Source organism: Populus trichocarpa, chromosome 13 (genome assembly GCF_000002775.5).
Source record: "Populus trichocarpa isolate Nisqually-1 chromosome 13, P.trichocarpa_v4.1, whole genome shotgun sequence".
In the NCBI taxonomy this organism is placed as follows: domain Eukaryota; kingdom Viridiplantae; phylum Streptophyta; class Magnoliopsida; order Malpighiales; family Salicaceae; genus Populus; species Populus trichocarpa.
Window position 1 is genome coordinate 969329 of NC_037297.2, and position 140240 is coordinate 1109568.

The following is a 140240-nucleotide window of genomic DNA, read 5'->3' on the forward strand; positions in this document are numbered from 1 at the left end:
CATCATTTAACGTTTGATTTTTTGGAGATTAGATTTCATAATTGTTTTTTATGATGCTTCTGATCTAATAATACAAGCTACAAGTTTGAAAAGTTAATGCGGTTCGGTATCCTTTTTGTAACTCATTGTTTTTATGATTTTATTATTCTACATTATTTTTTTTAATAAAATTTAGTTTTGTGTCTATCTTCAATTTATTTTTTATCAATTTATCTCGATTTTATAATTTAGATTACGAGTTTTGAAAGCCTTTTTTTAATAGAGTTTTCTATAAAAATTATTTTGCTTATATTTAAATTTTGAAGAAATGTTTTTATTTTATATAAATAAGCTTTATTTTATAAAAAATAATATTCTACTATGTTCATCTTTACATAGCATATATTTTTATTTATTTAATTAATTTAACTGTGTTTTCATTTCAAAGATTTTAAAATAACATTTTTAATATATTCAGCCTTATATAATATTTTTTTTTTATTCAATCAATTTAACCATGATTTAATTTCAAATAATTTCATGGGTCATTGATCAACAAATTGATTGATTATTTGAAGCACTTGATGATCTCCGGGTAAATATTCTTTTTGAGGTTTATCTGTTAACGTTTTTCCAAGATTTTGGCATGCATGACATTAACAGTCCATGTGTCTAGCTAGCTAGGATTAAACCTTGAGCCACGCTGATACAGTGATTTTAATAATATGTTGGGGTCCTCAGGTTCTGTGTTTTTTCAATAGCTGCACTCATACTCCTCCTCCGCATGCCCCCAAACTCTCTCTTTAAAGCAAACACTTCACTTACAAGAATACTCAACAGTATAGACATAAAGTAATATATATATATATATATATATATATATATATATATATATATATATATATATATATATATAGGCAAGGTCATATATAATTAAGTAATGGGAAAAAAAGTAGAAAGATGAAGTCAGCATTTTGGCATACCATTACCATATCACCAAACTACATTTCTCTGTGCAAGCTTGGATGATGCAAGGAAAAGAGACGAGGAAAGGTGAGAAACCCATGTTGGAGAAGGGGAGCACGTGCAAGGAAAGCTTGAGGAGAGAGCTTGCACGTGCCCTGCTTCTCCAGCAAGAGCTACACACCCAATTGTAAACCGCGCATATGGCCTTCGTCTTTCTTCATTCACCACAACTCAGGAAAACTGAGAACATTGTTGAGAAGCTAGCAATGGAGCTATAGAGCTGCCCTGGCCATGCATTTATATACTACAAGTCCTTAAGAGAGAGAGAGGGGGGGGAGAGAGGGGGAAAGAAAGAGAGAGAGTTAAAGAGATTGAGTCTTCAAGTGGGCAATCTTTAAAGAGTACCCTACCCCATATGAGAAAGCAATCAAAGCAATTCAAGTTTTGATGTGTAGAAAAAACCATGCCATTCTTAATGCAAACTTCAAGTGAAAAAAAGAGAGAACAAATTGTCAAATTCATTCAAAGCAAAATCAATGTGATTTGTGTTTGCTCATCACCACTCTCTCTTCACAGGAGTGAAAAACACTCCCCAATCATCTTTGGATTACATTGTAGGTCCCATAACCAGTCCACAGCACAAGTAGCAGACGATGTGGGGGGGGGGAAGAAAACAAGCAAGTGTGTGTATAAATTAATAGATTTGACCTTGAGTTTGACAGTGAGGCAGGCCAGTGAATCTTATTCTTACCGGTTTGATTAGTGGCGATATTTTGTTACGTATGCATGGAGTCAGTTTGTAGGATAATTTCTGCCGCCAAAGAGAGCAGACCCCACCTCTTTTCTTTATCCAAAATTTTGGTCTTCATGACCTCATAAACTGTCTTGAAAGTTGAGAATTCTGCTTTCTTCATAATTTTTTAACAGTAATTTTTTTTAAAAAAAATGATTAAGTGTTAAGAAAATATTCGGAAAACAACATAATTTGAGTAAATACATGATTATTAATCGTTAGCTTTTCTTTCAAACACGTAATTACCATTAATCGCGTCCCTTTTGTTTTTCTACCATCAGCTTGGTTGTAGAAAATCAAGATCACCAAAAAAAAACCAAAAACCCGACTGTTTTACCCCTAGATCACCGAAAACAACCACCAATCCTTCACCGAAACACCAGGTTTTTTATCCATTGAAGATTTCTCTTACTTTGAAGGCAACGTGGTGCTCCGCAGGTTGTTGCATCACAACAAAATCATAGTTTTTTATGTTTTTGCTAGTGAAATACAGGTGCAACTTCAGCACACTTCATTGCTCAATGAGCACACGAAGCATGCCAAATATAATTTTTTTTCTTTTGAATTCAAGTTTGAATTTTTTTTCCTGATCTTCGAAAAAATTACGAGGGTGGAGATTTACTTGTGCGGACCATGGAGCACATAAGTAATTAAGTTGGATCACACCCAAGTGATCTTTGGTTGTAAAATTTGGTGTTGGTCGACACTTTTTGTAAGAAAGGAGTGGAAAATACTCAAAATTTGATTGGCAGCCCAGTGAGCAATTAATTTTCCCTGCTAACACATCAAATAGTAATGACTTTTGACCAAGAATTGATGGCAGGTGAAAGACTGAAAGGTAAGTGGCTAGGGAAAGAGAGACTCTTGTATGGGTTTTTCGGCACAGGAAGATTGGATGATAGTGGGGGGAGTACTGGCAGTAAAAGCAGGATATAAAGTGCAAGAAAATGCAGGTCGGGGTTGCGTGTGGCGAGCAAGTTTTTGATTAAACATGGAGAAAATGATCAGAGAGATTTTTGGGGGAGGGATAGTGAAGAGGTTTTGGGGAAAGCAGGGGGAGTCCCTAGGTGTTTACGATTCCTTTATCTCTTGTACGAAAAAATCCACTCTCCACTTCCACCCCCCTTGGTTTATGGTGGTTTTTTCATTTTTCTGACCAATGCCACAGCTCGCTGTCTTGCCAATGACTTGAGGAAGAATACACTAGGAAAAGGGTAAAAGAAGTAAATACTTGAATAGGAAGTCTTTAACTTGTTAAAGGGTAATAAAAATAATAAATGTGATGTGTAATCAAGGGGATGACGTCCATAAATAAATATAAAAGTGTTGTGAAGGTTAAAAAATAAGGGTTTTGAATTTTTTTTTAAAATTTATAATGATGATAAAATTAATAGTAACGAGTTTCGATGGATAAAAAAATTCAAGGAAATTAAAATAAATGTTTTGTAAGAATGAGAAATAGTTTTAAGGAATTATATTGGACATGAAGTATGAAAGTTAAAAAGAATTGCACTTAAAAGTGATAAAAATCGATAATGCAAACTAGTAAGAAGTATGTAAATGGAAAAATCAATAATAAAGAAACATAAATACACTTGGGATAAGAAAATGGTCCTGAGATTTATTAATAAAATTGGTATAATTTATGTAATGATTGAATAAGAAAATTCATATTTCCGATAAAAAATAATAAATTATCCAGTTTTATGCTATCAAGCATAACTCTTAATTTGACCACGTCTTTGAAATTATAAATGTAAATTATCACGTAAATAATAAAATTTTTAGGTAAATCAGAATTAAAGAAAAACTCATAATTTAGGGCATAAACCAAGTAGTTTACCATGAAAAATATATAAAGGACATTGAATAAATTGAATAAATGACAAAATTATAAATGTTAATGAATAGCAAATCCCAAACAAAATTTTTATTGAAAGCATGTTTCTTTCAATAAATCTATTGACAATTTAAATTGCTGATGAAATTGTATTTACTCGCTGATAGAGTATTTCATTGGAGCTTTATAATTTTCTGGTGGTGATTGCCCAGCTCTAATCTTTTAGTAAATTCATCAAAGAAGGGTATTTAGAAACTTCATACAAGCTAGCTACCTGACTCTAAATTGGTTAGAGCTTGACCAAAAAAATTACACCTAACTGGATCGAGCATGATCATGATATTACAACATTCAGAGGTTAAGTGAACAAGGCGGATCAAGGCCCAAATAAATATATTTATAATCTTCATTTCATATTTGTGCAAAGGCAAAACATGGACAAATTAATAAAATCCTATGATATTTATTTCATAGTTTTCAAAAGCACTATTGATCATGATTAAGAATCACGAAGATAACATAACAAATAAAAGTTTACAACAATTGTTATTTGCTTAACAAAATTGAAGCTTGTCAAACTTTTTTGCAGTGAAACTTTGGGAAGATGTCTCTAATCAGCCACTTTGCCAGATGCTTATTTGCATTTTGAGTCCAATGACCGGAGTCCCAGTAGACATACTGCTTAGGTTTTTGGCAAACTGGTATGTTTGGAGCTCCACACATTTTATGAAAGTTATCGATGAAATTGTACTCACTTTTAGGCCCACAACATGCTTTTGTTACTGACTTGAACCCTGGAAACAACGAAGTAATCATATTAAAATCACATCATATTCATATACTTAACCTCTGATGTCTCATAATCGAAGTGTTTTTGAAGAAATTAGATTAGTTTATGTGGTTCATGTCTGAAGAAATGTTGTTGCTCTTCCTTGAGTTGAGAAGGGAAAAAAAAGCACTCACCAAGTTGTCGAGAATTGTCCATAATCCATTGCATTGCTTTGTAAAGATCACCGTACACTATATCTACATGAGGGTATTCCTTCTTCAATTCTTCAATGGCTTCTTTGAGACGATCGTTGTGATAATTGTACAGGTCATTGTAGCTCTTTAGACAACCAAATCCATCATAAGCAGCTGAGTTGTTTGAAGAGAATTTTGTAAGAAATAGTGGTGCACAACCAGACGGGGGAAGTCCATGGACAAGGACTCTACGAGCACCATGATGGATGAATTTCTATAACCAATTAACAAGATATCAGAATTAATCAAAAGATCAAGTGAAAATTGTCACATTAGCCAAGAAATTCTGCAAGGAAAAAGTTGATTCAGACTTTAAATCAAGACATGTTAACTTACCTTGACGACATGTTTCAAGGTTTCCACACATGCGGGCACCAGGCTATTCTTCACCTCTTCAAGAGTTTTATTTTGGGAGAATGCAGTGCCATAGTCATTGCCTCCAGCAAAAGTTGTGAACAGAGATGATGCAAGCTTCTCCTGACAATCTATCAAATATAACAAAGTGATCAGGAACCACTTGAACTTTGAACTTGAACAAATATCCTATAATAATATTGTCCTTCACTTTACATTGATCGATGTATTAGACTAAGGCACTGTTTGACAACATGGTGTGCACCGCGGCAAAAGCATCATTTTTAGTGCATGTTTTTGCTAGCAAAACGCGGGTTGCAAAGTGCATTGCGATGGCAAACGGTCACTAAATACCCTTTGGCAAGAACATATAGAAATTACATTGCCAGGACCTGATTTTGTAACTTAAATGAGAGGTATGGATATGATAGTAACCTTTGGCATCGTGACAATATCCTTGTAAATATTTGTCCAGCCATTCAAGTTGTACATGAAGAGGGCTTTTAACATGATCGTTAGAGATATTCTTTTCTGCAAGAAATTTCGTTGACAAGACGGTAGAGCCACCAACAGCGAAGTTCACTCCATGAGATAAGAAACTTGTTGCATTTTGATATTTCAAATAGGGTTCCAGGAAGGGAAGACCTGCTGATTTTGCTGCAAAAGTTGCAAAGACAGCTAAATACATTCGGTATATATACCAACTAGCTACATATTTGCTTACCAAATCAAAGAAGAAAAATTAAGAAGAAAATGTTTGCTTACCAATGTAATCAATTATCAGCAACCCATCAGAGGATCTGCCAGTTACTTTATGAATAGCTTGGCCATAGGGAAGTTTGGTAGACCAAACCTGAGGAATCTCTATAATTTGATTGCCTGTGTCTGATAACGAAGCCCCAAAATTATATATTGCATTGAACCTGCATTGCTTGAGTTTGGCTACATCATCATATGCCTCACATGAACACCGAGGGAAAACAAGAAGAAAAATTGAGCTTATAAGAACTTGAAAGAAAGCCATGTTCTTGCTAGCCATGGCTCAAGAGGGAATTGATCAATAGTTATTATCACTTTCTTTTTATTTTAATGGTATTGAAGCATCAATTATATATATATAGGGAGGGAGAGAGAGAGATTGAAAGGATGAGAATAGAAGAAAAACAACCTGTCGATAGTAATTAAATGAAAATTAAATAGGCTGCCATACAACCTAGCAAGACAGTAAAAGATTTGTCTTGGGCGAATTCCATCTATAAAAACTGATTAAAAAAAGTAATAATTAAAATGATAACTGATTCTTTTATATTAATATACATAAAGCTGAGGTTTGTTTCTACAGAATGCGTGTCTATAAAAACTGATCAAGATCATAAATGATTCTTTGATTATTAAAAATAAATTAATTTTATATGAAACAAATGGGGTTATAACTTTAATTTAGATCGATTCAAGTTTCCAATTAAGGGCAGAAAAAAAAAGGAGCATAAATATTAAAAAAGAAAAGCTTGCATGAGTTCCTCAAGGTGCTGTCTTTGAAAATATCGCAAAGTGAGAAAAGCTAGCCATATATATTTTTGCAGAATAGGATGATGAAACATTGTTTAGTGAATCACATTATCCAGTAAACATCTCTAATCCCACACCAAATTAGCGATTCAAACTGCTAATTATGTTCCTAATTAACCTAAGAGGATCCAGTTTACAAGCACGTTAATTGATGGTGAACCTACTCGCATTATGCTGTGTGGTACAATTTGATGGGGAAATTGTTAGACTTTATCAGACAGACATTAGAAAGCTCAGGTTGCCCATTGTAGTCTTCTCTTTTCTCCATCACACAAGCTGAAGGTCGAGGATGCTTTATGTATTGTTAAAATTAGGTATAAATTTTTTGCCTAAATGAATGTGATTCTTTAAAGCTATAACAACTTTTGGTTGTAGCCAACAAAGCTCCATGCATGTGTTACTGTAGCTTTACAGGGTAGAACGAACCCTATCAGTCGACAGGTTTACTCTGTAATCCCATTTCAAATTGAATTTAATTATTTTTATGAAAACAGTAATTTATATGATTTGAATGTATTTGTAAGAAATTAATTTTTTTTCTTCCAAATATATTTTTAGCCTGGCATGGCATGCAAAAGAAGAATAAACGATGCATGAAAAGTAAACTAATACAAAGCCAGAAACCACCAAGTCCTGAATAAATTTCAATGATTGGTATTCAGATCAAATCACTAGAGCACTCGGATTTCGAAGGCCATAACTAATCAAAGTTGAAGAACATAGTAAAAGACAACTTGAGCAAATTCCAGATATGCTAAATGGCAGGTAGGTTCTCAATTTAGCGGCTGCAATATTGCAAAAGAACCAACTTGGTAATAAAATTATAAAACATTAACTCGGTAAATGTTTTACAGATCACTTGATCAAACAAAAAAAATGGAGGGGGTTCGATTGAGGAAACAACATGATCGAGGCTATGAGACCTAAATTTCAATCTTCCTCCTCTCCCTCGTTCTCAGCAATGTTGAAGTATCTCAACTCGTACACATTGCGATCTTTGTTGGATGCAATCACTCGTAGCCAATCCCTGACATTGTGTTTCTTCAAATACTTCTTTGTCAAGTACTTGAGATACCTGTACCCAAATCAAAATGGGAAATCATTGAGATAGGGCACAAAACAAAATAGCATTGCTGACAGAGGCTACAATGACTTGGGTAAAAAGTTAGGATAGGAATTGAATGGTGTTATGGCAATTTCTACAATCAAAGCAAATGAACAAGAAATAGAAACCGAACAGTCCATGTTCTAGGGAAAAAGACAGGATTCATGCAAAATCAAATGGCAAATGACAAGAACAAAACAGGAAGAAATAGGTGAGGCAACTAGGGAAATAAGACCATATATATAACCACCGTAGATTTCTACACCATGCGAATTGTGAAATAAGTACCCAAGAGGTCGTGTTCTAGCCCTAAGCATTCATCGATATTCCAAAAACAATCCTCTCAGTAATGTAATATTTACATGTTAAAAGTGGAAAAGTAAGCTGAAAAAAACAGGATAAGCTAGGTTTCAGAGTGTTTGGTTGTCTGGTTTTCCACTCCACTAAACCAGGCCAGGTCGCATAATATTCATGATCCGCCACTCAACCAAGAGAAATACAAGCAGGCTTCCCAGTGCAAAACAAGAATTATAAACTTCCATGCAAAAATTGAGTGTAGCAAGACGAAAACCTAATCATCATGATCTCTGAATGCTACAAAACCATATAAACAAACTAAAACCAACACCAGTCTCCTCCGAAAAGTTTCGCTTCTTGATCACCTAAGACTTCTTCTATAAAACAGATTCCCACCATTTCCAATTGTCTATATGATTAACCTCCAACAGATTACTATCATCTAGACAACAAAGAAACCATTCACCATTCACCGAAAACAACTATACCAAACGATTCCATTCGTAACGTTTTAAGAAAGTCAAGAGACCAAGAAACACTAGCAAAAAGCAGCACTAGCAAACTTATATCATCTCAAGCAACCCAAGAAACCCAAAAATGACAACACATACAGCAAAGCAAGAAAAGGGTTTTACCTTTTGGAGAAGTTACTATCAGAAGTAACAGTAATCTTGTTCTTCTCACGAGTAACAGTAACAGCATCACCAAGAGCACCAGCTTTGCCTCCAACTTTGATCCTCTCTTGAAGAAACTTTTCCAATGAAGCAATGTCCATAATCTTATCCTCCACTGGCTTTGCACAATCTATTGTGAAGGTCGCACCCTTCTTCTTCCCTTTGGGTCCTGGTGCTGTTGCCTTACTCATCTTCGATTACTCCCTGAAATTGCAATCACAAAATAAATAAGAAAACATCAATAATTAAAAGAAACACAAGCTTTCTTCAATTTAAAAGAGATAAAATGTAGAGAGAGCCATAGAGTTACCGGTGGAGACTGCAGGCGAGAGAGATGGAGCGGCCGTCTACTAGAAAAAGAGAGGGTGAGACTAGGGTTTGGTTTATAAGGGTGGCTTTCTATTTTTTACTAAGCTGCGGCTTAGCCCTTATAAATTGTTAAACATTCCATTTCGGTTCTTAGTGTTTTAGATTTCTCAGGATGATAATTCAGCCTCTTGTTAGATACGTGTCCAAGGAAAAAGGTTTAAATCATTAAATTATTAATTAAGTTAATTTGTAAGGTTTTTTATATTAAAATGATGTTATTTTATTTAAGAAAAATATACGATAAAAACTTATTTTTATAATCAATTTTCATAAAATATTATATTGTTAATTTCACATCTTAACCTCTCTACTAATAAAAAATTCAAATGCCTAAGCATTATATTCATCTTATTATTACATATGTTGTGTAATGTTTTTCAATTAAAAATATATTAAAAATTCTTAAACAATTTAATTTAATGTTTTAAAAAGAAAGATAATTAAAAAAACAGTGAAAGTAATGTTTTTAGAAGAAAAACAATTTAAAAAATGGCAAAAATAAATGCATAGTGCTATAATTAAAGCCATTGATTTTTAATCATGAAAGTACGTTTCTTCAGTGTAAATCCATCATTTGGCTATGTTTCAAATGATATTTTATTTGGACCAAGAGAGAATTTTAGATGGAAATAGAAAGTTGAGATGAGAAATTGATACAAAATATTTTTTAGGAAATTTTTTATTTTTATGTTTTAAAAATATTTTTGAAAAAATTTAAATTTATTTTTTTTATTTTAAATTAATATTTTTTTAATGTTTTTGATATAAAAATAATTTTTAAAAAATAAAAAAATATTATTTTAATATATTTCCAATTAAAAAATACTTTAATTTTTAAACTGTAACCAAACTTATAAGATGCAACCAAACTTTCAAACATGTTTTTAAAATAATAATTTTATGAGATTAAGACCTAAGTTTGGTCTATAAAAAGATTTATTAATTTATTATTAAATCATTTTTCTTTTCTAAATTTATAAATTAGTTAGAGATGAGAGCCGACTCTACATCTGCATCGATGAAAGCTTCGATGAAAGAACTAACATGGCAATCGTTTCCCTCATCTTGGAAAGTAAAAATTGAGTAGAATTAATTTGAATAATTAGATCTCAAATGGCAAATTTCCTTCCCCAGCATCTGCACTTGCTTTTCATAAGAGTACAAAACCTGTTCTATCACAATCATGATTGGACCAGGAGGCTATAACACGCATCCTTGCTATAATGAATCAATATTCGAAATGCATATCAACTGCAGCGGGCCACTAACAATTCTTAACATAATTTTCAACATCATAACTTCATTACAGATCATTAAACAATGAAACTAGTGATGGATTTAACTGCTAATTGGTGTGATCATCAGAATAATCCACTCATCCACCACTTATCCCTCTCTACAATATCTGTCATTCTATTTTCTTAGGAGTAAAAACTTGAAAACAAATCATTTTTCACTTCATTCTCTCATTGGATATTTGACTGCTAAATCATTGGGGTATTAAGTTAACTCAATTACAACCAGAAGATAAGAAAGAACAAAACCAATGCTCATTCAAGGAAATATGGTTGTTGTTATCTTTTCATTGGAGGCCCCATATCTTGAATGTTTCAGTCCTTGGGTGGGACGAACTTTGCATATTGTTCAGCCTTCGCTCCAGATTTGTGGTCGGAGTATTCAACCAAAGCAGCACCGGCTAATGCAGCCAGGGTGAGAGCCTGTGCATGCAACCTGAATTCCGATAGGAAGAGGTCAGGGTTAACAAGGCAAAATATATTTTTGAACATCACACTAGATATGAACAGGGCAATCAGGAAGAAGGCACACAGGGTATCAAACAGTGATGAAGAAAAACTTCTGCCCGCAGCAACCGCCAAACAATGCATTATATACTTGAACATTTAACAATGGCAGCAACATCAACAGCACGATGAGGAAAAAAACATGCTTCTAGATGACTTTCACTCCCTCTTTATTGAACATGGAAATGAGGGTGCCAGCTGCCATGGGAGAATGCAGACCTCCATACACTGTTCATAAATATGAATTACCATAAAAAGTCTAGCACGTTCTGAGCTGACAACACAGATTTCAATCCCATGGTTAACTGTGTATTGATTCTAATGCCACAAAATATGGTGAATCAACGACAGACAAATTAGGAAGGGCCACTTTCAGATTCAACGGTAGAGGTCAGAACTTGCACCCAGAACAGACAAATTAGGAAGGGCCACTTTCAGATTCAACGGTAGAGATCAGAACTTGCACCCAGACAGTTATATTTCAAGACCAAGAATAACCACTCCATGTTCAAGAGTATCCCTATCTAGATGTCACTTGTTTATAGAGACAGGATTGAGCTGGGGTGGCACTGAAACCTGTTGTCATTTATCCCCTATCATTCTGTAATTTGGTTTTTAATTCAGGAACTAGGTAAAGACACAAAAGTCAAGCAGCCAACAACAATGACGGCATAAATTGAGGCGTGATCGGCCAACAGCTAAATGCTCAAACATAACATAACACTTGCTGCTCTTAACTGATCATCACACGACACCAATATACAATTAACTGTTCGCTCAAGTACCTACAAGTTCAAAGTAGGTTGCTTTCTGATCATCTCTTAAATTACCAAAGTCACCTAAAAACCTTCCAAGGGTCATCTTTTTCCATAATTAGGTACGCCCAAAATGAACATGCATTGGTCTATTCTTTTACCCGGGAAACAGATAATAATGAAACTCAAAACTTCAAATTTATTTCCTTCAAATCTACAGCAATATACAGGAACATACATGTTCACTATATCATAATTTCTTCTTGTTTCATAAGATACACAAATGCAATAAGGATCACGTCACGGAAGCTAAAAAACAAGAAATCTAATAAACAAAGTAACCAAGAAAGAAACTTTACCTGGCATGAATGATCTTGACACTGGGTTTCATATTTGGTTTCGACCAATTGTAGGCGAATGAACCCGCAATACCACTAATCCATAGACACCCTTCGTCGCAAAACAATCGAGTCAAAAAACCCACATCACAAAACCAAGAAAAGAACGGAACTCTGATCCAACATAAAGTAAAGAACTAAAAGAAATTTAGAGAGAAACCCTTTTCGAAAAACACCATCAAATCAAAAAACCATATCACAAAATTTTGAAGCACAGAGGAAACAACTTCGATTCAATATAAAGTAAGGCACCAAAACAAATTTAAAAAGAAACCCCTTTTTCTCTAAAACAATTAATCAAATAAAAAACCCATATCACAAAAAATCAAAAAAGAAACAATGAGAAGGAAAGGCAAATGGCAATGAATTACCGACAGTTCTAAGCTTGTGGTCAACAACCCATTCCCGGAAAGATTCTACTTTGGTCTTAGCATCAGCCATTTTGACGAGAGAATCTTGTTGTGTCTGGGAGATAGAGACAATTGAGGTTCCCTTTATGTTTTGTTTTTGTTGCGGTGGTTTATAGGACGAGCGAGAGAGAAGTCCGGTTTCAGGAGAAACCGCGGGCAGGCAAAACAGGCAACGAGGTAGCGTGTGGAGTATTAAAGCCAGATGTTCTGTTTTCGCTGGTTTTTTTTAAATTATTTTTTATTAAAAATTTATTAAAATAATATATATATATATATTTTAATATTGTGTCAAAATAATTAAAATTTAAAACTTTATATAAAAAACTTTTTAAATACATGAACAAATATACTAAAAATATGTTTAAATTAAAGCTTAGAATTAGTTTTGTTAAAAAAAAAGTGGCTTGACTGGTTTCAACACGTGATCTCGTTGAATTGATAAGAGGGGCCCCGATGTCAATGTATTCTAACAGTGATTTTCAAGAATTTTAAATATTTTTTTAAAAAAATAAATTAATATTTTTAGTATTTTTTATTATTTTAAAGTGTTGATATTAAAAATTAAAAAATATTATTTTAATATATTTTTAAATAAAAAATATATTTTAATCCAAACAAACTCTTAAATCAATCTAATTTGAAGCATGGTTAATATGCAACTCGGTACTTGGTTTAAAATTTTGAGTTGCAAATGGGTCAATTCATGGTTCAATGAATTGTCCTGATTTTAAATTAAAAAAAAATACATAAAACAATATTGTTTTGAGGTTTTTAAAAAACCACAAAAATAAACATCATTTTCTTTTTTAAAAAAAACTTATTTAATATAAAACTTAATACCGTATAAACTTTGAGTTTATAATTTACTAAATTGATTCGTAAATTGATTCGTTAGGCTGAATGAGTTTTATAGATCGAAATGACTTTAGAATTTCTTTTTGAATTTGCTTTAAACAACAGTACCTTGTATGCGAATTTTTTATTTTTTTCATGTTTTAGGGGGTGTTAAGCCCCGTGGTTCAACAAAAGTTTGCAAGATCTTGATTTTTTATTTTTAGAGTTATTTTTCGTATTTTTAAATTGTTTTGATTTATTAATATTAAAAATATTTAAAAAAAAAACTATTTTAATATATTTTAATATAAAAATTAATTTAAAAAACGACACTTAGTACCCCCATCTCATACACTCTTTCTTTTCATGGTCAGAGTCACGCTTTGGGTGCCAAATATTTGGTTTTGTTGTTTATATATATTAAAAAATGAAAAACCAGCACGAACAGGGACAAGAATGTCACGGACATTTTCTCTGTTGCTTTGCTTTGAGTTTTCTAGGAGATCGATGATATGACTGAACCCGTCAGTTAAATGAAAAATAAAAAGAAAAAACTTGTTTATTTTATCAAAATCTCGGGTTGATATGGTTTTAATTTAATTAAGAGTTAATTATTAATTAATTTATTTAAAAAAAATGATTTGAATAATATTATTTTAATTTTTTTCAATTAAGAATCAACTCTTTGGACTCATCACTCAGATCTTACCCTAGTTTTAATTTTACAAATTAATTATTTTTCAAATTAAAAAAAATATTTATCTTGTAAATTTAAAAAGAATAAATTGTAATTATATTATCTTTCTCAACTAAAAAGAAATGATATGTTTTGCGGAGCTTCATTTCATTGTTGATATGAATTACGAAACCTTTTTTATCTTTTTTTTTCTATACTATTTTTATATATTTTTTTAACAGTCATTCTAGTTATTTTTAAATTAATAAATTAACTAAATTATTTTAAAATAACTTTTACAAGGTTTGATTTTAAATCCAAATTAAAAAAGAAGTTAAAACAATAGTTTTTTTAGTTTGTTTCGTCATTTTCTTTTATTTATTTTCCTTGTAGTTTTTTATTGTTCAGTAAGGTTACTTTTAAACGATCAAATTGACTGAATTATATTAGAATAACTCTAATACAATTTAAGTTATGTTTGTTTTTGTAGTCCAACCGTATTTTTGAAAGATTATATATTTTTTTACTTAAAATTATATATTTTTTATTTTTTAAAATCGTTTTAATATATTATTGTTAAAAATAATTTTTTTCAAAATAAAAAAATATTTTGAAGCATTTCAAAAAAAAATTTATATCATAATTCTAAACCTACTTTTAATTTTAAACCACCTGAAGTAACTAAGTAAGAAATCAATTTAAAAAAAATTAAAGATTAATCCTCTAAATTAAATTTAATAAAAATATCAAAACAATCTCAACATTTTTCACGTTAAAGTTCTTTTTATTCCCCCACGTCATAACACGTACGCGTAAAGTAGTTTAATCACACGGGGAATCAAAATCAACCTTACAAAACAAAAGCATAGAAATTCCAACCACACAATATAATATAATTTTTGTGGTCTGGGCGGCTCCCATAGTTTACGTTTCAAACATTACTTCCCGTGAATTTTACGACGGTCCATCCATATACTTTTTAAATTGTTTTAATAAGCTCCTCAGCGATTCTCTTTGCTTGATTAAGTCTCTGTATGTTTTACAAAATTGGTTTTGATAAATGATTGACGTGTCCTTCCATGCTTGAAAATAAAATAATTGACATAATAATTATAAAAATTAAATAGAAAGAGAAAGTTGTTGGGTTAAAAGAAAAACATAGAATTGATATTGCATTACTTTAATATTTAATGCCTAGGATAAATAATTTTTTTAATTTAAAATTTAAAGTTAATTTTTATTACTATATTTATAAACATAGAGTGACGTGTCATTCATCAATATTTTATAAGCAAATAGGGACTCAATAAAAAACAAACATGTAGAGAGACTCAGTCAAAACAATACGAAGGGTACAGGGACCAATCATCGGCTAAAATCATTTTCCCGTCAAACTCAAATAATCAAGTGACACGTGACAGTAAAATAAACTAACTATTAGGGTATTTTGTTTCCCGGAATTCACTTTCTGGAAAAACTACTTTCCATCCTTTTCTATGTTTGTTTGACATTAAAAAAGTTAGTTAATGAAAAATACTTTCCAGTCAAAGAAAAATTTGACTTGGTTTCCAGGAATGTATTTTTCTGAAAAATTTGGACGAAAAACACTTTCCGGAAGTTGTGAAAAATTTAGAAATATCATATTATTTGCTGATTATATCAAATTTGATTCTCAAAATTTTGATTGCTATATATATTTTGTTTTGAATATTTATTTTTTAATTTTATATCTTAAAATTTAATTTTTATATTAACTTTAGTCCTCGTTTTTATAATTGCTATTTGTTTTTCCCTTATCATTTTTTTATAGAACCTTTTTATCTATCAAATTTGGTCTTATTTTTTTATTGTTATTTTTTTTTGAAATAATTTATGAAATGTTAATTATTATTATCTTAATTTCTTTATATTTTATTTTTTTTATTTTTTAAATTTGATCTATATTATTTTTATTATTATTTATTTTATTTGAGATAATTTATAAAATTATATTTTTTTCAATTTTATTCTCATTCAACTTTTTAATTTATAAGATTTGTTCCTTATTATTTTAATAAACTTGAAAAAAATAATATATTAATAAATAATTTTCAAACTTATTTTCTATAATATAACCAAATACTAAAAAATATTTTTCAACTTATTTTTTATTACATTATTAAACATAAAAAAATATACTTTTTAAAAAGTATTGCTTTTCCAAGCAAACAAATGAATTACTATAACACTTAAGGGTAACACAGGAAAACACCTCCTCAAATTTAAATCTCCTCTCTCCTTCGAGAAGAATCTTACGAACTCGAGAAAGCTCTCAGAAACTCCCTCTCCAGTCTTAAGTCTTGACTAAAAGGTCAGTTTTTCAGTTCTTTTTTTTTTCAATCCAATTTTTCATTTCAATATATTGATAATCAGCTGATTTTCTTCCAATTTTGTTTTACTAAAATTCGGTTTTTTAATGAATTTTTATGTTCTTAATTCGCGTGTTTTTTTTTAAATTTATTTTTTGGTAATATTAATCAGCTGATTTATTTATTATTTATTATTTTTTTATCTAAGATTCTCAGTTCATGTCTATTTTTATGTTGTTAATTAAAATTTTTAGATATATTTTTTAATAAACTTAGTGTTTTTTTACTCATCAAAATCACTGTTTCAGTGCAAGAACTCTGTGTGTTTTTTAAATGGATTTCTTATATTTTATTTTTTTTAATTGAAATTGAATTATTATAGCTGTCTTCAGGTTTAATCATAATTAGTGTTTTTTCAGAGAAAAAAAATGAGCCGAGCAAGTCGAACACTTTACGTCGGAAATCTTCCTGGTGATATTCGCCTGAGGGAAGTTGAAGATTTGTTTTATAAGGTATTGCACTCTATAATTTAATTTTTTATTCGAAAGAGTGCTGTTGCGATCATCGAGCATTGGTGAGTTAATATTAGGAAGTTGATGCGAAGTGTTAAGAATTTGGGTGAAAACACAGTGATGTTTAGCATTCTAGATTTATAATTCGGGAAAAGATTTTTGAAAATACTGGCTAAACTGCGGCACCGTGCTTGATACAATGGATTGATGCATTTTATTAGTCTGGTAATTTCTGATCGTGTGTTATTATTGGCATTGCGTCGATTCTGACTTGTGTTGATTTTTAATTGCAGTATGGGCCCATTGTCGACATTGATTTGAAAATCCCGCCAAGGCCTCCAGGCTATGCTTTTGTTGAGGTGAGATTTTTTTTTATTACATTAGGGAGAATTGTATGGGAAATAACTCTTACCTATGTATGTGCACTTTGGATCCATTATTTGCATTGAAGTACCTTTTTTTCTCCCATCCCTTGGATTTATGTCTTGCTAATGTAAATTTTTGACTCCTTTTATGTTACAGTTTGAAGAAGCTCGTGATGCTGAAGATGCAATTCGTGGCCGGGATGGATATAATTTTGATGGGTGTAGATTACGGGTAAGTATTATTCTTTTCCTGTCTATTTTTTTTTGTATATATGACTTTTTTCTACTAATGATATTGAATCTGGTTTGGTTTGTTGCTTCTGTTTTGTACTTTCAATTAATTCCATTCGTTTGGGTGCAATTTGGTTTCTAGGTTGAGCTTGCCCATGGTGGGCGAAGACATTCATCACCAGTGGATCATTATAGCAGTTACAGTGGTAGCAGTGGTAGCCGTGGGCCTTCCAAGCGCTCTGACTATCGTGGTATGTTTCACTTTGATGTCAATCTTGCAGTGTAATGATGTATTTTCTATCAAATAGTTTATTTACTGCTTCTTAATGTCATGCAGTGTTAGTGACTGGATTGCCTTCTTCTGCTTCATGGCAAGACCTAAAGGTATGCTCAGGCCTTAATTTTTTTGCTGTGTTCATGCTTCTCCTTGAGTATTAGTGTTCTAAGCCAAGACATGAGATCAGTTGGCTTTCATTGTTAAATTCTTTTTTTATCATGTATATTCAATTATCAGGATCATATGCGTCGAGCTGGTGATGTCTGCTTTTCTCAAGTCTTTCGTGATCGTGGTGGTAAGTGAATTAATTTTACGTTTAGTTTTTGCTGCACGGTTTCTGAATGGCTGAGTTAAACTGGTTAGCAGAAGTAATATTTTTTAAGTAATTGATTTTCACTGGTCCATGTTTCTCACTTTGAAGTTAATTTTGGAGTAGAAGGGCAATTATATGGCTTTGGACCGTATATTTAAATATTCTTAATATTAGGTACTTTGGGTTAAACAATGAAAACAATTTCATCTACTTCTGCTCAAACCTGCATCATGTAAAGTTTTTTAATATCTGCTGTGGTACTGCCTGAATTGGCTTTTTGAGAGATGCTGCATTTGAAGCTATTTGTGGTTGCATTGCATACTGGACGTAAGAAAGAGAGGCTTATGAACCAATTTTTTTTTTATTTTTTTGAGGGCTGAATTTGAAATATTTTATTTGGATGTAGAAGCAGCAGTTGACTCTGGATTTGAAATTAAATGTATTAGTAATTTATTTTAGCAATTTTTTTGCAGGCATGACAGGAATTGTGGACTACACAAACTATGATGACATGAAATATGCTGTAAGTTGTTACCACTAACTATAGGTGGCCTTTTAGGAAATTTTGTTGGTTTATTTATTAATAGGAAGCTTGTTTTGTGATGGTTATGCTGTTTTTCCCTTGTAGATCAAGAAGCTTGATGACTCTGAGTTCCGGAATGCATTTTCAAGGGCATATATTCGGGTATGTCAAGATCTGTATGCTGTGCTAGATCTTGGTCATGTTGGTTTTTACTTAGTTGTCTTATTTCTCTAGGTGAGGGAGTATGATTCTAGACGGAGTTACTCTAGGAGCCCCAGTCTCAGTTCATATGTGTCAAGAAGCCGGAGTCGAAGTCGCAGTGGAGGCTATAGTGACAGGAGCTGGAGGTCCGCATTGCCATAATGGATTAGAATGTGTATGTTTAAACCATAATGATAATTGACTTAACATTGTATTGTTTTGCAGCAAGTCTCCCAGGGCAAAACATTCACGGCGTTCTCGATCTGTATCTGTTTCTTCTCGCTCTCGTGCAGGATCATCTCCACGATCTTTTTCAAGGTATACCATTTCTGCTTTTCTTTCTGTCTTGGTCGTTATTTTAAGATGTTCAATAAGATATTTACCAAAGTTTTTACTTTGTTGTAACTCAAGGTCATTTTTATCACAAATGGTTGATAGGTGTTACAATTTGCATTAGACCTTTTTTATTTATTTATACATCTTGATTTGCATTTTTATCTAATGGGATGGGTTTCTAAGAGAAGGGAAATTAGAAGGGCTGATTATCCAAGAAATGGGAAGATAATAGGGAATTAGGGAAAAGATAAATCTGTAAACATTCTATTCTCTTCTGCATTTGGTTGCCGTTTTATTCTTCCTACTGCCCTCCTTTTTACATCATAAGTCATGAGTTTTCCATGATTTTATTAGCAACTCTTTTCTTCATTCCTTTATAAGATTTAGTTGAAATCACTTCAATTTTGACATGCACGTCTTTTTGTTATTGCATTTTCCCAAAGAGCTTATAATGTTGGATTCCTTTATAACTATTACATGAAAGAGCCAGAGTGTGGATAAATAATCTAATTTTTTAATTTTTTGTTATTCATTAAGGTCGATTTTACTGAATCAATGCGCAAAAGCTTATGAAATAGTAGCAATAAGCCAATAACTTGGTTTCTCATGACCATTGACTCATCCCATCTAGAGCAGCATAATAGCCAAGGTTACAGCTTCAGTTTTGCACGCATCTGACTTGAGTTCTAAAGCTTCTTGGTGTCTTTGAATGGACATTCACACGGGTAGAACATATTTCTATCGCCTCTATTACAAAAAGTTTTGAAAGTCCCAAGTCCTTAACTTTTCATGATTGACTGGTCAATGTTAAATCTTTGTTGGCATGAGAAACACGCCTTATGATTAAGTTACTGGAGCATCGACAGAAGCCCACTTACACCTGCAGAAACTTTTGAGGCTGATCACAATTTTAGGTAGAGTAATGATTGTAGTTCTTTCTTTGCATTTTCAAATTTACTACTACAGAGCATATTCTTCGATCTCAATGTCTGGCTCTTTGTGCCTGCCTGTTATCTTCCATTCCTTAGTGAGCTTGCCATTTTAGTGAGCCTGTTATCTTCTGGCTCTTTTAAGTGATTCATCTTCGTTCTCATTTGTTTTGTTGGTCAATCTTTTTGTTTTTGTTTGTATCTGCTAGTATGTCAGTGGATGAATCCCCAAATTTCATAGTATTTTTCAGTAATTTCCTTCTTCTGATGGTGTCTTTCCTTGATAATTGGAAATTTCAAATGCTGTGGCAATATCAAGTGTCTTGTACCATGGCATTCCAACATAAACCTTCTAGCTGTGCAACTTCATGCTATTCTTAATCTTTCTTCTTCACCAATTTGACAATCTTGGTTAGATGCTAATAAAATCTTAACCGCCTTTTGGAAATGGAAAACTAATCTTTGCTTGAAAGAGTGAAAAGTGCCACCAGGAAAGGGTTTCTGAGTTGGCTAGTAGCGTACCTTGTTTGTCTTCCTTGTTTGTTTTGCTTGATCTGGCTTTATGCAGCGACCTGACCACCTGGGGGATTGGATGTTAAGGACTTGATGGGATGTGGTGGTCATATGCTTGCACCTCTTTGCTTGTTTTGAGGTAATGCTGTTTTTGTTGATGGGCACCTCTGGAAAATCCTCATAATCTCGTAATGCTATTAAGTTGGTTCCTAATAATCTCACAATGCTATTAAGTTGGTGTGTCAATTAGCATTAGAATTGATGAAGCTTGGATGGGATTATGATTTTAAAGCTGGATTACTGTGAAGTAAGCACTATTGGTGCCACCCGTCCATCAGTGGTACAAAGAAGCTTGAAACTGCTTCGACATTACCCTTAACCTGTGTTTGGTATTCTCCTTGGATTTGGTGATACCGGCAGGGAGGATGTAGCTCTTCTTTCTTCTGGTATGGATGGGGAAGATGCCTTTTCATTTGGAATATTGTAATGGTGCTATACTGTTTTTTTTTGGTATTTTTTTCTCTACGCATTGTTTTAAGTCATTACCTGCTGGGAAAAGAATTAACAAATATTGAGGTAGCATTCATCAGATAGTGAATTTGGTTCCTTATTTTTTTTTGAGCTGCTTCTAAAGATTAGTGGTACTTTTCTGTTTTATGGAAATTTTTGCAGGTCCCTTTCAAGATCAAGATCTCCTCTTGCTTCTGTAAGTGAAAGCCTTCATTCCATTATCAGCAGTGTGCTGGAATACAGCTACATATTTGCTTACTGTATTATGATGTCCTTGGTGATGTGCAGCCTCCTCGCAGAAAACATGGCCACAGAACCCCAAGCATAAGCCCTGGTCGTGTATCCCGTTCGCCTTCTGTATGACCATTCTCTTAGCTTAGAAGATTTCTCCATTATTTCATTCTGTACATTTGCCTTTCAATTTTTTACCTGACCATTCCTGATCATGGTTGCAATTGACAGGTGAGGTCTGATCGAAGCCTTTCGGTGGACTCAGATCGTTGATGAGATCTTGTTCGCTTGGTCATGGAACGTTTCCATGTTCTTGGTGAACTTGACGACACCTATAAAGCTAGACATGACTCATGTATACAGTTATATTTGGACTATTGACCATGAGATTATTCTCAACTTATCAATCTTTAGATCGAGATTTAACGGCATTCGCAAGTGCTTTGTATCTTTTAGACTACAGGATGTGCCTGTGGTAGTAAGTTTTCAATTTGTTTGTCGAAGCTACTTTGTTAGTTGCAAGTAAGCCCACGTAGAAAAGCAACTGCCTAGCGAATCCAACAACTGTTTTTTAGCATATTTGTGAATCAAGGCATGTCTATCAGGTGTTTGGGAAACCATTGGTTTTAAAAATATATTTTTTTATCTTTTAAAATTATTTTTAATATTACCATATCAAAATAATATATATATATATATATATATATATATATATATATATATATATATATATATTTGGAAAACACAAGAGAGTTCTATCTTCTTGTTGGAAGCTTATTCCCCCGGTTTTAGATCACGATCACGGACCTGATGCTGTTGCTGTTGCTGTAGGGCAGGATGCTAAACGGTAACATCTCTATATCATGTACAAAATAATTAAATTTAGATACAGAGAATACTCGAGAAAATATGATTAGCTTTTTGGTAAAATGATAATCGATCTTAAAATATAAATTCAGAAAAGAACGCAAGAAATTTTACCAAAAAAATTTAAAATTTTTCAAAATGCTAATTTATTTTTGTAGTGCTCTCACTGTTTTTTTCCTTCAAGCAAAAAAAAAAAAAAAAAAAAGGTTAAAGAAGAAAAACATGCTCGTTTCTTGAAAAACCTGGAAAAACTCTATTGAATAGCTAGTTTTTATTATCTTTATATTTTATTTTTTATTATATTTATATTTTATTCATTGGGTAAAAAAAATTCAAATATTTATATTTTATCCTCTAGATTTTGGATGTTTATTTAAGAATTTATTATTCAAATAATATTTATTATTCAATATAAAAAAAGTGTGAGAAAGATTAATTTATTTATCTAAATCAAGTTTATGAATACCCATATCCACTAAATAAAGTAACTTACAAAAAAAATTTCATTGATTATAATTTGAAATTATTATTCCATTAAATTTGGATTAAATTATCATCATCAAATTAGAACAAGAGTGTAGTCTAAGCGAGTCATCAAGTTCCTTTGTAATTCTAATTCCATTAAATTTGGATTAAATTATCATCATCAAATTAGAACAAGAGTAGTCTAAGCGAGTCATCAAATTATAAAGGGCGAGGAGCACCCTCTGAAACCGTGAATAAAGGTTCAGGCGGCACTTAAAAAGAACATCACAGCGCCAGGACCTCCAGTGTATGGATACAGCATGCTGGACCCAACTTGCTATCCATTAACTAATGCATGCTTAGGTCAAGTTCTTCACTTCCCGTCGTGTGTGTGTGTGGTGGTGGTGGTGGTGGGTGAGGGTGGGGGGGAAGCCTGATGGCCGTTCAACTTTACTATCCAACATTTGATCTTATTTATATCCTCAAAGGCAAAGAAACAAGAGGAGGCAAAAGTCCATCACACAGCCAGGTGGCTGCCAAACAGATCGTTTTTCAGGGCCACTCAACAGTATTTTGCGTCTGTCAGGATCGACAGACTCCAAGCATTAGATGTCATTTCTCAAGCATACATAATTTGGTTTCAGCCACAGTAGTGGTAGTTTGCTTCACCCAATAAGGATAATGATGAAAGTTGTCACCGATTTTGTGATGACATTCTCTCGGATCCATGCCTTTGGCGGAATCTGATGCCGGGATCTGGACCACCACCAGCCTGATGGAATGTGCTCCAACCTGAATCTCTGTCAACCTGATTTAATGAGAATGATGGCAAATGATCTCTTTCCCATGAACGGAATCGAGTTGGCGGAGGAGGATTTTCTGCTTCTTGGAAGTTCCGACCTGATGCTCCTGATGGAATGAAATAGAAGCCAGTCTGATCGGATGATGAGGCCACTGCTCCTACCTGGGACATGCCTCTATGACTGCTGGACCTTCGGCTTCCAGAAACAACTGGTGTGCGAATAGGTGGAGAATTGCCAGGCTGTAGTTGTTGATAGTATGCTTGAAGGGCCTGAACTCTATCACGTGCTCGTGCGTTACTGCCCTGGTAAGGTGGAATCATTGAGGAAGTAACTGAACTCCCTGGTCTAGCACTAGAACTGTGGACGAAAGAGGTGCATGTGAAGCAATTATACAGTACAAAAGAAAAGGAAATAAATGTAAAAAACAAAGGGGACATCTGTTTCAAATGCTAAGCAGTAACTGTTTCTTCATCCTAAATGGTGTCAGCAAGAAGCCTAAATAATGGATTTTCTAACTACATTTTTCATGGCAAAGAATTTAAATTTTTTGAAGATATACATACCCATGACCAACAAGGAATGGATGAATGAAAGATCCTGATCTTGGTGGAAGATCTGAAGAAGTTCTAGCCGACCTTTGAGTAACAGGTGGAACAGAAGGCTGATCTGCATTACCTATTCGATTGCCCGTCGTAGAGAAGGGAGGAGAATGGTGCTCCCAACTGTGATAATGGACATCCATGGCAGGAAAAGCATAGGAACTAGGGATCTCACTAGGTACTGATGGACCATTCCAGTGACTGTTAAAACTAGAAACATCTGAAACACTGCCACTGGAGTTCGAAGATGATGGGTGAATTGGTCCAAAATAAGCAATATATGGGCAAGGATGAGTAGCAGATGATACTGCTGCGGTATGTTCGCCAAATATGGGATGTTGTCCCAGTAAATCATGATCTGCATCATAATATCAGTCCTGTCAATATAGTTAGCCATCATGCCTCCATTCTAGAACTTGAAAGAAAATCATTACTCAAACAGTATAGAGAATCTCTTACATGCATTTGATGAAAATTCCCCTTCCCTGCAACATAGAAAAATTAAAACCTTAGACAAAGAGCAGTGCCTTACTTGAAAACAGATAGAAAAACCACGCGGACTGCATATATAGAAAAAGTAAAACTACTGCTCCCTTTGAACCAAAAAGCAGTTTTAAGAGACAAGAACTGGTGCAATCCTCCTATCCATTTTTTTTTTAATTATTATATCTATTTATTGAACCACGTAGTTTTACCCCAACAAAATCTGGTACCATTGCCATGGCATTCTGTATTAGGTAGATTGTGGTGGGAATTAGCCAATAAAATTTAAAAGTTCACGGATTCTGTGGTAGATAGCAGTTTGCAACTTTCAAAATACCATAACGGAAAACGTGGACTGGGTTGCATTTCCAAAGAACTACCACGTTGGGACATAAATTTTTCATTAGAAATCTGCAGCTCACATGCAACCCTCCCCTCAAAATTATGGACTAGGCTACATTTCCCAGAAATAGTAACAGCAAATCTGCAACCCATGTGCCCAATGATTCAGAATTCGGTTTTCAGCAATCACTCTTTCTTTGTTTTAGCTTCAGTTTTCTCAGCCAAAAAATACTCTCACCTAGAGTCTCTTTAGAGTACCATCTGATTTCCATATTAAGATTTTCTAATGTCATACAAACACAAAAATAAAAGGGGAGAAGATGTGTAAATACCAAGTGAAGCATAGAAACTGGAACAGGAATAACTTTGAGCTCTAAAATGTAATTGATTTTAATGCTTACTCAAAGGATGAAGGAAGTCGTGCTAGGCTGCCAAATGGACACCAATGAACCCCAAAGGACTGTAAAACCATTTAGAACCAAATAAGTAAGAAGTTGCATGTCAGATACAATTGAAGTGCATCCATGTGCCTGCACACACATGCATATGTAAATACTCCCACATGCACAGAATTCATCATAAGCGACAGTTCAGGAACACGAACCATTCCTGAAATGCGTATCATACCCACACAAGAACCAAAAATGCTACTGAGAAACTTGCAGAAAACACAAATCTAGGTATCAACAGCACAAAGAAATTTAAAAGTAAATGTCCAGAAGGATGTGTCGTTTCTATGAGTTATCTATGCATGCATAAAGCCATTAATATAATACAAAAAATAATTTCCTGGTGCCCATGGCAGGAGAAATTCCTGGTGCCCAAGGCAGGAGAAATTCCTCCTGCCCAGCACATGGCAATCTCTCAGGGCATCCACGTGCCGGAGAATATTTATTATTTCACCAATATATATATGAAATCCAAATCACTCATCTATAGTAAAAAGGTAATTTCTTTATAGACAAGATTATATGATAAAAAAAAAAATGAATAAAAAATAAAGAGCAATTAATGCTACCCACACATGATAGCTTGAGACAATCATGTGTTGGGCAGGAAGAATTCCTGCTGCCATGTTCATATAATAAAGAGAAATGTAGATAGAGGAATAAATCTATTACTTTTGAAAAAGATGCATCAACAGCATAGAGCATTCAAAGTACAATGTTAGATTACAATTAGACAGCATAGAAAACCTTTCCATCCACCTCACTTTAGTAAGCTCTTAGTTGCACCTTGGTGGCATCTTCAACTCATCTCCTGAGGAAAATCCAGGGAATCTAGAGTTGGAAATACAAAATGGCAAGTTGTCCTTGTGCCTCAGTTCCAAGGACAAAAACAAATTTTAACCTCGAGATCTAATACAATTACCAACCTATCCAAGTGGCTGTGTCAACGGTCCAAATTTAAGATACCAGTATCTGTTGCACAAAAGATTGAGAATTCAACCTCACTTCCTATGGTCCAAACTAGAGAAAAAGAAAGAGGCCATGATATTGATTGCATCAAATGGTTAGCATATCAATACTGAAGTTTGTGTGGGAACCTGCATTTCTTTCTCAGTCCAATAAACATGAAAGGAAGTGCACAAGCATCCTATCCACCTTGGTCCATTTATCTAAAAAACCTAGATGATATTGGCTAAACTACACTGATTTTCTTTCTTTAATGATGTAGGAAGATAGGAAAAGGATAATAAACATAGCCATAGGCTGGTTAACTGGATCATATGGCCAAACGAGAAAGGGATTTTTCTTATAAAATTCTCAAAATATCAAAATTAATTTTAACCATCAGAAACATTATCATAAATAATGCAAAAAAGTAAACTAGAAGGAAAAAGACCAAACTAAAAGAAACCTGGCACAGTACCATGCTACAGTCACCCTTAAAACTTAACATAGTGCTTTGAATTTGCTCCTGTATCATTTGGTGTCTCCTAGCTTTACATTTTTGGCTTTTGGCTTTCTAAGCATTTCAAAGGAGTAAACTGCTTAGAGAGCACTTTCAGTTATACAGCTTCTTGTTTTACAAGCAATTAACAACAAAAGAAATTGACATTTTTACATTCTATCCTTGATACAAAGAAACAAAAGACATAATATATTCTGAGGTCCTAGGGGGACAACTTAGTAAGAAAACAGGTTTTAGGTACTTGAAGGTTTCACATAACATCAAAACTCAATATAAATATGAGGTTTCCTCAACTACCATACACTTGAACCGTATAAAAGTAAAGTATTCATTTAGATAAAAATCCATTTACCATTTCAGAGTAGCTTAAGTCATAAAGGTCCTCATCATGAGCCCAGTCATCCATGCTAAATTCTGGCAGTGAACGACAACCATTTGCATAGAGCCATTGGCCCTTCTCAATTTTCCGGCAATTAGGACATTGCATTGCACCCTTTACATTAAATGCTGAGCCGATGCAGTCTGAAGATCATATGAAAAGATAAATTTCAACCAAAGGAGGAAAAAACAAAGAAATACTTGTCAAGTACAAAGTCAGTGATGAAATACAAGTGAGCACATTGATGCACCACTGTGTGGAAAGAATCTTGCTGGTGGTCTCCAAAGAGAACAAAACAAACACAAGAGCAGAGTGATACCAAAACCCAAAACATAAAAGAAAAAAAGCATCTCCAAGCACTCAGTCACACAAATAATCACTGTTGATGCTCCTAATGGAAGATCACTGAGCCTGCACTTAAAAGCTGTGAAGAGATTATTGTATATGCAAATTTCATGACACAATTCCATGTTCTCCAACAAATGCTATCATGAATGTTCTCTTTTGTTTCCCTTCTTAGGCATTTAGTGTGATGTTCGTTTCAATAACACAATTGATATTTAAATTTGATTTTGAATAGCAAAAGAATAATGGGTCCAAAAGAAATTACTGCTGTGTGATAATAAATTGTAAAGTTAGTATTCCTGGATTGTACTTATGAGCATTGTTGTCAAAATCACTAGTTGACTTGTAAAATCAATCGTGCGAGTCAGCATATATCTAACATGCAAACTCGGACTAGAAACTTAAAAACCAGTAAAATCGGACTTCAATTATGCAAAATCGGTAAACTTGGTCAAAATCGTGCAAAATCGCAATTTTCACCCGAGTTTATAGGAAGTATAAATACTTCCAAATTAACTCCCCTTTCTCAACCCTAGCCCACCAGCCGACACTACCACTCTCTCTCTCAAAACAATTTTTTTTTTTACTTCGTCTAATCATCTCCTTCTCCTTCCTTCCTGTTTTGAAATCAATTTTGGGGTCGGTGTAATTTTCAGGTTAGTGTTCTTAACTTCTTGTTATACTGTTGTTTTGGTTTCCCTTTGCACCCTGCATTCTTTTACTAAAAGGGTCTTGTTTGGTTTTGTTTCCACTTGCTTCTCATGAAAGTACCCTAAATTCTTTTTTCTAAACAAGATTCTGGTTGATTTTGTTTCATCTCACAAGCATGGCTTTCTTTACTTTATTTAATTCTTGTATTTATGATGGTAGGTTAAATCTTTATAAAATTGGATCTCCCATTGTTTATTTATTATAAAGAAATATTTTTCTATGTTCAACATAGACATAGACATAGACTTTTGGATTTGAGTATTTAAAAAGACTTTGGTAATGGCTAATGATGAAGCTTGTTATCTTTTTGTAGGAAGCTACAGAGTATGTATACTAGTTGTTGCTAAGAGGATTCTAACTTCCAGCCAACTAAGACGATCAAACGAAATAAAAAAAAAAGTGCTTTGAGAGAGAGTGGTAGTGTCGGCTGGTGGACTAGGATTGAGAAAGGGGAGTTAATATGAAAGTATTTATACTTCCTATAAACTCGGGTGTAAAATCATGATTTTGCATGATTTTAACCTAGTTTACTGCTTTTACATGAGTGAAATCCGATTTTACTGGTTTTTGAGTTTTTAGTCCGAGTTTGCCTGTTAGATGCATGTTGACTTGTAAAATCATGTGATTTTACAATTCAACTCGTGATTTTGACAACAATGGTGTCATGTTAAAAAAGCATTTTTGACAACCTGAGCCATGCCAGAATATTACAAACCCAAAAAGGGTAGATTAATGAGAATTTGAGGGTGGTAAGCAGCCTTAGTACACTAAGCAAGATTGCTTAGCAAAAGGCATTTCTCAATGGAGTAAGATTATGGATTTAGTATTTTTCACTCTGTAAAATTCTCTAATTTTTGTTTTTAAAAATCACATTAAGGGACTGGAGAAATCCTCACAAACTAAGCTATCCTCTGCACGCTCTGTCAAAGCATGACTTCTAATTAGTTAGGTAACTTGAAGCGGTAAAAGTTTTCGTTCATTCTTACCTTTTTCCTAATTCATAACCACCCCACATTCTTTTCCATCACACAAACTCACAGCCGATGTCTCATGATCTCTGATTGCAAATTGCAAAATCTAAAATTCAACAGGGATACAAATCTAACTTCCAATTTCAAATCAGCATCACATCGGATACCACAAAAATTCAACAACTTGATTTCAAAAGAAAGATCTAACAGGTGCAAATCATAAAATTATGGCCTCAAAACGATCACACATAATTCTATCTGCTACTATCTAACAAGGAGCTGCAACCATTAATCACCATTCAGCCAGTAACTCAACATCCAATCACACAAGAACCCAAAATTCAAAAAATACCCACGTAAGCATCATTAAAAAAACATTGCACCCAGATCTCAAAATTCCAAATCAAAACCAGAAAACACCAAAAATAAAACCTTTTAACATACCCAGATGAAACTGATGTCCACATTGAAGCTTGGCCCATGATCGATCTCCATTGTCAGCAACCACTTCAAGACAAATCGAACATGAAACTGACCCTCCAAACGACTTGCCATTCAATCCTCCACCACCACCTCCTCCATCTCCATCGTCCACGATCACGTCATTTTCACTGTTCCCCAGCCCCATCTCACCAAACCCAAAACCTCAAGTCCTTCAATCTTCCTTCTTCCTCTACATAAATTAACACTCTTCTCTTTTCTTTCTTTTTCTAAATTACCCCACCAGAAAACCAAAACACAAAAACAAAACCAGAAGAAAAAACCCAATAAATCAAGGATTCGATTACAAGTGAATTACAAGAGATTATGAGAACAGGATTGTTTTTTTGGTTGATGGGTTTGAGTTTCTTGTTTCCTGTTTCCAGTTCTCTCTCTCTTGTTGTTGTTTTTGTTTCTGTGTTCTGTCTGTTGATTTATTTTATCTGATCTTTTGTAGGAAATTATATTGTGACCGTTAGATTTTAGGCGAGGTTGAGGTTGCTGTTAGAGGGTAATAGTAACTGCTGTCTTAATGGAATGATGGACGGTTCAGATTTATTTGGGTTAAGTCTGTGGATTCTGGTTGTTGGATTTGGGTTGGTTCACATTGTTTTATTCTTTTCTTTTCTTTTTTTAACTCGAGTCATCAACTATCTTGATCTCGAAGGTGAAATTGAACAAGAAACGTGTTCTGGTCGGTGTCGCCACCGCCCAAGCCCAAGATTAGATCGAAAAACAGTTTGGGTATAGATTATTTCGGTATTGTGAATTAATCCAGTTTTTTTACTAAAATAAAATCGATTTAAATTTTTATTTTAAATAAAAAAATATTATTTTAATAAAAAAATCTTAATTCAACATATTTGATTTTTATTACTACGATAAAAAAATATATATGAAAATATTAGGAAGGAGAAAACCAAGAAAAAAGTGGTCAACCAATTAGCAATCTTGTCGAGGTAACAAGAGTGTTTTTTATATTTGGATTTGGTCGAGAGTGGGTGGGTCAAGCGTGAAAAATGAGAACAATGGGAAGGGATTTGTATTCGGATTTGCTTGTTTGTACTTTTGGGCTCTTGTTTATAGAATTTTATTTATCTATTTAGTGATTTTTTTTTCATGAGGTATATATATATATATATATTATCGTGAGATATTTCTAAAATTGATGAGGGAGATCTACAAGGCCTTAATTTTCCTTGTTGTTTGTTGGCTGAAAATCTTCAATGAATTTGACAAGATTGTGAGAACTTGTATGTGTTGTCCAATGTTTGAGGTTATTATAGAAGTTGTTTTTTAAATTATTTTTTGTTTAAATATATTAAAATAATATTTTTTTATTTTTAAAAAATTATTTTTAATATTGGCAACAAGTTTTATAATGTGTGTTTTTATTGCAATTAAAAATTTAGATCAATCGTGAACTTGATTTGATCTTAATATACAAAAAAGATAGTATTGGGATATTATTTAGGTGTTCAAAAAATGATTTAGCATATTCGGGAGTGTGGTTGCGGTTGTTTTTTAAACTATTTTTTACTTAGAAATATATTAAAATAATATTTTTTTTATTTTAAAAAAATTATTTTTGAAATCAGCGCATCAAAATGATCTAAAAATATCAAAAAAATATTAGTTTGAAGCAAAGAAAAAAATATTTTTTAAAAAAATATTTTTAAAAGAAAAAACAAACATGATTACCTAACCTCCAAAATAGCATTTTCAACGAACAAACTAAAAACTAATTAACTAGATTGGGTATTTAGTGCATACATAGAAAGTAAATCTAGGATTTAAGGTAATTAGCAACTCATGTGTTAATCATAAACTCCTAATCATTATCATTTTCTTAGTGTTTAATTATAATTTCAAGATAAAATAAAATAAAATTAGTGAAGATAAAGAAAATATATCTTCATGTATTTTCTATTTTGATAAATTTTAATTTTAAAAGTGTTACACAAAACAAATTTATTTTATATATTTATTTTCATATTTCCAATCGAATATATTTCTATCTTTTTTTTTAATTTCAAATATTAAAGTAAATTTAATTAATGAACCACAGATCATATTAAAACAAGTTATATATTTGATATTATGGTGTAAAGTGTTTTTTAAAAAATATTTTTTAACTTAACATATATTAAAATAATATTTTTTTATTTTTAACATCAATACATTAAAATTATTATAAACCATCTAAAATAATATTAAAATAATATTTTTTTAATTTAAAAAGAGATTTGAAACATAAAACGTCGCACCTAATTCAACATGCTAATAAAAAAAATATCTAATCCAATGCACCGTCACATTGTAACTTGTTAAGATGCTGATTAGTGAAAGCAATTAGTTATTGGAGAGAGGGGTCGGCATAAATCAACCCATCAATCCCTACTTCTTTTCATAATTGTTTTTCCCTGACGTTTGATTTGTCCATGGGCTCCACACCTCCGTCATCAATCCTCATTTTTTATACCATACAAGATCATGAATATGTCTAATGTGTACAATTTTTATACTCATGGATTTTGAGTAAAATTTGAAAGAATATCAAGAGGTGGCTTAATTAATCAATTTTTGAATTTATTTTTTAATAATTACAAGTTTGAGTCTTCTCAGTACCATTAAAAGTTTACATGATCGTTAACTTCATGGTCCATATGATTAATTAAGGTACACGCAAACTGAGCCGAACATCCATATTAATAAAAAAAATATTAAATGATAAAAAGTTAAGTTTTTGGGTTTGAAAATGAACATTAGTCTATCCCATCTAAACCTAACCTGAAATATATAAATAATTTTAAAGTTTGAAAAAACTAATTTCATATTATATCATTTAAATTCTGGTTATGAATATCCAATTAATATTAACACTCGATTGAATTAGGTTCGGGTCTTAAAAATCCATACTCGATCCATTGCTTACAGATAAGTTGTTTTCAATATCATAAAATTTATTTTCTTCTGGTACAGATTATACCCATATTAAAATGGCCTCCACATGGGCCTAGGAGTGCACTTGCAAATTGCAGAACAGAGCATGCCTGGAAGATCACACCCAGTTGTCCAAATGGAATGCATAGCTGGTAGTTGGCCCGCAGACATGCCTGCCAAGTGCCAACCACACCCAAGTTTCCATTCCTCTTCTACTTCTAAACTCTGTGTCGGCCATGGAGTTTGGTTGAACATGACAGGTTTACTTGACCTCTGTCCTCCCCAAGGAAACTTCCCCGAGGAAACTTCTTGCGTGACTCTGTTTTTCTTCTCGTTTCCACCTTGCCGTGCCTGATCTGGGAATTGACCCGGAAAACAAATTGGGTGGCTAGCTTACCAAACCAAGTTAGATCCAACAGTCCGACCGGATTTTAAACAAATAATTACATGTAGAATAATACATCAATAAGAAATTTGTATTCTGCATCATTATCTAGAATTCAAATTTGATACATTACGAAAAAAACAAATACATTTACCACAGAATAAGATTCAAGAAAATATGGATCGAATATGAGTCAGATTAATGGATGGTGAGAAGGAGAGTATAAGATTCGGAACATCCATTGATTTCTCTGGTTATTAGTTTCTAGTACAAGACATGCAGTGTCTCCCACATTTCAATATTCCTTTCTTGTACGTGACAGGGATGATAGGGGCTTAGTGAGAAGAACAACACAAGACCATATGTTTTTCTGTTCTAGATTAATTTAAGGTAAGAATGTCGAAGCCCCACCAAGCACTCACAGAATAAGTGTATTCAATGGATATTCTAGGCGTTTGGTATCTCTCTGGTCTACTTGCCCAGATGGCCTCAGCCCTCGTTCATAATTTGCTTGCAGATTCATGTGTGAACCTTGCGCTGCCAGCTTAGAACATGGCAGCTCTTGGATGCTTTGTCACATAGCTGGCCCAATGAAGAGTTGGACTTTGTATGGATCGAAAAAAAAAGAAGAAAAGCCTTTGACTCGGTGATTCTCTGTGGTGGGACTAGGAAGATGAAAGCAGCTGCAGTACTTTACATTTGCAGCAAAAGGAGTTACTGGGCAAAACCATAAATAATATTTTTTAAAATATTTTTTTAACCAGAAAAACAAACACAATAAGAATCTTCATAGACATACACTGTTAAATTTGAGTCGGTAAAGTATCCTAAGACATTGCTATGAAATGTCGTTATACAGAACATTCACCAGGATCAAAAGGTTGCATTGCTTCTAAGCAAACTATTTTGTACAAAGCCTGTTCAACAGATGTAGTCCAGAAACATCCCAAAAGGCAAAATATGTTGTCTGCGCAGTCTGTCTAGATCTTCACCGCTGTCGTAACAATAAAATAAATAAATAAAGAAGTGCCTAGATTTCAAATGAACATGCTCAAAATTAAAAAAAAAAATCTTTCTGATTCTCGAAGAACAGGGATAGTCGTGAGACCATGCTGTCTGTATTTGTGAACTTTATTCATAAAAAATATCATTCTTAAAAATCTGATTTTTAACTCGACTTTATGTTTTATAAAATTAATAATAATAATAAAAAAATAAATGCTCGCAAGTTCGCATGATCAACTCAATATCAATGTTTTTTTTTAATAAATTGCAAACACTATTTCTTAAATAAAAATTCATTATAATCTTAAAAGTAAATTTAAAATAAAAAATTTAAATAAAATCTTAGTATTTTTCACATGATAGAAGAAAAAATATTTATAAATGTTATACAATTATATATATAAAAAATTAAAAATCTTGAAAAACATAAATCTTATGCTAAATAAATATTCATGATTTTTTTTTCATAGTAGACATATATTAACTGAAAAAATGTTAAAATTCCCATAAAACCTACAGTGTTATTTGAAAAAGATACCAAAATCGAATAATAATTTTTTATATTACATTTAAATCTAAATCCAAAAAATAAAAGCAAAGAAATATATAAAAAAAGGCCAGCCTGGTCCGCGTGGCCCAACACACTTTCTGATTCTTTGTTTTCTGCTTTTGACTATCGAGCAATTAAAGTATTCCATCAGTCCATGGCCATCGTACCATCTGACAGGAAGTATGCTGAAGAGTCCTGATATGATAATGCACGCAGATAATGAGTCACTATAGCACTCCCTTGAAGCACCAGCCGTATCTTTCAAAAAGCACAAGCAAACACTATGAAGGACCACAGCATGCAGCCTGCAAATTGAGTGAACCATCCTGAAGCTCCTCAATGCTAAATTCTAACAGGATGATTGTTCAATGTAGTGATTCAGAAGTGCTGGCTATCTTATATGAACTAGAATAATGGAATGGGAAAAAAGATAAGTAAAACTAGATGAACAGATCTGGCAAATGCATACAATTTATACAGAGAGCTGTTGAATGGTGATGTTAAGGTCGCGTTCCCAATGTCCTTTGTCCTTTTCTTCTGATAGCCATACTTTCTGCAGCTTTGGTGTGCTTATTCCCGGGGAAAAAGTCTTCATCTTTGGACAATTTGTCACAATTACTTCTGTCAAAGAGGGGAATTTGAAGGTGAAATTTATAGAGCAAAAGCTAGTGAGGCTTGCTAAACAATCAAGTTTCAGACTTTCCAATTTCCAGAAAATGATCTCATTTCCTGCTTCATCTCCCTTGCTTGCTACAATTTCTGTCACCATTTTGCATTCCTTTATACTCATTGCAGAGAGTTGCACAAGACTTCTGGCAGTTGAGGATGTGACCAAGTATTTCAATGCTTCGCAATCCCATACATGCAAAGCTGTTAGATTTCCGAAAGATGATGCAGATGGTGCTAAATTGATCAAACTGTCACAACTCCTTACTTCCAGAGTTCCAAGATTTTGAAGAAGCTGGTCCACTTGGAGATCTTGGTTCCAAATTTTCTCCAAATCTGGAAGATTAAAAAGTTTCAAGTACAGTATCCTAGCAAGAGTATGTTCCTCCTCATCAACAAGTCGACATGGGAACAGCTCTTTGAAATAACCATGAGTTACAAGAAGCTTTTCCATATTCTGGAATCTATGCATGATACCAAATGGAAATTCAGCCGATGCATCATGAAAGCATTGCAGCTCAAGAACTCTTATTTTGTGAAAGAGGTCTGCTGGAAACTGGCCTTGACATACCTTTGCTGCATCTTTACTGTTTAGCGATAGTTCTTCCAAGTTGGGGATGATCTGGAAATCGAATGCACAAATGCAAGCTAAATATGAAAAGCCAGAGGTAGATATAGCAGTTTTTACAGCACATTCAATAAACAGGCCAGTCCTTTCCCACTGCCGACAAGTCTTATTGGTGCTTACAAGTTAAATTTTCTTAGGCACTATTATGGTGAATGATGTTCTAACATTTCCTGTTGCTTCACTCTTTTAGAGCGTTGTTGTAGATTCAGGTTCCAGTTGTAGGGGATTGGTAGGTTCATTATCTCAAGAATTTTGATTTGGTCCAGGTAGATGCAATCACGTTAGTACAAGTTTGTGCCTTCGGGTTTTTACTACAATATCCTATCCTCTTGCTTCTTGTTGTGGGTTCTAAAGTGAACTAGTAGAATTCAATTTTTGGGAGGGAGAAGTGTTGTATTTATTGAATCTTCTTCATAGATTGCATATCTGGTTCAAAACCAAAAACGATGATGATTGGGTAGAATGAAAGGCCAAAATGCAAGCATTACAAGCAGATTTGCCTTTGCATCTTAGCTAATTCTTGTGTAAAGTTCTTGTAGAGCATGGCATTATCAAAGGAATACGTTGGAGTTCAATAATACAAGGAAAAAATGTTCCTATTTTGCACAGCTAGCTAGGTCTAGCTTGAACTATCTTGCCAGGCAGCAAGAGTAACTTTTCGGTTTCTTAATGGTGTCATGTAAGCCTAGGGGACTGGCACAGAGAATGTTCCGTATTTTTTAACATAACTCATTGAAGGCATTAATGTTAGAACTGTTAGTGAACATCCATAGGATAATGCTCAAGCTCATACCTTTTCAAATGAGAAAAGCGGTTGCTGAACTTGGATCTCAAGTTGGTCCTGTGTACAAGCTCCTTGGGTGCTCTGGAGCTCCGAATCAAATACCGGCACTTCGTGGCAATGATACACGTCTATTTTCTTTAATACCGGCCACTCTGAAGTGTGTCTTCCTGGGTAGAAACTCTTGAGTTTGGGCAATTCCCAAAGAATGAAAGAGGTTGTTTTAGGAAAAACAAACTTTAGTTCTTCTCCCAGTCTTTCTTCCTCAGCAACAATTTCCTCCACTCCACAACTAGTTAGTTGAAGCTCTTCGAGTTGTGAAAGGCCTAAGGCTACAGAGGTTGGGAAGAGGCTTTTTAGACTTGGACAATTCCAAGCATTCACTAAATGAAGGTTTTGAAAAGAGAGAATTCCATGAGGATTTGTATTCCACACTTTCTGCAATTTTGGCAGGTTCCATACATACATATCTCTCAACTTAAACGCTGTCACAGCATGGGATTCTTTTTCATTCATCAGAGATCTGAGATCAAACACCTCTTCCAGTGAAGAACAATCAGCTACCTCCAGGTGGTCTAAATTATGAAATCTTCTCAGCATATTGGGTGGGAAAATATTCAACAATTTGTTTGCTTGTTTTACCTTCAGCACCTTGAGCTTGCAGAAGGAATCTGGATGGAATTCAGTGTGCCATATCATATTCAAATTATCCATGCCAAGAATTTGCAGTTTCTCTATGTTAGAGAATGCAACCTAAGAAATCAATTCCATCATGTCAGTAGCAAATGACAAGAAAATTAAATTTCAAGTGTTCAAAAGCAAATGTTGAACTGAGGGAGGGGACTGTAGGACTAACAGGAAAAGAAGAAGAAAAGGACTCACTTTTTCATCAAAGAGAGTTGAGTTTGTTTCTTCAAACTGATTGTTGGCTACTGCATCTGTGCTTAATGAATTAGAGATGAAGGTCTTCAGTGCAGGGCAATTCTCTATCCGCAGTTCTTTCAAGGAGTAGCATTCGATTAAGTGACTGGTGCAGAATCTTGTGAGATTTGGAAGGCCCTTAAGCTTGAGGAATTGTAGCTTTGGAAACATCATTCCTCTCACATTTCCTTCTTCTCCTAAACCGTTCTTAGTTATTATTTCTTCCATAGGCGTGCAATCACATAGCTCAAGCGTTTTGAGTTGAGCAAGACTTTCAACCATAGAAGAAGTAAATAAATACTTTAGATTTCCACAGCCCTCGACTATCAAACTTGTTAATCTCGGAAACCAATAGGACAGTTCTCCTGGTTGGTCTTGCCATATCTTCTCAACTTTGATAGAGGACAGTTTTAGGTCTTCCAAACTAGGGAATTCAATCTGCATGCACAACTTTTGCTTCATCATCAAGTTCTTTTCATTCGTCAAAATGAGAATGACACTTGTTACAGATTATAATTAGCACATAATTAGAAAATAATGTAGAGGCTAATTATAGGAATTCTAATATAGAGTCCTAGCTATAGGGATTCTAATTAATCTACTTTCTTATATAGGGCTCCTCGCCGAGGTGTTAAAAATGCGAGTTTACAAATGCCGCTCAGTCCTTCCTGCAGCAGTTAAGTGTGCTTTTATCAGTCAGCCCGCTTGGTCGAGTCGAGTCCAGTAAAGTCCCTCCACTTATTATCCGTAGGGATATAGTCCTATCTTGTATATAAGGGATAGATTGATCAATGTAAAAGAAAAAGAGAATATTTGTTTTCTTCTTCTATATTTTCATGGTATCAGAGCTTTGGTTACTAATATTTGACCTAATACTAAAAAAATTGGTATAACACATATTTGTACTTTGTTGTGTAAATCTCTCCCCTAGTGTGGCTGCTGGGATCCATAATATGTTTTCTTGTTTTCAACGACAATTATTTTATTTGTTGAGATTTACAAATAAAATTTTATAAGTTATGGCTGATAAAAAAGCAACAGTAATATCTAATGCAATCCTAGTGATGTCAAAATTCACTAAACACAAGCTTAATGGCTCTAATTATTTGGATTGGAGTAAGACAGTTTGTTTTTATTTGCGGAGTATCGATAAGGATAATCATATGACTAATGATCCACCTAAAGATGATTCAAGATAGACATGGCTGAGGGAGGATGCCTGATTATTCTTGCAGATACAAAACTCCATTAATAATGAGGTAATTGGCTTGATCAATCATTGTGAATTTGTTAAGGAATTGATGGAATATCTAGATTTCTTGTATTGTGAAAAAGGAAATGTTTCCCGTATTTATGAAGTGTGTAAAGCCTTTTACCGTGTAGAAAAACATGATAGGTCTCTTACAAGTTACTTTATAGATTTTAAAAGAACTTATAATGAGCTTAATATGTTGTTACCTTTTAGTTTTAATGTAAAAATACAACAAAGTCAAATGGAGAAGATGGTTGTCATGAGTTTTCTTGTTGGTCTCCCTTCTGAATTTGAGAACGAGTTTTCTTGCTGGTCTTCTTTTTGAATTTGAGACTGCCAAATCTCAGATTCTCTCTAGTTCTGAGATCTCTTTGTTACAAGATGTATTTAGTAGGGTACTTCACACAGAAAGTTCTCCACATGTCTAGTATAGTGGTGCTCTTGTCAGTTGAACTAATGAGTATGAAACTGGGCAATCACATTACAGAGGTGGTAACAAAAAAGGGGCAAGCAATTTTGATCGTACACAAGATTCAGGAGGGATTGTGTGTCATTATTGTCATAAGCCAGGACATATGAAGCGTGATTGTAGAAGACTACAAAACAAAACTCAGAAAAGTTACTCGGCCCATATTGCATCTACTAATGATACATCCGAAAAATCAGTTCTTATCTCTACAGATGAGTTTGTCAAGTTCTCTCAGTACCAAGAATCTTTAAAGTCTTCATCTACTCACGTTCCTACCATTGCCGAGTCAGGTAAACTGAATACTTGTCTTATTTTCTCATCCTCCAAATGGGTCATTGATTCTGGTACCATAGATCATATGACAGGTAATTCCAGTCTCTTTTCTACTTTCTAGTCACATATATCCACCTCTAATGTTACTTTAGCAAATGGGTGTACATCTTGTGTTCTTGGGTCTCGCATAATTATCCCAACTCCTTTGATTCCTCTGTCATCTGTTCTACATTTACCTCGGTTGTCCTTTAATTTAATTTCTGTAAGCACACTTACTCATGCGCTTATCTGATGCATCTTATTCTTTCCTGATTATTGCTTATTTCAAGATCTTATGACGAAGAAGATTATTGGTAAAGGACATGAGTCTAGAGGTCTTTACATCCTTGACACACAAATACCCAAATCCATTGCTTGTTATGGTGTAACAACCCCTCTTGAGGTGCATCATCAGTTAGGCCATCCTTCTCTACCTTTGCTAAAGAAACTTTGTCCACAGTTTAGTAGGGTGTCTTTATTAGATTGTGAGTTGTGTCAGTTTACCAAAACCATTGTCTTCATTCTCATCCTCTAGTCAATAAAACATCAAATTTTCCTTTTGAATTAGTTTATTATAATGTTTGGGGTCCTTGTTTAGTTCTGTCTAAAACTGGATTTAAGTACTTCGTTACTTTTGTTGATGATTACTCTAGTGTGACTTGGTTATACTTAATGAAAAGCTGTTCTGAGTTGTTTTCTTATTTTTATGCCTTTTGTGCTTAGATTAAAACTTAATTTAATGTTTTTGGTGATAATACCAAAGAATATTTGTTAGCATCTTTTCAAACTTATTTGATTCACAATGGCATCCTTTATCAAACTTCATACTCCTTCTCAGAATGGAGTAGCAGAATGGAAAAACAGACATCTTCTTGAAACAACCAGAGCCCTATTATTTTACATGAATGTTCCCAAACCTTTCTGGGTTGATGCAGTTTCAACATGTTTTTTGATTAATTGTATACCTTTCTCTGTTCTTTATAATGAGACCCCTTACAGTATCCTTTTTCCAACCAAGTCATTGTTTCCTATTGCACTTAGGATATTTGGTAGCACTTGCTTTGTCCGAGATGTTTGTCCGCATGTCACCAAATTAGATCCTAAGTCTTTTAAGTGTATTTTCCTTGGTTATTCTTGTCTTTAAAAAGGATATCGATGCTCTTATCCTAGTCTTAATAAATATCTTGTCTCAACTGATGTTACTTTCCTAGAAGCTACACCATATTTTCAATCTTCCACTCCTGCTCGTCAGGTGAGGGGGGGATGATGACTTGTTAGCCTATACTATCACATCCTCTGAACCTGTCTCTGAACTGGATCCTGCTAAGCCTCCCATTCTTCAAGTCTATTCCAGACAACAAATCCCTCATGTTACATGTCCTATATCAGCTCCTTCGTTATAATATCCAACCTTAAGTGATGTTTTTCCTATTGCTTTATGCAAAGGTAAACGTCAATATACTTATCCAGTCTCTTCCTTTGTTTCTTATCACCACTTGTCATCTTCTTCTTGTTCTTTTATTGCTTCTCTCGATTCCATCTCTATTCCCAAAACTATTCATGAAGCCATATCTCATCCTCACTGGCATAATGCAATGATAGAGGAAATGAATGCTTTAGATGACAATGGTACTTGGAACTTGGTCAAATTATCTTAAGGGAAACAAGTTATTGGATGTAAGTGGGTGTTCACAGTTAAGGTAAATCCTGATGGGTCAGTAGCTCGATTGAAAGCCCGACTTGTTGCTAAGAGATATGCTTAAACTATGGAATTGATAATTCTGACACCTTTTCTCCTGTTGCTAAATTGACATCTGTCAGGTTATTTATTTCTATGGCTACTACTCATAGTTGGTCTTTGCATCAGCTGGATATTAAGAATGCTTTTCTTCATGGTGATCTTCAGGAAGAAGTTTATATGGAGCAATCTCCTGGATTTGTTGCTCGGGGGGGGGTGTGTGTGAGAAAGTTTGTCATCTTCGCAAATCTTTGTATGGTTTGGAAAATTTAGTCAAGCAGTTGAAAAGTTTGGCATGACAAAAAATAAGTCTGACCATTTTGTTTTCTACAAACAATCTGAAGCTGACATCATTCTTTTAGTTGTGTATGTAGATGACATTGTTATTATTGGAAGTGATATTACAGGAATCTCATCTCTTAAGTTCTTTCTTCACACTTAGTTTCACACGAAAGATTTAGGGATGCTAAAGTATTTCTTGAGTGTTAAAGTACATAGGAGCAAAAGAGGTATCTGCCTATCTCAGAGAAAATATGTGCTTGACTTATTATTTGAGACAGGGAAATTAGGGGCGAAACCATATAGTGTCCTGATGATTCCTAATTCGTAACTTACAAAAGATGGTGAATTATTTAAAGATCCAGAGAAATATAGAAGACTGGTTGGGAAGTTGAATTATCTTACAGTGACTCGTCCAGATATTGCTTATTCTGTCAGTGTTGTCAGTCAGTTTATGTAATCCCCAACAGTTCACCATTGAGCAGCTTTAGAACAGATTTTGTGTTACTTAAAAGGAGCACCTGGACGTGGTATCTTGTATGAAAATCATGAACACACTCATATTGAATGTTTTTAAGATGTAGATCGGGCAAGTTACAAGGTAGATATAAGATCCACATCAAGTTATTGTGTCTTTGTTGGAGGCAATTTGGTTTCGTGGAAAAGTAAGAAGCAAAATGTTGCATCATGATCGAGTGCAGAATCAGAATATAGAGTCATGGCACAGTCAGTGTGTGAAATAATTTGAATATATCAGCTCTTAACTGAAGTAGGTCTCAAGGCTTTAGTACCGGCAAAATTGTGGTGTGATAACCAAGCTGCTCTTCATATTGCATCTAATCTTGGTTTCCATGAATGAACTAAGCACATTGAAATTGATTATCATTTCATTCGTGAGAAAATACAGCAAGGTTTGATTTCCACAGGGTATGTGAAGACTGGAGAACAATTAGAGGATATTTTCACGAAAGCTCTAAACGGGGCCCGAGTTGATTATCTTTGTAGCAAGCTTGGCATGATAAATATCTATGCTTCAGCTTGATGAGAAGTGTTATGGTTTTAAATAGCATATAATTAGAAAATAATATAGAGCCTAATTATAAGGATTCTAATTAGTCTACTTTTCTGATATAGTGTCCTAATTATAAAGGTTTTAATTAGTCTACTTTTATATATAGGGTTCCAATGTTGTTATAAGAGATAGATTGATCAATATAAAAAAGACTATTTATTTGTTTTCTTCTTCTATGTTTTCAATACTAAATTTTATGCCATAGTCATTAAAATAAAGCAAACCTTTTTGTTAAAAAGTGTCATGGGAGTCCCGAGCTCATTGTCAGATGCAATTTCATTGGACCCGACATCAGTGATTAACGGCTCCGGCCTGGTCTGTGATATGGAAGCTGCATTCGATTTTGAGGAAACGCTTGTGAATTCGGGTAGATATTCCAGTGTCAGTGTTCGTAGTTGAGTCAACTTGATTGCTTCATCTTCGTCAGCTTGGCCTCCACTTTCCTCAGCAACAATCACTTCCATGATTTTGCAATCAATTATGCTGATCTCTTCCAGTTGCAAAAGGCCTCTTTCCATGTGCAACGAAAAAAGATTCTTCAACATTGGACAACTTTCCACCTTCAAAATTCTCAAGTTGCTAAATGACTCCGCCACAGGTTGACTATTACCAATCTTCTCCAACTTATTCAAATTGTCAAGAGACAAAGACTCCAGGAGTGGAAAAGCAATAGAAGGACTTAACATAGTCGAGTCGACAATATATCGAATCTCAAGACTATTTTGGATATGGAGATGCTTCAAACGAGGAAAACCTTGCCCATCTAATTCATAGGAAACACTTTTAACACCCTTTAGTCCATCTAAATGTAGATCTTCAGTTCTCTTCAGCAACAGTTGGATCCCCTCCTCCGATTGAATGCTTGCACTGATCTTCAATTTCATTGTTGTTGAAGTTTCACGCTTCCTGGACCAGTCCCACCCTTCTCCGATCAAAATTTTAAATCTTTCCAATTTTTTGGAGAAGAAGTCTCTGGGAAGAATCATAGGATCTGTAATGTGCAAGTATAAAGTGCTTAGATTTGGCAGATATTTCAGCTCAGCCAGGCTAGCATTGTTTCTTTGACTATCTAGTCCTTCAATCCTCCATTGCAAAAAGCTGTTCTCCATGTACAAGTCCTCTAGTTGGGTCAAGCATGACAGCACATTTGGCGGAATCATTTCAAGCCTTGGATTGTTACTCAAATCCAGAAGTTGCAGACGAGTCAACTGCCCAATTTCTCTCGGCAGCCGAACAATGTTAGAGTCTATTAAGCTGAGAACTTTTAACATCTTTAGCTCTCCGATCATAGCTATATCTTTCAAACCACAACTATCCAGACACAATGTTTGAAGCTTTTCGAGAAATTGAAGTGAGGAAGGTAGTGTTGGAAGTTGCACAGCTGTCATATCCACAAGTTGGAGAGTTTTTGTTCCCTTAAACAGACTGTCTGGGATTTTGAGCGAGGGGTCTTCATTATACAGTATAAACGACTCAGCTTTTGGAAAGTTCAGTACTTCAGGAAGTCCAGGAATTTTGCAACGCGGCAAAGAGATAGCACTGCACTGTTCAAGCATAGCCGGCCATTCTTTTAATACAGTGCCAGATGCTAATGTGAAGACATGATGATCCCTGGAAGCTACAAAGGCAGCAAAACCATGAACAACATCATGCATTTTGACTATTCCATCTGCGCCACCTTCTAGCAACAAACAAGAGGCTTTGAGGTCATTGACCAATCTATGTAGTCTATTTCTTGCTTCTTCCAATGTACTGATACGTTTAAACAATCCCAGGCCAACGGTATATTTCAGTAAGTCAAGGATTGCAATTCTGTGAGGTTCAAGTTGTCCACAAAGTAAGAATACTGACTTGATTTCTTCTCCTTTCAAAGAATCGTAGCTCAACTCTAGAGCTGAGCAAACTCGGCTATCCATTTCATCCTTGTCAAATCTTTTCAGCCTTACCAAAGCATCCTTCCACTCTGACAGATCCCCATCTTTTAATGCCCTCGCAACAGTAACTATTAAAATGGGCAAACCAGCACATCTTTTGGCTATTTCTACAGCAACAAGCTGCAGATCGGGATATTTGACAACATCACCCGCCATCTTCTTAAACAGATTCCATGCTTCATTCTCGGGTAAAACTTGAAGCCAGAAAACTTTTTTTGTACCCATTCCACGGGATAATACATTTCGATCTCTCGATGTCATCAATATTTTGCATCCCCTACCAGAAGGAATCCCCACATCTTCTAGTTCAAGCCTCTCCCAAATGTCATCCAAAATCACAAGTACCTTTCTCTCACTTTCAAGCCTTTTCTCACTTTTAAGCATTGTCTCACTTTCAAGCCTCTTGTACAACAAATCTGCTCTTCCACTGTCAGTCTCTGCATCCAATTTGAGACCTAGCCCATCTGCTATTTCCCCCTGAATTTTTCTCAGGTTAGGAGTCTGAGATACAACAGCCGGAACCACCAAATCAAAAATCCTGCCCACCTTGACTTGTTCAGCAACCTTTTTCACAAGTGTGGTCTTGCCTACACCAGCCATCCCATACACTCCAACTAGGTCGACATCATCATCTTTTAAGGCCTCCAAAATTTCATCCAAAACAGGTCTTCTTGATTCGAAAGCCTCGTAATCTTTTAGAGATCTGTCCCCTATCCCGCGTCGAGCAGGAAGGTAGGACACCCTATCAAATCTGCCTCGATGATTGATCTTAACAACCTCCTCTGCAATACTCTCTATCTTTGTACTAAACTTGTAGCGCCTCGTCACATTAGGGAACAACCCCATGAAGCACCTCTTCTTCGCCTTGTCTTCATCTTCAAAAACTCTGCTAGCCTTGTCAGTGATAACATTCACACTAGCAAGCCACTTTCCAACATCATCTTCAATGTCTTCAATTCTATTTCTAGCCTCTTCTACAGAATGCAGCACCCTTATTTTTGTATCTGACAGCTCCTCTAAGTGAGTTTTGAGGCTCTGAACATTTCTGCTGTAGTTGAATACACGAGTAACGGAGCGCCTAATGGGAACAATTAACAGTTCCACAACCGTGGATGTGATGGAACTAAGGATCTCCATAGCCAATGTTCTGCCTTTGTTTAGCAGCTAAACCACAAGTAAAGGATGATCACTACTGCGATATTTGAAAAACTATGGAGATGGATGTAGCAGATAAAATGAGTGAAAGAATTTGCTTAGAGCAACTGCAGAGAGGCAGAGAGGCAGAGAGACTAGGTTAGTCTGTGAAGTCAAGCCAAGCAATAATATTCAAGTAATTATGACCCCAATGACTTTCCTAGCAACTCTCTCATTTCTGCCGAGTCTGCAGCTTGGTATCTTCTTGATAGGTTTTGTAATTTACCCAATAGCGTATTAGATTAATAATAATTTTTTAAATATAAAAAATATATTAAGTGTACTTGGATTTAACCGCCATTCAACTCTATTGAGTTGATTTGTTGTTGAGGGTCTGCAAGCAATATAAAAATTCCCATTAGCAATATAAAAAGTTCAAAATAAATTCAACTAATCCAACTTTAAATAAAAAAATTATCATCATTCAATTTTTATATAATATAAAAAAAATCTTATCAATTCATTTCTTCTTTATTTCTTTATTATATTCTTTATTATATGAAATAAAATTAATAAAAAAAATCTAAAAAAATAAAAAAATAAAATTAGACATATCTAAATCTGACTGAAAGCATGACTCAATAGTATTGAGTTTGACTGTCGAGCTAGACCCAACACCTATTAAAAATAATTTGAATTTGACTGTCCAGCCATGTCCAATAATTTTTAACAAAGATAAAAAAAAATAACACCCTCGGTAGTGCTTTTTGATTAACAAACAACAAAGATATATATTAAAATAATATTTTTTTATTTTTAAAAAATTATTTTTAATATTGACAACAAGTTTAGAATTTTAGATCAATCATGAACTTGATTTGATCTTAATATACAAAAATAGTATTGGGATATCATTTAGGTGTCCAAAAAATAATTTAGCATGTTCGGGAGTGTGATTGTGGTTGTTTTTTAAAGTGCTTTTTACTTAAAAATATATTAAAATAATGTTTTTTTTTATTTTAAAAAAATCATTTTTGAAATCAGCGCATTAAAATGATCTAAAAATACCAAAAAAATATTAATTTGAAGCAAAAAAAAATTTATTTATTTTTAAAAATGCTTTTGAAACACAAAAACAAACATAATTAACTAGCCTCTAAAATAACATTTTCAATTAACAAACTAAAAACTAATTAACTAGATTGGGTATTTAGTGCATACATAGAAAGTAAATCTAGGATTTAAGGTAATTAGCAGCTGCATGACAATTTATGTGTTAATCGTAAACTCCTAATCATTATCATTTTCTTAATGTTTAATTATAATTTCAAGATAAAAAAAATGAAATTAGTGAAGATAAAGAAAACATATCTTCATGTATTTTCTATTTTGATAAATTTTAATTTAAAAAGTGTTACACAAAACAAATTTATTTTATATATTTATTTTTATATTTCCAATCAAATGTGCGTCTATCTTTTTTTAATTTCAAATATTAAAGTGAATTTAATTAATGAACCACAAATCATATTAAAACAAGTTATATATTTAATATTATGGTGTAAAATGTTTTTAAAAAATATTTTTTAATTAAAAATATATTAAAATAATATTAATTTAATATTTTTTTATTTTTAACATCAATACATTGAAATTATCATAAACCATCTAAAATAATATTAATTTAATATTTTTTTTATTTTTAACATCAATGTATTGAAATTATCATAAACCATCTAAAATAATATTAAAATAATATTTTTTTAATTTAAAAAGAGATTTGAAACATAAAACGTCGCACCTAATTCAACATGCTAATAAAAAAATATCTAATCCAATGCACCGTCACATTGTAACTTGTTAAGATGCTGATTAGTGAAAGCAATTAGTTATTGGAGAGAGGGGTCGGCATAAATCAACCCATCAATCCCTACTTCTTTTCATAATTGTTTTTCCCTGACGTTTGATTTGTCCATGGGCTCCACACCTCCGTCATCAATCCTCATTTTTTATACCATACAAGATCATGAATATGTCTAATGTGTACAATTTTTATACTCATGGATTTTGAGTAAAATTTGAAGGAATATCAAGAGGTGGCTTAATTAATCAGTTTTTGAATTTATTTTTTAATAATTACAAGTTTGAGTCTTCTCAGTACCATTAAAAGTTTACATGATCGTTAACTTCAGGGTCCGTATGATTAATTAAGGTACACGCAAACTGAGCCGAACATCTATATTAATAAAAAAAATATTAAATGATAAAAAGTTAAGTTTTTGGGTTTGAAAATGAACATTAGTCTATCCCATCTAAACCTAACCTGAAATATATAAATAATTTTAAAGTTTGAAAAAACTAATTTCATATTATATCATTTAAATTCTGGTTATGAATATCCAATTAATATTAACACTTGATTGAATTAGGTTCGGGTCTTAAAAATCCATACTCGATCCATTGCTTACAGATAAGTTGTTTTCAATATCATAAAATTTATTTTCTTCTGGTACAGATTATACCCATATTAAAATGGCCTCCACATGGGCCTAGGAGTGCACTTGCAAATTGCAGAACAGAGCATGCCTGGAAGATCACACCCAGTTGTCCAAATGGAATGCATAGCTGGTAGTTGGCCCGCAGACATGCCTGCCAAGTGCCAACCACACCCAAGTTTCCATTCCTCTTCTACTTCTAAACTCTGTGTCGGCCATGGAGTTTGGTTGAACATGACAGGTTTACTTGACCTCTGTCCTCCCCAAGGAAACTTCCCCGAGGAAACTTCTTGCGTGACTCTGTTTTTCTTCTCGTTTCCACCTTGCCGTGCCTGATCTGGGAATTGACCCGGAAAACAAATTGGGTGGCTAGCTTACCAAACCAAGTTAGATCCAACAGTCCGACCGGATTTTAAACAAATAATTACATGTAGAATAATACATCAATAAGAAATTTGTATTCTGCATCATTATCTAGAATTCAAATTTGATACATTACGGAAAAAAACAAATACATTTACCACAGAATAAGATTCAAGAAAATATGGATCGAATATGAGTCAGATTAATGGATGGTGAGAAGGAGAGTATAAGATTCGGAACATCCATTGATTTCTCTGGTTATTAGTTTCTAGCACAAGACATGCAGTGTCTCCCACATTTCAATATTCCTTTCTTGTACGTGACAGGGATGATAGGGGCTTAGTGAGAAGAACAACACAAGACCATATGTTTTTCTGTTCTAGATTAATTTAAGGTAAGAATGTCGAAGCCCCACCAAGCACTCACAGAATAAGTGTATTCAATGGATATTCTAGGCGTTTGGTATCTCTCTGGTCTACTTGCCCAGATAGCCTCAGCCCTCGTTCATAATTTGCTTGCAGATTCATGTGTGAACCTTGCGCTGCCAGCTTAGAACATGGCAGCTCTTGGATGCTTTGTCACATAGCTGGCCCAATGAAGAGTTGGACTTTGTATGGATCGAAAAAAAAAGAAGAAAAGCCTTTGACTCGGTGATTCTCTGTGGTGGGACTAGGAAGATGAAAGCAGCAGTAGTACTTTACATTTGCAGCAAAAGGAGTTACTGGGCAAAACCATAAATAATATTTTTTAAAATATTTTTTTAACCAGAAAAACAAACACAATAAGAATCTTCATAGACATACACTGTTAAATTTGAGTCAGTAAAGTATCCTAAGACATTGCTATGAAATGTCGTTATACAGAACATTCACCAGGATCAAAAGGTTGCATTGCTTCTAAGCAAACTATTTTGTACAAAGCCTGTTCAACAGATGAAGTCCACAAACATCCCAAAAGGCAAAATATGTTGTCTGCGCAGTCTGTCTAGATCTTCACCGCTGTCGTAACAATAAAATAAATAAATAAAGAAGTGCCTAGATTTCAAATGAACATGCTCAAAATTAAAAAAAAAATCTTTCTGATTCTCGAAGAACAGGGATAGTCGTGAGACCATGCTGTCTGTATTTGTGAACTTTATTCATAAAAAATATCATTCTTAAAAATCTGATTTTTAACTCGACTTTATGTTTTATAAAATTAATAATAATAATAAAAAAATAAATGCTCGCAAGTTCGCATGATCGACTCAATATCAATGTTTTTTTTTAATAAATTGCAAACACTATTTCTTAAATAAAAATTCATTATAATCTTAAAAGTAAATTTAAAATAAAAAATTTAAATAAAATCTTAGTATTTTTCACATGATAGAAGAAAAAATATTTATAAATGTTATACAATTATATATATAAAAAATTAAAAATCTTGAAAAACATAAATCTTATGCTAAATAAATATTCATGATTTTTTTTTCATAGTAGACATATATTAACTGAAAAAATGTTAAAATTCCCATAAAACCTACAGTGTTATTTGAAAAAGATACCAAAATCGAATAATAATTTTTTATATTACATTTAAATCTAAATCCAAAAAATAAAAGCAAAGAAATATATATAAAAAGGCCAGCCTGGTCCGCGTGGCCCAACACACTTTCTGATTCTTTGTTTTCTGCTTTTGACTATCGAGCAATTAAAGTATTCCATCAGTCCATGGCCATCGTACCATCTGACAGGAAGTATGCTGAAGAGTCCTGATATGATAATGCACGCAGATAATGAGTCACAATAGCACTCCCTTGAAGCACCAGCCGTATCTTTCAAAAAGCACAAGCAAACACTATGAAGGACCACAGCATGCAGCCTGCAAATTGAGTGAACCATCCTGAAGCTCCTCAATGCTAAATTCTAACAGGATGATTGTTCAATGTAGTGATTCAGAAGTGCTGGCTATCTTATATGAACTAGAATAATGGAATGGGAAAAAAGATAAGTAAAACTAGATGAACAGATCTGGCAAATGCATACAATTTATACAGAGAGCTGTTGAATGGTGATGTTAAGGTCGCGTTCCCAATGTCCTTTGTCCTTTTCTTCTGATAGCCATACTTTCTGCAGCTTTGGTGTGCTTATTCCCGGGGAAAAAGTCTTCATCTTTGGACAATTTGTCACAATTACTTCTGTCAAAGAGGGGAATTTGAAGGTGAAATTTATAGAGCAAAAGCTAGTGAGGCTTGCTAAACAATCAAGTTTCAGACTTTCCAATTTCCAGAAAATGATCTCATTTCCTGCTTCATCTCCCTTGCTTGCTACAATTTCTGTCACCATTTTGCATTCCTTTATACTCATTGCAGAGAGTTGCACAAGACTTCTGGCAGTTGAGGATGTGACCAAGTATTTCAATGCTTCGCAATCCCATACATGCAAAGCTGTTAGATTTCCGAAAGATGATGCAGATGGTGCTAAATTGATCAAACTGTCACAACTCCTTACTTCCAGAGTTCCAAGATTTTGAAGAAGCTGGTCCACTTGGAGATCTTGGTTCCAAATTTTCTCCAAATCTGGAAGATTAAAAAGTTTCAAGTACAGTATCCTAGCAAGAGTATGTTCCTCCTCATCAACAAGTCGACATGGGAACAGCTCTTTGAAATAACCATGAGTTACAAGAAGCTTTTCCATATTCTGGAATCTATGCATGATACCAAATGGAAATTCAGCCGATGCATCATGAAAGCATTGCAGCTCAAGAACTCTTATTTTGTGAAAGAGGTCTGCTGGAAACTGGCCTTGACATACCTTTGCTGCATCTTTACTGTTTAGCGATAGTTCTTCCAAGTTGGGGATGATCTGGAAATCGAATGCACAAATGCAAGCTAAATATGAAAAGCCAGAGGTAGATATAGCAGTTTTTACAGCACATTCAATAAACAGGCCAGTCCTTTCCCACTGCCGACAAGTCTTATTGGTGCTTACAAGTTAAATTTTCTTAGGCACTATTATGGTGAATGATGTTCTAACATTTCCTGTTGCTTCACTCTTTTAGAGCGTTGTTGTAGATTCAGGTTCCAGTTGTAGGGGATTGGTAGGTTCATTATCTCAAGAATTTTGATTTGGTCCAGGTAGATGCAATCACGTTAGTACAAGTTTGTGCCTTCGGGTTTTTACTACAATATCCTATCCTCTTGCTTCTTGTTGTGGGTTCTAAAGTGAACTAGTAGAATTCAATTTTTGGGAGGGAGAAGTGTTGTATTTATTGAATCTTCTTCATAGATTGCATATCTGGTTCAAAACCAAAAACGATGATGATTGGGTAGAATGAAAGGCCAAAATGCAAGCATTACAAGCAGATTTGCCTTTGCATCTTAGCTAATTCTTGTGTAAAGTTCTTGTAGAGCATGGCATTATCAAAGGAATACGTTGGAGTTCAATAATACAAGGAAAAAATGTTCCTATTTTGCACAGCTAGCTAGGTCTAGCTTGAACTATCTTGCCAGGCAGCAAGAGTAACTTTTCGGTTTCTTAATGGTGTCATGTAAGCCTAGGGGACTGGCACAGAGAATGTTCCGTATTTTTTAACATAACTCATTGAAGGCATTAATGTTAGAACTGTTAGTGAACATCCATAGGATAATGCTCAAGCTCATACCTTTTCAAATGAGAAAAGCGGTTGCTGAACTTGGATCTCAAGTTGGTCCTGTGTACAAGCTCCTTGGGTGCTCTGGAGCTCCGAATCAAATACCGGCACTTCGTGGCAATGATACACGTCTATTTTCTTTAAAACCGGCCACTCTGAAGTGTGTCTTCCTGGGTAGAAACTCTTGAGTTTGGGCAATTGCCAGAGAATGAAAGAGGTTGTTTTAGGAAAAACAAACTCTAGTTCTTCTCCTAGTCTTTCTTCCTCAGCAACAATTTCCTCCACTCCACAACTAGTTAGTTGAAGCTTTTCGAGTTGTGAAAGGCCTAAGGCTACAGAGGTTGGGAAGAGGCTTTTTAGACTTGGACAATTCCAAGCATTCACTAAATGAAGGTTTTGAAAAGAGAGAATTCCATGAGGATTTGTATTCCACACTTTCTTCAAATTTGGCAGGTTCCCTACATACATATCTCTCAACTTAAACGCTGTTACAGCATGGGAATCTTTTTCATTCATCAGAGATCTGAGATCAAACACCTCTTCCAGTGAAGAACAATCATCTACCTCCAGGTTGTCTAAATTATGGAATCTTCTCAGCATATTGGGTGGGAAAATATTCAACAATTTGTTTGCTTGTTTTACCTTCAGCGCCTTGAGCTTGCAAAAGGAATCTGAATGGAATTCAGTGTGCCATATCATATTCAAATTATCCATGCCAAGAATGTGCAGTTTCTCTATGTTAGAGAATGAAACCTAAGAAATCAATTCCATCATGTCAGTAGCAAATGACAAGAAAATTAAATTTCAGGTGTTCAAAAGCAAATGTTGAACTGAGGTTGGGGACTGTAGGACTAACAGGAAAAGAAGAAGAAAAGGACTCACTTTTTCATCAAAGAGAGTTGAGTTTGTTTCTTCAAATTGATTGTTGGCTACTGCATCTGTGCTTAATGAATTAGAGATGAAGGTCTTCAGTGCAGGGCAATTCTCTATCCGCAGTTCTTTCAAGGAGTAGCATTCGATTAGGTGACTGGTGCAGAATCTTGTGAGATTTAAAAGGCCCTTAAGCTTGAGGAATTGTAGCTTTGGAAACATTATTCCTCTCACATTTTCTTCTTCTCTTAATCCGTTCTTAATTATTATTTCTTCCATAGGCGTGCAATCACGTAGCTCAAGCCTTTTGAGTTGAGCAAGACTTTCAACCATAGAAGAAGTAAATAAATACTTTAGATTTCCACAGCCCTCGACTATCAAACTTGTTAATCTCGGAAACCAATAGGACAGTTCTCCTGGTTGGTCTTGCCATATCTTCTCAACTTTGATAGAGGACAGTTTTAGGTCTTCCAAACTAGGGAATTCAATCTGCATGCACAACTTTTGCTTCATCATCAAGTTCTTTTCATTCGTCAAAATGAGAATGACACTTGTTACAGATTATAATTAGCACATAATTAGAAAATAATGTAGAGGCTAATTATAGGAATATCTAATATAGAGTCCTAGCTATAGGGATTCTAATTAATCTACTTTTTTATATAGGGTTCCTATCTTGTATATAAGGGATAGATTGATCAATGTAAAAGAAAAAGAGAATATTTGTTTTCTTTTTCTATGTTTTCATGGTATCATAGCTTTGTTTACTAATAATTGACCTAATACTAAAAAAATTGGTATAACACATATTTGTGCTTTGTTGTGTAAATCTCTCCCCTAGTGTGGCTGCTGGGATCCAGAATATGTTTTCTTGTTTTCAACGACAATTATTTTATTTGTTGAGATTTACAAATAAAATTTTATAAGTTATGGCTGATAAAAAAGCAACAGTAATATCTAATGCAATCCCAGTGATGTCAAAATTCACTAAACACAAGCTTAATGGCTCCAATTATTTGGATTGGAGTAAGACAGTTTGTTTTTATTTGCGGAGTATCGATAAGGATAATCATATGACTAATGATCCACCTAAAGATGATTCAAGATAGACATGGCTGAGGGAGGATGCCTGATTATTCTTGCAGATACAAAACTCCATTAATAATGAGGTAATTGGCTTGATCAATCATTGTGAATTTGTTAAGGAATTGATGGAATATCTAGATTTCTTGTATTGTGAAAAAGGAAATGTTTCCCGTATTTATGAGGTGTGTAAAGCCTTTTACCGTGTAAAAAAACATGATAGGTCTCTTACAAGTTACTTTATAGATTTTAAAAGAACTTATGATGAGCTTAATATGTTGTTACCTTTTAGTCTTAATGTAAAAATACAACAAAGTCAAATGGAGAAGATGGCTGTCATGAGTTTTCTTGTTGGTCTCCCTTCTGAATTTGAGAATGAGTTTTCTTGCTGGTCTTCTTTTTGAATTTGAGACTGCCAAATCTCAGATTCTCTCTAGTTCTGAGATCTCTTTGTTACAAGATGTATTTAGTAGGGTACTTCACACAGAAAATTCTCCATATGTCTAGTATAGTGGTGCTCTTGTCAGTTGAACTAATGAGTATGAAACTGGGCAATCACATTACAGAGGTGGTAACAAAAAAGGGGCAAGCAATTTTGATCGTACACAAGATTCAGGAGGGATTGTGTGTCATTATTGTCATAAGCCAGGACATATGAAACGTGATTGTAGAAGACTACAAAACAAAACTCAGAAAACTTACTCGGCCCATATTGCATCTACTAATGATACATCCGAAAAATCAGTTCTTATCTCTACAGATGAGTTTGTCAAGTTCTCTCAGTACCAAGAATCTTTAAAGTCTTCATCTACTCACGTTCCTACCATTGCCGAGTCAGGTAAACTGAATACTTGTCTTATTTTCTCATCCTCCAAATGGGTCATTGATTCTGGTACCATAGATCATATGACAGGTAATTCTAGTCTCTTTTCTACTTTCTAGTCACATATATCCACCTCTAATGTTACTTTAGCAAATGGGTGTACATCTTGTGTTCTTGGGTCTGGCATAATTATCCCAACTCCTTTGATTCCTCTGTCATCTGTTCTACATTTACCTCAGTTGTCCTTTAATTTAATTTCTGTAAGCACACTTACTCATGCGCTTATCTGATGCATCTTATTCTTTCCTGATTATTGCTTATTTCAAGATCTTATGACGAAGAAGATTATTGGTAAAGGACATGAGTCTAGAGGTCTTTACATCCTTGACACACAAATACCCAAATCCATTGCTTGTTATGGTGTAACAACCCCTCTTGAGGTGCATCATCAGTTAGGCCATCCTTCTCTACCTTTGCTAAAGAAACTTTGTCCACAGTTTAGTAGGGTGTCTTTATTAGATTCTGAGTTGTGTCAGTTTACCAAAACCATTGTCTTCATTCTCATCCTCTAGTCAATAAAACAACAAATTTTCCTTTTGAATTAGTTTATTATAATGTTTGGGGTCCTTGTTTAGTTCTGTCTAAAACTGGATTTAAGTACTTCGTTACTTTTGTTGATGATTACTCTAGTGTGACTTGGTTATACTTAATGAAAAGCTGTTCTGAGTTGTTTTCTTATTTTTATGCCTTTTGTGCTTAGATTAAAACTTAATTTAATGTTTTTGGTGATAATACCAAAGAATATTTGTTAGCATTTTTTCAAACTTATTTGATTCACAATGACATCCTTTATCAAACTTCATACTCCTTCTCAGAATGGAGTAGCAGAATGGAAAAACAGACATCTTCTTGAAACAACCAAAGCCCTATTATTTTACATGAATGTTCCCAAACCTTTCTGGGTTGATGCAGTTTCAACATGTTTTTTGATTAATTGTATACCTTTCTCTGGATGTTTGGTAGCACTTGCTTTGTCCGGGATGTTTGTCCGCATGTCACCAAATTAGATCCTAAGTCTTTGAAGTGTATTTTCCTTAGTTATTCTCGTCTTTAAAAAGGATATCGATGCTCTTATCCTAGTCTTAATAAATATCTTGTCTCAACTGATGTTACTTTCCTAGAAGCTACACCATATTTTCAATCTTCCACTCCTGCTCGTCAGGGGAGGGGGGGATGATGACTTGTTAGCCTATACTATCACATCCTCTGAACCTGTCTCTGAACTGGATCCTGCTAAGCCTCCCATTCTTCAAGTCTATTCCAGACAACAAATCCCTCATGTTACATGTCCTATATCAGCTCCTTCGTTATCATATCCAACCTTAAGTGATGCTTTTCCTATTGCTTTATGCAAAGGTAAACGTCAATATACTTATCCAGTCTTTTCCTTTGTTTCTTATCACCACTTGTCATCTTCTTCTTGTTCTTTTATTGCTTTTCTCGATTTCATCTCTATTCCCAAAACTATTCATGAAGCCATATCTCATCCTCATTGGCATAATGCAATGATAGAGGAAATGAATGCTTTAGATGACAATGGTACTTGGAACTTGGTCAAATTATCTCAAGGGAAACAAGTTATTGGATGTAAGTGGGTGTTCACAGTTAAGGTAAATCCTGATGGGTCAGTAGCTCGATTGAAAGCCCGACTTGTTGCTAAGAGATATGCTTAAACTATGGAATTGATTATTCTGACACCTTTTCTCCTGTTGCTAAATTGACATCTGTCAGGTTATTTATTTCTATGGCTACTACTCATAGTTGGTCTTTGCATCAGCTGGATATCAAGAATGCTTTTCTTCATGGTGATCTTCAGGAAGAAGTTTATATGGAGCAATCTCCTGGATTTGTTGCTCGGGGGGGGTATGAGAAAGTTTGTCATCTTCGCAAATCTTTGTATGGTTTGGAAAATTTAGTCAAGCAGTTGAAAAGTTTGGCATGACAAAAAATAAGTCTGACCACTCTGTATTCTACAAACAATCTGAAGCTGACATCATTCTTTTAGTTGTGTATGTAGATGACATTGTTATTATTGGAAGTGATATTACAGGAATCTCATCTCTTAAGTTCTTTCTTCACACTTAGTTTCACACGAAAGATTTAGGGATGCTAAAGTATTTCTTGAGTGTTAAAGTACATAGGAGCAAAAGAGGTATCTTCCTATCTTAGAGAAAATATGTGCTTGACTTATTATTTGAGACATTAGGGGCGAAACCATATAGTGTCCTGATGATTCCTAATTCGTAACTTACAAAAGACGGTGAATTATTTGAAGATCCAGAGAAATATAGAAGACTGGTTGGGAAGTTGAATTATCTTACAGTGACTCGACCAGATATTGCTTATTCTGTCAGTGTTGTAAGTCAGTTTATGTAATCCCCAACAGTTCACTATTGAGCAGCTTTAGAACAGATTTTGTGTTACTTAAAAGGAGCACCTGGACGTGGTATCTTGTATGAAAATCATGAACACACTCATATTGAATGTTTTTAAGATGTAGATCGGGCAAGTTACAATGTAGATATAAGATCCACATCAAGTTATTGTGTCTTTGTTGGAGGCAATTTGGTTTCGTGGAAAAGTAAGAAGCAAAATGTTGCATCATGATCGAGTGTAGAATCAGAATATAGAGTCATGGCACAGTCAGTGTGTGAAATAATATGAATATATCAGCTCTTAACTGAAGTAGGTCTCAAGGCTTTAGTACAGGCAAAATTGTGGTGTGATAACCAAGTTGCTCTTCATATTGCATCTAATCTTGGTTTCCATGAACGAACTAAGCACATTGAAATTGATTATCATTTCATTCGTGAGAAAATACATCAAGGTTTGATTTCCACATGGTATGTGAAGACTGGAGAACAATTAGAGGATATTTTCACGAAAGCTCTAAACGGGGCCCGGGTTGATTATCTTTGTAGCAAGCTTGGCATGATAAATATCTATGCTTCAGCTTGATGAGAAGTGTTATGGTTTTAAATAGCATATAATTAGAAAATAATATAGAGCCTAATTATAAGGATTCTAATTAGTCTACTTTTCTGATATAGTGTCCTACTTATAAAGGTTTTAATTAGTCTACTTTTCTATATAGGGTTTCTGTGTTGTTATAAGAGATAGATTGATCAATATAAAAGAGATTATTTATTTCTTTTCTTCTTCTATGTTTTCAATACTAAATTTTATGCCATAGTCATTAAAATAAAGCAAACCTTTTTGTTAAAAAGTGTCATGGGAGTCCCGAGCTCATTGTCAGATGCAATTTCATTGGACCCGACATCAGTGATTAACGGCTCCGGCCTGGTCTGTGATATGGAAGCTGCATTCGATTTTGAGGAAACGCTTGTGAATTGGGGTAGATATTCCAGTGTCAGTGTTCGTAGTTGAGTCAACTTGATTGCTTCATCTTCGTCAGCTTGGCCTCCACTTTCCTCAGCAACAATCACTTCCATGATTTTGCAATCAATTATGCTGATATGTTCCAGTTGCAAAAGGCCTCTTTCCATGTGCAACGAAAAAAGATTCTTCAATATTGGACAACTTTCCACCTTCAAAATTCTCAAGTTGCTAAATGACTCCGCCACAGGTTGACTATTACAAATCTTCTCCAACTTATTCAAATTGTCAAGAGACAAAGACTCCAGGAGTGGAAAAGCAATAGAAGGACTTAACATAGTCGAGTCGACAATATATCGAATCTCAAGACTATTTTGGATATGGAGATGCTTCAAACGAGGAAAACCTTGCCCATCTAATTCATAGGAAACACTTTTAACACCCTTTAGTCCATCTAAATGTAGATCTTCAGTTCTCTTCAGCAACAGTTGGATCCCCTCCTCCGATTGAATGCTTGCACTGATCTTCAATTTCATTGTTGTTGAAGTTTCACGCTTCCTGGACCAGTCCCACCCTTCTCCGATCAAAATTTTAAATCTTTCCAATTTTTTGGAGAAGAAGTCTCTGGGAAGAATCATAGGATCTGTAATGTGCAAGTATAAAGTGCTTAGATTTGGCAGATATTTCAGCTCAGCCAGGCTAGCATTGTTTCTTTGACTATCTAGTCCTTCAATCCTCCATTGCAAAAAGCTGTTCTCCATGTACAAGTCCTCTAGTTGGGTCAAGCATGACAGCACATTTGGCGGAATCATTTCAAGCCTTGGATTGTTACTCAAATCCAGAAGTTGCAGACGAGTCAACTGCCCAATTTCTCTCGGCAGCCGAACAATGTTAGAGCCTATTAAGCTGAGAACTTTTAACATCTTTAGCTCTCCGATCATAGCTATATCTTTCAAACCACAACTATCCAGACACAATGTTTGAAGCTTTTCGAGAAATTGAAGTGAGGAAGGTAGTGTTGGAAGTTGCACAGCTGTCATATCCACAAGTTGGAGAGTTTGTGTTCCCTTAAACAGACTGTCTGGGATTTTGAGCGAGGGGTCTTCATTATACAGTATAAACGACTCAGCTTTTGGAAAGTTCAGTACTTCAGGAAGTCCAGGAATTTTGCAACGCGGCAAAGAGATAGCACTGCACTGTTCAAGCATAGCCGGCCATTCTTTTAATACAGTGCCAGATGCTAATGTGAAGACATGATGATCCCTGGAAGCTACAAAGGCAGCAAAACCATGAACAACATCATGCATTTTGACTATTCCATCTGCGCCACCTTCTAGCAACAAACAAGAGGCTTTGAGGTCATTGACCAATCTATGTAGTCTATTTCTTGCTTCTTCCAATGTACTGATACGTTTAAACAATCCCAGGCCAACGGTATATTTCAGTAAGTCAAGGATTGCAATGCTGTGAGGTTCAAGTTGTCCACAAAGTAAGAATACTGACTTGATTTCTTCTCCTTTCAAAGAATCGTAGCTCAACTCTAGAGCTGAGCAAACTCGGCTATCCATTTCATCCTTGTCAAATCTTTTCAGCCTTACCAAAGCATCCTTCCACTCTGACAGTTTCCCATCTTTTAATGCCCTCGCAACAGTAACTATTAAAATGGGCAAACCAGCACATCTTTTGGCTACTTCTACAGCAACAAGCTGCAGATCGGGATATTTGACAACATCACCCGCCGTCTTCTTAAACAGATTCCATGCTTCATTCTCGGGTAAAACTTGAAGCCAGAAAACTTTTTTTGTAACCATTCCACGGGATAATACATTTCGATCTCTCGATGTCATCAATATTTTGCATCCCCGATGATCACTACCAGAAGGAATCCCCACATCATCTAGTTCAAGCCTCTCCCAAATGTCATCCAAAATCACAAGTACCTTTGTCTCTCTTTTAAGCCTCTCGTACAAGAAATCTGCTCTTCCACTGTCAGTCTCTGCATCCAATTTGAGACCTAGCTTATCTGCTATTTCCCCCTGAATTTTTCTCAGGTTAGGAGTCTGAGATACAACAGCCTGAACCACCACATCAAAAATCCTGCCCGCCTTGACTTGTTCAGCAACCTTTTTCACAAGTGTGGTCTTGCCTACACCAGCCATCCCATACACTCCAACTAGGTCGACATCATCATCTTTTAAGGCCTCCAAAATTTCATCCAAAACAGGTCTTCTTGATTCGAAAGCCTCGTAATCTTTTAGAGATCTGTCCCCTATCCCGCGTCGAGCAGGAAGGTAGGACACCCTATCAAATCTGCCTCGATGATTGATCTTAACAACCTCCTCTGCAATACTCTCTATCTTTGTACTAAACTTGTAGCGCCTCGTCACATTAGGGAACAACCCCATGAAGCACCTCTTCTTCGCCTTGTCTTCATCTTCAAAAACTCTGCTAGCCTTGTCAGTGATAACATTCACACTAGCAAGCCACTTTCCAACATCATCTTCAATGTCTTCAATTCTATTTCTAGCCTCTTCTACAGAATGCAGCACCCTTTTTTCTGTACCTGACAGCTCATCTAAGTGAGTTCGGAGGCTCTGAACATTTCTGCTGCAGTTGAATACACGAGAAACGGAGCGCCTAATGGGAACAATTAACAGTTCCACAACCGTGGATGTCAGGGAACCAAGGATCTCCATAGCCAATGTTCTGCCTTTGTTTAGCAGCTAAACCACAAGGATGATCACTACTGCGATATTTGAAAAACTATGGAGATGGATGTAGCAGATAAAATGAGTGAAAGAATTTGCTTAGAGCAACTGCAGAGAGGCAGAGAGACTAGGTTAGTCTGTGAAGTCAAGCCAAGCAATAATATTCAAGTAATTATGACCCCAATGACTTTCCTAGCAACTCTCTCATTTCTGCCGAGTCTGCAGCTTGGTATCTTCTTGATAGGTTTTGTAATTTATCCAATAGCATATTGGCAGCGCTCCGTATTAGACTAATAATATATATTTTTAATATAAATAATATATTAAGTGTACTTGGATTTAACCGCGCTTCAACTTTATTGAATCTTGTCGATAGTAGGGCTCAATGTCGTTGAGTTCTGCTAGCAATATAAAAATTCCCATTAGCAATATAAAAAGTCGCATTAATACAAGAGGAAATAAATTCAACTAACCCAACTTTAAATTAAAAAAATTATCATCATTCAATTTTTATATAATATAAAAAAATCTTATCAATTTATTTTTTTAATCATATAAAAAAATTAAATAAAAAAAAGATAAAAAAATCTAAAAAGATAAAAAAATTAAAATTAGACTTATCTGAATTTAACTGAAAGCAATAGCATTGAGTTTGAATGTCAAGCTAGACCCAACATCTATTAAAAGCGATTTGAATCTAGCTGTCCAGCCAGATCCAACAACTTTTAACATAAAAAAAAAAATTGACACCCTCAACAATATTTTTTTGATTAACTACCAGCAAAAACAACGCTTCTATAATGCTATAGTATCGTCTACAATAAAAAGATTCTACGTCGTCTGTAGAGTGGTTCACGGTACAATAAATTTGTGTCCATAATAAATACACAATATTATATTTTTCCCGCATAAAATATAATATAATATTTTAGGATATCCTTTTCATGAACAATTAGATTTTTTATTTTTAACTAATATAGAACAGGTAACAGGTGAGAAGAATTCAAGTCAGACTTTATATTTATTTTTTTAAAGCATTCAAATGTTATTTTTCCTAATTTTTTTTTTAAATTTAGATGTCAAGAATCAAGTTTTTATTTAATTAACAAATCAATATATAATTTTAATTCGGTTAACCAAATTTTTTTTTTCTATACGAATCTGAAAACACCTATTAAAAGCAATTTAAATTTGGCTGTTTAGCCAGGTCCAATAATTTTTAGCACAGAAAACAGAAAAAATAACACCATCAGCAACACTTTTTGATTAACAAATAGCTAAGATAACGTTTCTACAACATTATAATATCATCTACAATAAAAGACTCTATGTCTACAGAGTGGTTTATAGTGCAATGAATTTATGTCTATAATAAATACACAATATTATATTTTTCCTGCATAAAAAATAATATAATATTTTAGGATATCCTTTTAATGAACAATTAGATTTTTTATTTGTTTTTCATTTTTAACTAATATAGAGCGTAATTGCAAGTATCCAACGGGTAACAGGTGAGAAGAATTCAAGTCAGACCTTAATTTTTTTTTTAAAGCATTCAAATGTTGTTTCTCCTATTTTTTTTTTTAAAATTTAGATGTCAAGAATCAAGTTTTTATTTAATTAACAAATCAGTATATAATTTTAATCTGGTTAGCCAAATTTTTTTTTTCTATCCGAATCCGAAATTTACAACTAGGTTTGGAGTAGCAATTTTTATAACTATATTTTATAATTAACATTGAATACAATAATTTCGGTGATTGTTATTATTTTGAATTTTATTCTTGAAAAAAAAAATTAAAATGGAATAATTTGAATTACTGTTTGCATAGGAAGAACATTCCAAATTAAGTCGCTGTTTCTTTCTGAACCCTATGACATAACCTGATTAAATTATTTATCACATTATTTATTTTAATATTAATTAGCGGTACATTGAAATAAGATGGTTTCAATCATATAAAATCCCGATACTGATATGAATAGTAGATTAATTAGCGAAACTTATAATCCAAACCGGCACACCAAGAAACTGAAATAAAACATTAACCTAACCAAGGGTGACAGATCACATTATCTATTATCATAATGACTTTAAAACAAATTCAGTTCCTCGACGGAAGACTATATCAAATGCTAATAGTGATATATATCCGGTAACAGGGGGAGGAACAATGGAATTATCAACCACACTCACTCTCCCTAATACTCTTTTTGTTCCTTCACTCTCTATTAAATTACTATCATTAGGGCAAGTAACAAAAGATTTAAACTATTGCGTATTGATGTACTCCTCATTTTGTTTGTTTCAGGATGTTCTCACGAAGAATATTTTTGGTCGTGGTACTAAGAGGAGAGGGTTATATTATGTGGATGATTTGGACCTTGGAAAAGTTCATTCTGCCCAATCATCACAGCGGAAAAGACAAGACATTTGGTTATGGCATTACCAGCTAGGACACCCATCATTCAACTATCTACAACATTTATTCCCTATTTCATTTGAAAAAGTATTGCTCTCTAGTTTCAAATGCAAGGATTGTATCCTAGACAAAAGTCATCAAACAGATTACCCCATCAGTTATAAAAAATGCAATACACCATTTGAGATTATTCACTCTAACTTATGGGCCCTGCACCTGTTATGACTATTGCTGGCTTTAGATGGTTTGTCACCTTTATTGATGACTATACAAAGGTCTCTTGGGTTTATATGTTGAAACATAAAATAGATATCTTACTAGTTTTTCAAAAATTTATCGCCCTTATACAAACTTAGTTCTCTATGGGCATTAAAACTCTTCGATCTGATAATGGAGGCGAATATATTAGCCAAGAGTTTAGATAATTTTGTGATAGTAAGGGCATCATATACGAGACTACTTGTCCACATACTCCTCAGCAAAATGGAATTGCCAAATGAAAAAATAGACACATACTAGAGACAGTACGGGCCATTATGAGAGATACCCATATGCCTCAACAATATTGGCCTGATGTTACGGGTACATCTATTTATCTTCTCAACCGTACGCCATCCCGAGTACTTAATTTTCACACACCACTCCAGACTTTGGAACGGTATGTTAAACTACCTTCAACACTCCATATACCTCCAAAGATATTTGGTTGTGTTTTATTTGTACATGTTCTGAAGCACCAACGATCCAAGTTGGATCCATGTGCTATTCGTTGTGTCCTTCTTGGCTATGGTTCTCATACAAAAGGATACCAGTATTATGATCCCCTTACACGAAAACTCTATGTTACTATGGATGTAACCTTTTTTTAGACCGAATATTTCTTCAACGAACCATCCCCGTCTGTTCTTCAGGGGGAGAAATGAACCATCACCGTCTGTTTTTCAGGGGGAGAATAGACATGAACAACAAATATGGGATTGAGTTCATCCAGACCATACTCAAACAAAATCGTAAATTTTTTAGTAGATCAACCACGCCGACTTACATACTCAAGCCACATCAAATAACCCCCTCTCCAATATACAACACAACTAAAATCAGAATCGTGAGGACAATCCCGACACTATAATTGAGGTAAGATCTCCTGACTCTCCTACATTACCTGATTCTATGACATATAGTTTACCTCATAGGCATAATCAAGGAGTACCCCAAAACCGGTACTCACCGGAAACAGAAGGAAGAAAGTCCAAATACTCAATTGCAAATTTTATCTCAGCCCATAACATGTCAGATGCAGCAAAGGTCTTCATGGAAAAAATATCTTCAGAACAGGTCCCACGAAACATTGAAGAAGCTATGCTAGATGAATACTGGAAGATAACTGTCTATGATGAAATGAAAGCTCTTTAAAATAATAATACTTGGGAACTAACTGTTTTCTTTTAAGGCTTAGGGTTGGATGTATCCTCTGCATCTTATTCTTCTCCTGTGGAGGGATGCCTTATATAGGCAAATATATATGTCGGTTACATCTTTCCTATTCTGAAAGGAATACAACAATGTATATCCTTTTAGGACTCCTATAGAGTATGTCTTTTATATATGGAAAACTACCCTCTTATTCGGCTAATTACATGTTAACACTTCCTCTCAAGTTGGTGCGAAGAAATCTTCTAAGCCTAACTTGTCTAGAGACTTATGAAGAGCTTCTGCAGGGACTACATGGGTTAGAATATCTGCTAGTTGCTCACTTGATCTGACGAAAGGGATGTCCACTAACTTTAGAAGTAACTTTTCCTTGATGAAGTGTCGATCTACCTCAATGTGTTTAGTTCGATCATGCTTTACTGGATTATTAACTATCTCTCGTGCTGCCTGATTGTCACAGTATAGTAACATAGGGTCCTTGGGTTCAAAACCTATTTCTGTGAGTAAGGTCTTAAGCCATAACAGTTCGCATATTCCATGTACCATCCCTTTATATTCTGCTTCTGCTGAGGACCTTGCTGTCACATTTTGTTTTTTACTTCGCCATGTGACAAGATTTCCTGCAACAAATGTAAAATAGCCAGAGGTGGACTCCGGTCAATGAGATTCCCTGCCCAATCTGCATCAGTAAATCCTTTCACTTCCATATTTCCATGTTTTTTAAATGTCAGTCCTTTTCCTGGAGCCCCTTTTAGATAACTTAGAATTCTCATTACAGCTGTCATATGATCTTCACTTGGAGCATGCATAAACTGACTTACCACACTAACTGCATAGGCAATGTCTGGGCGAGTGTGAGATAAATAAATTAACCGCCCTACCAATCACTGGTATCTTTCTTTGTTTGTTGGTACCTGATCTGGGTGAATGGTCAATCAATGATTTTGAACAATAGGAGACTCTACTGGTTTGCATTCTAGCATACCCGTTTCAGATAATAGGTCCAGTATATACTTTCGTTGTGACAAGTATATACCATCTTTAGTTCTTGCAACTTCAATTCCTAAAAAATATTTAAGTCCTCCTAAATCTTTCATTTCGAATTCGGTAGACAAACATTTTTGTAGCTTTTTTATTTCATCTGTGTCATCACCAGTTACGATCATATCGTCTACATAAATAATGAGCAGTGTAACTTTACCATTCTTCCGTTTGATGAATAGAGTGTGATTAGAGTTACCTTGGTGATAACCAATTCGTTTCATAGCTTCTGTGAATCACCCAAACCATGCTCTTGGCAATTGCTTCAAGCCATACAATGCTTTCCGTAATCTACACACTTTTCCACTTGATTGTGAACTGTTAAACCCAGGTGGAAGCTGCGTATAGACTTCTTCTTCTAGATCCTCATGGAGAAATGCGTTCTTCACATCAAATTGCTTCAAAGGCCAACTGAAATTTGCTGCTAAAGACAACAAGACTCTGATGGTGTTTATTTTTGCAACTGGAGCAAAAGTCTCTTGATAGTCAATACCGAATGACTATGTGTACCCTTTTGCTACTAGCCTTGCCTTGAACCGATCAATTGTGTCGTCTGCTCTATGTTTGAGGTTGAATATCCACTTGCAGCCCACTGGTTTTTTTCCTGGAGGGAGTGATACAATACTCCATGTGTCATTTCTTTATAATGCACTCATTTCAGCCTCCATTGCTTCTGCCCATTTCGGGTGTTGCAAGGCATCCTCAACCTTTGTAGGTATTCTTATATTCACCATCTCACTTATGAAGGCTTGATGCAGTGGTGGTAGTTTGTGTGTAGAGACATACTGTGTGATTGCATATTTTGCTTTGCCATTCGGTGAGTACCTGTCAGGGGCCTTCCCACGGTTCTGTCTAGGAGGGAGAGAGTAGTATGGAGCAGATAATAAAGGAAAAGAGGAAGGGCTTTCGGTGTCACTTACCTCATGGATATCCGGTTGATCTTGAATATGGATTTGTGGAAAGGAAGGGGTTATTTCATCATACATGTATTCTTCTTCTGCATCACTGTTGTTGTGTGCATCGTACTCTATATCTTCTTTCCCTGCACTGCCTGTTACACATGTTTTGGAGTTAGGCTCTATATTTCCTTCCCCAGCATTACTAATTGTGCGTGTACTGGTTTCCATTTCTTCCCCTGAAGCTGACTGCTGCTGCTCTGTATTTCCTTCCCCTGAATCTGTGTTTCCTTCCCCTGAATCAGACTGATGATCAATCCAGGTGTAGGCATCATATTGCAGCTCCCCCTGAAGACTAGAGCTGGATGGATTCATGTAGAAAAAATATTCTGTTTCAGAGAAGGTAACATCCATACTGACATGCATGTGGCGAGAAGAAGGATGGTAGCACCGGTATCCTTTTTGGTGAGGATTGAAACCAAGAAAACACACCGTACTGCGCATGGTTCCAGTTTTGTGCGCTGAGTTTTCTGCAGGTGGACATAAGCCACACATCCAAACACACGGGGTTCTAAGTATATGAGGGATGAAATCTGAATGTGTTGAGTGAGAGTCTGCAAGGGAATGCTGAAGGAGAGGACTTGGGATGGCATCCGGTTGATGAGATACACATCATAGGTTACTGCATCAATCCAATAATGTTGAGGGACATGGGCACCAATGAGAAGAGCTCTGGTAGTTTCAAGAATATGCCTGTTTTTACGTTCTGCCACACCATTTTGCTGTGGAGTGCGCGGGCAAGTAGTCTCATGGATAATACCATTGTTTTGAAAGAAACTCGAGAGTTCAGAGTTAAGATATTCTCCACCATTGTCTGATCGAATAATCTTCACCGACAGGGAGAACTGAGTGCACACCATGCGATAAAAAATTGGGAATATATTATGCACATCACTCTTGTGTCGCATAGTATATAACCAAGTCATTCTGGTGCAATCATCGATAAATGTAATAAACCATTGAATTCTAGATTGGGAAGTAATTGGAGCAGGTCCCCAAACATCAGAGTGGATCAATTCAAAAGGCTTTGTTCTTTTATTTAAGTTTACAGGATATGAAGTTCGATGACTCTTGGCCAAGATGCAAACATTACACTTAAGAGAAGAACTTGGATCCGGAATGTCATCAAAGAGGGAAGGAAATAATTTTTTTAAGTAGCCAAAAGATGCATGACCCAGCCGACGATGCCATAACCAAATTTTCTTGTGATTATTACCATTGTGACTCTGAACTTGATAGACATGACCTGAAGCAACGTCATCTACATAGTATAACCCCTTCCTCTTAGTACCACGTCCAATGATCGATTGAGTCTGGATATCCTGAAGTAAGCAAAACGTGGGAAACATTAATACCACACAATCCAATTCTTCTGTAATTTGACTAACAGACAATAAATGATTTGAAAGTGCAGGGACAAGTAAACAATTATATAGTGAAAGATTAGGAGTGAGAACAATTGATCCTGCTCCAATGACTGGGGTAGACTCCCCATTGGCTGTCATGACTTTTTCCTTAGACGGGGGAGTCATGTATTGAAATAATGATTTGTTATAAGTCATATGATCTGTGGCACCCGAGTCAATGATCCAACCTGTTTCATGAACCGTGGATGTTGACAAAACCACACCAGTTTTACCTGTCACTGAAGCCTGGTAAGTTTTTGCTAGGGAGAGTAATTCACCCGGTTTAGTATGGTCTTTTTGGCTTATTTCCATGGCAGCAAAACTTGAAGGAATTTCTGTTGCAGTGGTTAATTTTGCTTGGACTGGACGTTTATTGCTTTTTGCTTTACTTTGCTTCCGTTTTTCTAGAAACCAGTCAGGGTAGCCATGAATCTCAAAACAAGTGTCTCTGGTATGGCGACTTCCATTACAATAGCTGCAGTGCAACTTATCTTTTTCTGCTTCCTCAATAGCTCGAAAAGTGCGTAAGTTAGAAGGGGTGGTGGATTTCGAAATCATTGCAATTGATGATCCTTCACTAGTTTTCTTTGCTCCTAGTATGGTGACTTGTCGCTGAGCCTCCCGTCGAATTGTATTGAAGCACTCTTCAATACTTGGAACAGATTTTTTACGAAGGAGATCACTGCGTATTGAATCAAAAACTTCATCCAAACTTGCGAGAAAGTTATAGATCCGGTCCTTTTGAATTTCTTCTTGTCTGGTTCTAAGATCTGCAGCACATATCATCTTAATTGGTCGTCGCTTATCAATTTCCTGCCATACACTATTCAGCTCTGCGTAATACAAGTTAACTGGACGCCCATTCTGTTTCGTCCTTGTGGCTTTGCAGCATAGCTCATAGAATTGCGACTCGTCAGCCCCATCATAGAAGGTTTGAGTGACATTATCCCAGATTTCCTTGGCTGATGACAGGTCTATAAATAAACCAATAAGATGAGGCTCCATGGTTTTCAACAACCATCATCGTACCACTGCATCTTCAGTACACCACTTTGAGTAACCAGAATTTCCTTCTTCCACTCTAGCATTCTGCCCAGTTAAGTAGCCAAGTTTGTTCAATCCAGCAGCGTGCAGTTCAAGCATACGTGACCAGTTTTTGAAGTTTGTCTCATTCAATTTAAATCCAAAGGGTAAGGTGTTTAGGTTAGGTGTTTCAGCAGAGATTGATGTCTGGTTTATGGGGATAATAGAAGTATTTGTGTCATCCATGGTTGGTCCCTTGTTTCAAGACCAATTCCCAGGTGAAGATTAATGTGGCGGCTGAAAAGTTAAAGGAAGATTTTAGCTTTCAACCTTGCTATGATACCATGTTTTCTTTTAAGGCTTAGGGTTGGATGTATCCTCTGCATCTTATTCTTCTCCTGTGGAGGGATGCCTTATATAGGCAAATATATATGTCGGTTACATCTTTCCTATTCTGAAAGGAATACAACAATGTATATCCTTTTAGGACTCCTATAGAGTATGTCTTTTATATATGGAAAACTACCCTCTTATTCGGCTAATTACATGTTAACACTAACTACATTGCCAAATGGAAAGAAAACATTTGGATGCAAATGGGTGTTTACTGTGAAATATAAAGCAGATGAGACAATAAAAAGATATAAAGCGAGACTGGTAGCTAAAGGATATACATAGACATATGGCATAGACTATCAGGAAACGTTCTCACCAGCAGCCAAACTTAATATAATTCGGATACTCCTATCACTTGCAGCTAACTTAGACTGGCCTTTACATCAATTTGATGTAAAGAATGCATTTCTTCATGGAGAGCTAGAGGAGGAAGTGTATATGGATGCTCCTCCTGGTTTTACTAGAAGAAAAGAAAATATGGTGTGTAGGCTTACAAAATCACTTTATGGACTGAAACAGTCTCCTAGAGCATGATTTGGAAGATTCAGTTTAGCAATGCGAAAACATGGATTTAGCCAAAACAACTCGGACCATACACTATTTCTTAAAAGAAATGGGGGAAAAACAGCAGCCTTGATTATTTATGTTGATGATATGATAGTCATAAAAAATGATGAAGAAGGAATTTCAGAATTACAAAGGTATCTAGCAAGTGAATTTGAAATGAAGGATCTTGATGGGTTGTGAAGTATTTCTTGGGCATCGAAGTATACAGATCAAAACTGGGCATATTCCTTTCACGATGAAAATATGTATTGGACTTATTAGCCGAGACAAGTATGTTGGATTGCAAACCTGTGGATACACCAATCATACAAAATCATTATTTAGCGGAATATCCAGATCAGGTTCCCACAAATAGAGAACGATATCAAAAATTGATAGGAAGACTCATCTACCTTTCACATACACCTCCTGATATCGCATATGCAGTTAGTTTAGCCAACCAATTCATGCACAACCCCAAGTAAAGTACATATGGAGGCAGCAATGCGAGTACTTAGATACTTAAAATCCTCTCCAGGAAGAGGAATTCTTTTCTCAAAGAATGATCACCTTAACATCATTGGTTATACTAATGCAAATTAGGCAGGAAATCTGACAGACATAAAGTCTACTTCAGGATACTTTACCTTTGTTGGAGGAAACTTGGTGACTTGAAAAAGTAAGAAGCAAAATGTTGTTGCTCTATCTAGTACTGAAACAGAATTCTAAGGGATGACCAATGGATTATGTGAAATACTATGGATAAAGGGGCTACTTAAAGAGCTAGGATATCCTATGGAGATTGAGATTAAGATGTACTGTGACAACAAAGTCGCAATTGTTATAACCAATAATCTAGTTCAACATGATCGAACTAAACATGTAAAAGTAGATAGACATTTTATCAAGCAGAAACTCGATGAGAAGACTGTGATTTTTTCTTTTGTCAAATCGGAGGATCAATTAGTAGACATACTTACTAAAACAGTATCAAGTAAAGTGTTTCATTGCTTTCTATAAGTAAAGCATACAAAATATTTTTACACCAACTAGAGAGGGAGTGTTGACAAAGACTAATTCTTGGTTTAGGAAATATTACAAATCAGGAAAACTAAAAATCAGGAACAAGTTTAGGGAAAATTTTGATATACTTCTATTCTTAGTTTTCCATTCTTAAAAATGATTTATTGTACATGAACAATTATCTCTGAACAACCGGACACCGTTGACAAAGTAAGAATACTGACCTGATTTCTTCTCCTTTCAAAGAATCGTAGCTCAGCTCTAGAGCTAGATCTGAGTAAACTTGGCTATCCATTTCATCCTTGTCAAACCTTTTCAGCCTTCCCAAAGCATCCTTCCACTCTGACAGATCCCCATCTTTTAATGCCCTCGCAACAGTAACTATTAAAATGGGCAAACCAGCACATCTTTTGGCTACTTCTACAGCAACAAGCTGCAGATCGGGATATTTGACAACATCACCCGCCGTCTTCTTAAACAGATTCCATGCTTCATTCTCGGGTAAAACTTGAAGCCAGAAAACTTTTTCTGTAACCATTCCACGGGATAATACATTTCGATCTCTCGATGTCATCAATATTTTGCATCCCCGATAATCACTACCAGAAGGAATCCCCACATCATCTAGTTCAAGCCTCTCCCAAATGTCATCCAAAATCACAAGTACCTTTGTCTCTCTTTTAAGCCGCTCGTACAAGAAATCTGCTCTTCCACTGTCAGTCTCTGCATCCAATTTGAGACCTAGCCCATCTGCTATTTCCCCCTGAATTTTTCTCAGGTTAGGAGTTTGAGATACAACAGCCTGAACCACCACATCAAAAATCCTGCCCGCCTTGACTTGTTCAGCAACCTTTTTCACAAGTGTGGTCTTGCCTACACCAGCCATCCCATACACTCCAACTAGGTCAACATCATCATCTTTTAAGGCCTCCAAAATTTCATCCAAAACAGGTCTTCTTGATTCGAAAGCCTCGTAATCTTTTAGAGATCTGTCCCCTATCCCGCGTCGAGCAGGAAGGTAGGACACCCTATCAAATCTGCCTCGATGATTGATCTTAACAACCTCCTCTGCAATACTCTCTATCTTTGTACTAAACTTGTAGCGCCTCGTCACATTAGGGAACAACCCCATGAAGCACCTCTTCTTCGCCTTGTCTTCATCTTCAAAAACTCTGCTAGCCTTGTCAGTGATAACATTCACACTAGCAAGCCACTTTCCAACATCATCTTCAATGTCTTCAATTCTATTTCTAGCCTCTTCTACAGAATGCAGCACCCTTTTTTCTGTACCTGACAGCTCATCTAAGTGAGTTCGGAGGCTCTGAACATTTCTGCTGCAGTTGAATACACGAGAAACGGAGCGCCTAATGGGAACAATTAACAGTTCCACAACCGTGGATGTCAGGGAACCAAGGATCTCCATAGCCAATGTTCTGCCTTTGTTTAGCAGCTAAACCACAAGGATGATCACTACTGCGATATTTGAAAAACTATGGAGATGGATGTAGCAGATAAAATGAGTGAAAGAATTTGCTTAGAGCAACTGCAGAGAGGCAGAGAGACTAGGTTAGTCTGTGAAGTCAAGCCAAGCAATAATATTCAAGTAATTATGACCCCAATGACTTTCCTAGCAACTCTCTCATTTCTGCCGAGTCTGCAGCTTGGTATCTTCTTGATAGGTTTTGTAATTTATCCAATAGCATATTGGCAGCGCTCCGTATTAGACTAATAATATATATTTTTAATATAAATAATATATTAAGTGTACTTGGATTTAACCGCGCTTCAACTTTATTGAATCTTGTCGATAGTAGGGCTCAATGTCGTTGAGTTCTGCTAGCAATATAAAAATTCCCATTAGCAATATAAAAAGTCGCATTAATACAAGAGGAAATAAATTCAACTAACCCAACTTTAAATTAAAAAAATTATCATCATTCAATTTTTATATAATATAAAAAAATCTTATCAATTTATTTTTTTAATCATATAAAAAAATTAAATAAAAAAAAAGATAAAAAAATCTAAAAAGATAAAAAAATTAAAATTAGACTTATCTGAATTTAACTGAAAGCAATAGCATTGAGTTTGAATGTTAAGCTAGACCCAACATCTATTAAAAGCGATTTGAATCTAGCTGTCCAGCCAGATCCAACAACTTTTAGCATAAAAAAAAAAATTAACACCCTCAACAATATTTTTTTGATTAACTACCAGCAAAAACAACGCTTCTATAATGCTATAGTATCGTCTACAATAAAAAGATTCTACGTCGTCTGTAGAGTGGTTCACGGTACAATAAATTTGTGTCCATAATAAATACACAATATTATATTTTTCCCGCATAAAATATAATATAATATTTTAGGATATCCTTTTCATGAACAGTTAGATTTTTTATTTTTAACTAATATAGAACAAGTAACAGGTGAGAAGAATTCAAGTCAGACTTTATATTTATTTTTTTAAAGCATTCAAATGTTATTTTTCCTAATTTTTTTTTTAAATTTAGATGTCAAGAATCAAGTTTTTATTTAATTAACAAATCAATATATAATTTTAATTCGGTTAACCAAAAATTTTTTTTCTATACGAATCTGAAATTTACAACTAGGTTTGGAGTAGCAGTTTTTATAACTATATTTTATAATTAACATTGAATACAATAATTTCGGTGATTGTTATTATTTTGAATTTTATTCTTGAAAAATAAATTAAAATGGAATAATCTGAATTACTGTTTGCATAGGAAGAACATTCCAAATTAAGTCATTGTTTCTTTCTGAACCAACCCTATGACGTTACCTGATTAAATTATTTATCATATTATTTATTTTAATATTAATTAGCGGTACATTGAAATAAGATGGTTTCAGTCATATAAAATCCCGATACTGATATGAATAGTTGGTTTCAGTCATATAAAATCCCGATACTGATATGAATAGTTGATTAATTAGCAAAACTTATGATCCAAACCCGACACACCAAGAAACTGAAATAAAACATTAACGTAACCAAACTACTAAACCATCACTGGAAGATTTTTTATATAAAAAAGCAAAACAATATTATTTTTTGATAAAACAAAATAATAATTAACTTATATTAATCCAACTCTAATTAAGTTTAAAATTATATCAAGGTATATAGGGTGCAAACTGTATTATTTTAATTATTATTTTTATGTTTTCAAATTATTTTGATATACTAATTTTAAAAATAATTTTTAAAAAATAAAAAAAATATTTTAATATATTTTTAAATAAAAAATACTTTAAACCACAACCACTACCCCAACAACTACAACCACAATCGTGCCCAAAAACCTAAACATAAATAAATTCATCATTTGAATTTTTTTTTTAAAAAAGTTGCAATTGTCATTGAAAATATAGTAAACATAAACACTTTAAAGCCACAGACAAGACGTGGCTTTGTTGCTAGTTTATGCATAATAATTAAGACTGGCTTTTTTCTTCGCTTGCACCTGGATGATACCTTCATTAAAATCCTCATGATTCACCTGTTTTCAAATCCATCCCAATACAAGAATTTAGTTAGAGCTTGCTCCGTGAACTACTTTCGAAATAATTGTTGACAGGTCAGGTTCTCGCTTGTAAGGAAAAAAAATGTTATTGGAAAAGACAACGAAACAGGACTTGTGTGGGAGAGTACCTCCGTTGCATCACGGCGAAGAGCTAGCATCCCAGCTTCGACACAAACTGCTTTCAGCTGTGCCCCATTAAAATCATCTGTGGAGCGAGCAAGCTCTTCAAAGTTCACGTCAGGATGGACGTTCATCTTCCTTGAATGGATCTACAACATCAGCGGGAAAAACCAATGCAATTAAAACTATTGTTTTCACACAAGAGTGAAAAGGGCCATCAAGCAATTGTGATGTGACAAACCTGCAAAATTCGAGCTCTAGCTTCTTCACTTGGATGTGGAAATTCAATTTTGCGATCCAGTCGACCTGATCGCATGAGGGCTGGGTCCAGGATATCAGCACGATTTGTTGCAGCAATCACCTGAAATTATAACAAAAATTGTGACTGCCATTAATCACAAACACAACAGATATTTTTAGGGGTGGGAAATGACACTGCACTTAATAGTTTACAGAAGCCATCCACCCCAAGAACAAACAGAAAACAATTCATTTATTGAAGAAACATCTTGCGTCACAGAAGCATCAACGAACCTTAATCCTGTCATCACTGCTAAAGCCATCAAGCTGATTGAGCAATTCTAACATGGTCCTCTGCACTTCCCTATCTCCACTAACCTCACTGCACACAGGGACAGGATATTTTTAAAATCAGCTACAATAAAATTAAGCAGCAAGAACAGAACTCCAACTTTGAAAAGCTAACTATCAAAAGTGAAAGCAAGTTGATTGCTGAAGAAGTAGAAATGTAGTATACCTGTCAAACCGCTTTGTGCCAATAGCATCGATTTCATCTATAAAAATGATGCAGGGAGATTTCTCTTTTGCAAGCTGGAAGGCATCACGGACAAGTTTGGCTCCATCTCCAATGAACATCTAAAAATGATTAAAGTTAAATTACTCCTATACAAGACTACTTTGTTATGAACTTAAAACAAGATTAGAAACATTGCATTTTGTAATTACGCTTTCTTCTCAAATCTAACTAGTCATGATGTTCCCATAAGTGCATCACAAAACATCTTTCAAGTTACAGTGCAAAAAGAGGAGCACCCAACTCTCAGTTTTGGAAACAAAAGGAAAAGCAGAATTCTAAAGAGGGAATATAATGTACTAAAAAAATTGCTATACCTGAACAAGTTGTGGGCCTGCCAACTTTAAGAAAGTGGCATTTGTTTGTGCAGCACAAGCACGGGCCATCAATGTTTTCCCAGTTCCAGGAGGTCCATACAAGAGGATACCTTTGGGAGGACGAATACCCAACTTCTGAAATCGCTCTTGGTGAGTCATGGGCAATACAATAGCCTCAACTAATTCTTGGATCTGTTGCAGAAGGAACAAAATCAGGTATTATCATCTAACAGAAACAATAAAAGAGCTGCTCCTATAGATCATGCTTTTGAGTCAAAATCCACCTGCTTCTCCAAGCCTCCAATATCATTGTAGTCTTCTGTGGGTTTTTCATCAACCTCCATGGCCTTAACTCGTGAATCATATTCTGACGGTAGAGTATCCAAAATCAGGTAGCTATCTTTGTTGACTCCAACCAGGTCCCCAGGTTTTAACTTGTCAGGATCAACAAGCCCAACAACAGGAAGAAAAATAGTCTGCATTTGAGGAAGAATTTAAATTTATAAATCTTGATAAATGTGGCCAAGCTGTTGTATCATTATACAATTTCTTCAATGTCTAAACTTCTGTCAACTCAAAAGATGATAAAATTAAACAGGTTTTTGAATTGAAAGCAAGAACATCAGGGCTAATATACATGAGCTGCTCTAAAAGTATGAATTCAACTGCTTGTAAAGAAAATAGAAGAGCAAGCTACATTGAATTTTAATTTTGCACATCACTTTTCCATCATCACTACCTTATTTCTAGTCTACTAGTCAGATACAAGAGCACTGCATAAGATGGCTCACCTGACGAGTTGATGTTTTCAGCACAACACATTTACCCTTCCTTTGAGAGTCAAGGTCAATGTTTGCCCCATCTTCTTCAGCCTCGTCTTCTGGGTTCATTTCCAAAATCTATAAATGCATGGACGCCAAAATATAGAGTTAGTGCCAACATTGCTAGAACTTCTATTAAAAACAACCGACTTTATTAACATTCAATTGAACCCCTGAAAGTTGGAAAGTTGGAGAAAAAGATTTATATTTTCTTTGCCTATAGTTGGGAATGAGATAACCATGTGATAAACTCGAAGAGCAAGTCATGAGCTTTCTCATCACATTTTTCTAGCGACAGTAAAACAGAACAATACAACCAATGTCTGAACAATATTCATAGCAAAATCCCAACCATTTGATTTTCAGGAAAAAGGGCTGTTTTAAAATAGAAATTTTGCATTGCAAAGGGAAGACACCGGAACAGCTACTCGTGTTTAGTCCACAGGAGTGTAATTCAACTTAAGTTACAGTCTTCAAACACTCCATCATTGTCGAACATCTAGGCATTAAAAATGAATGTCAACAAGATCTACCTCGACAATGTTGCCAACCAGGTATGGCAGCTGCTTGTTGAGTTTAATCTTCTCTTGATTCTCCTTTATCTTCTCCTTATATGAATCCAGCTCCAGATTCGTTCTCTGCACCTCTTCCTACATTCCCCACAAACACACACCAATCAAAACACCACCCAAAAAAAAATACTTAAGTTTACTACTCAAACAAATCTTTGCATTCTAAAACACCCACTTCAAACAAAAAAGCAACCACTTTCCCAAACTTTATACTCACAAACACAACCACTAAAAACACTATTACTTCCATAAGCAATAAGCCAATCAATCCCAATACACAGTTTTAAATCAGAATTATAAACAAAAAGACTCAGTTAAAAAAATCAGAAACTACCAAAAAAACCCATTAATTTCCTGCAATTCATCACACAAAAAATTCCAGATTTTGACTTATTATTAGTACAATCACAATTACAAACCAGTAACATAAACAAACCAATCCTTTCCTTCACTAGCAAAACCAAAACCAAAACCCTAAATACACAAAACAACCCTAGACACGCAGCAAGAAAACACTCAAGTCAAACATTATAATTGTTGTTGTTATCGCCACAGACAGATAGAGAGACAGAAAAATCACCTTGAGAATGCGAATCTCGTTATCAAGAAGACGAGACTTTCTTGTGATATCTTCAGTAGTCATGGAGGCAAGCTGGTCATCTTCGAAGCTTGAATCCTCCACCATCGGGGTTGCCATGGTTATCAAGATTCGAGCTTAAAGCAAAGAAATTTAGAGAGAACTGAGAAGAAAAGATTGAGTGTAGATAGAGAGAGAGAGAGTAATAAAATATTTTTGTTTTTGTTTATATTTATTTTCTCTGCTTGTTGCCGAAGACAGGAAATGATGGGCTTGAGGTTACTGTTTTCTTGCTGGGCTTTATTCTGTATTGGACACAAGCTGTTCGAGTAGAAAGATGATTTTTTTTTTAGGGTTCAGGCATGAGCAAAGTTATAATAACCGGTTAGCCCATGACTTGTGCAAATTGAATAGGTAAATACAAAATAATATTATTTAAAATAACATTCTTTTAAAATAAATTTTAAAAAAAAATTAATTTTTTTTTAAAAATACTTTTAAAATATAAAAAAAAACAAGCTCTTAATCTAAAACTTAACCCATGTTAGGTCCTAGTGGGTAAATTTGTTTTCTAACATAGTTTGGGAATAACATAGAATTTTTTATTTTATAAAATAACATAGTTTGATAAATATTGCAATTAAGAATGCCAATACTTTAAAAAGTCCCAATTGAGTATGTTGATATTTTAAAGAAATAGTTGAAATAAGATGGCACAAATAAAAAAAAATTATAATAAAATAAATTCAACAACACCAATAAAAATTATCAATAATAAGTCAAGTAGACCACACAAGTATTTTATATTTGACATGTCTTATATTTTTAACAGGTATTGTAGTCCGCAATTATGTTATTATGTCCATTATATATTTAATAAAAATAGGCATTAATAAATATTTAATTTGATATTGTAAGATGATTACACATAAATATTTGATTAATTATTATATTATTGTATGGATAGTTGTTTGTGTTCAGCTGATTTACCAATCCATTTAAAGAATAGACCAAGACATATGGATGAATAAATTAAAAGAAAATAAAAAGGGATCATATGATAATGCACAAGTTCATCCATGAATCATATTTGTTTTGACCTAGTTTATGAATAAATTGATGAACTAAATACATACAATAATTTATGGTATTAGCATTCCTCTTTTCTGTAAGAGATTTCAAGTTCCAATTTTTCCCATGTAAAAAGAAAAATAGCTATTCATTTCTAGAAATTTTTTTATATCAAATGTAAAAAATGATTTTTTATTTATTTAGAATTCATTTGTTTCTATATTAAGATATATATTTTATTCAAACCAATCAACATACTATATAGTTTAGCTGCTTTGGATTGTTCTTTATATATCAAATAAATTGCTATTCGAGAACTTTTCGAGTGAGATTTAAGCAAGCAAGTGGTGTTGTTAGCTTATGTAGGATTTTGTAAATATAGGAACTCTGGTTTTTGACCTTGGCATGTTTGAAGCTTCAACAATGCTTGACCATTTAGGTAGCAGACATTTCATTAATATTACAAACATTTTGGGTACAACAGGCCAATCTTTGGCCTTTCCTGTTCTATAAATCATGCAGAAACATGTGAAATGAACAAAGTTCCCCTTGCTGTATCGCAAAGATCAGTTGTTGACCACATTAAGCTGGTAAATCATGGACAATCTACAGAACTTTATGTGGCTATCACAGAATATACAGCAGATAAATAGTAATTAAAGCTTCCAGTAAATTCCTAGGCGATGGAAAATGCCTGCAACCATGCCCCAGAAGAGGATCTCTGCAAAGATAACATAAAGTAGAATGCCAACTCTTTGAGAATGCCAAACTCCTATAAAAATATGCTTTTGAATCCAGTATATCTGCAACAGATGGATTGAATTAAGCCAGCAAAATAGGGTAGAACCATGAATTTTATGTCCTAACGTTTGATAAGAAAACTGGAAAGATAGGTGAAAACGTGACAAGGTTCGAAGAAAACTCACCAGTGTATTGTGAGGATCATTGTAGTACCACCCATTGATGAAACCAGCAAAGATGCCTTCAGCAGCCATGACATAAACAAGCATTGCGTTCATGCCAATCCATGCTAGTGGCTGAAAGACGCACTTCCAACCCCAAATATCAACCTTGAAGGAAAATGAAATTGTTTCATATCATAAGTAACCTATTGACAGTTTCAAACTAGGGTTCTCGATTTTATAACCCGAAAATGGTTCAGCTGTGACAACAGCATACCAGGGCGTAGATGGATGAAAACACCAATGCTGCTGCTCCGGATGTTACACAAACATAGCTGAAAGTGTATAGTTGCTTATTTAAGGGAATCGCTGCGAAGGAAAAAAAAAAGGGTTAACATTCTCCTATGAAAATATGCATATATCGTATTTCAGTTCTCACCATGTGTGAAATGAAGAACAAGCCCTGAAATAAGAAGGGCAAATCCCATCACAATCCAATGCTTCAGTCTAGCTGCATGACCCTGGAGTTCAAAGATTTGTCAAAGCAGTGAGGCAAGATCTAGATTTAAGCCAAGCATTTACATGCTTAAAACAACAAAACTAACCCTCATATATACAAGCACATGTCCAAAATGAACTCCAATGATGGTTGAAAGAACTGCAGATATTGAGCTGCAAGTAATGAGATTGAAATCCACATATCCAGTTAGACATTTTCTCAAGATGCGTGTACAGCATAAAAGGCAGTGTGCATTCAATCTGGACTTCTTTTATAGAGGGATGGATGATCCACACATGAAATTTCCCTGGAACTAGAGAATTTCACATTGCCATTATGTGCATTTTGTGCAAGAGCCTATGTCTCTCAAGCATTCCCTTCCTTGAGCAGATAAAAGTTTATGGTTAACTGCTTAATTATCAGTGTTGCATCTTACAATTTCTTGTAGTGGATAAGCATTTTGGCATATCCTAAAAATGATGAATGAGCTGAATGATTTTCTATCTTGTGGTTTCCCAAGTAGGAGAAAGGTAAGGCTGCTCGCTACTGGTTTGAATCAAATTATAAGATTCAGTGACTAATTAATTAGGTTGTGTACAACAAACCTTAGGATTCCTTCAGGTTCAAAAGGAGCTTTGCACCACGACGGAGCACTGGTTCGGAAAGGCCCCTCATATGGGGAATTCTCCGTGCAGGCCTGCAGCGCTTTGGCAAAAATCATAAGCTCTCACTTCTATAGGTTACAAACAAATGGTTTCACATCTAAAAAATAATGAGCAGCCGCAAACAAAATTGCTACTCACCTCAGATCTCTTCCAAGCTGGATGCTGATACATGTGATTGATTCCTAAAATTTCTCTGTCGATGAAACCAACTGCATTACAAGGAGGATTCAGTTTTCCTCTGACAGCACACTCTACCTGGAAATTGGAATTGACAGGGCTCAAATGTAGGTAGAAAATAAATCCTAATGTAAAATCGTTGTGGATAGTTATAGTACCATCCCTAATTAAAAGTCAACCACAAGGAAAATGTGGTTACTGATAGAAAATTGATGATATGAAATCAAATACTATACTATTCAGGTTTAAGCATACAGGAAGTTATCCAGATCAAGGGAAATGTTGCAGGAGCGACAGAGTAGGTGCTTACAGTGAAAACCTTCCCATAATCAGCACTGTCTCTATCATTGACAGTGAACTGCCAGTGAGGCACGTAAGTCCCGTAGATTACAGCCAGGTAAATAACAAGTATACATGCTCCCATCAGCCTGCAAAATTTGGCACAGAGCGATCATTGAAGATCTGGTCAAGGAATCTAATGAAAATACTCAGTAGTCACAAGAATATAAACCTACCATTGCGAGCTATATAGCTTGTAAATGGAGAGCCATCCAGGTGGTAGCTCCCTGGTTTGCTTTTTTTTTGTAAATATTTCCATCAGTGCCACTACTAAGTAAGCAAAAGCAATTCTCTGAAGAGAAAGAATCAAGTTGCTGTATAAGTATATTTCTAACAACCTAAATTATGCATACATATCAATATCAAAACCAGCACCACCTGAAGAATCCCACACCATCTTATCTTCTTCATGTCAACTCCATAAGTAAGTTTGTCAGGAGCATGGGAGAAGCCCCCTACATAATTGTAATAACATTAAGCACTGTCAAGCAAGAGAACGAAAATAGTGTTTTATCTTTTGATTCTATTGCATTTCATTCCTTAGAAATAACTCTTCATTATTGCATACCAAGATAGCATGAAAGCTGACTCCTTGTTCAAATTCAGCTGCTAACGAGATGGCAGTTTGATGATAAAAGACTCGAGGTCGAGCCTTAAGAATTGGAGTGTTCAGGTTGGAATCTCCCTATCCCATTACTACTAGCTTTCGCCAACTATGGCAAGTTGTCGAAGAACATCATTAACATTTAAGGGCAGGAACAAAAAACTTTGTTTCTTACTGCATTTACATTTTAGACACGGTACATAGGCTTAAAGAATGTTCTCTACCAAACTCAATATCACAATTTTGTTGCTTCCATGTATTATTGTCTCATCAAAGGACAACATAAGCATGAAACACAGCTTGTAAGCAGGTTAGGAGCAGAACAGAACTAACCTTGTAACATGATACCCCAGAATAGCAGTTTCAAAGTTCTAACAATCACCCTCTTGACAGCATGGTGCCGGCTTGTAATTCTCTACATTAATCAAAGAACATATATAAGCAAGCTTGAACTTGTAATGACAAATATATGTATCCTCTAAAACCTTTTCCTTATCAAAATGTATTAAAAGAAAATGGTAAGCCAACCTTAAAAGCAAGAGGAATGGCCATTCCTACTATGAATAAAAAGAAAGGCATTACGAAGTCGGCAAGGTTACAACCATTCCATGGTGCATGTCCAATCTTAGGCCATTCTCCTCCAGCATCATCAACCAAGATCATTAACTACATAAATCCCATTAAAGCACACAAATTTAGTATCATAAATAAATGATTATGGTGGGTTCATAAACTTTTTAACAAGGATGCCTATATACAGTGCAGAAGCAAAAAATATTTGATAAAGGGGCCAAATCGTAGCATAGGTAAGAATAAGGAAACCATGGGGAAATTAATACATTTTTAATTGGAATTAAATGAAAGGATGAAAAGTACAATATCGGGGAAATTCAAAAAGGCCCGTTAAAAAAGTAGGAAATAAGAAAATTATGGGGGAATTGATGTTCTTAATTGGAATTAAATGAAAGGATAAAAAGTATGAGGACTAAAGTGGGAAGTAAAAAGATATTAAGGGGGCAATTTTCACGTTAAAAATAAAATGTTAAAAGGGCCCAACCGGGTTCGAACCGGTGACCTCTTGATCTGCAGTCAAATGCTCTACCACTGAGCTATGGACCCGTTTGTGCTATCTTGTAACTTAGTATTTATATACAATAAAACTATCATGGGCAGACCATCATTAAAAGAGAACCCATTTCCATGAAGGACCCACCAGAAAACTGAGGCACTAAAACTAAATGATTAACATAAAACAACCATATCTAGAGCTAAGAACAACAAACTTGAAAACAGAGTAAATAGTTTTGAGTATTTTGAGAGAGACGTGTATACATACAGCAACAGTGAGGCCTCTGTAGATATCTAACGAAGCTACACGAATTTTCGGGTCAGGCTTTTGGGCTGAGATATCGGTTACCTCAGCAATTGTCAGCCGGTGGTCTAAAGCAATATCGGCCTTAATTTCGGCCATTTTTTCAGTGCAAGAATCAAGAAGCTCAACTCTACAAACTAGCTAATTGGTGATTCTATGTGAAGCTCAAAAGGGTGTCATGGGTCTATAAATCTAGTCACCTAGGAACTGTGCTTTGATGATTCTGTGTGTAGGAAGCTCAATGGATGGAAGGAAGTGTGGGGTACTAATTGTATCTGGACAAGTGCACGGGAATCTCTTACAAGATAAGAGTGGATTTTTTGGTTTAATATAGTCTTTTTATTGGTACTTCTTTGACTCCACTCTCTTTCTCTCTTGTTAAGGAAGAGATTTTGCAAGCAAAGATGGGGCCCTTGTGAGCTTAGCTAGTTTGTCTTTCTGTATTACAGACAAATTTGTATTATTATGTAGAGATTTTTTGTTTGGTGTCACATGTTTAAGCAATCCTGTGTTGTGTCCGAATCTTTTGTAAACTTGAGATGTCAAATATAAAATTAGGCATCCCATCCTGGAGCAGGTAGTTGGTAACTTCGTATTCACCGCAGAAGGGAAGGAATACAGCATTCTGCAATCAAAAGGATCAAGGGCTATATATGATTATGGTATTTCCTTAGTTATATATTCAATGATCGAAAAAGGAGCTTGATTAAATTCCTTGATAATCGAAGGAAATAGCATGATTAAGTTTTACATCAAGAAAGCACTTGAATTCAAAGGAGATGATGTATATGTTGTTTGGAGAAACCGTTCCCTTGACGACATCATCACATCAATCACCGGTAAACCAACGGAAGGATCTTTTTCCTCCATCTCTGCTTCTTAAGATGCATCTTCTGCTTGAAAACTTAGATGTCTCTACCAATCAGTCACTCAAATGCCTAAATTGTGTGTTAAACACGACCTCGCCCCCACCTGTCCATGGAGAAAAGGTCATTTCTCATACTAGAAGCAAACAACAATGTGAAACTTCCTTGAAGGTTGATATGGATAAATGTTAGATGTTTGTTATAAAGTGACACGAGTTTCTTATATTTTAAGCTTCATAGGAAACTGCAAAGACAGCAAATGCATGCATTGTTTATAAAAGCAGGGCAGAATCCCAGTAATAACCGAGCATTTTTGTCAGAACATTTAAGGTGGTGATAATGTTGGTTGGGTTGTGAGAGAGCACATCTAATTCTTGGGTTCATAAGCAACCGGGGCAATTACTGTGACACATCACACATCCAGGAATGCCATTGTGCAGTCTTTAGAAGCGAAAGAGGAAGCTTAAACAGGAAAAAAAAAAAAAAAAAATTTATCAAAAGCTTTAAACAGAGTAAAAGAGGAAGTGAGGAATTCAATTTACCATTGGCATGTATGTCATTGTATAGTCCTTGTTTGGTTGCTGAGAAAATGGGAGAAGGGAAAATTGAATCCTGCGGCTTCGAAGACACTCCAGAAATAGACAACTCCATACAGAATCATCCTCTCAGCACGAGCAACGGAAACCGGGACCGCGGGCGAGAAGCGGCTCGATTAGGCACTGCTCGAGAGTCGAGACAAGAATGTAAACGGCGTCGTAAGAGTGAAAATTAATGTGTTAAATAAAACGAGTATAATATATTTTCTACTTCTAGAAGAAACAACATTCCGTTGTCGTCCAGCGGTTAGGATATCTGGCTTTCACCCAGGAGACCCGGGTTCGATTCCCGGCAACGGAACTTTTTATTCTTCCTTCCATTCCTGCTTCATTTGTTTTTTCTTTATTCATATTTCACACGGGCCACTGCCCTAGAGCTTAGAGAACGGACCCAGGCTCGCATGAGGAGGCGGGTCCGTTACACGTGCACGGCTTTGATTTGATTATATGGAAACAGTGTTTCAAGATTTGTGGCAAATGGTTATTAAGGGTTCATGATTGGGCTAATCACACAATCAAACCTCTAATTATTAGATTACAAGGCGCCATCTGGAGACCAACTCAAAGGGTAAATTATAAGGCGTCATTGGACCCAACTGCCTACGCCTTTATTCTGCACCTTCACTTTCAAGAATGGTTTCGACAGATGCATGTGCAGATACACGAGCCATGAGCCTGCTTGCTCCATGGCTAGCAAACTGGCACGGCCACAAGGACCACAGCCAAGCAAAAGAAAAGCACAATCAAGCACGGAAATTGAGTTCTCGTGCAACTCCCTTAAAGTAACCAGTTGATTTGACATCCTAAATCCCACCAGCTCCTAGCATCATAGTTTTACACAGCTGGTTTTCATTATTGATAGAGCAGTTGAATGATGAGTAGTGCTGCGGTCCCCATTTCATCATACCTCTTTTATCAAATAAGTCGGCATATTTTTCCTATTTTCAACAAGGCTTGATGTTAAGACTGTTAGCTTTATCGCTATGATTTAATGAAATTTTTCATTATGTTTTAATGATTATATAAATAGTGAATATTAATGCTATTAATAAATTATTATGTTATATGTGGATAATAAAATATTAATTTGATATAGTTTTGATAAATGCATGGTAAATAACATGATATATTTAATGAAGCATTTAAATGACATGCTATAATGATAAAATGATTTAAAAAGTTTATGCACGAAACATGTTTATGGATCACAAGAATTAATCTTGTTTTAATTGATTAAATAAGATCTAATACATAAATGTCATACAAATATAAATACAAGATTATATGTGGCACACATTCTTGCAATGATTTAGACAAGTTTATAACATTCAATAATCATCAAACAAGTAAGAAAATGATTCGCGAAAGTCGAAGAGCCTGTAAGAATAACGGTTATCGACTTCGCCGATCAAGATTTTGTATTAGAGTTTTGTGAAATAGCACTCAATTTGTTTAGAACATCTTAATATACTCACACAACCTAAACAAACCTAAAAGAAATCAACAAAGAAATCCAAGATGCAAAGCAAGTAAAGACTTATTTTGAGAATGATATCGGTTCAAGAATTCATTAGTGTAATATGTCAAAAAATTAATATTCTACATGAACCGAGCAACTGCTTGTTCATCAGGGATGAACACTTGGGTATTTTGCATGAACTGGTTAATCGATTGACTTAATCGATATGAATCAGTTGATTGTTTGAGACATTAATGGGATTCCAACAAGTAGAAAATTATGTCTAAGAGCTAGTTTCATTTCTAAACCGATAAATAACCCTTCCCTTAGCCAAAACACGTATGGACCTCCTAAGCATACTCCCTCTCAAAACAATGTACAATACTCTTGTTTTCCTTGTAATCAGGTTAAGTATGAATTAGCTTTAATGTTGCACCCGCAAAAAAATTAGATAAAAATTTGATCTCAACCACTAAAAAACCCAGCATGTAATAATAGAACTCCTGAACATAAGGTCAAGAAGAGAAGTAGATGATTTAACAAACCTCTATAAAATTTAGTACATTCTTCCTAAATTCCAACTCTTTAATTATTAATTATCACAATTATATTAATACTTGCTTGGGTGTTTAGAATTGTATGTTATTTGATAAAAAGTTATTAAATTGTAGCTTTACCTTTCATATCTAATTCACTACACTATCCCTCCAGGGTCGAACAAAGACACTTGCCAACATTTTCACAGCACATCAAAAGAAGAATGATCATTAACAAGAGTACTATACAAAGTTTGTATCAATTGTACAGAAATACACACTAAATCTGAGAGGAACTCATTAACAGGAGAGGAGATCGCATGGCCAAACAGAAAAATAACTTTAATCATGGGAAAAAAATAAGGAACGATATCAAAGATCTCTCATAAGAAATCATAGACTCAATACAAATGGACTGGTATACTGGGATCTCACTATCTCGGCTTTACATATCATCAAATAACGCAGTGTACACTTCTGGATTGGAATTTAGTCACTTGTCAATTCCAAGTTCCTTCTGGATATCTCTTGTCAGGCTGAACTGTAGAGTATTATGCCATGGAAATTGAGTTCGAGTAACTGGAAGTTTTCTCCGCAGATCCTGCAACGCATCAAAATCACTTTAAGACACAAAAAATACAAAGAAAGCAGCCAGACAGACAGGAAAGGAAAGATTATGTCTACACCACAAGTTTCCTACTAAACCATCTTATTTCAAAAAAGAAAAGCAATATGCCTTGGTTTGTTCAGTAACTAGAGAGCACATATACCTCCTCACAATATTCAAATGCACGGAAAAATATGAGTTATGTATCTTAGGCAAAGTCCAAATAGAACAATAAGCCAACAGATATCACCAGATGTGGAAATACAAAATTTTGTAGCATGTAATCTAGTAAAGATTAAAGGATACCTTGAAAGTGGTATCTGGCAAATTTGAATAGGATGCCTGTCAAATAGTAATTGTTAGTAACGAAGCCTTAAAATCCAAGAATTTAAATGGAAAAGGAGACACAATGAGAACCTCAAGAGATTCCAAGTACTCTGCCTCATGGTGACGAATAATGTTCGCTATGGAAATAGCACAATCATCAGGGGCCTGAAACAAAAATTGTAAAAGATCAACCATTTTTGTCTGCTTTTCATCAGCAACAGAAGGACAGACAGACAGATATGCACGATGACAGCACAAGCAGGTGCTCCACTCTCCCCTTAAAATGATACTAATGTACAAACTTACAACTAAAAATGTGCTTAGTTATTTTATAGAAACTTGTTATTTTACTGAACAGCTTCATTACAAAGCTGCAAAACATAAAGCATGCTTTGCATGTCTGAAGAGTGAAATCACTGAAAAATCACTCAATCATTCTCATTATCGCTAAAGTTTAAAAGAAGGCATAATGGACTTAAAGGATAGGCTTCTGAAGCCAAGTGCTGGGTTTATCAGGGAGTATTTGCAATAGAATCTGGGAAATGGGAAATGGGAAATGGAAAATGTTGCTTTAAAGGTCACTCAACACAGACGACCAGACTGGATGCACAAGTCACCCAAATAATCAACGTTCCCCACACCAACCCTAGTAACTATAACCAGGATGTTCTTAATGTAATATTTTAGCATTACACCTTACCTGCTCCGAATACCTAGTTAAGATTCCAATTGAGTGGTGTCATGTGAAGGAATCTAGAGACAGTCTTGCCCTTCAGCAAGATGTAGCTGCTCTCAAGATTCAAAACCTGATATGTGCAATCTTGTAATTGCACGCCCAAAACTTAGCACCAAGAAATCCCCTATCCACCCTATGTATTGTACTTAAACAAAGAAGCTAAAATCTCATGATGAAAAAATGTCAAGCTAAAGGACTTATAGTTATTGCAATAACCTGAAAGATTGTTGCATCTTTACATTCATGTTTAGCATCCAACTGAACATTTCCCTCTTCATAATAATGAGCACCCACCTGAAATAAGAAGAATGCAGGAAAAAAGAAACAGCTTATACTTGCATTGTCTTACAAGTATGCAATCTGACTTTCAAATAACAGTCGACAGAAGTCAATTTTTTTCATCATACCTGTAATTTGCCTCTTACTTCTAGCATTTGTACATCTTCCTTGAACTCTATGTTCCACACTGATCGCCAACTTCCATTGCTATATGATATGCAAAAGAATATTATATGAAGATAAGCAGTCATAAAATATAGATGTTTCTGACTTGGAAGTGACATGGTATATTCAGATACAAGCGGGAGATGGAACACTAGGAACATGTCCTAAATGAAGTATCTGATAAAGAGTAAAAACTGACTAGAATTCCACTCACCAGAAATTCTGTGGGCTATTTTTAGCAGCAGAAATGACCACTACAAGTTCAAAATTAGATCCTGGTCCCTCCACATCCTTCCCATCAACACAGTAGACAGAACAGATACCTTTTGGATAAGCTTCAGCAACATATTTGAGCATTTCCGCATCCAGGGCACAACTAGCAGAGAACAAAATAGCATTGTTAATGGAAGAATGAATAGAATACTGCCCATAAAAAAGGAACTACTCTTGGTGCACTGCACCACAATTCAGGTCCTAAACAACCACTTATGCAAAACGCTTTTGGAATTAGTTGTATATATAAAGAGAAACTACAAACTGATTCTATAACTTTGCAATCCCAAATCACCTAAAGATGCACAGAAGAAAAGACAATTTAGGAAGAAAATTGTAATGAAGATGGCACAATTATTTCAAACTCCAAAAACTAAGCAAAAAGAATTCTATATAAATCAAACAGGAGCATTAAAAATAGTTTCTACGAGTTAAATCCTTTACAAGGAAAGATTTAGATGTAACTCATAAGCTCAGTCCTCAAACGCATTTAACTCTGATTCACTCTCACAAGCATTACTGAGTGTGTAAAGGATTAAAGGAAGAAGATAATAATTCAAAAACTACTTGCTCAAGCACTTGAATGTTCCAAATATTATATGATATAACCATGAAGTAGGGGTAGATACTATTTACCAAAAACACCTCTCTAAGTCTACCCTTCATTAGATAAAGGATTCTAACCTCTAAAATATCCTGATCATATTCTCAATCCAGCAGAATGTGATAGGAAATGAGAGTAATAGAAAATTGCAAGGTTGAAAGTTGAAACTTTACGAAGTGATACATAGGCAAGGAATAAGAGCTGAGAAAATGCTGTTTTCCGAAATCAAGCTCTTAAAATTTTAGCATCGATGCACTAATGACTAGAAGAACTTCTGGACAAACATAATCTAATATTAATAACCATAAGAGTTAGAAAGCATACCGAAATTCTTCGATATATGGTGATGAAAGTTCCTCATCAGCTGCAGGTCTCACGTCTGTACAAACCTGAACCAATTTAGCACATCACGATATAAAAGATGGACTAACAAACATATCAAAAAAAGACCAAGAAAAACAAAATGCACATGAGAGCAGACAGCAGACAAAATATGCACTTCAAGTTTTTTGGATAACTGACTTGCTTAACATGATCAACTGTCGCCACCTGTGCAGTTCTAGGATCAAGAAACTCATTCTCCTCGAGCTCGTTATAAGACGTAACCAGCACCTGCAAATACAATTTCAAAAGTTAGAGACGCAATTATAACTACCACAACTAACTGCATACAAAATAAATCAGGTTAACAGATCAATATATCTATACTTACAAATAAACCCTAAAATACAGTCTAAAAAATGATAAATAATCCTCCAAATAGATAAACTACTCCACACCACACAACCTTCATGGAAAATTAAAATGAAAACAAAAGAGAATAAATAGGCCGTCGCTAATGAGCCCATTATCTTCCATCCAAATACTAAACTAAAGAAAATAAACTAAAATATCCAAACAAAACCTCTGCTTTGATATTAAGCTTAGAATCAGCAAGTCAAAAACTTGCAAACCTACAAATAAACAAAATTAGCATAAAATCAAAGTGATAGCAATAAATATGGGGAAAAAAATATAAAGCTTCTACTTAATTCAAAGCAAATCATGTAACTATATTAACAATAACAAAAATTAAAATCAATTAATAAAATAAAATAAAATAATTAATTGTAAAATGGAACAAAAAATCCAATATTAAATTATCAAAATTCACTCGAATACCTAAATCGAAGCTCATAATTTATCGAAGCTCATAATTTAACTAATACACTCACATTTCACGAAATAATACCAAAATTAAGCAAAAAAAAAGACTTACATCTCCGCTTCGATTAGGTAATTCAAGGCAAATCAAGTGAGATTTATTGTAAAGAGGGAATGCCTCTGATGCCGCTTCATTATACACTTTCTCATCGTTCAATACCGATCTCAAATCTGCCAAATCCAAAACTGATCAATAATAAATACGAAATGCAACAAAAATAACAAAAAAAAAAGTCGCAAATGTGACCAACCGACCGACCTTTGGCGATGTATTGGATTTCACCAGCAGGTGAGTTAAGAAGAAACCATTTAGCGATCTCTCTCTTTTGCTTCTCGTTTAATTCGCATTCCTCTTCTGCCATTTTTTCGCTTCGTCGTCTCTCTCTGTATCTTTAATTTAAACAAAAATTAAAGAAATGTGTGTGAAGATATAATTACTGTGTGGATTTTTTTTTTCTTTTTATTGTTTTTGAAAAGGAAATGGAGAGAGGAGGGAGTGAGGGAGGTATGTGTGTGATCTGTAAAAGGCGAAAGCGAAATGATTTTGAGATCAGTGGGGTCGGTTTTTTTTGTGTGTGTATGATCGTGACCGTTCATTTGTAATTCCATTTTGCTGTTATAAATGCCTCTGATTATAATCCATTCAAGTATTTTTTATATATATTTTTTAAAATTTATTTTTAATATTAATATAATAGCATTTGAGAATATTAAAAAAATAAATTTTTTTAATTTTTTTTAAAATATTTTTAAAAGGCAAACAGACTATAAAAGCATACTTTGATTTTAACGGTAACGTTTAAGGTAGCACATCACATTATTTGCAAATGAAATGAAAAATATGAAATCATTAGACAGATGACTTCAACTTAGACTATAATTATTATGGTATTAAATAGAATATAAGTATTAAACCCGGTATTACAAGTTAACTTATAAAATTCATAGGTAACCAAAATTAAATTTTAATTAGTTATTTGACTAGTGTTTCGTTGTTGGTTGAATAATTTTTTGATAAAAAAATAAATATATAAGCTTTATAAATATGTTTTTTCTTAAAGAAAATCTAATTATAAATCAAAAGGCTCATGCATATATTTAATTAAATACATCAAGAATTATTTATGCCAATAAATATAAAAAAATAAAGTGTTAACGTCTCTAGTCAATTTGCATCTCTATAAGTCGAATATTTTTTTTCTAATGCAAAAAAATTAATATGTGAATGTTATTAACGTATTTTTTAAAATCAAGTAAAAAATATAATTGTGAGTCAAAAACCAATACTTATATATAATAAAATATAGTTAAAATTATATGTGTTAATAAAAACATATAAAATTTCAAGCTAATTTTTAACGTAGCAAAAAAATAAAATAATATTAAAACTACTACAATGAAATATTATTTTCTTAGTCTTTATATAATATTTTTTTCTAAAAAAATGTGTAAAGAAAAAAAATTACAAAATAATAGAGATAAGAACAAAAAAATAGTATAAATAGACAAAGTATAGAGTAATAAATTTTCAAATTGTAAGAAAAAAAATCCCAAAAAGAGTGCAAAGAAAAAAAAGAAAAAAAAGAAAAAATGATGATAAATGGATAAAGTATAAAATGATAAAAAATTCAAAATATAAAGAGGAAAATAAATATAAGAAAAACTTGTTTTTTAAAAAACAAAAATTTACAATTTTGCTCGGTGAAATTTACAAGTTATTTCTACGTAAAAACACTATTTTCTTTTAGTATATATATAATTTCAACAGAAAAAAATATTAACCTAATCAAACTGATTGATTATGTAAACAGAAACTGGATTGATTATTTAAACAGAAAAGGTCAGGATGATAGTCCAAGTTACTCTAAATATTATTGTATGTAATTCGTTCGTGTCGATTATTGTAATTACAAGAAAATCTTCCATCGTATGTGCTCTTATTAAATAGTTACACAGAAAGAAATTTTGTCACATTCAAGTAAAATCGATATCTAAACCAAAAAAAAATGAATAAAAGAGAACAAGTGATGGCTGGACAGCAAGAGGATCTGATAATGTTATTTGAGAAAGAAGAATGATGGGAGTGAGAACACCTTATGGTGTATCTAGCAGTGTTGTAAAAGAGAGCAAGTGATGGCTGCCTTGAGCAGGACTTCAGCATACGAAGATCTGATAATCAGGAACTGTGTCTCCAACATTCAAGTAGTTGACATCAACCACAACTTCTCCCAAATCATCTGCCAAGACCAACAATAGATGTCAAGCAACATGATGAATTGAAATTTGAATTTTGCAAGCGGAAAGATACAAGGTAAATGAAGCTCAAACCTTCATATATGGTCCTAGCAATGTTTACATATTCAGGTATGAGATCTCTGTATATGATTCCATCAGGACGGGCATCCAGCACGACTAGGACTCCTGCATGTCAATAACAAGCTAAATTAAGACACGAGAATTGAGACCTGAATCCATATTGATTTCTAGGAACATTTTGCTGAATAGTTGCTGGAAACAGAGGAACTTTCACTTTAGGAAAGACACAAGAATAGATGTGGCTTACAGCACTCTAAGACACTTCGTGTTTGATAAAAGCCAAGAAAATCAAATAGCGTCATGTAATCTTCAAGGAATAAAGATCACGGAACAAGTTCCGGCAATATACATTCCATGCATTATTTCTGTTAAGACTGCACAAGACTTAAGAGGAATGACTTCTGTGTCATTCACTAGTCTACCCTTCCCTTCTGAGTATTTTGAACACAGCTAACTCTGGTAACCATAAGACATGTCTACTTCTCTTGTACCACAAACAAATTAGAATTTAAGAGAGAGAAAGGCCAACACTATAGAGCTCAAAGTAAAGGAGACACAAGAAACTTTTAGAGAACAATTAAAAATAAAACAAGAAGAAGAAAGGAGATGCATACAGCTTCACATCCAAGTATCCTTTTTAGATGCATAAATTCAACTCTGAGTGGCTTTGCATATTGGTGGTTTCAATCATAATGAAAATGCTACAGGGATGAGAAATTACAGGGTTCATGAGATATGGGATTACTGTTTAACCTACAAAGTTTATCCATCCAGAAGCAGAACTCTGACTGTTGCAATACTACAGTAATGGCAACTTGAGAAATGTACCTGGTGCCACCCAAGCTTTAGTGGAATTGCTTGGCATTGGAAGCAACACGAGAATGTTTCGCAAATTCATAGAATCATCGTAAGTTACAGTAGAACCTGAAAGGGGGAAAGAAGTTGGTATTAGTACAACAGCCACATGTTTTCTTAGTGATATGATTTCATGATTTCAGATCAATTCCAACAGTTCAATAGAATTACTTTAAGCATTTACAAAGTTTATATGAAATAATAACAGATTCTGTTCTAGTTTCCTTTCAAAAAAAATGTAAATGAATTTTTTTTTTTAAAAAAAAAACTAATCCTTAATTCAGACCTTCATAACAGATGCAATTTTGCAGATTTAGGGATGAAAGAATGAAAATTGTTACAAGTGTTGGTAACAGAAACTGAAGTTGTGTTCATACGAGTTTTGCTGATTTACCTTTCTGGCAATATCCCATATTGTATGGAAATACTTCTTTATCATATGCGGGGTACTCTCTAGCATGGAACCTGCAAAATAAGTAAGAATTTGTCAATAACATGCAGAAAATTAACGAGCTAAATTCCATCAAGATCATAATCAAAACCATGTAACAACCATTACAAATTTAATAAAAACATTCATGCTTCAAGGAGAGACTTTCTTGAATAGAACAATGAACTCTCTCATTTAACCCTATGAAATGAGACAACAACAGACGCGGTCATAATATGTGAAACTGACTGGAGATACTACAATGTAAGCAGAGGACCGATACCTCAAAGCAGATTGGGTTTTGAACTAAAAACCTCTTTTGTACAGGATATCCTGCCCATCCATTGAATACAGGTCATATTCACACTAACATATTCGAATTTGGTCCTGGTTGCCAAGCAATTCACATATAGGTGCATATCCACAAACTACAACCATAGTAACACTACTTCATGCCTTCCAGATTGTGAATGAGTTCAATTTGTTATTACATTTTCACCATTCTTTTTGTGAAATTCAACCTTTCAGATATGTTTTTGATGTCTAATTGTGAAAATGCAGTCCTTAAAGGCACAAATGCAGACTATTTGCCGCACACATACCATTTAACATAAAATTCAATTTGCATCTGTACTGCACATAATCATTGGAAAGCGAAACGCAAAACTTACAATATCCCAAGTCTTCCTGTTTCCCTGGCAATGAAAACATGACCATGAAACAAATCATATCGATTCAAAGATACATTAAACCCAACTGACGGTCCTCGAGCAACAATGAGCTCAAACAAAAATTTAATATAAGAATTCAACTCCTGCGATTTAACAACAAAATGGTAGTGATTAACATAGAAGCTAAATTTAAAAAAAAAAAAAAAAAAAAACCCTTCTAAGAATGATACAAACCTCACTTATGAACCTTCTTCCATATGGTGTTCTAGTAAGCCCACATTTGTTCTCTTGGCATCCTTCAACATCAGGCACCTATAACAATATCAATTATCATAGATTTTTTTTTTATCTAGACAATAGCAATAATTCAGTTCACCTAAATTACTGCACTCTGCCACATTCATTTCCAACAATTTCTTCCTATCTACTACGATTGATCAAAAGATATTCTTCAGCTACCAATTCATGCTATAGTAAATCATGGGTTTTCACTAGCTTAACTGGAAATTAACTTTTGTGCGAAATGATCGATTATTCCTAATAAAAATGATTCACTCGTAAAAAAATAAAAGCTAAAACTCACAGGCAAGACAGTAGGATCCAGAGCTCGGTGTATTGAAGCTGGGTCTCCACCAGAATCAAGCGCAAGCCGAGCCAGTTCAAGGACAGGTTCAGGTGGCCACCAAATGAGTTCATTCTCTTCACTCTTGCTTCTCTCAACGCTAATCACGCTATTAGAACGGAGTCTGAGACTCCTTTGCTTAATATAACAGTCGCTGATACTGTTATATTTTGATGTTTTTGGTTTTGAAGGAGTGAAGGGAACAAGAAATTTAAGGCAAGAAGAGAGTTGTTGAGAGATTAAGGGGTTGATTTTGGAGGATTGGGTTGGAGGGCCCAAGAGGGAGAGTAGATCAGATGGTGTGGCTTTTGGGATTGATGATGGTGATGGTGATTTGAATGGGAGGAGGGAGGGAGATGATGATGAAGCTGTGAGGGAGAGGGAGAGGAAAATTGCAAATCTGAAAGAGCAGAAAGAGGGGCTGCCCATTTCCTCTCCCACCCAGTCTCAGCTTCCTTTCTCTGTGTATTTGGGTGGAAACTGAAATGGTAACAGAGAGTTGACTACTTCGACTTCCCTCCAATTTTTTACATGCTGCAGTTGGGCTTCTGTGTCAAGCCACCTCCCTTTTTACGATTCATTTAAGCAATCATGGAGCAAGGCAAGCGATGATGGGAGAAAGAAAATAAAAAATCAATGGACCTGGGTTTAGGATTTAAGTTCAAGAATTAGCCAATAGTCAGTGAGCTAATCTCAAAACAGGATTCGATGTCATTCATTTGCATGCTATCCAAGTTTCTGAGCCATGGTTGGATTTCGGCCATGGGATGGCTGGCTTGATGACCAAAACAGGATACCTCTGGGAAAAATCGGACCTTATGTTTCATGTAACATTGATCATGAGAAATAAGATGATCCAATGTCTAGCATCTGAAGTCTGAACTCCTGGGCATGAGATGAAATGGGCTGTGCATTGGCAAGTTGCATGTCATGGTATCTAGCTTATGCCTTAAACAACCTGCCGATCTATATCAGCTGTAAAATGACAAGATAAAGGTTGATTCTAGATTAACCTTTCAAATCAAATTAACAAGTTAATCCAAAATTAACCGAGTTAACCCGTCAAACCCCAAAAAAAAACCAGAAAAAAAAAATTTAAGTTAACTCATCAAATCCAGAATCCGTGCCATGAAAATTTAATAACTAAATTAAAAAAGAAACATTAACAAAAAAAAAATTTAAACAAAAAAAGTATTCATTAAAAAAAATAAAGAGAAGAAAAAAAAAACAGCTTAAAAAAACAAAAGAAAAGAAAAAATTGAACTGCAATAGACAGCTCAGTCTAGTTTTTCGTATATGTTATAATAATTATAACATAGCTCAACAAAGAGAATGAAATGGTTGCTTGAAAAGTTTGTCGATGAGAAGCACAAAATACAAACTACCATATAACTGATTGAATCTTGAGATGATCGATAAAAGTGTACAGAACTTCTATCTTGCTTTTGATGATAAACAATTTTTGTTCATATCCGAGGCTTTTCTACCCTCTAAATATGTTTTTCGACACGATTTTATAAAGGTGAGAACCGATACTCCGCATATCGAAGATGGGCTCATGTACTGCGACAAAGCATCACCAGCTGTTCTCGAGGGCTTGACAATTCTTTCCTTCTGTAGAACAACTTGCATTCCAGGACCCTCCTCTCTTCTGCTCCAGCAAGGAAGAAGGAATGGCACTAGAAGGGATCTGCAACTTTAATGCCAGCTGACTTGTCCCAATCCTCTGGGGGCAAGACATCTGCCATTATCTTTTCCTGACCCTGCCAAAGAATCTGGAAACAATAGTGCCATACAAGGTAAGTCAACGTACTTGAACGTCCAATTGGGGTAAATAAAACAATCAGGTGTGTAAGAGAAAGTATTCTTTTAAGAACTTACTTTGTCAATGACCCCGAATTCTTTGGCTCTTCTAGAATCCATATAAAATGGTCTCTTCATTACATTAGCTACAGTCTCTACTGACTGATGAAAGATCGAGTTATTCAATTAGTTCCCGGGTCTGGTAGTTTTAAGATTAAATAAAAAGGCTACACATTAAAGAATCGTACTCACATTTCCGGTGTGCTTGGCCAGAAGTTCTGTTAGAACATCCCTGTTTATTACTGCCTGCAAAATTAATGATGACAGTAGAGTGATGATGATTTCCAGAAATATATATTAGAATTTGATTTACAGAGCAGTGACCTCAAAAGGTTCTAAAACAAGTCTTCAGAGAAGTGATTAGCTTATTATCTCCTCATATCAGTGTAATCGGCAGAAAGAAATGAAAGATATTACAAAAATAAAGAATGCACATATAAAATCACAGTTGTTATTATGGCCCACTCTTTTGAGTTTTGACTACCAAAGAGAGCTTGGAAAATGAGCATAGAATGAATTGGAAAGTACAGAAATGGACAATAACATGAAATAAGAGCAAAAATTGCCAAAGTTGACTAATAACCATGACACTTTCATTCAAGCTATAAAATGGGTTAAACGAACCTCTTTAGCACGAATAAGAACATCACTAGCAGGCATCAATCCTGATGATGGAACACGAGGCTGTTGGATCATTGCTGAAACACTTGATGTTAGATAGGAGATGGAATGATAGCATAAGCACTCTACAATTGCAAATTTTGCAAGCCCACTGCATCATACCTTTTGCATGTGGCATCATGTACCGGTGACCCTTTGTTCCTGCAGCTAGTAGAAGACAAGCCTGGCCAATAGCAGCTCCTACAGCAACTGTATGTATCTGCAATAGAAATATCGTAAAGGTCTAGATGCATCCTGCAGAATAGCATATATGTCTTCATAAAATCAAATCCCTATTAGTGGTCATCTATCCATTCAATGCTCTTGAAGAAAGAGAGGCCAAAACAATTTTTGAAGAGAAACCCACCTCATTCTTTAACTGCATCATTGAATCATAGATAGCAAAACCTTCTGTCTCCATTCCAACCTGAATATCCAGTATGCAGAAACTACATTAAAAATTAATATCCGATGAAAGGATTGGGAGATAAATTTTTATGAGAACTACACAGAGGGTTAATTACTGAAAGGAGAGAGAGGACTCGAAAGAGAACATATGTATCACCACAGCTGTCCCATCTATGTCATCTACATTGGTCCTAATTTGTTCATGATAAACCAAAATATTTTGTAATGCAGGAAATACCCAACTAGTCCTAAGTCTAACAACTCAATCTCCAAAATGGTATATATAACTTTCTAGGTTGATGAAAGATTTTCACTATCCAAACAAAGCTAGGAAGTGGGATACTTAAGTTCCCCTCAGGTTTGTTGTATAGACCAATCAGCCAGAATGGTTCAAGGTTCTTGGTTTACGCCTTCTTGCACCACATTTCATGACCAAGGGCCGTCACAACCATTTGCCACGAGGCCTGAATGAGGGAACGCATAGTTGCATGACCCCACAGGTGCCAATTGCCCTTTCAGTAGAGGAACTAACCATAACAACTTTGCTCACCAACACGGATGGGCACCTAACTAACTGAGGCATCGAGGCTATTCCATCGGACAGAAGAGTCAACTCAGTTAAGCAACCCATCCAAGAGTCCTCTCAGCTAATCTGATGGTAGGATTCACGACCCCATTGACCCACTCTTGCTTTCAGTTTTACTTGCCCACTTCCCACTGGTGCTATACTGAAATACTTAACAAAATCGGAATTTGTAACTCAGAAAAATGGATTGTGCTTTGAGACTAGACTCAAACCTATTACAACAATATACTGATTTGCAAAAGCAAAGCATCCATGTCCCTTAACTTTATAAACTTCCACGCATTCAACATGTTCTACTTATAACAGAACACTTATCCTTCAAAACTCTAAATTGAGGATAATCTAGCACTGAAACAGATAGGTACCTCACAACAGGAACAATCACCTAGTGTATCTCATTTCCAACATGTATCATATCACAAGAAGAAATGAGCTTACCGATTCACCATCATCACGGGTTGTTCCTGTAGAATTAATATAGATATAAATTGGTGCTTTTGGATCCATCCATTGCAAATACATCAATTCTGCAACAACCAGCTCCGTGACAGCAGCCACTAGCTGAGACAAACAAATGTCTAACATATCAAACACATCACACAAACAAACTCAGCTTACAAAGTACAAACCACATTATTACTTGGTACCAATCCATGTCAAAATGCTTCAAATTCAAACTCTCTTTTGCATGATTGAAGTTTTCCCTTGATAGCAAATTAAATTATCTTCACATAATGATACATGCTAGCAACTAGAAATTAAGTAAAAAGGGTACTTAATTAGATATGTAAAAATTAAGACACTTACAGGCATGCCAATGTAAACAATTCTTCCATGTAGAAGCAAAGAGGGCAAATCAGGCGGAGGCGTTCTTGGCCTATGCTCGTTATAGGACACCGATCTTTCCACCTAAGATTTTCAATCAATAAAGATTCCAATTAAAAAAGAAAACTACTAAACGCGCACAAAGTTGAGTTTCTAAAACACTAAAGCCATGTTTGGTTTACTTGCAAATCAAAACCAAAATAAAACTTTGCTCCACCAGTAACAAAAGTTTCAACCGATAAAAAAAACCCATTACAGAATGAAATCAAAGAACTCATAAACACACACAAAAATGAATTCTAAAACACTAAGGCCATGTTTGGTTCACTTAGAAATAACAAGCAGAATAAACTCTTCCCTTCACCAATAACAACCAAGAATTCTTACAGCCACTCACAGACAGTTACTTCCAATTTCTATTTAGGCTCAATTAATTACAAGCATATTTAACATCAAAACAAAATAGAAATTGGTTCTCTTTTTAAGACCATGTTTGGTTCACTTAGAAATAACGAACAGAATAAACTCTTCCCTTCACCAGCAACAACCAAGAACTTCTTACAGCCACTCACAGACAGTTATTTCCAATTTCTGTTTAGGCTCGATTAATTAAAAGCATAGTTAACATCAAAACAAAGATAGAAATCGGTTCTCTTTTCGAGAAACCAAACGCGGTCTTATGAACTCACCTGAGCAGGAGTGGCCATGAGCTTGGGAGACTCAAAGATGTCAAGATACGGCGGCGTATCAGAACCGCTGACGGGGCTGTCTTGAAGGAGAGAGTCAGGAGAAGTGGCAGCAATTGAAGCGAGTTTCGACAGAAATGGGTCTTTAGGGTTTATTGGAGGCATAGGGATATTAGAAGAAGATGATGAATTTCTTGCATTAATTGAAGCAAAACATTTGATTCTAAGGTTGTCGATGGTGTTAGGTTTTAGCTTAATTGATTTTGAATATAAAGTTGAAGATGGCAATGAACATGTCGTCAAAGGCAGTACTACTTGAAAACAAGAAGTTCTTGCCATGGTGATTCTCTCCCTCTCTCTCTCTCTCTCTGGTGTGTTACCACAGCTTCAGCTTTTGGTTTCTTCTTCTATTGATTAGGGAACTGGAGGAGGAGATTGCCGGTTAAATTTGTGAGGTAATGGGCTAGTTGATTTTATTGTTTACAACTTCTTAAGCCCATTTAGGTCTCTCTCAAGGTCTTGGGCGAGCCATTCTAGAGGAGGGATGGGAAAAGCCCAACTCTATTCTCAAAATTTTTATGGTGTTTATAAAATAATTTAAAATTCAAGAAATAATTAATAAGATTTTATTTTAAAATATGATAATTACTTGTTCACCTAATAGCCAAAATAATTTTTTTTGTGATGGTATTGTGTTTTTTTAAATTTAAATTATTTTCATGTACTTTTAGATTGTTTTAATATGTTGATATCAAAAATAAATTTAAAGAAAAACAAAAAATTATTTTTATATATTTTTAAATAAAAATTATTTTAAAAATTAATCATTGTCTCAAAATCAAAATCAAAATTAGACATTTTAAAAATCAATTCCATTGCAATAATATACAATGAAAAAGTTTCAATTTATTTTTATTTAATAAATATTATTGGTGGAGACAAACATGTTATTTAAAATAAAATGTGGGCAGCTCTCTCACAAATGTAAGTTTCCTCTTTTCTTTGTTTTTCTCTCATGGAGTTTTTAAACCCAGTCCAAGGCCTAGATTTCAAGTTTTGACTGGGTCACTGGGTTACTCGGGTCAATTCTGATTTAAAAAAAAAATTAAAACGATATCGATTTAGTAAAAAATAAAAATCAACATGTTACAACCAGGTTTTTGATCGAGTTAAGCAAATTATTTCAAATTTTATTTTTTTTTATTTTTTTAAATCCGGTCCAATCCTGGATAAACCAGGTTTGAAAACCATGATTGATGTAGCTTGTTAGGCTTCAATGACTTGCAGGTCCCTAATTAGGGCTGAGCATTTCCGGTTCGGTCCGGTTTTGAACCAAAATAAACAACCAAACCTATTTTTTAAATTTTTTGAACTGAACTGAACTGAAAACCGATTCAAACCGATTAATTTCGGTTCGGTTCGGTTTTTTTCCCTTCCAAACTGGTTCAAATCAAAATTATTCCAACTTGTTCACAATCCCAAAAAATCCCTAATCCCTACGTCGAAGAAGGCAACTAAAAATCTTTCTTGTTTGGGCATTTTGATGCTCTGTGCCCCGACCGCCCACAATTAAAACAAGAGCCTTCAAATCCAAAGCTTCTGCTACGCACAATAAAGAAAAGATATCATGTTTGTTGGCTGAAACTTGTATGAACAAATTGTCCAAACCCTCAGCCACACAAGCCAGCAAAAGATAAGAAACACAACAGGAAAAAAAGGGGGGGGATGAAAGGAAAAAAAATCCACAACTTGGCACTTGTCCACATCATGCATGCACCCCATAAAACCTGTAACTTTAGGTTTATAAAGAGTAAAGAGAGGGGAGAAAAATCAAAGCAAAGAAGAGTAAAGGGAAAAGAGAGGGATATGCAGAGAAAGGGGAGGGATATGTAGAGCAGGGAAGGGACTGTAACTTTAGGTTTACAAAGAGTAAAGAGAGGGGAGAAAAATCAAAGTGAAGGAGAGTAAAGGGAAGGGAGAGGGATATGCAGAGAAGGGGGGGCTAAAGGGAGGGAGGGATATGCATAGAGGGGACTGATGGCTAAATGTGATTTTAGGGTGAGAAAATATTGTATTTATACTTATTTTTTTTAAAAGTGCTGGCTGGTTGAACCGGTTCGGTTCAATCGGTTTCAAACTTTAGAAACCGAAACCGAACCGAACCGGAATTTTTTTGTGATTTTTTAATCGGTTAATTCGGTTTTTTTTCGGTTCGGTTTTTTCAGTTATTTTTTTTTTCTATTTTCTGAGTTTAATCAGTTTTATCGATTTTTTTGCTCACTGCTATCCCTAATGCATGGCATTTTCAGCTACCTGCAAGTTGCGAGCCATCCATGTGCCCCCTTCAAAAAAAATATATATATATATATATATATTCAAATAAACTAAAAGCCGTGGTTATTTTACTGTAGATGGAGATACAATTCACCGTGGAAAGTGGTTTTTTTACTGTAGATGGAGATACAATTCACCGTGGAAAGTTTTACTAGCAATATTGATGGGTTAAGAACACCTTTCCTTTTCCTATTGCAAGCAAAAACAAATGGCAACCTCAACCTATGAGGAAGACTATCATCTCCAGTATGCTATGCAACTTTCAAGTGCATCAGTGCTGCCTCTGGTTTTGAAAGCAGCAATAGAGCTAGGTGTGTTTGAGATAATAGAAAAGGCTGGTCCTGATGCCTTGCTCTCAGCTTCAGATATTGTCGCTCAATTTCCCACACAAAACAATCCGGAAGCCCATATTCTGCTAGACCGTAACCTCTGCCTGCTCGCAAGCCATTCCATTCTTACTTGCTCAGTGTCCACCAAGAATATTCAGGATGGTCATTCCCAGAGGTTATATGGATTAGCACCTATGGCCAAATACTTTACCAAGAACCAGGATGGAGGATCGTTGAGTCCCTTTTTAGCTATGATTCATGACAAGGTTATGATGGATATGTGGTAAGAGACTTCATAAGTATTGCTTTTTTCATATATTCTATTTCTGTTGCCGAATTGTTTGTTGCTATAGTTAGTTTGTGATTTTTCTTCTTCTTTCACTATGAAATAACAACAGGTACCACTTAAAAGACGCAGTTCTGGAAGGAGGGATTCCATTTGAAAAGGCTCACGGGATAAATTCTGCAGAATATCTAAAAAAAGATGCAAGATTTTGTGAGCTATTCAGCAGTTCCATGAAAAGTTTCAACGTTACATTTATGGAGACAATTCTGGACATATATGATGGATTTGAAGGTGTAAAATGCTTGGTGGATGTGGGTGGTGGAAATGGTTCTATCCTTAACATGATCATTACCAAGTACCCTGCAATTAAGGGTATCAACTATGATTTGGCTTCAGTTGTGGAAAGCTCACCATCCTACCCAGGTATTGATCTTTTGTTTTGATCTTTTATTTTAACTTATTACTAACAAATCGAAAGGATGCTTGCCTCTTCTTGAAGTTGAAACGCGACTAGTATATATATATATATGATCCCCAAAGTCTTGATGCTGATAAATTATTACATGTCGATGACAACAAAAGCATGTCTCGATCAATCATACATGAAGCTCAAACATATGTTGTTTTTACTGTTCACAACCTCTCGTATTTTATTATAAATTACAGTAGTGCAATTTTTAGAGTTTTTTTAATTTGGTTCTTAAATATTTTTTTTGTTTGTATAATTAAACCATTTTGAGATTAAATTAGAGTTTAATTGTATTTTTTTTTATAAGAGATGGTTGAATTAAAAAAAAAAGAGACTGAAGTGAAAAAAACAGAAAACTTTGGTGGAAGATAGAAAATTTCTGTCAAAAATTCATTTGAGTTCCCCCATTATTTTTAGCTAATAGACGATTGATCTCTTAATTTTTATAAAATTAGATTTTGATATCAAACTTTATTTTACTCGTTTCAATCATTTTTTGGTTTGATGAGAGAGGGGAGGTTGCTGAATTCTGGTTTAGAGAAAAAAAATACCCGTTGGAGAGGGATCTAGCCATCGAAACATTCATTGTTTTGTGTCTAATGATTTTGTATGACGAGAAGAGTTAAGATTAGATTTTTTTTACATTAAAAACACCTAAAAATCATATCTCAGCTTGGGAAGTTTTTTGGTTTCGAGTGGATTTCGATTTATATGGCAGTTTTTATGTTTTTTTTGTGGCCATGGATTAGTATAACAGGGTCTCTAGGGTGTTTTCTAGGTGCTTTGAATCAAAAATAAATTGTAAATGAGTTTTTTAATTAAAAAAAAAAACAAAAGACCATGTTAATTTTTTCTGCCACTATTTTAAGAATGAACAGACGACGCGTTAAATTTCTTTTTGGATGCATGGTCATCCACCCCCGTTAAACTAAAAAATATAGTAGGTTCATGTGCTTGGGCATAGCCTTGCAAGCCTGCGCACAGGGCGTTGCTTGATGGGGCTAAGCACTAAGCCTGCCCTACCAAGCCTAGCAGCGCGTAGCTTGGTTTTTTTTTTTAACTTTTATTTTTTAAAACAAATAATAAATCAGTTGATATTTTTTAAAATATATTCTGGGTTTATTTTTAATTGCTTTGTGGTGATTTTTAATGATATTGAGTGTGTTTAGTTTTTAAAAAGGTAAATATTATTCACCTGTAATTTTTTCTTGATTTTATATAGATTATTTTTTTAATATTGATTTTCTTATAAGATTTTTCATATGTGCAACCTTTTTTTTTGTGTGTGTTTTTATTCTTTAAGTTTTATACGTATGTTGATTTTTATTATAAATTTTATATGTTTTTCTTTTACAAATTTATTTTTATAGAGAAATTCATTAAACACAACAAGGTAAATTACTCATGTTCCAATGTTAAATATTTTGATCTTCGCTTGATTTTTTTACAACATCTTGGTATTTAGTTGGTATTTTATTTTGAAAATATTTTTTTATTATGTTGTTAAATAAAAAAATAGTTTTGGAAAAAAATATATAATCTCATTGGAGTCCATAACCTGATTCACAAGTTTAATATGCTAGCCCGGGTTACCCGGTTCATAAGTTTGATGAGTTTACCCATTGGTTAGATATGCTTTTTTTTGGGTCCGTTAATAGTTTTTTTGTGATTTTATCTTTCAATATTAAATTGATTGGGAAATAAAATGTATGATATTTTATTTTGTTTTTTTTAGGGTTATCATTGTCTCAAATAAATTTTTATTAAACCGTGTTTTTATCAATTATTAGATTATATTTCGATTTATGAAATCAATTAATTTAATTTGGATTAACTTCCTGCGCTATTTAGTTTCAAACTCGAGTTAGATAAAAAAATAAGCTGTAAGATTTCAAAATTAATCCATTAAATAAAGTTTAATAACATCATAAAAAAATTCTTTATATTCTTTATATTTTTTATATATTAAAAAATTTATACAACCCGGAGTGAAAACCGCCAATATACCAGTTAATTAATTGAGATTTGCATGTATGGACACAACTCTATCCCAAAATAAAAAATTTCCATCCACACCGTTGCACCACCCTCGACAATCCACATGAAGGACACATTTTTCTAGAAAAAAATGGAAAACTTCTTTTATCAGTCAGTCCCGCTTGGTCGGGTCGGGTCCAGTAAAAGGCTCCATGTACACAGTCTTTAACAAATGCATCCCGCGAACGTTTTCAAACTTGGGAGTTGGGATTATAAAAAAGAAACTGACCCTACATTAAAAATTTATTAGTAGTGGAGTGTGTACTCTGCAGTCTGCACTGACTTTACATAATGAACAGTGCAGAGTGAATTGAATTCACTCTGTACATACGGTAATGGAGAATAAATGGTGTGGAATACAGACAATAAAAAGTAATAAATTTTTTATTATTATTATGGATGTCTGGATCAGTTTGCGTGCACTTTGACTAATTTCAGAAATCCTGAAGTTAATGTCTATATAAACCTCTAATAAACACTCATTAGTCCCAAGCTCTTATCATTAAATCACTTTCTAGATAATTATTAATTTTTTATTTTTATAAAACCGGTGATATGACTCAGTTTTTAACGGGATCCATTTCTAAATTAGCATTTAAATTTTTAACCAGTGCAGAGTGAATTCAATTCAATTCACTCTGCACATACTGTAATGGAGAATAAATGGTGTCGAATACAGACAATAAAAAGTATTAATTTTTTATTTTTTTGTAAAATCGACTCAATTTTTAATGGGGTCCATTTCTGAATTAGCTTTAACATAATTCCGCCTACAAAACCAAACAGACAAATAGATAGATTACTAGTGGTGGAGGAAAGCAAGCATTGATTTTAGCAATGGATCCTAGATTGTTTAATGCAGCTTTCACAGGAGATGTGAACGCTTTGCTAGAATTAATCCAGGAAGATCCTCTCACTCTCCATACCGTAACAGTCACCACATCAAACACACCATTGCATGTTGCTGCACTTCTTGGTCATGCTCAGTTTGCCATGGCAGCGATGCAAAATTGTCCTGGGTTAGCAGATGAACTTAACCAACAAGGTTTTTCTCCCATTCATCTGGCCTCGGCAAAAGGTCACTGGGAGATAGTGAGGGACATGCTGATTCGTCGACCTGATCTTGCTCTTATAAAAGATGAAGATGGAAAGAATCCTCTTCACACTGCTGCCACAAAGGGGAGAGTACAAGTGTTGAGAGAGGTCTTTTCGATTGCATCAGCGCAAGAGCTTACTCCGAAGGGTGAGAATGCCTTGCATGTTGCCGTTAAACATAATCAACACAAGGCATTGGAGACTTTGATTCAGCTTGCTAATCAAATACAAGTTGGAGATGAGCTTGTCAATGCCAAAGATGAAGATGGCAACACCGTGCTTCACCTTGCCTGTGCTGCAAAAAACTCAAAGGTATGCTGTTTGCTAGTCTTCTGAATATAGCTCAAATGATAATTTGCTGTTCCTTTTTTGTTTGAACATTGACATTGACCTTTTACTTCTTATGGCATCGATATAGTCTTCTCAACTAACAGATTCCATTAACGATACTTTGGACCAACTAATAATACGCATTTATTTGCAGCAGATAGTAAAGCTTCTTGTATCAGATCAGACTAATGTTGAAGTGAATGCGGTTAATTCAGAAGGTCTTACAGCATTAGATATTTGTGTAACATCAATGGCAGGTTCTAATGAACTGGAAGAAATACAAGAAGTGCTTCGAAGTGCCGGAGCAGAGGTGTCCGGGAGGCTAGTTCAAGCTGTTGTCAGTAACCAACGACAACAAGCATTATCAAGAGAAGATCGGTCCTTGACTTCAAGAAACTATACTGATTCACTGAGGAACGGTATTGGTGTTTTAGCTGTATTGTTTGCCACATTATCTTTCCAATTGGGAATGAATCCTCCCGGAGGTTCTTGGCAGGATTGGGGCTCGAGTACCACCCCAAATTTTCTTAATGTCACACACAAGCCTGGAAAATCCATAAGTTGGGAACTACAAAAAAGTGAAGCCCTTACTTTTTTCCTAGCGAATGCAATTTGCTTTTTCACATCGTTAACAATCCTTGTGTTCTTGGCATTAACTGAAGTTTCAAACCACGTTGCGTTATTCAAGAAGAGTCAGCAATATTGGAACTTTATGTTGCGTACATTATTTGGATCTCTCTTGGGTGCTGCTGCTGTAGAATTTATAACGGGAATGGCTCTAGTTACAGACACTAAATATGCTTCCAACATTTGTGCTCCAGCTGGGATCGTGATTGCTTACTGTTTTCTGGTTGCATTCTTTGTTTTGCCATTCTGCTGGTTTGTCCGTGGAAGGCTTTCAAGGTGAATAGAGAGAAACATTGGCGTTGAATACAGTCTACTCTCTTTCATGTTTGTCAATATCATGCTAATTATGTTTTCATGTTGGAAAATGATTCATTACCAGCATGATGTTATATTGTTGATGAACAGAGAGAGAAATTGGTGTAAAACGTTCACATTGAGCTAGTAGATCCCTACTGTTCTTTTATAGTTCTTCTATAACTGTATTTCGTAATCTCGATCTATTGCTGAGCACAGTTTCATGTTTGTTAATTATGTTTTCATGTTAATATATTTGATGGCTGAGCATCATAAGATTTCTCCGTAGATTTCATAGATTGGTTGGTGAACTCTGAACTATGAAGTGTGGGTTTGGGCAATATGATAGTTCCTGCGATTGCAAAGTGACTATAGGTATTTTTCCTTAACAAAGGTTATAAGAGACAGTTTTTAGTGGGATTTATGTAACACTATCTGGTGCATTGATAACATAAATATTTTCAAAATGGCAAAATACAATTTCAACCCCATCTCACTAATGGGTTGGTGTCGATTTTTGGTGTTTCTTAGGTAGCAATCAATTATTTTTCTAAGATAAAAGGATAGGAAACAGTGAAAATATAAACGTGTTTAGTCGAACAAAAAATATAAAAACACATCAATTTTTAAAATAAATTTATGTATTTTCAAAATATGAGATACATAAATGATATATTTTCAAAAACAATATTTTTTATTTTTTATTCTTAAAATATCCTTGTAAAAAATTCTAAATTCAAAAATCATCTAAGATATATAAAAACAAAAATGATTATTATTATAGTTTTAAAACCCAACTCAAATTCAATTTAGAGCAAAGCCCTGATCACTGGTCAAGGCCTGAGTCACGGGTCAGGTTGACCCGATCAACATAATAATAAAAGTGGTTATTATTATATTTTTAAAAATCAATTTGAAGGTCAATTCGAGTTAATCTGGGTTAACATAAGAATAAAAACAATTATTATCATAATTTTAAAATTCAATTTGGGAGTCAACCTATGGCAAAGCCCGGGTGTCAAATCAAGAGGTCAACTTGGATTGACTCGGGTCAATGTAAGGATAAAAGTTGTTATTATTATAGTTTTAAAACCCGACTTAAAGATTAACTGGGGTAAGGTCCGGATCATGGGGCGAGAGGGTGAACCTGAGTTGCCTTGAGTCAACATATGGATAAAATTGATTGTTATCATAATTTTAAAACTTGATTTGAAAGTCAACTCGATGCAAGGTTCAAGTCACAGGTTGAGAATATCAACTCAATTAACCTAAAAAATAATAATCAAACCAACCTTGTTTTGACCAAAAATAATTAAAAAAATCAACAGGTTTTTGGCTCATGTTTTATCTCAAGTCAACTCGGGTTTTTGACATGATTGAGTTGAGTCAATCCTTCCTCTATTTTTTCTTAAACTCAGACCAACCCAAACCTAAGTTCAGCCCGAATTTGGGGTTAACCCTACTAGGTCAATTCTGGTTTTATAGATAGAGTTATTATAATATTATTAATTTCAACACTCCATATAAATTAAAAAAAATAGTTTTTAATAATTTTTAAAAAATATATAAGTTTGACAATAATATATATTAAAGGTAAAATAGACTTTTTCATATTTATTTTTGTCTTATCTATCGTAATCAAACAGGATATAAAGATATTCATTTTATTTTATACATCACTATTAAACATAATTGTATTTTTATCTCATTTTTTATCTTGTCTTCCCTGTTTCTGCTATTTTTTTTTATCTCAAAACAATAACTAAACACTCCCTTAGTTTTAGTTTGTAGACAGTTTTTTTTCTTGGGCTAAGGTGTTATTTGAAATTGCGTTCCAAAATGATGATTAATTAAAATTAAAAAAAATTAAAAAAGTAAATATTTTAATATATTCTTTAAAAAAAACCACATAAAAAAATAATTATTATTATATAACCAGTGGAGATTGGAGGGTGAGCTCTGAACTCTGAAGAGGTTTATGGGGACCCAAATTGCAAAGTTTAGGGCCTCTAAAACATGCAAAATGTCTGATCTCGTAAATGATTTTTGATGTCTCTTTTGCATTCCCTCTCTCGAGTCGGCCGTGTAGATTTGCTATACATTCTATAATCTAGGTCGTGAAGGCTCCACACCTTATCTATGCTGGATCATTCATGGCGTCTTTTTGTAAATAACTCGCTGTAGATAAATAACGTATTTTCCAATTACAGACTTATAGTTCATTCATCCTTGCTTATGCTACCAAAATGCAAATGATAGTATCATCGCCCCCATGTTTTTAAAACTTAACTTCAGTTTGGTGCGCTAGAAAACTTAAAACTTAAATTGATTTGAGTTTGTAATTAAACTGGATAAATTATTAATCTAGTAAAATATAATTGATTCGATTGAGTTTTTAAAGATTTGATTAAATGTTTTAACCTGATTGAAATGTTATCAAGCCAACATCATGAAAAAAAAAATTGTTGTTCCAGTAGAACTAATCCAATTTAACTCGATAAATCACGAGTTAACCTAATAATTCAATTCAATTATTCAAATTCTTTTTTGGTGTCTCCAAATACGACTTTGATGGCTCATTGCAGTAATCTTTGGTATCCACTAAAGGTTAAGTATTTAATTCCCAAATCCCAAGTATTTGTCTAATGTTAGGTCATGACGGGTATTAAATTCAGTTCTCCCTACCTCCACGTTCGAGGAATACTCTCTTGGCTGATAGTATGGGTGTCTTGGTTGTTCCGAGCTATTCCTTTCGTGCTTCTTCGAGTGTACCAAGAAGAACAGACCAGTATACATCTGCGAGTCAAAAAGAAAAGAAGATGGAAATGGGATTAGGGGATTTTTGTTCCTTTTTCAGTTTTCTCCTATGGTAAGAAAGGGACCTTTGTCGATAGGAAAGGAGTTGCTGCGCGTAAAGAAAGAGATAAATATTCAAGAAGATTGAGGCAACGGTATCTGCATATCACTCTCCTTTAGTTTGTTGCACGATCCAAATTCAGGTCATGGGTTCGGAGGCTAGTGGTGTGGTGGTGGTAGCTAAAAAAGTAGCCATTGGTTTTTTGGTGATCTGTTTATGGATTAATTCTTTTTGGTGACGCACCGTTGTCCCATCTTTTCATTTAGGAGGAGCCCCATTTGTAACTTCTTGGACCTCAGGCAGTGAGCCAATTGTTGGTAGGAGTTACAAGTTGAACCCCCTGGCTCCCAGCCCTCTGTAGTCTTGTATCCTCCGTGAGCATCACTGAGCTTCTCAAAGCGCACATGATCACCCCATCTACATGCCTCTTGGATGAACTTTCAAGCTGGGAAAGAGAACTCTATGCTTGCTATAGATATAGAGAAATGATTCTGTAGCACAAGTTTGATTCTGGAAACAAGAATTTACTTGTAAACACAGCAAGAGAAAGTGAGGATAGTTAATCCCCTCAAGAACTTGACTCGTGATTCGGTAAATTTTGTACCCTCAAAGATCAAATATATCAAATTTCCTTCCCAAAACTCAATCTGTATAAAGCATACAATCGGTATCCAAAATATTGGTTTTCCTACTTGCACATAGAAGATGCTGTGATGTAGTGTGATCTGAAGATGCTAAATAGAATACCGATAGTAAAAGAAAGGAAAGAAAATGAGCAACTGGAAGACAAATTCAGGAGTTCACATGATAAAGCAAATATTGTCACTGAAATATACATGTAGTCTGAACATGCCTTCACATATACACGCGGAACAAAGTCACCAGGCAAATTTAAAAAAAGAAAAAAACAAAACAAAGGAAAGGAAAGGAAAGGAAACATCCGCACTTCATATCCAAATTTTGTGTGCGTAGGCCCTATGATTAGCTAGAAATCAAGGGGGTTGATTCTGGAACTTCGCCAAACACCTTAGCAATCTTCTCAGTAGGCACCAGGGGCAAATATGAGGATACCCTGTATCCCTTCTCTGCTGTGCTGACAACAGTTTGATTGTACTTCTCAGAGCAAAAGGCTGCAGTTGGCACAACCACCTGGGCCACTTGAGGGAAGAGGGGGAGCTTATTGAGCTTGCGCCAGGCAGAGACAGCAGCCTGTTCCGCCTTCGGCTCGTACTTGGAGTAGAGTTCCTTGGCTGTAGGCTCGTACTTGGCATACACAGTTTTCGCCAATTCAGAGGCTGTTCCTTTCACACCAGAGCGCTGAACTTCAGAAGCCACTGCTCGAGCTGCCACTGGAGCATTTTGAGCTGCTGAAAGGGCTTGGAATGACACCTGCTTGACAAGTGGGGGCACATGGGTGTCCAGACTAGTGACAGATTCATCCACCTGCAACAATAGAAAGTTTCAATTCACACAGCAATTCTTGAAAATCTTGCGTGATTAATTGCATAAGCCTAAAGTCAATTCTAGCATCATAAGGTATAAAAATATACAGAAAATCAGATCATAGACTAATCAGATCATCTTCACAGAGGCATAGCATTCTTTGAAATCTTCAAAAAGCAAGGTCTTTAAGAGCAACCAATCTGGTTTGCAGTTGCGCAATCTTAACTATCTGATGACTGAACAAAATGAGAGAGACGATTATATGGATGAGCAAGATTATGAACCACACCATACATTAGGTCACAATTTTCATCAGAATGCCCTCTACACAAATTTATGAACACTCACCTTCGGACAAAGCATAAACAATGTCCACAAATGCAACTAAACTCAAATGAAGAATCTGGAGAACACAGAGAGCATCAAAACATTAAAAAAAAAAAAGTGCACACTGCACTCAAATGAAGAAAGCGATATGCAGAGAATTGCCTAATCAGAAGGCATAAATTGGAAACTCCGATGGTTTTTTATTCTCGTGGATCCCAAGATTAAAGAACCCAATTTCTCTGCGGATTCAAAGAGGATCCCTTGTGGATTCAAGGGCTGCATGATGGATTCTAGGTTCTCTAACCCTTTTACATCAATTTCTAACAAATTCGGGTTCAATATCAGAATTCAAGATCTTCACATCTAAGCAATATTTCGAAACCAACAAGGCCCAGGTCCTTCTATCAACATCAGCCTCACCAACAATACTCACCATATCACAATAACCTAACATATTATCGTATCTTTTATCAAAATCACATGCAATCAACATGGTAGTACAGAAATGTAAAAATAAATAAAAAAATCCCATATCATATAACATGATTAGAATCACAAATTCGTGTCAGGCAATATGCATATCATTAAGCATAACGTGGGCTATGGCTTATCATGTTCAATCAAATAAAGAAACCTCAAAACTCACCTTACGATCAACAAATTTGAGAACTTCAATAGGAACATCGCGAAACTTATCATAAACAAGTCCAACAACACTCTTAACCGTCCCCTCAACAGTCTCCACCCCAGGCTTCAACGGACCAGCCTTGTCCTTGGCATAAATATACAGGTTCGTGAACGTCAACACAGCATGCACTGCAGCCACTTGCACAAATTGCAAGTACTTCAGCCTCCTCTCTTCCTCCTCTCTAGCCTTCAAAAAACAAAGCAAAATCAATCAAAACAAAATCCCAAGAACCCAATTTCAACAAAGTTTTTTAAAAAAAATCCTTACCAATTGCTGTTGCATGTTGACATCATTTTCAGCCATGACGAGAGAGTCCTTCGTTGTGTGAGAAAATTAATCAGAAGGGTCTTCGAAGCCTGAGAAAAATAAGGTTTTCGATATTTGTAAAGGGTTCGATGAGAACGAGGAATGGTTAAAGAAGGGAGGATTTTCTTCTATTTATAGACTGGATTACAAAAAGAAGCACGGGTCTCGGTGTGAAAAGGAAGCGCGGGAATCGGTGAGAATGGACGGCTGTGGTGAGAGTGGTATTTTTGTGTTTTAAAAATATTATTTTTTAATTTTTTAGATTATTTTAAAAACAGATTATTATATAAAAAATATTATTTTAATATATTTTTTAAAAAAAATATTTTAAAAAACAATTCTTCATGCATTACACTCAATTACATGGCAGTTTTTCATTTCGCGGAATTTTGGCGTCACAGGATTTGACACCATAGTTGCTAAGTTTGTGATTTTGTGTGCTCTTTTAGGGAAAAGGTTTGGATGGCAAGTAGGTAGTGTTTGGGATTTTTTTTTGGGCAGAAATGATAGAAACAACAAAAATAAAAAAATATATTTTGTTAAATATAAAGAAATAAAAACATAAAAATAAATTTATGAATTTTCAAAACAAACAAAAGTACAAATAGAATATGTTCCATAAATAATATTTTTTATTTTTTATTTTTTAAATGTCTTTTGTAAAACATAAAATTCTAAAATTGTTCAACTAAAATATATAAGAATAAAAATAGTTATTATTACAATTTTAAAATCCAACTCGAGGGTCGATCTGGGACAAGACTCAAGTTATGAATTGAGAGAGTAAACTCGTGTTGACCCAGGTTAACAAAAGAATAAAAGTGGTTGTTGTCATAATTTTAAAACCTGGTTCATCGAGTGACCCGAGGCAAGATCTGGATCACGAGTCTAGAGGGTCAACTCGGGTCGACCCGAGTCAATATACAAATAAAAATAGTTGTTATTATATTTTTTATACACAATTCAAGATTCGACCCGAGACAAGATGCGAGTCACTGGTTGGGAGGGTCAACCTATGTTGATTCAAATTTTTTAAAAAAAAAACCAGAGTAATCTTATTTTGACAAAAAAATATCAACAAGTTCTTACCTATGTTTTATCTTTAGTCAACTTGCTCACGGGTCAACTTAAATTTTTGATAGGGTCAGGTAGAAAAGTTTGTGAATAATACATATTAATGGTAAAATATATATTTTTATATTTTATTATATTTTGTTTATCGTAACCAAAAAAGATAAAGAGACAAGTACTATGTCCTGTATACTAGTATTATGTCTTCATTTTCTTTTTTATCTTGTTTTTTTAATATTTATTATCTTTATTGTTTCTATCTTTTTATCTCAGTATGTAACCAAATGCTATTTTAAAAAGAGTATGTGTTTTTTATTAATTATTCTAGAAAGATTATTAGAAAGTGAGAAGATTTTAATGAAAATTATTAGTAAGGTGTTTTTATTGTGTTTGATTCACATAAAATTTAAATTATTTTATTATCATTTTCTTAAATATATCTACAATACTATTATTAGGAAAATTTAAAGGACAGTCTGATTTGAAATACGTGATTTTAAAATTATTCAATTGTACTTCTTTATTTTCATTTAACTACTAGATTTATCAAATATATTATTCATATACACGGTTGCTTTTTTTTTCAAAGATAAATAATTTTTATAAAAAAAGTGCATTACCAGAAATTCAACTGGTAGGCAAAATTTATGTCATTTGATCATTTAAAAATAGATACAATAGTATTATTATAAGTTACTTACCATGTTTTTTTTACATTTTAAAAGTGTTTTTGAAAAAATTTAAATTTTTTTTATTTTTTTTGCTTTAAATTAATATTTTTTTGGTGTTTTTAGATCATTTTGAAACAATGATATTAAAAATATTTTTTTAAAAATAAAAAAATATTATTTTAACATATTTCTAAATTAAAAGTACTTTAAAAAACAACCATAATCACACTTCCAAATATATTTACACTCTAAACTTGAAAAAACAGCTATTTCATAAAATATTCATGTTCAAATAAATTATATCAAAATAAGATTGGCTCGAAGGTGAAAGAGGCTAGCTATTTTTTCTTTTTTTTTCAGGTTAAAATACTGGTGCTGGCACTTATAAATAATAAAATTATTAAATTCCTCCGAATACCATGGATCATCGTACACGTTAGATTTTAAAATCGCTAAAAAAAAGTAATTTAATCTTAATTGATATGCATTATTTGCTTGTAAACTATAACAAAATAATTCCATTAGATTTTACATAGAATATCTATATCTGAAAACTCGTGACCTTTCCTTTGAATTTAAACCAAAACATACATAAGAAATTCATTTAGTGCTTGTTTAGATTATAGTTGGACCATATTTTTTTAAAATTTTGATTATTTTAGTTTTAAATTATTTTATTATTATTTTAATGTACTGATATTAAAAATATTTTTTAAAAAATATATTTTTTTAATAAATTTCTTAACTCCCTCGTCATATAATGTCTCCAAAATATTTAAAAGTGATCTCCCAAATGTCCAAAACACTGCATATGGCTAAGACATGGCATTAGTTAGAGTGTGTATAAAGGAGGGTCCAATAATTATATGTTGAAACACAGCTGTCCTGATTCAAAAAAATGTATAATTCATTCAACATTAATTTTGTCAGACATGATTAATGCATAACTAATTTCTTAACCAATGGCATGGATGGAGACATTAACTAGCTCAGTGTACTCTGTTTAAGTTAGCTATGAAATTAAACCATCAACATATACATTGGTTTGTGAACCTTAGAAATTAAACCTCGTAAATCAACCAAGTGAGTTGTCCATACACAATCCAGTTGGGGTGGAGTTTTAAAATAATATAAATAAAAGTTTATCTCTGATCAAACAAGTCAACATAAATCAATTCAGTTAAATCTTATATGATTTGAAAAAAGAATTATAATAATGTTATTTTGATATATATATATATATAAAATGTTGTTTTGGATAAGAAATGTTTGGAAGTGTGGTTACGGTTATTTTTTCCTCGAAAATACATCAAAATAATATTTTTATTTATTTTAAAAAAAATTATTTTTGATACCAGTATATCAAAATAATCTGAAAATATAAAAAGATATTAATTTAAAGAAAAAAAAATAAAATAAATTTAAATTTTTTCAAAAACACTTTTAAAATCCAAAACCAAACAAGAAAATCACTCAACTTTTAACTGGGGCCTCGGATAAGTTAGTGTTCGGCGGACCATGTGTAATAATATTATTGTCAACTTTAGTCATGCTATGAAATTATTTGGACCACAAGGTGTCATGTTTACTTGAATTATCACAATCGACACTAAATTTTACTTTTTAAAAAGAAATTAAAGTTTATTTTTTAATATTTTACTTTAAATTAATATTTTTTTTTATATTTTTAAATTATTTTAATATATTAATATTAAAAATAATTTTTTAAAAAATATTATTTAAATATATTTTCAAATAAAATATACTTTAAAATCAAACTCAAAAACACCTATTATTATTGACATAACTTACCAGCTACAAGGCGTCGATAACTCGAACAAGGTCTTGTATTTGCAGCAGTCAATAGTCCATGTTCAGTGACAGAAAGGACATGGAAGATAGAACGGTCATCTCATGATCATATCACCACTCACCCCATGGGCGCGCTGGATGCTAGCTTTCGGGACCGGAGAATTGGAAGAAGCTAGCTAGCCAGTCTATAGTCTGTTCAGATCGATTTTGGAGTTTGGATTCCACTGACGATGAGGGCTGGGGAATGGAAGCTGCTGCAGTAATCCCCAGTTCACCGTCTGCCAGACCAGTCTGTTTAGCAAATTCTATCAGAAAGAATCAGAGGGTGAAATTAGCAGATTGATGCAGGCTTGTCAATCTGATATTTCCACTGTGGGCCATCCCTGACGCGAACCAGCAGATTTTTCACCATCCTGGGGTCCATTATAAGTGATGGAGCCATCTGATCTCCAATCACATGAATCCTGTTTGTACTTTACACGATAAAACTTCAAAGTCACCGACAGCGTTGGCTCGGAAACTAATTGTGATCAGTAATTACTAGTAACGACTGTCATTTAACAGCATGTTTGATACTCCGGCGTGGCAGTGTTTTTTTTTAAAAAAATATTTTTATTTTATTTTAAATTATTTATGAATTTTAAAAAATTAAAATATATTATTTCAAAGAATTTTCAAGCAATTTTTTTTAAAAAAAACAATAATTAACACAATATCAAACACTACCTAAACACTGGCTTAACAAGTTCATACCGAACTTGGTTGACCATGATTTTATCATAAACTAAATTAAAAAAAAAATTAAATAAAAAAACTAATGTTACTTTCTAAAAAAAAAATATCTCACAGCATCTTTTTATTTTTTTTATAAATAAAATAATTTTATTTCAAGAATTAACCTGTTCAAACCAGTATCCAAGCTTTGAGCTGGGTGGGACTTAATAGCTCTGCCAGTATTATGATATTTGTTATGGATTGAAAACAAAGATTTTTAATTATTTGTTTAATTTTTTCTTTTTAATTCATAAAAAAATCTGAACAAATTTATCATTTTACTATTCAAATTTATAGTATTTAATTTGGCACCAAGATATTTTTAATATAAAAAATATATTTCTTTTGTTTAAAACTAATATATTAAATTTAATTTAATTTTATAAAATTAAATATACCACATATTATATTAATCGTTTGAGCATTAAATTAAAATTACTGAAATAAATAAGAGTGTGCATGGAAGTTATTCGAGTTAAGAAAAAAAATATTATATTTTTAAGTGTTTGGTATCTCAAAATTGCCCTTTATTTTAAAAAGGAATTACACCTCTACGTTTATAGACAGTTTAATGTTATAAGACATTTGAGGCTTTCAAGATTTAATATTTCTTAATTTACTAAATACAAAAATAATTGATATCTTAAATTACCTTCACCAAAAAAACCTCGAATATCTCCATATCAGAAACTCCCTGGGTTATTATTTGCGAGTTCGAATTCAAAAGAAAATTGTGATAACATAAGTTCTTATTTAATTTCCCACAGATGCATTAAGTGTGTCAATGTTTGGTATAAAATAAAATCCAGTTATATATATATATAATCAGTGTATGAAAGTCAATCCATAAGATTAAAAAAAAAAAATTTACATAGATCATAGTTATAAAATCCAATTTAAAAGTCGACTCGAGACAAGACTTGAGTCACGAAATTAAAAAAATAGATCTTCAAAAATAATTTTTTTTAAAAAATCAAAATAAAATTGTTTTAATAAAAAGAATCTAAATAAAAAACCAACATGTTGAGAGTTGGGTTTAAATGAGTGAAGCCAGGTTTCTGAGGTCAACTATGTTTTTATTTTTGTTTTTTTTAACTTAAACTAGTTTAAGCACCGAATTAATTGTATAATATATTAACTTATTAGACCGTTATGTATTTTATAACTATATATAACACAGATATATCAACCTTAAACCTTCTGGGAAAGATGATACAAATATCCCAACAGTGTAAAGGGAAAATCTTGGAGTGACATTGAAGGAGAAAACGAGGGTTTGGGCAAAGGGGACCGCAAGCAAGCAAGACCTTTGATTATCTATTTATGAGAGAGATGACCCAACAACAAGAAACACAGCATATGATATGGCCACCTCAAGAAAGAGATTAAAGAAGGGTGATTAATTAATAAGAGGAGCATCAACCTTTATATTTTTCAGGTGACAATAACCCCGGCATGATGTTATTGTCATTGCTTCAACTCATTCACTTTTCTCGTGATAGATTTCAATTTGCCCACAAATTCCATATAATGTACTTGAAATATAAAAATAATTGTTTTTCAAAGTATTTTTTCTTATAAATATATTAAAATAATATTTTTTTATATTTTAAAAATACTTTAAAAATTATTCAAAAATATAAAAAATTTGATTTAAAAAAAATTCAAAATGTTAAAATATAATAGTTTCAACCACATTTCCAAATATACCCCCATCATATTAATTAATCCGTGTAAATGATAGGATAGGATTTGGTTGAACGAGCTGAGTTTTAAATTAAATTAAATACAAGTTAACCATGATATTGTTTTCTTAAAAATGAACTTAATCTACAATTACGTGAATAAAAATAAATAAAAAGGGACCATTTTAATGGCAATTGTGTCACATGAAGCATATGGGAGTGCTTCTTTTCCCTTTGTTTTTGAAGAGAAGAGGATCCCTTGACTCTTGTCTTCACTATAAAAAGAAACAACGCTAAGCACTGCCATGAATTAATTAGGTTTTAGAGGTTTATACAAGTAGGGGGGTATAGCTTATAAAAGAGTTAATTGCTTGGAGAATAATGTGCTTTGTTTCCACCTCTTTATGTCTATTGTTTTGGCCAAAAGATTAGCCTTTATTCTCCTCATCTTTCTTCAATTATGTGAGAGTCAATTTATGCTAAATACAGCCCAATAATTGTACACCCTCTCTTTCCCTGTTAGCTTTTATGCCGCTTTATTTTCTTCATCCTCCTGCCTTTCTCGCTTTTTACTCGAGAAAGAGAAAAAAACAAAGGAAGCCGAGCTACCAGTCAATTTTCAAAACGAGAATTTCCATGACTTGCTAGCAAAAACACACAAGTCCCAATAGAATTGCTCGACAAGTAGAGCCGGATTTTGTAAAATTCTTCGGCGTGAAATGCTGACCTATTCAATAGCTCAATCTGTGCCAAGAAGGCGAACACAAATTATTTAGAAGCTTTTTAAGAGAGGGGAACAGCCGAACAGGAGAGCATGGAATTACCCATGTCCAAATTTAAAATCAATCAAACTTAAAGCATAGATCTTTCCACCTAAATCAACACAATCTAGAAGCATAAATTGAGGGGGGAAATAAAGTTCCCAGTACAAAAATTAGAGAGAAATATTACGAAAACGAAGAAGGAATGATAGTAGTAGTAGTAGTTAACGATAATCTCTTACAAAGACATCAAGATATTGTTATGACAACAATATTTCCATCAATAACATCAAAGAGCCAACACCACCAACTCCTTTCTTTTTTCTTTTTTGCCATTCAAGTATGACAATCAATCAAGCCCATTTTAAAAAATTAAAAAAAAAACAAAAAAAAATGATAAGTAAATAAATAAAATTCAACCCCGGCACCTTGTAATGCGACTGCATCCACGACTGTAAGGATTAGCCTGAGCACCATTCTTGCAATTGTAGTAAGAAGCACCACGCCTAGAGCAAGGAACATTGTTCTTCTGAAGCGCACCGTAGCTGACGTACCTGCTAGTTGCTAAAATGCGCCTGTTGATCTCCGTGTCCATCCCAAACTCTTCCCCATCCTCCTCAGCCATGCACTCTGCTAAAGACCCTTTGTCGCAGATTGATGATCTGGTGGTTGCGGTGGTCGGAATCCACCCCAGGTGGTGGTGGTGGTGGTCCCCATTTCCTTGAACGGTGGATGGCCAGCCCATCACCATCAAGATCAAGACGGTCGCGGAGATCAAGAAAAAAGAGCTCAGCCTTGCCATTTCTTAAATATACACAGGGAAACTCTCTTCTTCTTCTCCGTTTTTGGTTTTCTTGAAGCGGTTTCCCGTGCTTTTTCTTCTCTCTCTCTCTCTATGGGGGCAGTGGGAGATGATGGTAGTGTGGGGTGGTGGTGTATATGTTAATGAGCTTAAGGTTTCTTTATTCTTTTCTCTTCATGAGGTTAAGACAACAGCTAAGGGCTTAGCGAGTTAAAGACTTATAAGTGGACAACCATTCATGACTTGACTCTGGTTTGGGTTTTATTTACCAAATTGCCATTCTAGTTATGGGCAGCCACTAACTACGAAGGTTAAGCTAGGGCACCAACCTTCTAGTAATTCTTAGAATTTTAATGTTTTTTTTTCATCATATTTTAATTAGAACTCCTATTTTTTTCCTCATGAGACGAACAATTCAACACATCTTGTGTGGATAACAGAAGAATGCATGATTGGAACTTGATTTTAATTACTGGGATTGTTGACTAAATGGATAGCTAGATTAAGGGTCAAGTTAAGGAAAATTTTCAAGTACAAATGATTGAAAAATAAAACATGGTATCATTCGGATTAAGAATTTCTTTGGCAACACGGCTAGCCGTGTGTTTTTTTAAAATTTAATTTTTTAAAAAAATAATTTTTTTTAAAATAATTTTTTTGATGTTTTTGAATCATTTCGATATAATGATATCAAAAATAAATTTTTAAAAATATTTATTTTGATGCATTAACTAGTAAAAAACACTTTAAAAACACAGTCATTATCACAATATCAAACAAACTCTAAAATTAAACATTAGAGGCAAAGCTTTAATGTAATCAATACACTATTACTGATGGGTTACAAGCACACCAAGTTTGAATTAATGAATTGAAAGAAATAAAAGTATTTATTACCGGTTTGAAATTTTAGTGTCGTTGCAATTTCACCAATGTTTTCAAAATTAAAGACATTAAGTTATAATTTCAATGGTGTTCTCAAACCAAAAATATAATTTCAATATGCAAACGCAATCATATTTATATTTTCAAACGGCCACTTAATTATAAAATATCAATATTATCAATGTTTCAAAAACTTTTTGCCAAAAAAAAAAGGAGAAAGATTCAATCTCATATAACTAAAATATCATGCTTTATAAATTAAAATAAAAAACAAATTTATATAAATGGGATGTATAAAATTAAAAACAAAATGATTATAATTATCACTACTACTAGTATTACCCCATGAGAATGAAGGTGACTATTACACCTAATTCATATTAAAAAATAACTAATTAATTGCAAGTAGGCCACAAGTAACATTGAATCTCGTACAAAATTAAGAAATAAAAAATGGGTGTAAGATATTAGATTGATGAGAGGGTTCTGGCACCAAATCCCACCAAAATGGTTGCCCACCACCAGCAAGTACGGCGAGGAGGAGTGGAGATGTCAACTTCGTTATTAAAATGAACAGAATGGACATATTCACAAGTCTCCATGCCTAAGATTTACATGTCCTAGTTGACTGCTTGTCGTTTCCTCTCCTTCTATCATAGTTTGGTGTGAGGAGAAATCGGAAAAAAGGAAAAAGAAAAGGGGGAATCTAGGGTTTAGCCATCTACTCTCATTATTTTCTACAAGCCCATCCAAGAATCTTTAACTGAAACACGTTTTCTCTTTCCTACCTGGCCCAGTTCCATTTTAGCTCGCAACAAGTATCCGTTAACGTTAATTAATGCCCGTTGATCTTTCCCAGCAATCAATATAACCGTCAATTAGCACCTTTGCTTTCTGGATCTCTTTTGGACGCTTCTGCTTTAGTTATCCCGGTTTTCACCTCTGATGTCGAGAGTTTATAAATGGCTTGATTGGCGTCTGTTTCGTGGAGAATATTTTATAAATAGAAAATACTTTACATATAAATTTTTATTTTAAAATATAAATACTTTTCATAGTGGTAATATAATGATAATAATAATAAAAAATAATAATAATAATGATCGTAAAAAAATAAAAGATGATGGTAAAATGATGATGATAATAATAGTGAAAAAATGATAATGATAAAAAAAAAGTTGTGATGAGATGATGGTAATAATTAAAAAAATAATAATGATGTCGAAAGTATTATAGGTAATAATTTACATCAACTTTAAGATTATTCTATGAGATAATCAATTGCAAGTGTTAGATTCATTTCAGTAATCTAATTAACAAATAACATGTCAAATTATTATTGATATAATCTTCACTTATTGATATGTGTCTGGTCACGTCACACTCTAGCAGTAGAAACTCATTATTTATGGGGATTGTTAAAAGCGATAGCTGGTTTGTTTTTGTATTTTAAAAATATTTTATAAAAAATTAAAATATTTTATTTTTTTATTTTAAATTAATATTTTTTAATATTTTTAGATTATTTTAATGCTCTGATGTCAAAAATAATTTTAAAAAAATAAAAAAAATATTATTTTAATATATTTCTGAGTGAAAATATTTTCAGAAGCAATCATAGCCACACTCTCAAACACAAGCATTTCACAAAAAAATCAATTTTTATATTTAATATTAATTTTTTTATGATTTTAGATTTTTTTGATATAAAAATAATTTTTTAAAATATAAAAAAAATATTATTTAAATATATTTACAAATAAAAAATATTTTAAAAAGTAATAGTTACTGCTATACTCTCGTAATCATCCCTTAATTTAATTAATCCCTTAAAATAAGTCTCTTTAGAGCGCTTAAGAGAATATTAGTTGCCAAAACATTTTCTCTCACCATAAAAAACTGTGCTGGCATTTATACATGCAAGAGCCCAACTGAATTGGGATAATAAAACAAGACTTCTTCCACCCGCCAAACTACATTTAAAATGTTCAACGGCTACATGGATTTTTTAAACGGCGTTAACCAATAGTTGTAAGCGCCGACGTGACGTGCACGTAGCCGTTAAACGCGGGGCCCTTTTACAGATCACAATGGACGGTGCTTGCATGTTCCAAAATTAACCCCACTAAAGCCAGCTGTCTCTTAACAACCTTTCCAATAAATTTCTTATATATATTTTTTATTTTTTTTCCAGAAAAAAAGAAAATCTTCCTTTCCTTGCGAATCTTCATTGTTCCACATTTTGTCTCATATTAATCACAGGGTTAGAAAAAGTTATAAGACACTTAAAACATTCCCTGGTTATTGACAAATATACCCTCAATTTGTTTTTTCCCCGAAACAACCCCATCAACTCCAGGAGTTGAATTTATTTATTTTTTCCATTAATAATCATCAATTATCACATTATATTAAAGTGCATAAAAATTCATTGCTTAAATCTGAACCCTTCAAAACCTACCATGAAATCATCAAGGATGAATGAATGATTATAAATGATGAAGAAAGATCGATCTTGTGACATCCTGGCAATGTAAGCAATGTTCAAGCATCACGCTGCGTGAGTGGGTGTCTGATGAAGTCTTCAACGGCCAGGATTCTATAAACTGAGTGGACCCCACCGACTCATTCACGGACTCAACTCTTCCAAAGTTACCAGGATGCAAGCACGAAGCCATCGCGGCCCAAAGAAGTTTAGTTTAAACATATTAATATTAAAAATAAATTTTAAAAAATAAAAAAATAGTGATAATAGTAGTTTTTTAAAATATTTTTTTATTTAAAAATATTAAAATAATATTTTTTATTTTTTAAAACTTAATTTTTACTTAAATATATCGATTTAAAAATACATATTTTTTTTTAAAATTTTACAAAATTCTAATTGCGCTGCTAACTCAATCAGACTCTAAGTATTTATACTATAATAGCTTTTATAGTTATAGTTTAAAAAAATTAATTAAAAAAAAGCTTTAGATTATAATTTTTGGTAACCAAAATTTCTAAAAAGAGTTGAAAGTAAAATTATGATGTGTTGATTTAACAAACACTTTCAATTATGTTCACATCACGCCCATCACAATAACAAACACAGAGTAACTGAACAAAGTTGAATATTACTACTTGCTGTCTACTTCCTTGGTGTCTGTGAACAGATGAGAGACTACAGAATCTTACTTGACTGGAAAATGTATCAAGAAATCTGTCTAACACGGGATACTTTATTCCTGCTGGTGGCAGTTCGACTCCCAAGTGTATTTACAGAGCCGCTGAAAATATGCATGATCAACTTATCTCGTGTTCGGTTCCGAGCTGTGCTGCACAGGAGGGAAACCTATGTGATTTCTCCGGGAACCTGTGAACAGAATAAAAAACAAGGTTGGAAGAAGGTCCTTGAATTGAAGTTTCACGTCACAGTTGCAACAACATCTCAAGGGCCATTTTCATGAAGATGTGATCCCGAAACTGGATGCATTTTCCAGCCAGAAAAACACTTGCTTTTTTTGGAGAATTCAGAAAAAGCCAGTTCATCATCTGTAAAGAACATGTAATAGCAGTCTAAAACAGCATTACTGTGTTTTCACCCCCTGAGCGTCTTCTTCTGTTTATCAACAGAGAGAGGTGTCTCAAGTGGGACAGTACTTTTCAATCAATTGTCCTCAATTTTTACTTTGCTTCTTGCCTTCTACAGCACCAGCTTGATATGACAATTATCAATGGCACTGTAATATCAATTATCTACCCCCCTGCAAAATGAAAGTGAAACCTTCACCTTTTTCCAGTTAAAAGGATCAAATCAAGGGCAATAAGCGCTGCAAGATAACTTCATTTAAAAATCATTGATAAGATTTGCTTCACAAACATGACAAAGAGAGGGCCCATCTAATTAATGCATTGGGACGGACGATGGATGAACCACGTAAGTTCTTGAACCATCCACCGATCCATAGCCCAACCTTGGAAGTTGACAGCTTCCGATCCAGATGTCCTCTCACACATCATGTCCCGGAAATATCATCTCAATATTCGAGAGGACATTAATGGAAGCCAATATCTACTTTCAAGGCTGGGTCCAATAAACGTGCACGTAAAAAGTCAGCGTCAAAACAACAAGGTGGAGAAGTTCATCAGCACAGAACCAGCACGAACATGTCAAGCTTTTCCATGAATAGAAAACGGAGCATCTATTTGATCTTATGCATGAACATTGTACAAGAGTAGGACAGCACTCTTCTAATTTCTAAATGCAATAAACTACCCCTTATCATATGCTTCATTATTTTTATAGTTAATTCTATCATTTTATGTCATCTTTGTTTATATTTGGATGAAGTTCAAAACTCCAACAATATGAACACGTTCAGTTCAAAGTGCATTGGGTACTTTGAGTATTTTCTCTATTTACTTTTAATCTGTCAGAAAATTGCTTTAAAAGCAATATTCACTGGGAATTTTTGTACAATACAAGAGAGCTAAAGAAGAAAAATACTGCTAAGATTTGTCCAAGGAAATGAACTTTAAGAAGAAAATAACATTTAGCATAAACTAGTCGCGCTACACAGCGGGGAACAAATTTTTTCTTTAGCAAAAAAAAATTGAAAATGGCTGTTTTTAATGGTTTTTTTGAGAAAAAAAACCAAATAATAAATTAAAAAGATAAGGCACTTATCTAGCTAAATAAATCGTTAATTTACATCTCATTACGAGTTATAATTTTTTTTATTAGAAAAATAAGACCTCATGTTTTTTTAATGTTTTTTTTTTTTGAGAAAAAAATCATAATAATAAATTGAAAAGTTGATGCATGTATTTAATTAAATCAACTGAAAATCATCTGAAAAAAAAATCAAAGTTTTAACTCCGCTGTGGGCAAATGCTTGCATTGATGAAATTATAAAAAATAAAAATAAAATTCAATAAAAATAAAATATAGATAAGCTTAATATCCAAAGCCAATACTTTTATCTAATGCAAATGTATTTTTCTGTCACAAAGCTTTTTTTTTATCACAATATAAATTTTTTTTTATCTCTAAAAATAAAGTTAATTTATATAGTGCACCAAAAAAAATCATGAAAGTAAAATTATGGCTCGCATGCATGTTCAAAATATAACGAAGTTAAAATCGTATGCATCATATTAATTAATTTAATTTAATTAACATCTTAGGTTTTATAAATTAATCATTGCTAGTCTGTATCATTTAAACATGTCACCATCTTATTATATCACCCAATACGTTTTATTTTTAGGATTTAAAGTGTTTTTAACCAGTATGCATTAAATTTCAAACTTCCTAACATCTCAATTTTTTTTAAGTCAGGAAAAAAAAGATACAACCCACAGCATATGTGAGCTTATTTTTTTCTAAACTTTAAAAAAGACATAAATTTAACAAATACAATGAATTTAAAAATTCAAGATACTCTGAGTTATTTTTAAAATTAATAAAAAATAACAAAAAATTAAAAAAAACCAGGTGAATTTTCAAAACGTCAATCACTACATTTGAGAGGGGGCAAAAATTATCCCAAACGCAAAAAAAAAATTATATAACACTAGCATTTTTAAAGAACTCAAAGAAAACTCGAGAGTCAGGTAGTCAAGTCTTCTGAGTTAAACAATTTCAAATAATTTAAACTAAATTTAAAATATAAAAAATAGGCACCTGTCAATATAAGAAAAAATATATATATAAAAAACAAAAAAAAAACACCTATTTTGTATCCCGTAAAATGACTATTTTACACCAATTTTTTTTAAGGCACTAGGAGTGCTTTTCCGAAGAGCAAAATTGAAAAAATATTATGGATTGCCACACTATTTTTCCCGTGCGGTTAGGCGTACAGGTAATAACATGAAGATATGAAAATTTATCCAAGGCGCACACTTACAACAGTATAAAGGTAGAACGCAAACTGTCACTGGAACAAGGAAATCCATAGTCTACTGTTCTTCATAGTAAGGCGGTGTTGACTGAACACACAATTCATTTCCATCTGCATCACCATCATCATCCTCATCCTCATCAGCGTCCACCCAGTTACTAGGATGACGTTGTGAAAAACTATGGGCATCAGTTTCTGATCTCTCTGGGAGCAGAAAATCGAAAAATTGTAAGTACATAGCAGGGGAAAACATATTTAAGGTTAGCCCAACAGAAGACTACAACTAACCTTGGGCTTCTTTTGCATGACCTTTTTGCACAGGATGGCCGCTAATACATCAAGTCAAGGAATTGAAATTCAAATCATCAAATAGGCATCAGAATTAGTGCAAAAGACTAATACAAACATTATAGTAATATTATGGTGGAGTCATGCCAGTGCATGATATTTTTTGTGCTATTGGAATTCCAGTTTTGATAACAAGTAATGATATTCAGGGAGAATCTAAATTGAGTAGTTATATAGAAATTTCACAGAACAAAGAACCTGGTTATGGCGTGGATAAAATGTTTGAGAGCATTTACTTCATTTTTTTTCATGCTTTCAATCTACTTGCCAAAAAACAAAAGAGCCCTCTTTTGTGAGGATTGCTAACAGATTCAAGCTCGCAATTTCCTGGTCAGCAAGCACATGTCATGGACATCTTTCCATTCATATGAATAGTGCTTTGATAATTTTGAGTTGAAAATACAAATCAAAGCCTTAAAATTTATGCTCACAACTACCAAACTCAACCAAAAATGCAAAAAAACTGAATTAAGTATGATTTTATATTCACCAACAGAAATGGTTTTTTTGCCTTTGCAGATTGTAAACACGGATCCATACGGTTGGAAAAGATGAAGACAAATGGAGCAATAATATCAAGTTGTGAATTACCTGTGTGGGCCACATATCAAAGTCCTTATACCTTAGTTCCAAGCAACTCAAAACACTAATATTAGCTATATCCAAATTATCTACTGAATGCAACAAATTTTTTTATTATGACCATGTTAGAGGATGAAACCTGCATGTGCAGTCCATCCAGTTCTCTGTGCTAGCTAGTGGCCTGTAAGACTGGAGACATTGCCCACCAAACATACTTTGAGAGAAAGAGATGCAAAGTTCCATCACTAGAAATTAAAGCGACGAGAAATCTAAAAATCACACAACCAGACAAGGTAACATACTGAAACAAACAGTAACAGTTAGGATACAGACTAGGATTCACAGCAACATTTTCTCCAGCAGATGTGTCTTTGGATATATGCATTGTGCTGATCCTTTGGATTTCCCTCTGTTCATTAGCATTCAAGTCTCTTTCTCCTGGAGCCTGCCTTGCTTCAGCACCACCACCACTACCACTTCTTGCTGCACTTCCTGCATGAAGTGAAAGTATGTAAGATTTGCAGGTGCACATATAAAGTCGGCATTGGAACTTTGAACAATTACCTGAAAGTTCAGACCAAATTCTGGTGTGATCAGATGGATGTTCAGATACATTCACTCCACATCTCTCTTGTTGTCCTTGAGACCCTGTCCCATCTGCAGCCTCACCACGTGCCGTGGCTTGTGGAGGTTCTGGTGGATTTCCTTCATGGAGCTGTGATATAAGCATGGTTGCAAGTACAAGAGTAGCATCGAAGTTTGAGCTGGATCCATCATCCAGACCAAATTTTGGTGCCATTAAAATAGGCCTGTATACCAACAAATGGTTTTTGCACAAATGGAATCATATTTTTAGATAATCTTAATACTGAATCCCCAATGGTAAGAAAAAACAAACAAGGGCTGCTGATGCAGTGTGCATTAATGGTGTCATACAAATGCATGAGTCTGAATTACTGATGCAATACAACTTGGGATTTAGCTTCTCTTTTAACAAAGGTTTGAATTTTCAGTGTTAAGCAATGCAAATCAATCTGCAAATACTAATATTACTAGCAACACTTCTAGGCTAATGTTCCACTGAATTGCATTCAATCTACAGAAATTTATCTCTTTAGCTTAATGTAATTATAAATCAAGGTCATGCTGCGTGCACACACATATTCATGGATGAAGACTGCCAGAAACTTTTCACATGGAAGCATGCTGAGGCTTCGATTTGTGACCAAATGGATACTTAACATCATGGTCAGTCTGCAGATAGGCTGAATCCAGTGGTTGAACATGAAACTCATAAAATGAGTAACCATTCTTCAGGAAGGGGGCAAAGGGCAAGAAGGCAAGAAAATGAAACAGAAGGTTAATAAATGGAACATAAAGAAGAAACATCTTACTCCCCGGCCTTTTCAAGATATAAATGAATATCAACTTCGCAACCCTCGCAGAAAGAAAGAAATGCCTGCAATTTAGAAATAATGACAAATCCCCCAAATAGACATGTTAACTCTTTGGTCAAAATATAAAAATCAAACCAGAAAATAACATGACAATAATTATAACAGGAACCATGATTAGCTGGCATTAATCTCCATTTAAATGTCATAAAGGGTTGTTAAAAAGAATAAGGATTAGTCAACTTGAGCAAATCGCACAACTGTTATGAAAACTAAAATGATATGCTTTGGGATGAGAACCAGGACCACTAAACCTTCAGTTCCTTCACACCAAATGTCACATCCACGGGGTCTCCACTGTGAGTATACTGGACAAATTCTTCAGCTGGATCTATCCACAGCTGAGTGTGCAGTGAAGAGTCGTTGTCTGCAGTTGAAAATTTGAAGCATGAATATCCTGTTTGAAATGGTCAGGAATGCAAAAAATCATGAGTTCGCACCCTTGGTTGGGTCTATGTAACTTCGAAGTTCAACTGCTTTTCCTCCTATTTCATTTTCAGTGTCAGAAGCCATGGATGCACGTTCTGTTGCAATGATGGTGATCTCCTGGAGTGATGACTGAAAATTGGCAAGCAGTCTGTTAAGATCATGAGGTCTCACAACTAAGCTGCTTGGATATCTTCTCCTGTCAAGAGACAGATGTTGTATGTCCGGCTCAACATTGCAAGTAATCCAATAGGATTTTCTAATACCTGAACATAGGAGTTATGAATTTGTTGTGACCATAAAAGAATCAAATATATCCATTTTAGCTGTTGAAAAAAAAAGGATGGCAACACTGAATAACACACTTCATAATTAAACTTGTGTGGTAATTATGGTTGTACTCTGAATCTCCGATAACAACATTTCACAGAAGCACTCCAAGCAAACAGTCAAGAATAAAAGGATGTGGGCAACATCAGTAGTTCAATTGGAACCTGAAATTTGAAAACTCTAATGCCACAAACACAATTCAAGGAATACGATGGTATTTACAGGGGCACATTGTCACTATACTAGCTTCCTTGCTTTATAATTCTTGTCAGGACTAGTCACGACTAACTTTGACCTTCAATTACAAATCAACTCAACAAGTCTTTATTGGACACTAAGGCATGAAACATACTGGAGTAACCATGTTTCTTACTACTATCATTGAAATGAAATCTTCCATGGTTTCCCTGCATAAAATGCATAAAGATATAATTCCCCCCGAAGTAGCAGTTGAACTCTCACTTTGTTGCCAGCAAACTCTACTATAGTATCCGTTAGATATTATTATCACCAAACATATAAAGGCGCCAACCACCAATCGTCGCCACTTCCCAATATTAAGTATACAGCGATTAAATGAGTAGCATACAAAGCACTAAAAAACAAACACATTTACCATTGAAGCATTCCAAAGTCCATTTCACTTTAGAAGCATCCGGATCAGGCAAATGCACACTCAGATGATCAACACCTGCAATTGGCGTCCTAAGAACCGAACAAATCGCCTGAACACACGCTTGCAAAGTCAGTAATCAACACCGCTAGATTACCTAACACCATTACTTAATTCTAATCTCAAATTAAAAGGCTATGACCATTAATTACCTTCAGAAGCACACTGAATTTGACTTCAGTACCGGAAACTGTATACACATCAAAGAAACTCGCCTTAAATGTAATACACTGGTACGCAGATCGTGATGAATGTAGCGTGTGGAGCGAAAGCTGGAGAAATGCACCCAAAATTTAAACCTAATCGATGATTAACCAACCAATAACGCTTTTTTTGTACTTAATTCCTACTAGAGTGAGTGTAATTAGCATTTCTCTATTTTAAAACCCTAAAATCAGAAATAAAATAATTAAAAAAACATGAAATAAATTAAAATAGTGATTACAAACTAATTGATGATAAAGAACAACAAATTTCAGTTTCCGAACGTGTTTGGAGAGAGGGAAAGTGAAAAGGAGCGAGTACCTGAGAAGGAGAAGCTTGGATAGCAAGCTCGTTGCCGATACGTGAGAGGCACGTGATGGAGCGAGCGAAGGTTTTCAGCGCGTTTCCGCTGAGACTCAACTCCATCTATGTGATTCTCTCTCTTTCCCCCGAATGTGTGTAGCGATAAAGAGATGAGAATTTTCTCGCTATGGAATTGGCGGGAAGAAATATGTATATTCCTAATTTTACTTTTGTAAATGAATTATATACTGATATCTACGATTTTTTACACGATGACTTGTTTGTTGTTTACCTAAAATATAAATCGTGTTCTGAAATCAATGGGTACGTTTTAGGTTTTATGGTTATTTTTTAAAATATTTTTTATTTAAAAATATATTAAAATAATATTTTTTATTTTAAAAATTATTTTTTAATATAAACATAATTAAACAATTATAAAAAACAATTTAAAAACTCAAAAAACTCTAAACTCACAGTAACATATAATTACGGACAGAGTTAGGATAATTTTCTAGGATGTCAAAACTTAAATATTACTTGCTTTGATTTTAAAAATTAAATTTATTATTTTCAAGCCATGATGTTATTGGGTTTTTTTAAGGGCCCGAACCCGTTGGTCTCCTTGTTTTGCCACGAAACACGCAACAACGTGATCACGAGCAATGGCAAGAGAGCTTTGAACTCGAGCTTATAGAGTGTTCAGTAGATCCATGGATTAATTATGGTGCGTATAAGCTGGTTCGAATACCCTGAATTACCGGAAAAAAAAGCGCTTTGAACTTGGTAATTTACAGCTCACGACTTCAATTTTTCATAATTTGCATCACTTTTGAGGAAACCTTCGAGTTTTTCTTCTTCTTTTTTTCAAAAAATATATCTTTCTTTATTTACCATCCATTTCAATACTCGAAGAATAATCCTAGTTTACTTAAATAGCTTAAAAAAATAATAATTCAAGAGTGATATGATGAAGATTTTAGAAAGAGATTTCGGAGAGAATTCTCGTAAAAGCAGCATTACTCAATTTCCAAATCAAATATAAAAGAAAAAATCACCTAACTTATCTCTCTACCTCTTGTTTCTAAAAAATCAAACTCAAGAACTACATTGACATCATAATTGTTAAATCAAGCCATATGTGTTCATCTAAAAAACTGCATGTTGATTTTAAAAAAATTAAGATTTGATGTTTAATTGAGGTAAGTAGAGGTGATTATTTTTTGTTCGATTCGGTTTTTATAAAAAAAATAACAAAATTGATTTTTTTTTTAAATCGAAACCGGTTCAAATTGACCGGTTTCGGTTCGATTCCGTTTTTTAGGACAAAAACCGGTTCAAACTGTTTGACTCGGTTTTTTCGGTTTGGCTTAGTTTTTTTTTCGGTTTGGTTTTTTTGGTTTCAGGTTTATAAAATCGAAACCGAATCGGTTGGTTTTTTAAAATTTTAAACGGTTTAATCGATTTTTTTCACAGTTCGGCCTTTTCGATTATTTTTTTTTAGTTTTCTCGGTTTAATCGGTTTTTTGGTTTTTTTTACTCACTCCTGAAAGTAAGTATTAAACTAAGCAAGATAAAATATCGATCTAATAAACTCCTTTAGCCTAGTTATATTTTTAGAGATTTAATTCATATGGTTAAGCTAAAATAATATAAAATAAATATTGCTTTAATAAAAACAGTCAACACAAATTAATATAATAATCTAGTTTTATTTTTTTTGTACAACTTTGAATCATATCTAACAAATACATGATTGATATTGTATGTAAATTTTATTTTAAAAAATTCTCACCTAAAAAAATTAAAAAGAATTTTTATATATGTGTGTGTATATTAAAAAAAAAAGCATATTTAGGAAAATATCCTAAAATAATTATATAGAGGCGAAGGATGCACAGAACACACAGACGAAGTTTTCAAACAGACGGCAACGTTTAGCATTAAACAGCAAAGTCATCAGGGGCATTTCCGTCCATATATATTTACAACTAAACACTAGGGTTCTGCAGCCATATAAAAAACCGTAAAGAAAGCCTTCATCTCCTACTCAGCTTACCCTAGCAGTGGCAGCCTCTCCTCTTCCTGGTACTCCCTCTTTCTCTCTATCCTCCTTTTCTTTGATAATAACTGTGAAGTGCACAAGTTTCTTAAAGAAGGGTTGTTTGTAAAATCAGGTGATTTAGAGCTTAAACTGTATTTGGGGTAGCAAATCAAAACCAGACAAGATGCAGAACGAAGAGGGACAAAACATGGATCTTTACATCCCCAGGAAATGGTATCTTAACTTTCTCTGCCTGTCTATTTTTGGGTTGGTTTTTTTAAGGTAAGGAATCTTAGTTAAGGTTTCTTTTATTGTTATGTTGTTTTGCAGCTCCGCCACAAACAGGCTTATCACCTCTAAGGACCATGCGTCTGTTCAGATTAATATTGGTCATTTGGATGCCAGTGGTCATTACACTGGCCAGTTCACCACTTTTGCGCTATGTGGCTTCGTCCGTGCCCAGGTATTTTTCTTGCCTCGAATTAGAAATCTGCTGTGATTTTTTTGGTGTTCTTTGTTAAAACGTAGCTTATTTATTGTCTGTTATTGATGCTGCTGTTGATTTTTTTCGTTTTTTTTTAATATCCCTTGATAAAAGGTTCCAATCGAGGGAGATGGGTAGTGTTTGGATCCATGTAGATGGGGCTGTCGTGGCGTTAGAACATGGATTATTTGGGTTAAGATTCTAGTCTGGGAAAGAGTTAATGATCATGCTTAGAGTATCCTCTCTGGCCTTTTTTCTTTTGGATCTAATAGCTTTTTAGTTCCCTTGTTGGATAGTCTAGTGCCTCCATTTGGATTATCAAAATCTCCCAAGATGATTTGTTTTTATTTTTGTTCTTACAATTATATTTATCCACCCATCTTGATAATGGATGTCTGGTTTTTTGTCTTGTAAGTATTATTTGATTTTACTTTTCTTGGGATTTTATTGTTTTATTTTCTGTGTTTTGCCCATTGATGCACAATACAAACTGTGTTGAATGGTTGCAAATGGCCTGTTCATTGATAGCCTTCACTCCCCACCTCATCCACCTCCACCACCTACGCCACACACCTTTTATGCACACAAAAGTACACTTTGTGGTGGTGTGTGAAGGCTTTTGATGAACCCCATTAGCGAAAAATCATGTATGATTTTCAGAAGCTATGAGATCTGAGGGCTTTTTAACTTTTATTTCATTTTAAAAAACCAAAACTATTGTCTCTCTTCACTTCTTCACTAATAACTTGATCAGTTTTCTGCTGATAGTATTATGCAATGCTTTTGTTGGTCTCCCTTCTGGATAATTAGTTTTATCTTTTGATATATTTATCTCACAAAGGACTTCATATTTTAGCTTTTGCTAGTAAACACATTTTGGTTCTACTTTTCCTGATTGGGGTTCTGTTTTGTTTTTCTATGCTTTGCCCGATGATGCACAACATAAACTTTTTTGAATGGTTGCTAATGTGCTGTTCATCACTAGGCTTCACTCACCACCACTTCCACCTCCTCCGCCTCCACCACCACCTCCTTCTCCACATCTCCACCCTTTTGCACGCATTTATATATTGTGGTGTTGTATGAAGGCTTTTGGTGAATGCCATTAGTTTTAAATCATGTGATTCTCAGAAGCTATGAGATCTGAGGGCATTCTAACATTTATATATTCTTACAAACCAAACCATATTTGTGATTTGGAGTTCTTAATGCAGCAAAAAATTCATATGCAGACTTTTGAGTTACAGGGACTGAATATTTGATTGACTGGGGTCCCTTTTATTTTATATAGCCTTTTGAGTTTATGTTGTATAGCATCTTATCGTTAGCGAACTTTGCTTGTGTACTTGGTTCAAGAAGTCATGGCCCATTCTACAAATGGATCTGATTTAGATAACCCTATCTTTCATCATTCAAATAGGATAGTATAACCATCATCTCTTTCAAATGGAAGAGATCCTCATTGGAGAGAAAAGGCTTATTTTGTCATATGGAACTTGGTGAATATGTTGCTATGTTGGTTGCATCTATTCATTCATGTCTATGCGTTTAGCTCCTTATTCACAATGTACAGATTTTCCCTGAACTTTATTAACGTAAAAAGTATCAGGTTCCTTGATTATACCCTCACTTGTAGATATAACGTTGGGTTTATTACTCTCTTCATGCCTTGATACATTTTTACTCACATGTGAATATGCTGATATACTTCCAGGGTGATGCTGACAGTGCCGTGGACAGGCTTTGGCAAAAGAAGAAGACTGAACTCCGCCAGCAGTAACTGCATTAGAGTTTTGTTTTTGCCCTTTAAACATTGTTAGTGCAAGAAAGTGACCAACTGCTCTCATTTTCGTGAACATGTTCTTTTAGCTCTCTGCCCGAACAAGAATCTAGTACTTAGCTATTATATTTTGAAATTTCGTTATGTCCAAGATTTTAATAATTTTCCATTCAAGTTTTGAAAGTTTTAGAATCCTCAATTTGTAGTGAGTTCCATCACGTTGAAGACCCGTTTAGTATTGGGATCATTTGCAGTCGGAAGTGCCTCTAAACTTGCCTGCAATTTCTAAGTCTTTCTATTCGAAATGAGGCGGTAGTGTCAGAGGGGATTAACAACACATTACTAGATGGCCTCCAAGACTTTATAATGGTTTGCTAGAACTAGGAATTCATCGGGCCATATATTTTGTTCAAAAGACAAAACCTTATTAACTTTTTGTGGTTCCACAACCCCATGTGATCAAGTTTGAAAAGTGTGGTGCCAGCACAAGTCATAGAACAAACGTGAATTTCTTGTTTCATGCCCAGCAAGAATTTGGAGAGGCTTAAATTTGCCACAAGCTATGCCTGTCAAGAAACATTTAGGAATGTGGTTTTGCGTTGACGACTGGTGTTTTTGGTACGTCTTTTTTGGCTGTGTTTTCATCCGAGTTTTATAACTATGGTGTCTTCTTGTGAAATTACTCATGGTATTTGTAATTAGAATTCACAACACAACATTTTTCTAAATAAAAAATAATTTGCGGTAAGATTTTAAGCTCTACTCCTAGCTATACAAGACTAAGAGGTTTTTCTAACACGAGGCCTCTTAAAGATATAGCTAATATACCTACCATGCTATCAATTTAAACGTTCATATAAAAGTCAGTGTTTCTAGAAATTTTTTCCTGCCATGTTTTTAAACAGTTCGAAAGCAACATGGAGGTTTTTTAGATCATCCCATTTGCTAAAACCTCGAGGTTTCTAGAAGTCAGCAATATTTTTGCGTCCATGGTTGGGAGGAAGGGGAATTCCGACTGCTTGTATATAAATTATCTTCCGCCGATCATCGGCAACCTTTCCTCTTCCTCCAGCCTCTTGCTCAATTGATTTGCTATCCCTGATTCAATTTCTATACTGAATGAAAACCCAAGTTGTTCTGCAATCTCCCCTCGAATCCTACTGACATATGACATCTGAATTCTGGGATAAAGTTGCAATTACAACTTCTTTGAACAAATTATCTTTCCACCACCTCCCGTTCCATATACCCCCGAGGCATTCAAAACCAGCATTGTAGATCCCACATCTCTGTATCCTGGCAAAATGCACCTCCATTGCAGCCTGATAGGAAACCGTCGTGAAATCAACGGTCTCTTCCCGGATTTCAGCAATAAAAAGTGCGCCCTTCACTGCTTTCCTGCCAAAGTGATGTCGAATCTTTAAATCTGGACACTTTCCACAAAATTGTCTCCTTTGCCATAATTTCATCTTTCACCATTTCCCTTCCCACCTTATCGGCCGTTTCTTTCACTCTGTGCAGCCATTTCAAAAGATAAAAATAATATTTTTTTATCTTTAATATTAGTATATTTAATATAAAAAAATTCAAAAAAAATAAAAATTTGAAAAACAATGCTGAACTACAACAACAAACACAACTAAAAAACAATAAAGGAAACAGCCACTGACAGGCTCGACCGAAATAGCAAGAGTCTCTTTATTAAGATAATGGTAATTTGAAAGAAACAGAACAGGGATTCAACCATAACAGAGTCAGTCTCCACGCCAAGTGTTTTTAGTAATAAGAAAGAAACGGTCAACGAAAACGGGACATACGGAGATATTGATTTTTTTTTCAAAAATAATAATATTGTGGTGTATTCCTATTATTAATTTTTATAATAATAATTATTATTAATACTAATATTAATATTAACTTTGCCCAAAAGCTTTCCTCACTTCTTGGTTACTAGTCGTTTGGTCGCGTTCCGCCACAAACCATGTCAAAAACAAAATCTCAGCAATTAAAAAAATGTATCCCTTGACAGTGTATTTTATATAGCAGCAAGATTTTTTTTTTATTAATAAGGATGTTCGGGTCAGTTTGTACATACCTCAACTAATCTTACGGGTCCTAAAATTAACAAACATGTAAATCTCCAGTAGTCATCATATTAGCAACCACATAGCTCGAACCTGATATCACAGGAAAAACAAATCTCTTAATTTCAAACTCTTATTATTATATATATATATATATATATATATATATAAAATATGCATTGCGTCTATTTAATAAAATAAATGGAAGATTAAAGTTAAAGACCATGTGGAGAAGTCGAGAAAACCAAGAACTATGTCCCCTACCTTGGATTTTAAATTGAACCATGTCAGGGCTTTCATCAAGTGACCTATTTCCTATTTAAAATCTGGTTTGATATGAAGGAACAAAGATTTACAAGATGACGTTGTTTGATATAAAGTGTCGAACGATATTTTAGTGTTGAATTGAAAATAATTTTATAAAAAAAAAACTTATTTGTAATTAAATATAAAAATTAAAAAAATAATGATGAAATTTAACATAAGAAAACATACCCCGATTTGATATGGGAACGAAAAACTTAAATGTGCTCCCTGTAATTTTTAGTTTATTTATTGTTTGGTCCCTATTATTTTACCATTTCATATCTTGTCCAGAACTTTA

At 34.2% G+C, this 140240-nt stretch overlaps 17 protein-coding genes and 2 non-coding genes across 37 annotated transcripts; 5 read left to right on the top strand and 14 right to left on the bottom strand.

Annotated features, from left to right (window-relative positions):
* Nucleotides 1-3972: 3972 nt before the first annotated feature.
* On the bottom strand, nt 3973-6997 carry LOC7481724 (acetylajmalan esterase). The gene is made up of 5 exons (XM_002319473.3): nt 5721-6997; nt 5391-5612; nt 4938-5086; nt 4542-4815; nt 3973-4372 (listed from the first exon to the last, which is right to left on the bottom strand). The coding sequence occupies exons 1-5, from the start codon at nt 5992-5994 to the stop codon at nt 4152-4154; spliced, it is 1140 nt and encodes a 379-aa protein (XP_002319509.2). The 5' UTR covers nt 5995-6997; the 3' UTR covers nt 3973-4151.
* A 320-nt stretch (nt 6998-7317) lies between these two features.
* Nucleotides 7318-9072, bottom strand: LOC7481725 (60S ribosomal protein L22-2). The gene is made up of 3 exons (XM_002319474.4): nt 8911-9072; nt 8562-8804; nt 7318-7599 (listed from the first exon to the last, which is right to left on the bottom strand). Exons 2-3 carry the CDS (start codon nt 8789-8791, stop codon nt 7455-7457), a joined length of 375 nt encoding a protein of 124 aa, XP_002319510.2. The 5' UTR covers nt 8792-8804; nt 8911-9072; the 3' UTR covers nt 7318-7454.
* A 1112-nt stretch (nt 9073-10184) lies between these two features.
* On the bottom strand, nt 10185-12507 carry LOC7481726 (uncharacterized). Its single transcript, XM_002319475.4, has 3 exons — nt 12296-12507; nt 11886-11976; nt 10185-10700 (listed from the first exon to the last, which is right to left on the bottom strand). The coding sequence occupies exons 1-3, from the start codon at nt 12363-12365 to the stop codon at nt 10580-10582; spliced, it is 282 nt and encodes a 93-aa protein (XP_002319511.3). The 5' UTR covers nt 12366-12507; the 3' UTR covers nt 10185-10579.
* Nucleotides 12508-16042: 3535 nt separating this feature from the next.
* LOC7481727 (serine/arginine-rich splicing factor SR30) lies at nt 16043-21750 on the top strand. 7 transcript variants are annotated; one of them, XR_008057150.1, is made up of 14 exons: nt 16043-16194; nt 16612-16704; nt 16998-17063; nt 17227-17301; nt 17443-17551; nt 17638-17684; nt 17815-17872; nt 18364-18413; nt 18519-18575; nt 18648-18760; nt 18840-18932; nt 20448-20531; nt 20627-20838; nt 21065-21098. XR_008057150.1 is itself a non-coding variant. In XM_024583878.2 (14 exons), the coding sequence occupies exons 2-14, from the start codon at nt 16621-16623 to the stop codon at nt 21404-21406; spliced, it is 897 nt and encodes a 298-aa protein (XP_024439646.1). In that variant the 5' UTR covers nt 16043-16194; nt 16612-16620; the 3' UTR covers nt 21407-21750. The 7 variants fall into 7 exon arrangements, 1 of the variants encoding a protein (XP_024439646.1); XM_024583878.2 differs by lacking the exons at nt 20448-20531; nt 20627-20838 and adding exons at nt 21191-21259; nt 21365-21750; XR_008057147.1 differs by having other exon boundaries at nt 18840-20531.
* Nucleotides 21751-22914: 1164 nt separating this feature from the next.
* On the bottom strand, nt 22915-29947 carry LOC7478939 (E3 ubiquitin-protein ligase RFI2). The gene is made up of 6 exons (XM_006375682.3): nt 29457-29947; nt 26959-27128; nt 25094-25152; nt 24327-24352; nt 23832-24225; nt 22915-23625 (listed from the first exon to the last, which is right to left on the bottom strand). Exons 1-6 carry the CDS (start codon nt 29638-29640, stop codon nt 23160-23162), a joined length of 1299 nt encoding a protein of 432 aa, XP_006375744.1. The 5' UTR covers nt 29641-29947; the 3' UTR covers nt 22915-23159.
* Nucleotides 29948-34305: 4358 nt separating this feature from the next.
* On the bottom strand, nt 34306-72846 carry LOC18104021 (probable disease resistance protein At4g27220). Of its 12 annotated transcripts, none has more exons than XM_052446643.1 (6): nt 71492-72846; nt 58101-59808; nt 52935-53411; nt 52590-52805; nt 36463-36987; nt 34306-35663 (listed from the first exon to the last, which is right to left on the bottom strand). In XM_052446643.1, exons 1-6 carry the CDS (start codon nt 72601-72603, stop codon nt 34848-34850), a joined length of 4854 nt encoding a protein of 1617 aa, XP_052302603.1. In that variant the 5' UTR covers nt 72604-72846; the 3' UTR covers nt 34306-34847. The 12 variants fall into 12 exon arrangements, with proteins under 12 accessions (XP_052302603.1, XP_052302602.1, XP_052302600.1 ...); XM_052446642.1 differs by having other exon boundaries at nt 36463-37092; nt 52695-52805; nt 71492-72845; XM_052446640.1 differs by lacking the exons at nt 52590-52805; nt 52935-53411 and adding exons at nt 37333-37809; nt 42718-43053 and having other exon boundaries at nt 36463-37203; nt 58437-60164; nt 71848-72844.
* A 1670-nt stretch (nt 72847-74516) lies between these two features.
* LOC7481730 (26S proteasome regulatory subunit 6A homolog A) lies at nt 74517-78164 on the bottom strand. The gene is made up of 10 exons (XM_002319479.4): nt 77955-78164; nt 77336-77452; nt 76773-76880; nt 76266-76457; nt 75982-76173; nt 75608-75726; nt 75385-75472; nt 75092-75211; nt 74859-74999; nt 74517-74706 (listed from the first exon to the last, which is right to left on the bottom strand). The coding sequence occupies exons 1-10, from the start codon at nt 78069-78071 to the stop codon at nt 74629-74631; spliced, it is 1272 nt and encodes a 423-aa protein (XP_002319515.1). The 5' UTR covers nt 78072-78164; the 3' UTR covers nt 74517-74628.
* Nucleotides 78165-79438: 1274 nt separating this feature from the next.
* On the bottom strand, nt 79439-83930 carry LOC7481731 (uncharacterized). 2 transcript variants are annotated; one of them, XM_024583778.2, is made up of 13 exons: nt 83545-83930; nt 82737-82874; nt 82542-82623; nt 81983-82059; nt 81781-81896; nt 81576-81693; nt 81227-81343; nt 81029-81120; nt 80530-80596; nt 80364-80445; nt 80202-80293; nt 79949-80092; nt 79439-79743 (listed from the first exon to the last, which is right to left on the bottom strand). In XM_024583778.2, exons 1-13 carry the CDS (start codon nt 83677-83679, stop codon nt 79699-79701), a joined length of 1305 nt encoding a protein of 434 aa, XP_024439546.2. In that variant the 5' UTR covers nt 83680-83930; the 3' UTR covers nt 79439-79698. The 2 variants fall into 2 exon arrangements, with proteins under 2 accessions (XP_024439546.2, XP_002319516.3); XM_002319480.4 differs by having other exon boundaries at nt 79439-79825; nt 83545-83928.
* Nucleotides 83256-83327, bottom strand: TRNAC-GCA (transfer RNA cysteine (anticodon GCA)). Its single transcript has one exon. It is a non-coding gene; the product is annotated as a tRNA-Cys (tRNA).
* Nucleotides 83931-85271: 1341 nt separating the features above from the next.
* On the top strand, nt 85272-85343 carry TRNAE-UUC (transfer RNA glutamic acid (anticodon UUC)). Its single transcript has one exon. It is a non-coding gene; the product is annotated as a tRNA-Glu (tRNA).
* A 1894-nt stretch (nt 85344-87237) lies between these two features.
* On the bottom strand, nt 87238-91748 carry LOC7481732 (F-actin-capping protein subunit alpha). The gene is made up of 10 exons (XM_002319481.4): nt 91491-91748; nt 91287-91402; nt 90551-90640; nt 90353-90417; nt 89366-89527; nt 89115-89193; nt 88924-89001; nt 88062-88136; nt 87951-87986; nt 87238-87638 (listed from the first exon to the last, which is right to left on the bottom strand). The coding sequence occupies exons 1-10, from the start codon at nt 91591-91593 to the stop codon at nt 87531-87533; spliced, it is 912 nt and encodes a 303-aa protein (XP_002319517.1). The 5' UTR covers nt 91594-91748; the 3' UTR covers nt 87238-87530.
* A 1330-nt stretch (nt 91749-93078) lies between these two features.
* On the bottom strand, nt 93079-97069 carry LOC7481733 (uncharacterized). Its single transcript, XM_002319482.4, has 7 exons — nt 96087-97069; nt 95738-95815; nt 95504-95646; nt 94797-94867; nt 94376-94471; nt 93560-93652; nt 93079-93468 (listed from the first exon to the last, which is right to left on the bottom strand). The coding sequence occupies exons 1-7, from the start codon at nt 96552-96554 to the stop codon at nt 93386-93388; spliced, it is 1032 nt and encodes a 343-aa protein (XP_002319518.3). The 5' UTR covers nt 96555-97069; the 3' UTR covers nt 93079-93385.
* Nucleotides 97070-97486: 417 nt separating this feature from the next.
* Nucleotides 97487-101582, bottom strand: LOC7481734 (ATP-dependent Clp protease proteolytic subunit-related protein 3, chloroplastic). Its single transcript, XM_052446646.1, has 9 exons — nt 101157-101582; nt 100450-100551; nt 100081-100203; nt 99016-99075; nt 98772-98868; nt 98613-98686; nt 98181-98234; nt 98007-98090; nt 97487-97900 (listed from the first exon to the last, which is right to left on the bottom strand). The coding sequence occupies exons 1-9, from the start codon at nt 101490-101492 to the stop codon at nt 97805-97807; spliced, it is 1026 nt and encodes a 341-aa protein (XP_052302606.1). The 5' UTR covers nt 101493-101582; the 3' UTR covers nt 97487-97804.
* A 2088-nt stretch (nt 101583-103670) lies between these two features.
* LOC112326165 (caffeic acid 3-O-methyltransferase-like) lies at nt 103671-104794 on the top strand. The gene is made up of 2 exons (XM_052446647.1): nt 103671-104099; nt 104215-104794. Exons 1-2 carry the CDS (start codon nt 103696-103698, stop codon nt 104543-104545), a joined length of 735 nt encoding a protein of 244 aa, XP_052302607.1. The 5' UTR covers nt 103671-103695; the 3' UTR covers nt 104546-104794.
* Nucleotides 104795-107385: 2591 nt separating this feature from the next.
* On the top strand, nt 107386-109188 carry LOC18108957 (ankyrin repeat-containing protein BDA1). Its single transcript, XM_024593505.2, has 2 exons — nt 107386-108015; nt 108191-109188. The coding sequence occupies exons 1-2, from the start codon at nt 107446-107448 to the stop codon at nt 108938-108940; spliced, it is 1320 nt and encodes a 439-aa protein (XP_024449273.1). The 5' UTR covers nt 107386-107445; the 3' UTR covers nt 108941-109188.
* Nucleotides 109189-112591: 3403 nt separating this feature from the next.
* On the bottom strand, nt 112592-114702 carry LOC7481735 (REF/SRPP-like protein At3g05500). Its single transcript, XM_002319484.4, has 3 exons — nt 114537-114702; nt 114228-114455; nt 112592-113254 (listed from the first exon to the last, which is right to left on the bottom strand). The coding sequence occupies exons 1-3, from the start codon at nt 114570-114572 to the stop codon at nt 112793-112795; spliced, it is 726 nt and encodes a 241-aa protein (XP_002319520.1). The 5' UTR covers nt 114573-114702; the 3' UTR covers nt 112592-112792.
* A 6833-nt stretch (nt 114703-121535) lies between these two features.
* Nucleotides 121536-122354, bottom strand: LOC7481736 (rapid alkalinization factor). Its single transcript, XM_002319485.4, has one exon. The coding sequence runs from the start codon at nt 122149-122151 to the stop codon at nt 121765-121767; it is 387 nt and encodes a 128-aa protein (XP_002319521.1). The 5' UTR covers nt 122152-122354; the 3' UTR covers nt 121536-121764.
* Nucleotides 122355-128822: 6468 nt separating this feature from the next.
* Nucleotides 128823-133506, bottom strand: LOC7481737 (uncharacterized). The gene is made up of 10 exons (XM_006375685.3): nt 133263-133506; nt 132890-133009; nt 132681-132789; nt 131749-132000; nt 131563-131675; nt 131249-131313; nt 130419-130663; nt 130184-130346; nt 129213-129253; nt 128823-129128 (listed from the first exon to the last, which is right to left on the bottom strand). Exons 1-10 carry the CDS (start codon nt 133365-133367, stop codon nt 128983-128985), a joined length of 1359 nt encoding a protein of 452 aa, XP_006375747.3. The 5' UTR covers nt 133368-133506; the 3' UTR covers nt 128823-128982.
* Nucleotides 133507-135175: 1669 nt separating this feature from the next.
* Nucleotides 135176-137696, top strand: LOC7481738 (40S ribosomal protein S21-2). The gene is made up of 4 exons (XM_002318955.4): nt 135176-135332; nt 135422-135522; nt 135619-135751; nt 137487-137696. The coding sequence occupies exons 2-4, from the start codon at nt 135473-135475 to the stop codon at nt 137550-137552; spliced, it is 249 nt and encodes an 82-aa protein (XP_002318991.1). The 5' UTR covers nt 135176-135332; nt 135422-135472; the 3' UTR covers nt 137553-137696.
* The last annotated feature ends 2544 nt before the right edge of the window (nt 137697-140240 follow it).

Coding starts and splice junctions, on each gene's coding strand:
- LOC7481724 (XM_002319473.3), bottom strand. CDS start 5,994: ATGGCTAGCAAGAACATGGCTTTCTTTCAAGTTCTTATAAGCTCAATT. Junction 5,087..5,390: donor ATATTGTCACGATGCCAAAG/GTTACTATCATA, acceptor TATATTTGATAG/ATTGTCAGGAGAAGCTTGCA. Junction 4,373..4,541: donor GGACAATTCTCGACAACTTG/GTGAGTGCTTTT, acceptor CGTTGTTTCCAG/GGTTCAAGTCAGTAACAAAA.
- LOC7481725 (XM_002319474.4), bottom strand. CDS start 8,791: ATGAGTAAGGCAACAGCACCAGGACCCAAAGGGAAGAAGAAGGGTGCG. Junction 7,600..8,561: donor GATAGTAACTTCTCCAAAAG/GTAAAACCCTTT, acceptor ATTTGGGTACAG/GTATCTCAAGTACTTGACAA.
- LOC7481726 (XM_002319475.4), bottom strand. CDS start 12,365: ATGGCTGATGCTAAGACCAAAGTAGAATCTTTCCGGGAATGGGTTGTT. Junction 11,977..12,295: donor CCACAAGCTTAGAACTGTCG/GTAATTCATTGC, acceptor TTTGCGACGAAG/GGTGTCTATGGATTAGTGGT. Junction 10,701..11,885: donor GTCAAGATCATTCATGCCAG/GTAAAGTTTCTT, acceptor ATCGGAATTCAG/GTTGCATGCACAGGCTCTCA.
- LOC7481727 (XM_024583878.2), top strand. CDS start 16,621: ATGAGCCGAGCAAGTCGAACACTTTACGTCGGAAATCTTCCTGGTGAT. Junction 16,705..16,997: donor TTGAAGATTTGTTTTATAAG/GTATTGCACTCT, acceptor TTTTAATTGCAG/TATGGGCCCATTGTCGACAT. Junction 18,576..18,647: donor TTTCAAGGGCATATATTCGG/GTATGTCAAGAT, acceptor TTATTTCTCTAG/GTGAGGGAGTATGATTCTAG.
- LOC7478939 (XM_006375682.3), bottom strand. CDS start 29,640: ATGGGGCTGGGGAACAGTGAAAATGACGTGATCGTGGACGATGGAGAT. Junction 25,153..26,958: donor ACTTAAGCTACTCTGAAATG/GTAAATGGATTT, acceptor ATGGTTTTACAG/TCCTTTGGGGTTCATTGGTG. Junction 23,626..23,831: donor CCATTCCTTGTTGGTCATGG/GTATGTATATCT, acceptor TTTCGTCCACAG/TTCTAGTGCTAGACCAGGGA.
- LOC18104021 (XM_052446636.1), bottom strand. CDS start 60,920: ATGGAGATCCTTGGTTCCCTGACATCCACGGTTGTGGAACTGTTAATT. Junction 37,810..42,717: donor TGACACTTTTTAACAAAAAG/GTTTGCTTTATT, acceptor TTGTGCATGCAG/ATTGAATTCCCTAGTTTGGA. Junction 35,664..36,462: donor CGCTTTTCTCATTTGAAAAG/GTATGAGCTTGA, acceptor TTCGATTTCCAG/ATCATCCCCAACTTGGAAGA.
- LOC7481730 (XM_002319479.4), bottom strand. CDS start 78,071: ATGGCAACCCCGATGGTGGAGGATTCAAGCTTCGAAGATGACCAGCTT. Junction 77,453..77,954: donor ACGAGATTCGCATTCTCAAG/GTGATTTTTCTG, acceptor TGGGGAATGTAG/GAAGAGGTGCAGAGAACGAA. Junction 76,881..77,335: donor TGGTTGGCAACATTGTCGAG/GTAGATCTTGTT, acceptor ATGCATTTATAG/ATTTTGGAAATGAACCCAGA.
- LOC7481731 (XM_002319480.4), bottom strand. CDS start 83,679: ATGGCCGAAATTAAGGCCGATATTGCTTTAGACCACCGGCTGACAATT. Junction 82,060..82,541: donor CTGGGGTATCATGTTACAAG/GTTAGTTCTGTT, acceptor ACAATTATGTAG/GGGGCTTCTCCCATGCTCCT. Junction 81,344..81,575: donor ATTATGGGAAGGTTTTCACT/GTAAGCACCTAC, acceptor TCCAATTTCCAG/GTAGAGTGTGCTGTCAGAGG.
- LOC7481732 (XM_002319481.4), bottom strand. CDS start 91,593: ATGGCAGAAGAGGAATGCGAATTAAACGAGAAGCAAAAGAGAGAGATC. Junction 90,418..90,550: donor CAGTTGATCATGTTAAGCAA/GTCAGTTATCCA, acceptor AAATTGGTTCAG/GTTTGTACAGACGTGAGACC. Junction 87,639..87,950: donor TGCCAGATACCACTTTCAAG/GTATCCTTTAAT, acceptor GATGCGTTGCAG/GATCTGCGGAGAAAACTTCC.
- LOC7481733 (XM_002319482.4), bottom strand. CDS start 96,554: ATGGGCAGCCCCTCTTTCTGCTCTTTCAGATTTGCAATTTTCCTCTCC. Junction 94,472..94,796: donor TATGGGATATTGCCAGAAAG/GTAAATCAGCAA, acceptor TCCCCCTTTCAG/GTTCTACTGTAACTTACGAT. Junction 93,653..94,375: donor TAAAGCTTGGGTGGCACCAG/GTACATTTCTCA, acceptor ATTGACATGCAG/GAGTCCTAGTCGTGCTGGAT.
- LOC7481734 (XM_052446646.1), bottom strand. CDS start 101,492: ATGGCAAGAACTTCTTGTTTTCAAGTAGTACTGCCTTTGACGACATGT. Junction 100,552..101,156: donor TCATGGCCACTCCTGCTCAG/GTGAGTTCATAA, acceptor TGAAAATCTTAG/GTGGAAAGATCGGTGTCCTA. Junction 98,687..98,771: donor CATGATGCCACATGCAAAAG/GTATGATGCAGT, acceptor CAAGTGTTTCAG/CAATGATCCAACAGCCTCGT.
- LOC112326165 (XM_052446647.1), top strand. CDS start 103,696: ATGGCAACCTCAACCTATGAGGAAGACTATCATCTCCAGTATGCTATG. Junction 104,100..104,214: donor AAGGTTATGATGGATATGTG/GTAAGAGACTTC, acceptor AAATAACAACAG/GTACCACTTAAAAGACGCAG.
- LOC18108957 (XM_024593505.2), top strand. CDS start 107,446: ATGGATCCTAGATTGTTTAATGCAGCTTTCACAGGAGATGTGAACGCT. Junction 108,016..108,190: donor GTGCTGCAAAAAACTCAAAG/GTATGCTGTTTG, acceptor TATTTGCAGCAG/ATAGTAAAGCTTCTTGTATC.
- LOC7481735 (XM_002319484.4), bottom strand. CDS start 114,572: ATGGCTGAAAATGATGTCAACATGCAACAGCAATTG. Junction 114,456..114,536: donor TCAACATGCAACAGCAATTG/GTAAGGATTTTT, acceptor TGTTTTTTGAAG/GCTAGAGAGGAGGAAGAGAG. Junction 113,255..114,227: donor TCAAATTTGTTGATCGTAAG/GTGAGTTTTGAG, acceptor CTATTGTTGCAG/GTGGATGAATCTGTCACTAG.
- LOC7481736 (XM_002319485.4), bottom strand. CDS start 122,151: ATGGCAAGGCTGAGCTCTTTTTTCTTGATCTCCGCGACCGTCTTGATC.
- LOC7481737 (XM_006375685.3), bottom strand. CDS start 133,367: ATGGAGTTGAGTCTCAGCGGAAACGCGCTGAAAACCTTCGCTCGCTCC. Junction 130,347..130,418: donor AATTTGGTCTGAACTTTCAG/GTAATTGTTCAA, acceptor CACTTCATGCAG/GAAGTGCAGCAAGAAGTGGT. Junction 129,129..129,212: donor TCATGCAAAAGAAGCCCAAG/GTTAGTTGTAGT, acceptor TTCTGCTCCCAG/AGAGATCAGAAACTGATGCC.
- LOC7481738 (XM_002318955.4), top strand. CDS start 135,473: ATGCAGAACGAAGAGGGACAAAACATGGATCTTTACATCCCCAGGAAA. Junction 135,523..135,618: donor CTTTACATCCCCAGGAAATG/GTATCTTAACTT, acceptor GTTGTTTTGCAG/CTCCGCCACAAACAGGCTTA. Junction 135,752..137,486: donor GTGGCTTCGTCCGTGCCCAG/GTATTTTTCTTG, acceptor ATATACTTCCAG/GGTGATGCTGACAGTGCCGT.